At 48.4% G+C, this 142,081-nt stretch overlaps 6 protein-coding genes and 1 pseudogene across 9 annotated transcripts; 4 read left to right on the forward strand and 3 right to left on the reverse strand.

The window, feature by feature from the left end:
- Window positions 1-17,142: 17,142 nt before the first annotated feature.
- TUBA1A (tubulin alpha 1a) lies at window positions 17,143-19,039 on the reverse strand (the record flags this gene model as incomplete). 2 transcript variants are annotated; one of them, XM_084255623.1, is made up of 3 exons in its annotated part: window positions 17,143-18,277; window positions 18,663-18,775; window positions 18,904-19,039. In XM_084255623.1, 3 exons carry the CDS (start codon window positions 19,022-19,024, stop codon window positions 17,297-17,299), a joined length of 1,215 nt encoding a protein of 404 aa, XP_084111749.1. In that variant the 3' UTR covers window positions 17,143-17,296. The 2 variants fall into 2 exon arrangements, with proteins under 2 accessions (XP_084111749.1, XP_084111748.1); XM_084255622.1 differs by having other exon boundaries at window positions 18,627-18,775; window positions 18,904-19,024.
- Window positions 19,040-31,871: 12,832 nt separating this feature from the next.
- LOC311184771 (glyceraldehyde-3-phosphate dehydrogenase-like) lies at window positions 31,872-32,778 on the reverse strand (annotated as a pseudogene). The gene has a single exon. The product of its transcript is annotated as a glyceraldehyde-3-phosphate dehydrogenase-like (transcript).
- A 12,444-nt stretch (window positions 32,779-45,222) lies between these two features.
- Window positions 45,223-77,553, forward strand: LOC311185265 (tubulin alpha-1C chain-like; the record flags this gene model as incomplete). Its single annotated transcript, XM_084255841.1, is given in 7 exon segments — window positions 45,223-45,333; window positions 45,336-45,375; window positions 45,378-45,413; window positions 45,416-45,438; window positions 74,655-74,877; window positions 75,007-75,155; window positions 76,386-77,553. Coding segments are annotated over 7 exon segments (1,557 nt in total). The 3' UTR covers window positions 77,361-77,553.
- A 15,602-nt stretch (window positions 77,554-93,155) lies between these two features.
- PRPH (peripherin) lies at window positions 93,156-96,263 on the forward strand (the record flags this gene model as incomplete). 2 transcript variants are annotated; one of them, XM_084256342.1, is made up of 9 exons in its annotated part: window positions 93,156-93,706; window positions 94,072-94,132; window positions 94,297-94,392; window positions 94,770-94,937; window positions 95,054-95,179; window positions 95,258-95,478; window positions 95,576-95,625; window positions 95,863-95,942; window positions 96,195-96,263. In XM_084256342.1, the coding sequence occupies 9 exons, from the start codon at window positions 93,165-93,167 to the stop codon at window positions 96,261-96,263; spliced, it is 1,413 nt and encodes a 470-aa protein (XP_084112468.1). The 2 variants fall into 2 exon arrangements, with proteins under 2 accessions (XP_084112468.1, XP_084112467.1); XM_084256341.1 differs by having other exon boundaries at window positions 93,165-93,706; window positions 96,198-96,263.
- Window positions 96,264-107,157: 10,894 nt separating this feature from the next.
- On the forward strand, window positions 107,158-113,124 carry TROAP (trophinin associated protein; the record flags this gene model as incomplete). The annotated part of the gene is made up of 14 exons (XM_084254850.1): window positions 107,158-107,428; window positions 107,532-107,718; window positions 108,261-108,418; window positions 108,505-108,642; window positions 108,795-108,877; window positions 109,368-109,420; window positions 109,855-109,973; window positions 110,879-110,995; window positions 111,102-111,185; window positions 111,299-111,358; window positions 111,577-111,711; window positions 111,870-112,479; window positions 112,720-112,913; window positions 113,077-113,124. The coding sequence occupies exons 1-14, from the start codon at window positions 107,285-107,287 to the stop codon at window positions 113,122-113,124; spliced, it is 2,130 nt and encodes a 709-aa protein (XP_084110976.1). The 5' UTR covers window positions 107,158-107,284.
- Window positions 113,125-114,536: 1,412 nt separating this feature from the next.
- On the reverse strand, window positions 114,537-117,344 carry C1QL4 (complement C1q like 4; the record flags this gene model as incomplete). Its single annotated transcript, XM_084256344.1, has 2 exons — window positions 114,537-114,716; window positions 116,808-117,344. The coding sequence occupies 2 exons, from the start codon at window positions 117,342-117,344 to the stop codon at window positions 114,537-114,539; spliced, it is 717 nt and encodes a 238-aa protein (XP_084112470.1).
- A 12,132-nt stretch (window positions 117,345-129,476) lies between these two features.
- DNAJC22 (DnaJ heat shock protein family (Hsp40) member C22) lies at window positions 129,477-131,962 on the forward strand (the record flags this gene model as incomplete). The annotated part of the gene is made up of 2 exons (XM_084256343.1): window positions 129,477-130,310; window positions 131,786-131,962. The coding sequence occupies 2 exons, from the start codon at window positions 129,477-129,479 to the stop codon at window positions 131,960-131,962; spliced, it is 1,011 nt and encodes a 336-aa protein (XP_084112469.1).
- Window positions 131,963-142,081: the final 10,119 nt, after the last annotated feature.

Genomic DNA, 142,081 nt, shown 5'->3' on the forward strand with positions numbered 1-142,081 from the left:
ATAGGCAGGTTTGCGGGGTTTGGGCTGCCCCTCTCCCTGCCCTGTAACAGTACCAGCCGTTGAAAGCAGGTATTTAGAGAACCGAAGCATCGAACATGGAAGCTGTGAAAAGGGCAGAGGAGGCCCCATTTTAAGACGCAAACCACTAACTTTATGCACAGCCCGGGGAGGCTTTCAAAAAGGAAGATTTCAAGGCACATTTCAAATTTGGTAGCTGAATTGAGAAAGTGAGGACTGAAACTTGGATAGGGAGGAAATTCCATGATATGGAAGGATCTTAGGAAGTAAGGATTCCTTGTGCTGTTTAGGATTTTGTAAAACTATTCAATAACTAACTGCTTACTGTTATCTCAAGATAGATCAGTTGGTTATAGCATCTTGTTAGGAGGCCTACGTTATATGGAATAGCCTAGCTTTTTTTCCCCTTCTTTCAGAAAACTCTACTCCAAGGCCTTAAACTACATTGCTAACCCTTAGAATTGCATGAAGTCATTATTTTGGGTAAAAGAGTGGTTTTAAAACGGTCCTAGCAGAGAGCTATTGCTGTTACTATATAGAATTATTTTATATAGAATTATTTTAAATATCCTCCCTGTGACATTGTATTAGGTAAAAATTCATAGTTTGTATTCAGTTTTCACCTTATTCAGATTTGGTAAAATCTTTACCCATTATATCAGACATAACATTTACTGTGCTGATGTGTGTATGTTCTGTAAGGATACAATATCTATATAAAATCTCCACTCAGGAACCTGGAATGCAAACGAGATGTTCATTTTTGTAATTTTTTTTGTGGTCCTATTAAAAATTTTTCAACTCAAACCCCAAATTTGCACATATTTCCCAAACTGGGTTATAGGAGACAAGATGTTTTTGAATATTGTCTCATTTAGATATTCTCTCATTTATTCTTAGAAGATGAAAAATAACTTGTCTGGATGACCAAATGTTAGAGAGCCACCCAGCAGAACTCCATTTTGTTTTTTGCTCTTGATGAAAGCCATTTGAAAGCAATAACTGCAGAACCTCAGAGCTTTCACTGCAGAGATTTGCACCTGTGGGCCTATATGTCTCCCCAGATGCCATCCTAAAACCATTAGCTTTGCTAGCCTTGTAATCCGTGAATTCCCCTGTTGCAAATGAGGAAGTATTTGAGTGTTGTTTTTTTTTAGGTCCCTGATGATAATCAGGTTTCAGAGAGTATTAGAACCAAAAGGGACCTTTAAATATTTGAATTTGGTATCTTTATGCCAGAAAAATGTAGTTAATTTATTTTGCCACCTCTTGAGTACCTGAGAGGAAAGGCTGACTTTCCCCTCTTTACCCATAAACTTACATGGATCTATTTGTTTACATTTTATGTAGATATATATACTTTATCTTACCTGAATAGTATTCAACTATTGATGGAATATAAGCACAGTATGATTGATAGCTATTGCCTTAACATTTTAATTGATTATGCAAGATTTTGTCAGGCTATTTCAGGGCCTGTAAAAAATTTCCTTCCTCCCTCCTTCCCTCCCTTCCCTCCCCTCCCTTTCTCTCTCTCTCTCCCTCTCTTTTTAAAGGACAGGTTTACTAGGAGAAGGAGGAAGAAAGGAGAGGCACCTACATAGTCAGAGATGGGCAGGAGAGCTACTGCTTTGCAAAGGGAAAAGGTTGGTGAAAAGAAACACCGTCATGGTCACAAGCAGGCAAGAGAGCTTCAGGCCCACAATTTTCTTTGAGCCTTTGAGGTAGTGAGAAGCCCTGTGTTGCAATTTGAGCCAGCCCCATCTTTGCTACTTAATATCCCAACCATTTGCTATTGTTCTAAGCAGTCAGTAGCATTTTGGATAGCTTTATATTGTGATTTGGATACAGAAGGTCACAAAATGTTTTGTTTATTTAACTAGCTCTTCCAGGAAAGACAAAAATAACAAATAGCAACAATTTACCAAGCATCAACTATTTTCAAATACTTGACCTTTTATTCTTGTTTGTTGCATGTTATAAACTTATATATGCCTTTTTGTGTTCTGTTTTTCCACTGACTTGGGGAAAGAAATTGGACTTTGATTTTAGATGGTACTAGATTCAATGCTAACTTTGTTAGTTAATAATGCTTTAGACCCTTAATTATCTTTCTCAAGCTTCATTTATGAATTTTTGTTTAAAATTTCTCCTTAGAGTGCAAGCTCCATTCTGTTTTTATGGCAGTCAATCTTGGCTGCCCTTCCAAAAATCACTTTCTTTCATTCTTTGCTAAGAGAATCTCTTTCTTGGGGCCTCCCGGTGGCGCAGCATTTGAGCGCTGGGTTGCGAAGCTGCCCGCAGCCTCTGCAGCGCCGGTTCGATCCCCGGCTACCGGGTGAGAGTCCCACATGGCGCGCAGACCTCTCCTGCTGCCCGCTGCTCCCCTCAGCAGTATGCTTCGTTGGTCTGCCTTTTCTGTTCCCAGCTCTGGCTCTGGTGAATTTTCTCACCCTTCTACGCTTCTGACTGTACCCAGTGCATGTATAAATAAATAAATCTTTTAAAAAAAAAAAAGAATCTCTTTCTTGCTCTCACTCTCCCTCTCTAAGGATATTCATGTGCCCAATCCCAGAGGACAAATTAAGGGAACCTTGTTTCCTGATGTTAAATACTTGTTTCTCAGTGTCTTTCGCAATTGGACCAAATTCTGCCCAGTAGAACACAAAGGGAAGTCAGTCAGGGTATTTCTGGGAGTGGTTTTCCTTCTCCATCAAAAGAGATCACATCCTTGAGGAAAGCCCTTCTGTTGCAACCCTTTCTCTTACTTTCTGCTTGTGGAAATGCTCTGTGCAGCCAACTTAAGACCTTGAGAATCTTAATATAAAGAGAATCAGGGAGATGCCAACTCAGTGCTCTGACACTGTGAACCTGCCAGGCCGATCTTAAAACCACCTAGCTCCAGGCTTATTATTACATAGTAGGTGCTTAATATGTAATTTGCTGTTAAGTAGAGGATTTGGTGATTGATTAGATGCAGATTATGAGGGAAGTAGGAATGGAAGTTAATTTGCAGGCTGAATATTTGGTTAAATGGTGGCATTTTTCACTGAGATGAGAAAAAGGAAGAAGTGGGTGGGAAACCACAGACACAGGAAAAGTGAACAGTTTAGGCTTTTGGCACATTTTGAAGTTTGAGTGTCTCTAGAACATATGCCTAGAGATGTCCATTAGTCAGTCATATGTGCAGATAATGGAGAGAGGAGAGACTTGAGAGTGTTCTACATAAAGATGATAATTAAACCATGAGGATAGATAATACCACTTGGAGAGGGGAAGTATAGAGGTTGAAGGGTGGGGGCTTTAGTAATGAACTGTGAAGTTGAGAACCTGACCATAGTAGGGAATCTGAAAAATGATAATATTTAAAGTAGAGAAAAGGAGTCTATAAAAGAAGTCCAAGAAGGAATGATCAGACAGGGAAAACTGGGGACCTCATAATCTAAGGAAAGGGAGTTTCAAGACTGAGAAGTGGTACAGTATCAAATGCTACAGAGAGGCCAAGTAGGGTGAAGAGTCCACTGTGCAATATAAGGAGAACAGTATGGCTCATTTATTTATTTGACATTTATTTATGCATTCAAGAACTGAGGTGTAGGCCAGAGGTACGTGGGGGGGCGGGGAGGGAGATGTTGGTGAGAGGATTCATCAGAGACAGAGTGGAGAGCAGAACAGGCAGACCTACTGAAATACACTGCTGAGGGGAGCAGCAAGCAAGACAGGAGAGGTCTGCCTTGTCATGTGGATTAGTTCAATCCCCTCAATCCCGAGGACTGAACTCATGTTGCAGTGGCTGCTTATAGCTTGATAGCGCTGACTTTAACTCCTGCGCCACCAGGGAGGCCTGACACATATTTATTGAGAGCCTTCCATGACAGGTACTTGTTATAAGTGGGTAGATATAATAATGAAAAAAACTATGTCCTTGCTTTCATGGAATTTATATCCTAGTGAAGGAGAAAGAAAATGAATAGATAGCAAAGAGATTTGAAATAAAATGTCAGGGGCCTCCCCGGTGGCGCAACGGTTGAGCGCTGGGTTGCGAAGCTGCCCACAGCCTCTGCAGCGCAGGTTCGATCCCCGGCTGCTCCCCGGCCACCAGAGGAGGGACCCACATGGCGCGCAGACCTCTCCTGCCGCCCGCTGCTCCCCTCAGCAGTGTCCTTCGGTCCTTCTGCCTGCTCTGCTCCCCGCTCCGGCTCTGGTGAATTCTCTCACCCTCCCGCGCTTCTGACTGTACCCAGTGCTTGTATAAACAAAACAAACAAACAAATAAATAAATCATAAATAAATAAAAATGCATGCCTCTTTAAAAAAAATAAAAAAATTTAAAAAAAAAGAAATAAAATGTCAGGTCCTAGTAGGTGTTATGAAGAAAAAATATAGAAAAGAGATTAAGGTTATAGAGGTATGCCATTTTATATAGACTGATCTGGAAACACCTCTCTGAGGAGGTAGTTACTTAAACAGTGACCTGAATGAACTGGTAGAGTGGACATTTTAAGTAGAATATCAACTACAAAAGCTCTGAGTTTGAGGATGTATGTCCTTTTTTTTTTTTTTTTTAAAGATTTATTTATTTATTTATGCATACAAGAGCTGGGGCACAGGCCAGAGGCGCAGGGGGTGAGAGGATTCACCAGAGACAGAGTGGGGAACAGAACAGGCAGATTGACCAAAGTCCATTGCTGAGGGGAGCAGTGGGCAAGTCAGGAGAGGTCTGCTGCATTATGTGGGTGGCTCCCGGGCTGGCCAGGGATCGAACTTGTGCTACAGTGGCTGCAGATAGCTTCAAAGGTTGTGTCTTAACTCCTTGCACTACCAGGGAGGCCCCCAGTGTATGTCTTTTTAAAGCAACATCCATACGACCAGTGAGACCAGAGCAAAGCAAAGCAATAAAAACAATAGACTTGATAGCAAAACTTAAACACCTTAAAAATAACTTCAACATTCCCATAGTTCAAAACTGGAAGAGGTGAAAAGATATACGTTGAGAAGCTTTGCTCCTATCCTGTGTTGGTTAATTTTATGTGTCAGCTTGACCTGGTTAAGGAATGGTTGAACATTGTTTCTGGGTGTATCTATGAGGGTATTTCAGGAAGAGATTTGTGTTTGAGTTGGTGGACTGAGTGAAATAGATGGCCCTCCAAAATGTAAGTGGGCATCGTCCAATCTGTTGAGGGCCTGCATAGAACATAAAGGCAGAGGAAAGTTGAATTTACTCCTTGCCTGACACTGCAGGAAGTGAGACTTCTTGGTCTTTATAATCACATAAGCCAATACCTTTTTATCTCTGTCTCTTTGTACATAGGTCCATGCAAGTTTGAACACACACACACACACACACACACACACACATTCTGTTTCTCTGGAAAACTCTAGCTAACACAACCCCCGTGTTCATGTATCCCATTCCTCCTCATTTGTCCCTATACACAAGCATTTGTATTAGCTTTTTTTTTTTAAAAAAGATTTATTTATTTATTTTATACAAGAACTGGGGTACAGGTCAGAAGCGCAGGAGGGTGAGAGAATTCACCAGAGCCAGAGCGGGGAGCAGAACAGGTAGAGGGACCATGGACACTGCTGACGGGAGCAGCATGTGAGGCAGGAAAGGTCTGCTGCACCATATGGGACCCTTGCCAGCTGGCTGGGATCAAACCTACGCTGCAGAAGCTGCAGACAGCTTCACAATGCTGTGCTCAACCGCCTGCGCCACCAGGGGAGGCCCTGTATTAGCTTTTTTTGGTATAAAAACTTTTGTCTTGGGGGGCCTCCCTGGTGGCGTAAGGGTTAAGTAAGATACAACCTATGAAGCTATCTGCAGCCACTGCAGCACAAGTTGGATCCCTGGCCAGTCAGGGAGCAACCCACATGGTGCAGCAGACCTCTCCTGACTCGCCCGCTGCTCCCCTCAGCAGTGTACTTTGATCAAGCTGCCTGTTCTGTTCCCCACTCTGTCTCTGTTGATCCTCTCACCCCCAACCCTGCCCCATGCCTCTGGCCTGTACCCCCAGCTCTTGTATGCATTAATAAATAAATCTTTAAAAAAAAAAACTTTGTCTTTTTGAAAATACAAAAATTGATCAGTTTGTTTATTCATATTTCACGCCTTTCTTACAGAAGGGTAGTAAACTAGTACATGTTGTTTGTATCTTGTTTTTTATACTTCTCAGCATATTCTGTGTCTGTTTCCATGTCAACACCTAGAGGATATCATTACTTTTAATTTTTTTATCTCCAATATATTCTATTGTTACAGATGTATCATGATTTATTTAACTAATATTTTGAAAGCAAAACCTTTATACACATACTGTGTGTACTTTTTAAAAAAAAAAGATTTATTTATGCATATAAGAACTGGGGTGTAGGCCAGAGTATGGGCATGAGAGGATTCACCAGAGACAGAGTGGGGAGCAGAACAGGTGAATTTACTGAGATGCACTGCTGAGGGGAGCAGCGGGTGGACAGGAGAGGTCTGCTGCGCCATGTGGGTGACCCCCCACCCCCCCGCCTGGGGATCAAACTCATGCAGCAGTGGCTGGTGATAGCTTGATAGCACCAAGACTTTAACCCCTGTGCCACCAGGGAGGCCCACAAATGGGAAATGGAGTTTCTAAGGCCACACGTGGCTGTCTGTCCCACCCCAGAAGTGTCCACAGTGTCCAGATGTCCCAAACAAAATGTTGCTCTTTCAAAATAGTTCTGTCCTGTCAATGAGGTCCTCGGCTCTCTGCACACTGGCAAGCAGCAGTCCAACTCACAGTGGCAGCTGGAGGCTCTCACAGGCAGGGTTGCTGAGCTGATACTGCAACAACTCTTGGCAACAGCGGGCTGAAAGTTGTGATGGACAACACTGGACGCAGGACCAGACGGCAACAGAGGCAACACCACCAGGAGGCTGTGCCAGATGATCAGATCCATCACGTTAACAGCTCTCAGAAGTGACCCACCTGGACACAGAATACCAAGAAACAACATTGCTAAACTCTTAAATTTTAACAGCTTGTATGTAAAGATTTTTGTTTACATAACCATTTGATAAGGTTTTTTTTCTGACAAAGACATCATTTTTCTACACCAGTTCTTTAATTATCTGACACCAACTGGGTGTCTGGCAATTCTGATGCTAACTATATGGAGTGAAGACCCCAGCAATTAAGAGCACAGTCACAGGAGACTGTCCATACTTCAGGTGCCAGTTGCAAGTCCCAGTTTGTCACCTGTGGTTTTGACCCATCAGCTATAAATTCAGGGTTTCCCATGACCCTCTTTCTCTGATTCAATAATTTACTAGCAGCCCTCACAAAATTTAGAAAAACTATTTACATTTATCAGTTTAATGATAAAGGATGCATGTAACTCAGAAATAGTCAGGTGGAAGAGATGTGTAGGGCAAGGGATAGGGAAGGCGTGGCGTGGCCATGCTCTTTCCTGACGTACCACTCCCCAGCACTTTGATGTGCTCACCAACCCAGAAGCTCTCCAAACCCTGTCATTTAGTTTTTATGGAGGTTTTAAATATAGGCACATTGAGTAAATCCTTGTCTATTGGTGAGGGAACTCTTCTCCCCTCCCTGGAGGTGGGAAGTTGGGTGGGGCAGAAAGGTCCAACCCTCTAATTAAGACTTGGAATTTCATTGGACTTTCAGCTTCTGTTCTGAAGAGATCTAGCCCCTCAACCACCAGTAATCTCATTAACATACAAAAGATAGTCTTCTTACTTTTTCACTCGTGATGTTCCAAGAATTTTAAGAACTCTTTTCCAAGAACTAGGAGAAAAAGACCAAAATTTTTTTTTTCATTATGCCACAATCATGTAATTTGAATGTATGTGTATTCTTTTGCATTCCTTATTTCTTTTATTTGCCTTTCTTAATTTACTGCCTGGGACCTTCATTAGAGTGATGAAAGAAGTAATAATGAGCATTCTTCCCTTGTTCCTGTTCTCAAAGGAAATGCTTTCCATGCTTCAACTTTAAATATGTTTGCTGTAGTTTTTCTCTACAGGTATGTAAGAGAAGTTTACTTTGATAAAAGTTTTATCATGAATGAATGTTGAAGTTCAACAAATGTTTGTTCTGTCCCTGTTGAGATCCTCCTTTGATTTTTTTCTTTTAGTCTGTTGATGTGGCAAGTTATGCTGATTAAAATAGCCTTGATTGGCCTCCCTGGTGGCGCAAGGGATTAAGCTCTACTCTGTGAGGCAATCTGCAGCCTCTGCAGCTCAAGTTCAATCCCTGGCCCACCAGGGAGAAATCCACATGGCGAGGCAGACCTCTCCTGTCTCTCCCCCTGCTCCCCTCAGCCGTGTATTTCAGTCAGTCTACCTCTTCTGTTCTCCACTCTGTCTCTGTTGGATCCTCTCACCTCCCACCCCCCCACCTCTGGCCTGTGCCCCAGCTCTTGTATGCATAAATAAATAAGTCTTTTAAAAAAATGGCCTTGAATTGCCATGATAAAACCCAACTAGGTCAACAAGGTAAGATTTCATCTTTTTAAAAAAAATAGCTAGGGCCCTCCCTGGTGGCCTAGAGGTTAAGTCCCAGTGCCTGAGTCATATTGTTATAGGGCAGGGAGAGGGGCAGCCCAAACCCAGCAACCTGCCTATTCTACATGGGTTCTGCCATCCGCCGCATCAACACAAAACATAGGAGACTTTAATGGGAAGGAACTTTAATAAAACTAGGAAACAATACAAGTAAGGCAGAGTCTAGTTTCTAAATGAAGCATCCAGAGTTACCCGTCCCCTCGTGGGTAAAAGTCCATCCATATGGGATTGGCCCAGAGCAAGGCCCCAAAGCCTGCCACAAGTCTAAAGCATCTTCCAGTGGGGACCCACAGAAAAGGGCCAGAAACAACCGGAGAAGCCCAGAAGGAAAAGAGCAAAATCAACATCAAGATAAAAGCTGCCATTGTCACCTCCCCATGGGTCTCACCCACATCTGTGTCACCCAGTCCACGACCAAAAGACAAGCGAAATTTCTTCACGTGTCTCTAGGCTCCATGCGCCTCCTCCGGGTCTCCTTCTGGCTCCATCCTGCTTCCTTCCTCAGTCTCTTCTTCAGCTTCTCCTCTTCCTGCTCAGCTCCACCCTCCCTTGGGTGGGGCAGGGAACCTCCCCCTTTCCTGGGGACCACCCTGTTACAATCCCCCCTTTTAATTTTTATTCCACCATATCTATGGTGGCACAGATCTCATGGTGCAATCTTAGGAGACAGTCTTTTTTCAGGGTTACAATGTGTGTAAGAGAAGCAACAATTAATCAGCAGCATTGTCCATGAATGTCCAGTATGAGTTTCATTACTTAAAAATAGTCCATTATCCAAGCCAAAAGAAAAAATTTGGAGCATTGGCTAAAACAAGATAGCAAATATATCAAAATCACAGGGAAAAAATGTTAAAATGGTTCAACTTATGTAAAACACAAATTTTCTCAACCTTGATCCCAAACTTTTAACAGCATAGCAAAAGTTTGCAAACTAAATCTACTTTTAAACCATTTTTCCTATTTTTGCATAAAATCACAGGGCAGAAAATAACTAACAGCAATTTTTAGATGGCTTTGTTGAAATACTCCACACAGGATCAGAGCGAACCGGTGGCATCCAGTCGATGTATGCTTCAGGTATAAAGTTGGACTCATCAGACTCCACCTGGGCTTTCCTCTTCTCGAGGGTACCAGGGCATTTTTGTTGGCCGGGTTGTCCAGTCCTGCCAATGGAGGCAAGCTTCCTCACCTTCTTTGGAGGTCTCTGGAACCCTACAAACAAAGCAAACAGGTTTGCTGTTGAATTGTTTGGTTTTTATATATTTTGTGTATTAAACCATTATCAAATTGATGATTTGCAAATATTTTTTCCCATTCCATAAGTTGCCTTTGCATTTTGGTTATTGCTTTCCTTTGCTGTGCAGAAGTTTTTTACTTTGCTATAGTCCGGGTTACTTATTTTCTATATTTGTGCTTCTGCTTTAGGTGTCCTATCCAAAAAGTCATTGCTAACACCTTGTCGAGGAGTTTTATTCTTATGTTTTCTTTTAAGAGTTTTGTGGTTTCAGTTCTTACATTTAAATATTTAATCCATTTCAAGTTAATTTTTGTGACTGGGAGCCTACATTCATTCTTTTACATGTGACTCTCCAATTTATCCTCTTGAATTTTGAATTCTTGAATTCTGTCTCCACATACATGTGCATACCTGTTCTTTTCTTCTTCCTATTGCTATCTGTTTACATCTCAGTAAATGTTCTCTCTGTTCATCCAGTTGTTTATGTCAAAGACTTTCAAATTATTCTTCATCACCACCTCTTTAATATTTATCATCTAATACATCAACAGATCCTGCCAGCTCTGTCTATAAAATATATCCTGAATTGTTTGTCGTCTCTTTCCCAGGCACAAAAATAGTCTAATTGGAACTCTCCCTGTTTCTGTGCTTGCACTGTTTTTTTAAAAATGATCCTTCAAAAATATAACTCTGATCATGCCCATTTTGGAGGGTTTTTTCCATTCTTATAATAATTCATAATACTCACAGTGTTCTAAAAAATTCTAACATGGTCTGGTTCCTGGCTACCTTTTAGACTTCATTTTATAGCATTTCCCCCTCCACTTCAGCTGCATTTAGCCTTATCGAACACAGTATGCTACTTGCCTCAAGGCTTTCCACTCTTGACTCCCTTTACCTCATTTGCTATTCCCTGAGAACTTTACTCCCTCATTTTAAAAAAAGTTATCTTTTAATATTTTTTCAATATTATCACCTCAAACACCTTCACCTTCTTTTTGTAAAATAGCACACCCCCTCCATTTCTTCTCCCCCCCCAACCTGCTTTCTAGTTCCTCTTAGCACATTTTTTTAAACAGTAGGACAGTATTTTTATTTGTTCTTCTGGTATTTTTTTTTAACGTTTACATGCAACCTCACCAAATATTCTCCATAACAGATGGTATGTATTTTCAAAACGTTTGCCCAGAATATTTTTCTTTGCTTTGTTTTCTTCATAACCTGTAATGGAGACCTCTCCTGTCTTGCCCACTGCAGTGTTTCAGTAGATCTACCTGTTCTGCTCCCCACTCTGTCTTTGGTGAATCTTCTCACTCTCTGGCATCTGCAGTCTATACCCCAGTTTTTTTAATGCATAAATGAATAAATAAATTAAAAAAAAAACAAAAACAAAACTGAGAGTCCAGAAATAAACTTTCACATTTATGATCAATTAAGTTTTTGACAAGAGTTCTTAGACAAATCAATGAGGGAAAAATAATTTTTCAACAATAAGTATGGCTATTCATGTGCAAAGGAATAAAGTTCAATTCCTTCCTTACACAAAAAGAAAAATTAATTCAAAAGGGATCACAGATCTAATGTAATAGATAAAGCTGTGTAACTCTCAGAAGAAAATTACCTTGGTTTTAAGCAAAGCCTTAGAAACAACAGCCAAACCATGAGCAACAACAGGAAATATAAATTGGACTTTGTCAAAATCAAAAACTTCTGTGCTTCAAAGGATTCTATCAAGAAAGTAAATAGACAAACCTTCAGAATGGGAGAAAATGTTTGCAAGTCATAGGTACTATAGGATACTTGTATCTAGAATACACCAATGTTCATAGTGTTAGAAGTAGACTGGCATTGGATCTCCGAACCAGAGTGTAACCCTACCAACTCCACCCTTACCTCTGCACCTCCACCGTCTGACTACAACTCCCGGTATGCCAGTGAACAGGACTGCCTGAATGGGGGACCACTTCCGGGAAGGAGGGAGAAGTGGTGTGGGACAGGGGTGGAAGCTTTTCCTGTGTTTTTTTTTTTTTTCACTTTTGCAGCTTTGGCAGGCAACAGAACCCAGCTCTCCTCAGAGACAATGACCCTCATCTCGGTGGATTCAGATTGGGCAGCATTATTACCCCTTTCCTAGCTTTCTGGAACCTACCTAACTCCTTGATTATGGTTCCTGCTGGGAAGTGCCTTGGATTTGTTGTGACTGCTTTGCTTTGGGGCCTTGATTACTTGGCTCTGGGCCCTGCCTGTTTAGCTGAACTTTGGCTCAAAAAGGGATGGGTGATAGCAGATCTTGTTCTGAAATCTTGTATTTTGAAATTCTTCTCCCCCTGATTCTCCTCCTCCTCTTCCTCCTCCCTCCCTCCTCCATCATCTCTCTCCCCCTCCATGTCTCTCTTTCCCTGGATTAAAATTCCTTCAGCACACTAGAGGCTGAATACTTTGTTTTGATGTGCAGGCGGCACAAACCACTAGAACAGGCAACATGGCTTTTTCCCTCTTCACAGTTTGGGGTTCCTGGGGCACCCCTGGGCTTCTCCTTTTGTCAGTTTTAGTTCCCTGTAGTTTTGCCCAGTATCACCAGAATCCTTCTAGATTCTTTATTGGGGATCTTTTTTTTAATTCATTTTTATTTATGCATACAAGAACTGGGGTACAGGCCAGAGGTGCATGGGGGTGAGAGGATTCACTAGAGAGAGAGTAGGGAGCACAACAGGTGGATCTACTGAAATACGCTGCTGAGGGGGGAGCAGTGGACAAGACAAGTGAGGTCTACAGCACCATATGGGTCAGCTCCCTGGCTGGGGATCAAACTCACGCTATCCCAGCCATAGGTAGTACAGAGACCTAACCCCTATACCATCAGGGAGGCCTGACTGGGGATGTTAACAAAAAACATATTAGCAAGAGAAAAACAAAGAGCAGCTTATTAGCATGTAGATCATGTATATGGAAGAAATTCAGGGACAGTAATAATTCAAAGATTTGGTTAAATTTTGGTCAGGTGTTAGCAAAGGAAAAACAAACCTTTCAAGAACTGACAAGACAAAGGAAAAGGTGGCACACTATAGGAAAACAAGTATATGGGAAACTAATGGAAGATGGTAGCAGGTGATGTTTTGGGTAGCTATTTTATTATTATTTTTAAAAGATTTATTTATGCAGACTGACTGAAATACACGCTGAGGGGAACAGTGGGCAAGACAGGAGAGGTCTGCTGCACCATGTGGTTTTCTCCCTGGCTGGCTGGGGATTGAACTTGTGCTGCAGAGTCTGATGATTGCTTCATAGTGCAGTGCTTAACCCCTTGTGCCACCAGGCTATTTTAAATATCCTGAAGAGTCAGTAAAGTTTGCTATGTAGAATACTCTGGTGGGGTCATGTAGCTGATCAGTGTTTAGGATTTTGTAGTGATTAACTTCTATATAAATGCCTGGTTTGAGGAAAAGCAGGGAGGCCTTTTTTTTTTTTTTTTTTTTTTTTTTTTGCATTCAGTTCAAAACAATCCTTATGCCAAAGTGTATGTTTAGGGATGTCAAATTCTGCTATCCTCCACAGCACTACTCATTATAGCCCCAAAGTGGAAGCAACCCAAATGTCCGTTAACTGATGAGTGGATAAATAAAATATATATCCATAGAGTGGAATGTTATTTATCAACAAAAAGAAAAATATTGAGATGTGCCAAAATATAGATGAACCTTGAAAATATCACATTAAATGAAAGAAGCTACACATATAATTCAGTTTATGCAAAATGTCCAGAATAGGCAAATCCATGGGAACAGAAAATAGTGTTTGCCATGCCGTGCATTTGCTGTGGGTGGGGTCACTGAAGGGGGAGAGTATCTGCTAATGGACACAGAGTTTAGTGTTTTTGGTAACTTGATGAAAATGTTATGAATTAGATAATGGTTGCACAACTTAGTGAATGTACAAAAGCAAACTGTATACTAAAATTACACACTAAAGGGTGAATTTTATGGTATGTGAATTATATAGTAACAAAATTTTTAAAAATCGCTCTTCTAAAATTTTGTGCCGTTATCAGCATTTCCTGTAACAATTTGGATCTGAAATGGAAATATTTCCAAAATGTATCTACTTTAGTTGGTTTAAAAAAAAAAAAAAGAAAGGAGTTAGCGGGTCTCCCTGGTGGCACAAGGAGTTAAGCACTGCACTATGAAGCAATCCACAGCCTCTGCAGCACGAGTTCGATCTCCGGCTGGCCAGGGAGAAACCCACACTGCGAGGCAGACCTCTCCTGACTTGCCCGCTGCTCCCCTCAGCAGTGTATTTCAGTCAGTCTGCCTGTTCTGTTCCCCACTCTGTCTCTGGTGGGGCCTCTCACCCCCCGCATCTCTGGCCTGTACCTCAGCTCTTGTATGCATAAATATATAAATCTTTAAAAAAAAAAAAAAGAAAGAAGTCAGTTACAAATGCCTACATATTGTGTGATCCATTTTACATAAAATGTCCAGAATAGGAAAACAGATTGACACAAAAGTAGTGGTTGCCTAGGGTTAGTGTTACTTAGGTTGTAAAATTTCTTTGTGAGGGTAATGAAAATGTTCTAATGTTGATTATGGTAAGAGAAAGACAAACATTGCATGATTTCACTTGTGTATAAAGGAACAGACAGAAACAAAACAAACCCTTGAAATCTAACTGCAGAACTAAGGTTATGGGGATTGGGGGGGGCAAGGAGGGCTGTGGCTCAGTGGACTATGGTGGAGGATTACTGGTGCTTGGTGATGGCATGAAACTTAACAAACACTGGGTAGTGGGTCCTCACCTGTCTCTGGTGAATTCTCTCCCCAGCCCCCCACCTCTGGCCTATACCCCAGTTCTTGTATGCATAAATAAATAAATCTTTTTTTTTTTTTTTTTTTTAAAGAGCAAGGGCCTCCCTGGTGGCACAAGAGGTTAAGCACAGCACTATGAAGCATCCACAGCTTCTGCAACATGAGTTCGATCCCCGGCCAGTCGGGGAGCTACCCACATGGCTCAGCAGACCCCTCCTGACTCGCCCACTGCTCCCTTCAGCAGTGTATTTCATTCACTCCATCTGTTCTGTTCTCCACTCTGTCTCTGGTGAATCCTCTCACCCCCAGCACCTCTGGCCTGTACCCCAGCTCTTGTATGCATAAATAAATCTTTAAAAAAATAAAATAAAGAGCAGGATAAAAGTGTTTCAATATTAAGAACTCAATTGAAAAGTGAGCAGAGGACTTCAATAGATATTTACCCAAAGATGATATCTAAATGGCCAGTAAGCACATTAAAATATATTGAACATCAGTAATCACTAGGGAAATGCAAATCAAAGTCAAGAGATTCCATCTCACACCCATCAAAATGGCAACTGTCAGAAAAATGCACACTCACAACGTTGGCAAAGATATGGACAAAGTGGAAAGCTTGTACAGTGGGAGGAACCTAAAACAGTGTCACCTCTATGGAAAGCAGTATAGCAGGTCCTCAAATTTATGAAATATAGCAGAATTGCCATATGGTCCAGCAATTCCATTTCTGGATGTATTCCTAAAAGAATTGAGAACAAGGTCTGGAAAATATATATATGTATATATGTAATTTTTTAAAAAGGATTTTATTTATTTTTATGTAGAAGAATTGCAGTGTAGGCCAGAGGTATGGGGGTGCAGGGATGGGATGAGAGGATTCATCAGAGACACAGTGAGGAGCAGAACAGGAAGATCTGCTGAAGTATGCTGCTAAAGGGAGCAGCCATAGACATAGGGAATCTGCTGCACCATATGTGAGTTAGCTCCCTGACTGGGGATCTGACTCAGGCTGTCACAGTGACAGTGCTGAGGCTTAGACCCTAGGCCACCAGGGAAACCCTTGAAGAGGTATTTGTATACCCACGTTTACAGCAGCATTATTCACAAAAGCCAAAATGTGAAAGCAACCCTAATGTCCATTGACAGATGAATGGATGGAATGGAATGGAATATTCTTTGGCAGAAGGAAATTCTGACACATGCTATATAACATCTACAAATCTTGAGCTATTAGGCCAAATGAAATAAGCTTATCACCAAAAGTTAAATACTGTCTGATTCTAGAATAGTTAACTTCATAGAAAAAGAAAATGCAATGGTTATTGCCAGAGGTTAGGGGAAAGGGGGAAAGGGGACTTGTTTAATGGGTATATAGTTCTAGTTGTGTTAAGATGAACAGAGACTGGTTGCAGAAAAACATGAAAACACTTGTACTACTAAACTGTACATTAAAAAATGAATATGATCAATTTTATGCTATGTATATTTTACTACAATTAAAAACATAAGCATAGACAAAGTTTTATTATGAAATTCTAGTCTTAAAAAATCTCTAATAAGTTGTAAAATTTAAATTTACTCAGTATTTTATGTTCAAAAGTTTTTGAGAAAATATACTAAAGGTTAAAATTTCATTCTTAAAACTTTACCAACTGTTTAAAAATGCTGAGTCATCTTCAGTCTGCTTCTGTTTTGTTTAGTAATATATTTGTTCATTTTTCTCATTTTTTGTTCTGCTTTGTGATAATTTTTATTCTATCTTCATTACTCTTCTGCAGTATCTTATATACTGCTAACCTTTCATTGTATTGTTTAAATTTTGATTTCTATATTTTCAAACTAATAATACCAGCATTATTACTACCAATTTGATTACTGAAATGAATCTTTTTGGAGTTCCTTTCTTTGGCTATACCTTACTATGGCTATACAATCACTTGTTTTACTGATATTTCCACCTTGATTTAATTATTTAATTATGTAAGACAGTTACATGTTGGCCTAGCCAATGCTTACAAATACATTTCAAGTTTGGTTAGGGGGCCTCCCTGGTGGCATTTGGGTTTAAGTCCCAACACTATGAAGCTATCCACAGCCACTGCAAGAAGGTCAGCCAGGGAACTACCCACATAGCACAGCAGACCTCTCCTGCCTCACCTGCTGCTCACCTCATCAGTGTATTTCAGTAGATCTGCCTGTTCTGCTCCCCACTGTCTCTGGTGAATCTCTCACAGCCTCCTTTTCCCACCTCTGGCTTACAACCCAGTTCTTGTATGCATAAATAAATCTTAAAAAAAAAATAGCATGGTTGTTATCTAATAGCAATCTTCAGGTATATATTTTCTACTTTGTTTTATGTATACTAGGATAATTAAAAGTGAAATAAATTGTTACTTCATAGGATATGTATAAATCACAGCCTTAACATACCAAAATATATGAAAATCTTCAGATAGTCAAAAAGAGAACACAAGACTGTACTCATTTAAGACAGGGAATACTTTATTCAAATTCATTACAGAAATGGACAGCTGGGGTCTATAACAAAGTGTCATGTTTTAAAGCAGAGGTCAGTAATTGTGTATGAGCATATATACTGCTACATACAAATTAACTGATCAGACCACATTTCAATTTTTAAAACAGAATAAGCTTCCCTGTAAAAGCAGCACCTTTGTGACATTTTTAGTATTCCTCTCCTTCTTCCTCACCCTCTCCTTCAACAGAATCCACACCAACTTCCTCATAATCCTTCTCAAGGGCAGCCATGTCCTCACGGGCCTCAGAAAATTCTCCTTCCTCCATGCCCTCACCCACGTACCAGTGAACAAAGGCACGCTTGGCATACATCAGGTCAAACTTGTGATCCAGGCGGGCCCAGGCCTCGGCAATGGCTGTGGTGTTGCTGAGCATGCACACAGCCCGCTGCACTTTGGCCAGGTCTCCGCCAGGGACCACAGTGGGAGGTTGGTAATTGATGCCAACTTTGAAACCAGTAGGGCACCAGTCCACAAACTGGATGGTACGCTTGGTCTTGATGGTGGCAATGGCAGCATTGACGTCTTTGGGAACCACATCGCCACGGTACAACAGGCAGCAAGCCATGTATTTACCATGGCGAGGGTCACATTTCACCATCTGGTTGGCTGGCTCAAAGCATGCATTGGTGATCTCTGCCACAGAAAGCTGTTCGTGGTAGGCTTTCTCAGCAGAGATGACAGGGGCATATGTGGCCAGAGGGAAGTGGATGCGGGGGTAGGGCACCAGGTTGGTCTGGAATTCTGTCAGATCAACATTCAGGGCTCCATCAAATCGGAGGGAAGCTGTGATGGAGGACACAATTTGACCGATCAACCTATTTAGGTTAGTATAGGTTGGGCGCTCAATATCGAGGTTTCTACGACAGATGTCATAGATGGCCTCGTTGTCGACCATGAAGGCACAATCAGAGTGCTCCAGGGTGGTGTGGGTGGTGAGGATGGAGTTGTAGGGCTCAACTACAGCTGTGGAAACCTGGGGGGCTGGGTAAATGGAGAACTCCAGCTTGGACTTCTTGCCATAATCGACAGAGAGACGTTCCATCAGCAGGGAGGTGAACCCAGAACCAGTGCCCCCACCGAAGCTGTGGAAAACCAAGAAGCCCTGAAGACCTGTGCACTGGTCAGCCTGTTGGAAAAGAACAGAGAAAACATAATTAAGGCTTTCTGTGATACAATCATTTTGAATACATTTTCTCTTTTCACATAATTTCAAGGATATAGATGTTATTTTGCAATATGTTTTTAAAAATGTTAAGTCTTCCTGGAACTACTCAGCATTTCTTGATTAAAAATATCTTCCTCAATGTTTATTAAATGATACCAAACAGTTCATATTTTAATTTGAATTTAAAAAACTATAAAGGAATAATGCATCTTTCTTTTTATTACCTATCAATTCTGTGTTTGGAAAAAATGAGCATATTTCAATATGTTTTCCTTAGGCTCACTACTGAACTTTATTTTTGAGAACATACCAGCTTTCGAATTCGGTCCAAGACCAGGTCAATGATCTCCTTGCCAATGGTGTAGTGCCCTCGGGCATAGTTATTGGCAGCATCTTCCTTGCCTGTGATGAGCTGCTCGGGGTGGAAGAGCTGGCGGTATGTGCCAGTGCGAACTTCATCTGGAAAAGGAAACAAGTGGCCCCATCACTAACAATCTGCACCCAGGCTGTCAGGGGAGCCCCCAGGACACACCTCTGATCCCACTCACTTGGTTCTCATCCTGCTTGGGTTACTCAGGTCAACTCACCAATGACTGTGGGCTCCAGGTCTACAAACACTGCCCTGGGCACATGTTTGCCAGCGCCGGTCTCGCTAAAGAAGGTGTTGAAGGAGTCATCTCCTCCTCCAATGGTCTTGTCACTGGGCATCTGGCCATCGGGCTGGATGCCATGCTCCAGGCAGTAGAGCTCCCAGCAGGCATTGCCGATCTGGACACCAGCCTGGCCAACATGGATGGAGATGCACTCACGCTGTGGGAGGAGAAAGAGAAAAATTTTAAAATTAGTTTTGTTAACATTTAAAAATTGCAGTAAATTTGTAAAAAGGTCTAGGACTATACAGGCATTATTCAAATTTATTGAGGTCCTATTCCTAACAGGATAGAAATGATTAAGGAAAAGAACCTGCTGGAAATGCTGCACATGGGTGTGGTCTGTTCAGCACAGCACGAGCCCATTGTTCCCATAGCCATGAAAAGATTTTTCACATATTAAAAAAAATTCAAAGTACAGCCTTTATAAATAAATTAAATCCAATCATTTACTGGAATCAGTATTACTCCTTCCCCTTTAAATAAAGCTGTGCGTTTCTTCTAAACATGACTTGGTATTTCAACGTGGACATCTGTACTGCAGCTGAGACTAGAAGCCACACCCTTTGCAGTCTCTGCAGAACCCATCAGTATGAGGGAGGTTAGGCGCTAACCAAGGTCTGCCTCTAGCACCGCCGCCTGTGCTGTGCCTGGTGCTAGCCTGCACTGCCTGCTGCATTATTTAACAGAGCATGCTCTATTTCCAGCAACTGCCTACATGATCTCATTGTGCTATTCTGCTGGTTTCCTCTTCTGACCCAGGCTGGGACCATATGCCTAAACTGAAAGGAATTAATGAAGATGCAGTAGAACAAAAGACAGCTGGACAGAGTATCATTCTTTGTCCGCAGCAGTTTCACTTTATTAATAAAAAAATTTCCCCCAGAATCTTCTCCACTGCAAAAAACTGAAAAATTATTAGTTTTTTTAAAATAATAGTCTCTAAATTAGAAACAAATATCACATGAAAAACTACCAAAGAATAAAAAGTCCAGCGAAAGGATAATGAAATATTTAAAACAAAATATTTAAAACAAAAAAGTCTTTTCATTCTGAGATTCTCTACCCACCACAGACTATTGATCCTTCTCTCATTTAACAGGGATTATGAGCTCTATGGGTTCGACTCCATTGTCTTTTCACTGACACGGGGCGGGAGGGGGGGTAAGGAAGGGCGTTTCCCTGGACCAGACTTTAAAGGGCTCGTCAAATGCGTTGTGATTTTGCTTCTCCGCAAATAATATTTCATCTAAGTTTTAACAGTGAACGAAAATCCTTTTAACACCTACAGTTCCGCAACGATGAAAGCCTTTTATTAAAAGCCTCCTGACAGAGCTTTGGCGAGGGCGGACCCCGCCCAGTGGCTCCAAGACGGAGACGCCAGAAACAAACAACTCCGCCCCGCGCCGCCGGGACTCCGCGCCGCCGTCGGGATCCGGGGGGTTCTTTTTCCAGACCCCCGGCCCCCAAGGCTCCGCTTCGTCCCGGTCCCTCGCCCGCGCCCCCCGGCCCGGCGACGCCCCCCGCCCGCGACTGCAGAGAAGAGCGCTTCTCCCAGGCCCGGCGCCCCGCGCCCCCCAGTCCCGCACGCCTCCCGCGCCCACCCCCGCGGGCTCGGCTCGGGCAGCAGAAGCCCCTCGGGCGCCTCTTTGTGGTCCCCTCCGGGTGCTGCCGCGCCCCGGGCGCCGTCCTCCCGCACCCCGCACTGCGGCGCACAAAGCAGCCACCCACGCAGACCAGCCCCGCGCCCCGCACCCGCGGAAGCTGCAAAGGGCGAGGGCCCAAGGGTCCCCGAGCAGCCGCGGGGGCCGCCCCACCCCTCGGCTCCGTACCATGGTCGCTGCTCGCGGCGCGGGACGGACGGAGGAAGCGGAGAGGTTGTGCTTCTCACAGCGCGACTCTTAGGCGGTCGATGTAAGAGAACCTGCGGGCGGGGCGCGAGCGGCTGCCTATATGCTGTCCGGTCGCCATGGCGACGGCCCGGGCCGCTTCCTGTTGGTCCAGACCCCCCGATCTGCCCAGAGCAGCCGCGGGCGGAGGGCGCTGATTGGCGCAGACCGCATGGGATGAGGTCATCCGCCCCGCCCCTTTCGCCCGAGCATCCGCGGACGGTGCATCCTCCAGACAAAGGCCGTGCGGGGCGGCCGAGCATCCATTACGGGGTGGGGTCGGGGAGCGGAGAAAGGAGCTGGGCTTGCTTGGTTTTATGTTGCTTAAACCTCAAACTGCAGCTGAAACGACCCACGAGAGACTTTTTCCCAACACTTCATTGCAGAATGTGTGGAGATGAAAAATTTAATGGAAATGTAATGCTCCAGGCCCTCCCCGAAAGTACGCGCCATCCACCTAGGTTCTGTGAAGATGCAGCATCCCTAACAGCTGTAAACATAGGGACAGGGTGGGAGGGATGTTGAAAACAGCTTGAGGGAAATGTGATTGTTTTCAGTTTTAAAAAGGTTTCTCATTAAAATGGTTTCTCAGGTCCAAATAATTTATTTTCAGGCTCACCTTTGCACCCCTCCCCTAAATAACTAAACAAAAAGAATGACAATCCATACTAGATGGAAGATGGAAAGACTAGATTAAACGTGGGAGCACACAGAAATTCTAACATGGCTGCAATTAAAATCCGATGAACACACCATCGTTAGTCTGCCAGGAATATTCTTTTACCAGAAGTCCATGAAATAACACCTTATGGATATATTGGTCCTTAAAATGAGTCACCTCTCCTGATACAGAATCGAGGAAATACAAGGAGAAAAATTTAGTTAAAAAACTTATACTGCTGTTATACCTCTGTAGCTATGTTACAGGACCACCCTCTTACAGCTATATTTTGCATTGTTCTCTTTTCTGAAGAGAGAAAAAGAGCAGAAACATCAAATAAAAAGGAGAGCCGCACAATGAAAAAAGAAGACAATTTTGTAATGTTTCCATCCACACACAACTGTGTTGTGTGAGCTCAATAACTGCAGTTCTATTTTTTTTTTTACCTAGTTCTAAAGTGAATTCGGTGAATCTCTGAGCTTAGGCTTCTAAGTGTGGGAATTGTAGTCAGCCTCACACCGTTGCTATTCAGCTAGAGATTGTGGGTTGCTCTGTTGCCTCTAGAGACAAAGGGCTTTGCTTTCACCCTCAGGAAATGGATTGCAGTAACTTTCTTTTGTTCTTTAGAAAGCCACCTTTATCAACAAGGGTGGGCAGAATAAGGCTCTGGACAAGGTATTCCCTTAGGGCTGCTAATGAAATTTCAGAGAGAGTTTTGTTATGGCCACCAAAGTGAAAAATTTGTCTGTAGGCAGATAATTTTTCCTTTTGTTTTTCAGTGACAGATTTGCAGATTCTGCAGTGCCATTTACAGTGCTCTGCAGAGCCTTTTCATTCCCGCTGGGCTGGCAGGCACAGGCCCGCATGGGAGGGAGGAGTTTGATGAGACAGCTGCTGCAGGTTGTGGTGTGACAATGGCGGTATGGATTTTTCTAGCTTGCATCCACAACTCTGCTTTACTTGTTCAAATTTGCTGCAGTCGTCTTTCCTAGAAAAAGTAAAATTCCATATTCAAATCATTTACTTCTTGCATATTTCATAGGAAAATTAATCTTCACCATGAACTTATCTCCACCCCTTTAGCAAATTATATTTCAGTAAAGAAAGAGAAGAATTAAGGACAACTTGAATGTTTCTTTCTGAAGCATTTAACATAAATAATACATTTTTGTTACATTTTACAAAAATAATAATTAAATGCATAGAGATTATAAGAATTAATAAATAGCTCATTCAAAATACTTCTTTTGAAATTTTAATAATAAGCCAGCTGCTACTGGATCATGATTAAGTGTATACATCATCTTTTTGGAATGAGAGGCATAGTCTTGCATTTTATTTTCTTTATAGCATAAAAGAAATGGCATTTCCCAGTAGTCTCACTTGATGTAATTTCCTGAGGGTTGAACAAAAGAAAGGAAGATTCATGCAGTTGATTCTTTGTAACTACCTCAGAAACCATTCTGTTCCTTACATAAATGAGGACCTTTTCTCCCCCTTGGTATAAGTAACAATAAGATCTAGGTCAGAAATAGATAATCTGAGCATTGATAGTCTTAAATATACAGTTGGGAAAGCAGGGAAAATAACCTATCCTTTTTGTTCCTCATTATCTGCCTTAATAGCTTGTAAACTATGGGAAGCAAAAAAATAAATTTTTTTAAAGATTTATTTATTTATGCATACAAGAACTGGGGTACAGACCAGAGGTGTGGGGGTGAGAGTATCCACCAGAGATAGAGTGGGGGACAGAACATATTGACCGAAATACCCTGCTGAGGGGAGCAGTGGATAAGACCGGAGAGGTCTGCTGCCCCATGTGGGTAGCTCCCTGGCTGGGGATCGAACTTGTGCTGCAGTGGCTGTGGATAGCTTCATAGGTTGTGTCTTAACCATTTGTGCCACCAGGGAGGCCCATAATATTTTTTTTTTTTTACTAGTTTGCATCTTATTTTACTGCCAGTTTCTTTAGCTTGCATCAATATACATGTAACAATACTTTAATGGATTCATCCTTGTCCACAGTAACAGCATGAAACACCTTTTTTTTTTATTTTTTCATAGAAGAACTGGGGTGTAAGCCAGAGGTGCGGGAGGTGATAGGATTCGCCAGAGACAGAGTGGGGAGCAGAACAGGCGGATCTACTGAAATATACTGCTAAAGGGAGAGCAGGCAAGACAGGAAAGGTCTGCTGTGCCATTTGTGGGTTAGCTTGCTGGCTGGGGATCAAACTCAGTCCATAGTGGTGATAGCACCAAGACTTAACCCCTAGACCACCAGGGAGGCACCTAAAACATTTTTTATAATATTTGTGAAATTTAAATTATTTACTGTGTGTCTACATTTCTCCGTTAACATGTAAATCCTACTGCATGGGAAATGCCTAGCATTCAGTAGACATTATACACACACACACAGACATATGTTGAATTAATGAAAAGTTTTTCTGCATATTTTCAGTTTACTAATTGAAAGGTATTTAAGTAGTGTTCAATTTTTTTTTTTTTAATTCGATAAGCATGTACTGGGTATCTACACAGGGCACTGGACCATCCTAGCTAGTGTGGGGAAACGGAATAGTAGCATAGTCTCTTTTCTTTAGAATCCTCCAGTCTGGGCCTCACTGGTGGCGCAAGGGGTCGAGACGCAACCTATGAAGCTATCCACAGCCATTGCAGCACAAGTTTGATCCCCAGCCAGGGAGGTGACCCACATGGTGCAGCAGACCTCTCCTGACTCAGTGCTACTCCCCTCAGCAGTGTATTTCAGTCAGTCTGCCTGTTCTGCTCCCCACTCTGTCTCTGGTGAATCTGCTCACCCCGGCATCTCTGGCCTGTACCCCAGCTCTTGTATGCATAAATAAATAAATCTTAAAAAAGGGCCTCCCCGGTGGCGCAGTGGTTGAGTGCTGGGTTGCGAAGCTGCCCGCAGCCTCTGCGATGCCGGATCGATCCCCAGCTGCTCCCCGGCCACCGGAGGAGGGTCCCACATGGCGCGCAGACCTCTCCTGCCGCCCGCTGCTTCCCTCAGCAGTGTACTTTGGTCCTTCTGCCTGCTCTGCTCCCTGATCTGGCTCTGGTGAATTCTCTCACCCTCCCGCGCTTCTGACTGTACCCAGTGCCTGTATAAATAAATAAATAAATAAATAAATCTTTTAAAAAAAAAAAAAAGAAAAAAAATCTTAAAAAAAAAGAATCCGGGCCTCCCTGGTGGCGCAGCGGTTGAGCGCTGGGTTGCGAAGCTGCCCGCGGCCTCTGCGGTGCCGGTTCAATCCCCGGCTGCTCCCCGGCCACCTGAGGAGGGTCCCACATGGCGCGCAGACCTCTCCTGCCGCCCGCTGCTCCCCTCAGCAGTGTACTTCGGTCCTTCTGCCTGCTCTGCTCCCTGCTCTGGCTCTGGTGAATTCTCTCACCCTCCCGTGCTTCTGACTGTACCCAGTGCTTGTATGTATGCATGTATCAATCAATCAATAAATCTTTAAAAAAAAAAAAAAAGAATCCTCCAGTCTAATTGAAGAGATGAAAAGAAGTGCATGTACATAGAAGAATCAATTGCTGGATCCATGTATCATGACTTACATGGGAATAAGGGAGTTTTCTTCAGCCTCCTATTTATCCTTCAATTCATTCCAGAAGGGATTCTGCTCCCACCATTCCTTGAAACAAAATCCCTCTATGTTTGTTGCTAAATCTACTGTATACTTTTTAGTGCTTATTGACCTGTGATAAACTTTACACAGCTAACTAGTATCTCTCTCTTGAAACAATTTTTTTTCCTTGACCTCAAAAACTACATTTTGTGGGTTTCCCTCCTACATTTTTTTTTGTTTCTTCTCAGTATTCTGCTGGCTCCTTTTTTATTTTCTAAATTATTATCATTTTTTAAAAGATTTATTTTTATTTATACAAGAGCTGGGGTACAGGCCAGAGTCATGGGAGGGTGAGAGACAGAGCGGGGTGCAGAACAGGCAGACTGACTGAAATACACTGCTGAGCAGCAGGCGAGTCAGGAGAGGTCTGCTGTGCCATGTGGGTAGCTCCCTGGCCAGGATGGAACTCGTGCTGCAGAGGCTGTGGACAGCTTCATAGTGCGGTGCTTAACCCCTTGCACCACCAGAGAGGCCCTCAATTCAGCATTTTAGACAAAGCTTAACACTAGCCTTTCTCAAACTATGCTCAACACATGCGATATTACTAAATAATAGAGTGTTATGGTTTTTTTCCCCCTCTGGATAATGATGGCAAAATTATTTATGGAGTTTCTGGTAACTGAGTCCATCTATTTTGGGAAAAACTTTTATGTGTATAGCAGAAATAAATATTGATGATTTTTTAATTCCAAAAGTAGGACATAAAATAGCATAATAAATAGCTGTACTCTTTAACATTAAATTTTTTTCTTTGGTGTTGAGATCCAATGCTTTGAGTTCATACACTGATATTTAGCCATTTAATAAACCACTTTTTGAAACAAAATATTTATATACTGTGATCCATATTTTAATTTGTAATTTCTGCTACATTGGGAAGGTGTTTTACCCAAATCCACTGATGCAATCTGACCTTTGGGAGAAGGGGACAAAACTTGAAGAGGCTCAAAAGCATCCTGAGGAAAAAAAGAAGGAAGCAAAGAATAATCTCAGTTTTCCATGAAACTCAATTTATAAATTTGCATTTCATTAACCCAAATTACACACTCACAAAAATGCACACTGAACCACCGCTGTCCCGCCGCCCCCCTCCTCGCCAAAGCAGATGGAAAGTGAGTGGCAGACTGGGAAGGTTGCCATGGTGCACTGGCTGCAGGGATTGAAGAGTAATGAAAAGAAGGTCCAGAGTCCCCTCTCACAACCATGCAAATGTGCATTTCTTTTTCTCTCTCAAATCCTTGTCTTAATTAATTATGTTATCGACAAACCAGGTTGAGATTGCTTTACTCAATGAACAAAAGTTTACTGCCTTCAAAAGTATTTAGAGATGCATTGATAGCCATAGAAGTAAAATACTGATACTGTTAGAAGTAAAGTACATTATAACTGGTCCATTTTTATATAAAGGTAGTCACACAAAAAGTCAGACTTTGTCTTTTAAAATGTCTTTACAACATGTCCCCATCTTTGAGACTTATATTTCTTACTGATTTTGCCTTCCTGGATGAGCTGCAGGCATATCAAATTCATTATCTCTAAATGGAATTATTTGTTTTTCTCTCCATTCTCCTCGGTATTCTACATTCTCAATTATTCCATATTCTCAGTCTTAGTTAATTGTCAGTGTCTTACTAGTCTACCATGCTAGATTAAAATAATCATAATCTAATCTATGTGCCAGACATGATTATTGGCACTGTAGGTTTAATTAACCCATTTAAAGCAAATTTTGTCAACTATATTTAAAAATTATCTTAAGAAATATTTGCAGGGCCTCCCCGGTGGCGCAGCGGTTGAGCGCTGGGTTGCGAAGCTGCCCGCGACCTCTGCGGCGCCGGTTCGATCCCCGGCTGCTCCCCGGCCACCAGAGGAGGGTCCCACATGGCACGCAGACCTCTCCTGCCGCCCGCTGCTCCCCTCAGCAGTGTACTTCGGTCCTTCTGCCTGCTCTGCTCCCTGCTCTGGCTCTGGTGAATTCTCTCACCCTCCGCGCTTCTGACTGTACCCAGTGCATGTATAAACAAAACAAACAAATAAATAAACAAATAAATAAAAATATATGCCTCTTAAAAAAAAAAAAGAAAAGAAATATTTGCAGAGGGCCTCCCTGGTGGCGCAGCGGTTGAGCCCTGGGTTGCGAAGCTACCTGAAGGCTCCGCGGCGCCGGTTCAATCCCGGCTGCTCCCCGACTACTGGAGGAGGGTCCCACATGGCACGCAGACCTCTCCTGCCGCCTGCTGCTCCCCTCAGCAGTGTACTTCGGTCCTTCTGCCTGCTCTGCTCCCTGCTCTGGCTCTGATGAATTCTCTCACCCTCCCGCGCTTCTGACTGTACCCAGAGCTTGTATAAATAAATAAATAAATCTTTAAAAAAAAGAAATATTTGCAGAATGAACAACTGTCTAATCTTCTAAACTTTGACCAATTTTATCAGGCTAAGGGACTACTAATTTAAGAGGGAAATATTTAGGCTTTGCTTTTTGGTATGTTTCATATGTAAATCCAAGGGCTGAGAGAGTAGGAAATAAATCTTTGTACTGAAATCATTCTTCACACTGGTGTTTCCTGAATGTCCTGAGATCACTGGGGCACTAGTTAAAAACACTGATTGCACTAGGAGCCTGATTCAGGTGTCTAATGCAGTAAAATAGTATTCTGTTAGAGTTAATAATTTACCATTCAGAACTGTTTTAATGCTTTTGGGTCCTATGGTTCAGTTATTTTTAAATTCTGATAATCCTTGGATAAATTGACAGAGAATTACTCTCCAGATAGTTGTAATCCTGAACGACACAACCTATAATAACACTCAGCCTCAAAACATGTTTTTTTTTTTTTTTAAGATTTATTTAATTATGCATACAGAATTTGGGTACAGGCCAGAGGCCCTGGGGGTGAGAGGATTCACCAGAGACAGAGTGGGGAGCAGAACAGGCAGACTGACTGAAACACACTGCTGAGGGTAGCAGCAGGCAAGACAGGAGAGGTCTGCTGCACCAAGGGGTACCTTCCTGGCTGGGGATCGAACTCGTGCTGCGGTGGCTATGGATAGCTTCATAGCGCTGTGTCTTAACCCCTTTGTGCCACCAGGGAGGCCCTCAAATGTTTAAGAAACATTTAAGAACATTCTTAAACATTTAAGAAATGTTTAAGAAACATTTATCTGCCTTTCTTTAGATTTAAAAATCAAGCACATGTAAGCAGAAGAGAGGGAAGCACATTTTTCTTCATCTGCCTAGCCTAAAAGATCAGTAGGAAATGGTTCTCCATTCCCTGCAAATATTGATTCTGCATGTGTTGAAGAGAAAGGATTAAAAAAACACTGTCTTTTAAAATTTGTTTATAAGAACAGCAATCTGCTATTCTAGTATACAGATTGCAAGTGATGTAGAGGCTTACTCAAGATAGTATGACCTGAAAGAAATCTACTTCATGGTAAGATTGTCTCTGGATTTAGTATTTTTTTTTGATAAATAAGCCCTCTATTAATGTTTTCAATGATTTCAGTATTTTTAGGTATGTAGGAGACTTCACCCCTCTTGTTACTAAGCAACATGTCATATAGTTGCTAGGAGACAGACTAGCAAGCTTAGGGGTACTTCAGTTTTCACATCTCCTTGCATACCACATGACTATACCCTAGAACCTTTTTAGTCTGAGGGAAAAGTGGGTTATAGAAATCATGGAAAAAGAGACAGAGGTGGGGAAAGAGAAGAAAGAAAATAGCAAGGTATTTGAAAAAAAGAGTGTGAGATTGGCAGAGGGAGGCTATTATGTAATTTCCGTGAATGAGTCATGGGAAAACCTTAATTTGCCAGTGCTCTATGTCACATTCTGTGGACTTCCACTTTTTCTAAAAACAAATTAGAAAATAAACTTGGAGATCTTTCAGATAGTATTTCTGAATATTTTTAGATGGGTGGAGACCTATTGTAACTCTTTTTTAAAAAAAGATTTATTTATTTATGCATTCGGAGCTGAGGTACAGGCCAGAGATGCAGGGGGTGAGAGGATTCACCAGAGACAGAGTGGGGAGCAGAACAGGCAGACTGACTGAAATACCCTGCTGAGGGGAGCAGCGGGCGAGTCAGGAGAGGTCTGCTTCACCATGTGGGTTTTTCTCTAGCCAGCTGGGGATCGAACTCGTGCTTCAGAGGCTGCAGATTGCTTCACAGTGCGATGCTTAACACCTTGCACCACCTGGGAGGCCCCTATTGTAACTCTTACAGAAGATGAGCAATTACAAACACGATAAAAAGTCACACATTATTTATTGTGAAATTCCAAAGTCAGATATACAACATTATTTCTATCCACTTCTCACTCAAATTAGTAAAAAGGGACAGAACTTAGAAGGTTAGGATATAAATGTTCTTTGGCAAATTTAGAAGCAAGATAGTCATATGGGCTCCTGGGCAGTTTATGTTTCTGCACACACACACACACACACACACACACGAATTTAAATCTAACATAAATCGGGGAAGGAAGAAGCTGTTGTGCTCTATCTGGAGGGCTCTCTTGTATCTGAAATAGGAAACCGGCTCCAGGTTTCACTGTGGGCATGTGAAAGGTTGAGTCTTTGTGTCTCTGTGGTATTTACTGTTGCTGGCAACCAGGAAGCTCCCTAGTGATTGTTGCTAGGTCCTCCGTGCCTCTGTTTGCCTGAAACCTTACTCAGTGCCAGAAACACAAGAGATAAAAATTGTTGCACAAAACCCAGTGTCTCTTATCCCCAATGGTTCTCCTGCAAACAGTTCATCTGTATTCAGTGTAAAACTGTGTTCAGTGAAAATCAGCGCAAAATTGAAGCTTCACGGAGTTCAGCCTCAGTTTCCTCTCCATAAATTCCAATTGTCTAAATGCACAGCACTGGGAAATGGTTAATTGAGATAAAATTTATATTTTGGTGTAACTAACTTTAACTAGATGTGTAATGAAGAGTCTGAAGCAAGAACACGGACAAGAAAGATTTGGTCAAAGTTAGATATCTTCCACTTTTGAAGTGGGAAGGTCTAGTCAGTGTTTGGTGATGACTTGAGATCTCCTAAGTGAGCACAGAAGCCATGGTACAAAGGATAGTACCATCTCCAACAAGAATTCAGAAGATTCTGATGAAGATCGGGTCAGCATCAACCCCAGAAACAACTGACATTGTCTCTTGAAATTAAACATTGGCTCTTAGATGAACCTCATAAGCCAAGACAGCGACCTTAGTCACACTATCTTGTACAAATGTGGATTTAAATTTTGTATCCTGTTTATGTCCTGCCCAGATGTAGACAGTTATAACTTTGAATTGACCTTAAAGAATTACAAATTCTGGCTGAGAATTAGAAAAGATTGATGCCGAGATGACATAAATATCTACTTATATCAGACATCGAACCTCTGAAAGTGGGTGTGAAGGATAATTATTGTGATTATTGCTAATTTTTGAGCACCTAATCAAGGTTAGGTACTGTATTACCTCAACATAATTCAATGAGGTAGGTACAATTATATTCATTTTCCCCCTTACTTGAGGAAACTGAGATTCTGTTATATAATTTAATAACAACATGCCCAGGTCTCAAACAGCTAATAAGTAGCAAACTCAAAATTCAAGCCTGGACCTACCCAGTTCTGACATTTCACTCTGAACCACTACTCGGGATTCCCCTTAACGGAGAATGCTTTTTTTTTTTTTTTCCCCTTCCCATGGTGCTGAATTGTGTAGCACATCCTGTGTCAAGGTGAAGAGTACAGGCTTTGGAGTCCCTCTGTTCCCCGACAGGGTGGCTGGGAATTAGACTGTGCCCTCTGGGGCTGGCTTTGCCATAGAGACCTTCCCAGGACAGTCTTCAAAAACCTTGCAATTTCCTGTCCTTGAATTTCCACAAATCTAAGTTATTCAATATGTAATAAGACCCAGGGTTCTTGGGATGGATGGTTCAGGTTGGGTTTTACAATCTCAATTCAGTCAAACTGTAGTTCTTTCTCAGTGTGAAAAGATTCGCCCCTAGAGACTTCCTGTAGTCATCTGATCTTCTCATAGCCTTATCTAACAAGAACAGGAGATCATTTTTTAGGCACTGTATGGTCTGAAATCTAATTTAGAAAAGAATATCTTTTTAAAAGAACAATCTGGAGAGCTGTAACATTTTATATTACCCAGAGCTTGGTTGAGTGCCTTGGCGTCATCTTGGCTCAAAATCTATTCTAAAATGATCTCTTTCCTTTCCTTTTGTATAACCAAAAAGTCCACTGAATTGGTATCTTCAATGCAGAGAAATGTTTGATAATTTAAACAACTGAAGAAAAGCTTTCATTCATACTCTCACTGGGCAGAAAATATGAAGTAGTTACAAGTAGGGGGTGTGCTGAGGCCTGCTTGCGGGGGCTTGTCAGAACAGATGGGGTGTTAAGTGACATAATGTTGGCAGCATTCCATGAGTCATGATGGGAGCATTTGTGCCACATCAACCGGCCGGCCGGCACTACAAATCAAGGCCTCTTTTCCTCTCTCAGATCCAGTCTCTGGAAAACCACCAGGAGAGGAGTCCTCAGAGGTGATGCTTCAGGAGCACATCCAGTGAGACATGGGCCGCCTCGTTTCACAGGCAGCATGTTGCTGGGTTTTCATTGTGAGTAAACGAAAGCAGTCATCTGTTCAGCAACATATTTAATCTTGTGCTCTTGTTGGGGCTGGTAGTCCAGGGAGCTCTTACTCTTTGGAGGCCATGTGGACCCTGTTGCTGTAGTCAGATTCATTGTCATACCAGGAAATGAGCTTGACAAAGTGGCCATTAAGTGCATGCCAGCCCCAGCACAGAAGGTGGAGTGGGTATCACTGTTAAAATTGCAGTAGACAACCTGGTCCTTAGGGCAGCCCAGGATGCCCTGTGCTACCTGTCACAGCTGCTTCATCTCTTTGATGTCATTGTATTTGGCAGCTTTATCCAGACAATGGGTTAGATCCATGATGGACACTTTGGGGGTGGAGACATGGAAGGTCATGTCATGAGCTTTCTGTTCAGAGCACTCAGGGATGACCTTGCCCACAGCTTTAATGGTGCCGGTAGAAGTGGGGATGATGTTCTGGGCAGCCCCGTGGCAATAGCTTCTCGGAGGATTCATCCATAGTCTGGCTGGAAGTGACGGCATTGACCATGGTCATGAGTGTCTCCATAATGCCATAGTCGTCATCAATGACCTTGGCCAGGGGGGCCAAGCAGTTGGTGGTACAGGAGGCGTGGCTGACAATCTTGAGGGAGTTATATTTCTTGTGGTTCATGCTCATCACACACTAAGGGGGTATCAGCAGAAGGAGAAGAGGTGATGACGCTTTTGGCCTCACCATTCAGGGAAGCCCCAGCCTTCTCCAGGGTAGTGAACCAGTGGAGTCCACAACATATTCAACACCAGCACCACCAGCATCGCATTTGATGGCGGAATCTTGCAGCAGGAAGGTGGAGATGGGCTTTTCACTGATGACTAGCTTCCCTTTCCACCTTGACTGTGCTGTTGAACTTGCCATGGGTGGGATCATCCTGGAACATGTAGACCATGTAGTTGAGGTCCATGGAGGAGTCACTGATGACAACAATATCCACAGAGTTGAAAGCAGCCCTGGTGACCTGATGACCAAGTGCCCAACCTGGCCAAATTCACCCACACAGACCTTCACTGTGGTGCCTCAGGGACACAGCTGGCGCAGTACAAGAAGTGGCTGTCAAACCAGGAAGAGCAAGGAGTTGACAATGCTCTACTTCTGGAGGGGACAGTGGGTTCATGAATACAGGTTTTCTTGTTATACTTTAAAATGCATTTTAGCAGCTTCCCTGGTGGCCTAGGGGTTAAGTCTCAGTGCTATTACCTCTACAGTACAAGTTCCATGCCTGGCCAGGGAGCTGACCCACATGGCACAGTAGACCTCTCCTCTCTCACCACTGCTCCCCTCAGCAGTGTATTTCAGTAAATCCACCTGCTCTGCTCCTCACTCTGTCGCTGGTGAATCCTCTCACCCCTTGCACCTCTGGCCTGTACCCCAGTTCTTGTATGCATAAATAAATAAAATCTTTAAAAAAATAAAATAAAATGCATTTTATATTACTTACAATGTATTCTTATGTATATTTTTATTTTTTATTATTATTTTTTTAGGTTAACACCTTCTCTTTTATTTATTTATTTAATTATACATGCACTGGGTACAGTCAGAAGCGCGGGAGGGTGAGAGAATTCACCAGAGCCAGAGCGGGGAGCAGAGCAGGCAGAAGGACCGAAGTACACTGCTGAGGGGAGCAGCGGGTGGCAGGAGGGGTCTGCGCGTCATGTGGGACCCTCCTCCGGTGGCCGGGGAGCCGCCAGGGATTGAACCGGCGCTGCAGAGGCTGCGGGCAGCTTCGCAACCCAGCGCTCAACCACTGCGCCACCGGGGAGGCCCTATATTTTTATTTTTTAAAGATTTATTTATTTATGCATACAAGAGCTGGGGTATAGGCCAGAGATGCAGGGGGTGAGAGGATCCACCAGAGACAGAGTGGGGAACAGAACAGGTAGACTGACTGAAATACACTGCTGAGGGGATCAGCGGGCGCGACAGGAGAGGTCTGTCTTGCCATGTGGGTTTTTCCCTGGCCGGTCAGGGATGGAACTTGTGCTGCAGAGGCGGTGGATTGCTTCATAGTGCGGTACTTAACCCCTTGTGCCACCAGGGAGGCCCTATTCTTATATTTATATAAAATATTTTAGAACTTTTAAAAGCCATAAAAACCTGTTAGATTGTGGGAAGCTGTGTAGATTTCTCAGCAGAGTTTGGTATTACAAGAAAAGAAAGCATGGACAAACACAGAAATATATTTCCCTTTATAGGAACCAAAATACAGATGAGATTTTCTTTGGTAATATTCACTTCTGGTCCCTCTGGGCCTCTTTCATAGCCAGTGGAATGTGACAGAGGAAGGGAAAAAATTCTCTCCTTCCATTTTTAAGGCCTCCGGGAACATGTTGCCCATGTGAACTCAACAATGAATCAGCTGAAATGATTTGTTTATGTAGTTTTGAGAACGGATTCAGCAGATTTCTTTAATGCCAACAGTGACTAAAGCAGAAAATAATGTGCTTGACCTCATTCTACATCTTGCTGGAAAATAGGATTAATGTTTACCTCAGAACAGTCACGTGAGGCTTAATGTTTCAGAGGAGGTTTTCGATGAGAGATATTTAAGAAATCCAACCTGTTTGGGGTGCAGCTGAGATGAACTGTTTACTTGTTTGGCTAAACAGGAACCCTATTTTGTTCCTCTTTTAGTACCAGCTTAGTGCCTGCTACTCCCCCAGAGGCTGCAGTCTTGGCCTTCCCAGAAGGCCACCCTTTGGGAATGCTTATTAGCGTCCCTGAAGCCATAACCAGGTAGGTGACTGCCCTTGTGTGGTTGCCCCACTCAGAGCTGGGCTTCCTCGCCGCTGAGATAACTCACCTTCTCCCACAATCAACACTTTACAGACACAGGACGGTTGCTTGGGACTGAGCAGCTACAAAAGGCAATTAGCATAAAGTGGGGAAGCAGTTCAGTCTCAGAACTTGGCAACTAAGAGAACTGTAACTCAAATTACACATCTGTTGGGAGAAGGAAGCAATGAAAAGGAATAATTGCTTAGTGGACATTTCAAAACTGTTCTCCTAAAGCAGCCATCGTGTCCCTTTTCTTAACCCAAGGTAAGGAACACTGTTGAAATTCTCCTCAGATAACAGGTGGGAGTGAAGTGATTCATTTATTACTTACTGGGATTCATTTATAGCTTACTGGAAGCACAAAGAGAAGCTTTTATTGTTGATAGCTCGGCTGGGTGGGTGCCAGGAGACTCATCCCGGAGGAACTGTGTCGCTCAGTGCTGGCACACACAGGGCTGCCTTGGTCCTTAATGCTGACTGCTTTCTCAGAAATTATATCAGAGGACAGTATTGAAAGACCCAGTGTGTTTAGAACAATTATGGAGGCTTTAGGGCAATCCCCGTTCTAAGGAAGCATTTCAAGGGAAATAGAGACGAAGTATATTCACTAGCCTCGCGTGCAACTGCCGTCCAGTCTGTGTAGGGGAACTGTCTGGAGAAGCTACACGCGGTCATTCAGTCACCATCCTTCCTGCTCCTTTGAAACTATAAATTCAAGCTTCCAGCAAATGCCTCCAGGCACCTTCAGGAGTGGGGGGAATGTAAGGAGCACATCAGAGTAACAAATATTTTTTAGGCTTGAGGGGATGTTTTTCAAATTGTGAACTGAAAGGAGGAGAAAGGGACAGGGTGTGTATGCTGGGAGGGTTTGGAAAGAAGGAAGAGAGGAGCGAGGAGAGAAACTGGGTCCAGGCCAGAAGTGCCGGGTTGGAGAAGGATTCACCAGAGACAGAGTGGGGAGCAGAACAGGCAGATGGACTGAAATATACTGCTGAGAGGAGCGGTGGGCGAGACAGGAGTGGCCTGCCAGGGATCGAACTGGTGCTGCAGAGGCTGCAGATATCTTCACAGTCCTGTGTTTAACCCCTTGCACCACCAGGGAGGCCCAAGAAATAGATTTTTTTAAGGCAAGTAGTAATTTAACATGCAGAAAATGCATAGATTTCCTTAGACTCAACAGAATCATAAAATGGCAGAGCTGACAAGAACTTTAGTGATGATTTCCTGGTCCCTCGCTGGCTATCCTGCTGGTGAAGAACCTTACATCTGAGAAGTGGAAAGACATCCAAAGAGGCAAAGCCACGTGGGCAGAGCAGCGAGTCAGGTGTGCTCACTCTGACAGCCCTGGCCTCCCACCACATTTGCATCCAATTCCCACCTTGCCAACAGCCCTGCCCTTTTCCTTTACTCTGAGGGAGTTTGGACAGAGACTAGTCAGCAGGTGAGACTGGAATTTAACCTAACTGCCTTCTAGCCTCGTGGCTTGTATCTTTATGTCCAAAATAAATACATAAACTCTTTCAACCAGCTCTTATTTTTTAATCTTCCATTTGGGAAATATGTCGCAAACATCAAAGAAGAGGAAAAATGCCACAAATTTTCCTTTAAGAGCAATTCACATTCTACTGTGCTCCATGATACTTGCATCCCGCACATGCACCGTGGCGTCTAGTTGGCGCCAGCACAGCAGGTACGTGTTTCTCAGCAGGTGATAGTTGTTCTGTCCATTTTAACCTGCGTCCTGAGGACTTTAGCAGGATGCACGAAGCAGTTCAGGGCCTACGTGGAACTCAAGACTTTGGTTCTCTCAAATGAGCTGGTTGAAATCATTTTGTTTGTAGAGGCAATTAAGGTAATATAAAATATAATAGTGTGTGTCTAGAGCTGTGCCTCAGCTCTTTAATTACCTTCTCGCCTTTATTATTGTTGCACTCTCTTCTAGATATGCCGTCACCTCAATTACCAATAGACTAATACAGTAATTTTTGTTTCTTTGATTTACAGGCAATCAAAACCATCCAACTGCACAAGTAGGGACTTTTTAGTGTGGATGCTGGTACCTGGCACCCAGAACATTCCAAGCATTTGAATTCAATCTTGCTATTTAATGCTTATTTTCCTGAAGAGGTAAGGGAGATAGTCCTCTTAATGTCCTCATTGGGGCTCCAGGATCCAGGTGAGGAATACAGGGGGGTAATGGGGAGATGCTCCTCAAAATTTGGGAGGCAAAGTTGTCCTGATGAACATTACAAAGTAATTCTCATGAGTACAGATATGCCTTGTTTGCCTCAAGTGTTTCTCATAATCTGAAGTATCTAAAAGAAATTTATATGCAACCTACTAAGTAGGCAAAAATTAATTTTTAGGCATCTGTTCAGTGTTCACTGATGCAATGCGAAGCAATGTGGAGCTTGATAATAATAAGAACCAATGTTCAGGATCTTACATTGAGGTTACATCTGGTGAGCACTGTATGTGAATTGCTGTAAAGCCACTCCTATGGGGTAGGTACTTTTAGTATCTCCATTTTAAACATTAGCAACTCAGGAATAGAGAAGTTAGGCCATTTGCCCAATGTCACATAAAAAGTAGGAGAGCCAGGGTTTGAGCACAATGTGATTCTAGAAGTTATAACCTTAAATATTTATGTATTTATGCATACAAGAACTGGGGTACAGGCCAGAGGTGTGGGGGGGGTGATAGTATTCACCAGAGACAGAGTGGGCAACAGAACAGGCAGACTGACTGAAATACACTGCTGAGGGGAGCAGCAGGAGAGTCAGGAGAGGTCTGCTGTGCCATGTGGGTAGCTCCCTGGCCGGGGATCAAACTTGTGCTGCAGTGGCTGTGGACAGCTTCATAAGTTGCATCTTAACCCCTTGCACCACCAGGGAGGCCCCCTATAACCTTAAAAAAGTTTAAATCATGGTTATTTTCTTCAATAAATTTGCAATCTAGTTGGGGGAATCATGACTAGCACAGATTGCAACAGTAAATTTTGTTAGATAAGCATATATAATTAAGTGCTAAATTGGATGTTATTTACCAAGAATGCCTTGGGAGTTCAGAGGGTACAAGGAGACTTGAGATATGACCCAAGGCAGGTGGGATTTCCTTGAAGCTGAGCCTTGAATGGTCTCTGAGATGTGCAGGGAGAAAGAACTGCCCTAGGCAAGGGGTGACAAAGGAGCTAGAAGGAGGAGAAAGGTCTGTGCTGGAAGACAAGCAACCAGCCTGACCAGAACTGGGAGGAGCTGATGGAAAGGGCACACTCAACCACCAAGGCTTTTAAGGCAAGGCAGAGTTGAGGCTTCCTGCATTAGCAAGGAGAGTGTCTTTAGAAATGCTGGATCAATAAAGCAGTATTAGAAAGGAGACGTTTAAAGAAAGATGTATTTGGCAGGGTAGAGAGAATCCATCTTATTAAAATTGCAGATGACATAAAACTTGGAAAAACATATATGATATCATACTAAGTTGTTACCAATTCTTTTTTTAAAAAGACTTATTTATTTATTTATGCATACAAGAGCTGGGGTATAGGCCAGAGATGTGGGGGAGGTGAGAGTATTCACCAGAGACAGAGTGGGGAACAGAACAGGCAGTTTGACTGAAGTACACTGCTGAGGGGATCAGCGGGCGCGACAGGAGAGGTGTGTCTTGCCATGTGGGTTTCTCCCTGGCTGGGGATCGAACTCGAGTCAGGAGAGGTCTGCTGTGCCATATGGGTTGCTTCCTGGGCAGCCAGGGGATTGAACTCATGCTGCAGAGGCTGCCGACAGTTTCATAGGTTGCGTCTTAACCATTTGCTCCACCAGGGAGGCCCAGTTGTTACCAATTCTTATTCTCAAATTTACTCTTTATCCTGTTTGACCTTTATGACCTATTTCCCCATTTATTTTACATTAGCAAGTTCAACCAAATCTTCTTAATACTTTTCAAATTCATCTATTATTCCACATTTCCCTTGCCATTATATACTGTGTTTTGGCCACTACCCTAAGACGAGGGGAGGTATCAGAAAGGCCTTCCTAAGAGAGATTTTTCCAGCAAGAGTTAAGCAGGTATGACGAGGTGGGAGGGAGAACAGGAGTGAGGAAGTGGAAAAAAAGATAAGGGGAAAGAGAATAATGGACAGAAGAAAGCAAAAACCAAACAAACCAAATAACAGATACAGAATGTGGTGCTAGACTTGGGATGTACAATAAGAACAATGAAATGTGGCTTAAACTTTGTGAAAGAGATCACCGGTGGGTGGTAAGGACCCAAAGATTCTGGGCTGGAAGTTTGATGCCCCTTGCTAGAAGATATCAAAACATATGGTCAACATGTCCCCCCTTCCACCCCAGGGGGCAGACCTCCCCTAGTGTGGTGGAGAAAGGAAAGGCCCATGAGGGGGTGACAGTGAACTAGGCTTTGAACACACAGTTGGGCCTTCCTGGTAGAGGGAACAATCTTAGCAAAGGCACAGAGGTTTGTTGGTGTGAAGGACAAGGATTGAAAATACCAGATTAAGGTCCCAGAAGATGAAACTATTGTATAAGATGCTGGGAATTGGATCTAAGAAGGGATAAATTGAATTTAAGGCTAAGTCACATCTGGAGACTGCCCATTATCTTCAAGAAATGTTGAAGAATGAAGTAAAAAATTTTAATTATCTTTCAATTAAAAAAGGTAATGCCAGATTTTTTATACACCTTTACTGAGATGTAATTCATATACCATATAACATGCCTTTTTTTAAAATAAAAATTTATTTATTTATGCATACAAGAGCTGGGGTAGAGGCCAGAGGTATGGGGGTAAAAGGATTCACCAGAGACAGAGTGGGCAACAAAACAGGCAGATTGACCGAAGTACACTACTGAGGGGAGCAGCAGGCAAGACAGGAGAGGTCTGCTGTGCCATGTGGGTTGCTCCCTGGCCAGGGATCGAACTCATGCTGCAGTGGCTGCAGATAGCTTCATAGGTTGCATCTTAACCCCTTTGCGCCACAAGGGAGGCCCTCTTTTTTTTTTTTTTTAAGATTTATTCATTTATACACACAAGAACTGGGGTAGAGGCCAGAGTTTTGGGAGGTGAGAGGATTCACCAGAGACAGAGTGGGGAGCAGAACAGGCAGATCAACCGAAATACACTGCTGAGGGGAGCAGCGGGTGAGTCAGGAGAGGTCTGCTGCGCCATGTGGGTTGACTCCTTGGCTAGGGTCGAAATTGTGCTGTGGTGGCTGCAGTGAGCTTCACAGGTTGCGTCTTAACCCCTTGCACCTCCAGGGAGGCCCTCTTGATTCTGCTTTTAACCAGGGTGTGAAGCTTCCTGAAAACCCAGAGATGTTTCAAAAACTCCTAAGGTAAAAACTCCTTTGCTTGCCAAAGGTTAGGAATCTCAGGCCTTAACTGGTCTTTAAGTTTCCTTTTGGATCTGACACCCCTTGTCAATTTACTTACCAGTACATTTTTGCCTAGAACCACGCCTGAGGTTTTGGTCAAGTCTCTTTGTCCGTGGTCAACAATGACACCAGGAGGGAGGACTTAACGGTGGTGCTCTGGATGCAGCAGCTGTTAGTGGCAGCAGTCACCGTGAACCACAGCCCCTACTAAGAGCATCCGCCCTCCCTGATGCCTGTCCCTTGATGGAAGGCAAAAATAACTGAAAATAGGGCCTCCTTAATGGCACAGGGGGTTAAGATGCAACCTATGAAGCTATCCACAGCCACAGAAGCACGAGTTCAATCCCCAGGCAGGGAGCTACCCACATGGTGCAGCAGACCTCTCCTGTCTTGCCCGCTGCTCCCCTCAGCAGTGTATTTCAGTCAATCTGCCTGTTCTGCTCCCCACTGTCTCTGGTGAGTCCTCTCACACCCACACCTCTGGGTTGTGCTCCAGTTCTTTTATGAATAAATAAATAAATTTGGGCCTCCCCGGTGGCACAGCGGTTGAGCTATGGGTTGCGAAGCTGCCCGCAGCCTCTGCAGTGCCGGTTCATTCCCCGGCTGCTCCCCTCAGCAGTGTACTTCGGTCCTTCTGCCTGCTCTGCTCCCTGCTCTGACTCTGGTGAATTCTCTCACCCTCCCGCGCTTCTGACTGTACCCAGTGCATGTATAAACAAAACAAACAAACAAACAAATAAATAAATAAAACATGCCTCTATTAAAAAAATAAATAAACCTTTAAAAAAAATAACTGAAAATAAGGAGTGAGCTATGTGAGTAACAGCATGTATATGGTGTATTGTAAGCACTGAAGCCTGTGTGTGTGTGTGTGTGTGTGTGAGAGAGAGAGAGAGAGAGAGAGAGAGAGATAGAGAGAGAGAAAGAGAGAAGGGGGTTGGTGAGGGAGGGGGATTGAATGTGGATGCTTCACTTTTTTTTTTAGAACACTTCCCATGGACAGCTGGGCAAATTCCTAACTTGTGAGGCTGCTTGGAGAGAAGTGGTTGAGTTTTAAAGCAGAATCGCACTTACTGGAAGCTTTGAGCAGATGGGAAAAGATACAGAACACTCCTTAGGGAAAGCTCCAAGTTCCCCATTCTGTTTGCATGAAAAATGTTGACATTTTGATCCTTCTTGAGTATTAGCAATTCAGTGCTCCTATATCTTTTTGTCTTTCTTTAGCTGTCAAATACCTTCTTAAAACAGGGGGGGGGGGCAGGGGGGGCTAAAATTATAACCCTGGCCTCCACTTAAGAAGAAATAGAAAAAGAGGGGTCTCCCTGGTGGCGCAAAGGGTTAAGACACAACCTATGAAGCTCTCTGCAGCACAAGTTTGATCCCTGGCCAGGGAGCTACCCACATAGCACAGCAGACCTCTCCTGCCTCACCCGCCTCTCCCCTCAGCAGTGTATTTCAGTCAATCTGCCTGTTCTGCTCCCCACTCTGTCTCTGGTGAATCCTCTCACCCCCCACACCTCTGGCCTATACCCCAGTTCTTGTATATACAAATAAATAAGTCTTTAAAAAAAAAAAAGAAAAAAGAAAAGAAGCCTCACAAATGTAAATGAATTAGCACTGGCTATTACCTAATATGTAGTGTCCAAACCAGCAGGGAGAGGGCCTTGCTTCTCTTAGTGACAAAAATAACCTTCAGTGAATGTTTTTATGGCCAACTTCTTTTTAGTAGATATAAAATAATTCTATAAACTTTATAATACCTTTCCTCTTGAGTTTATGCTTTTCATGTCCTATTTCCTTTCATCCCACCAACTCTGTCCATAATATTCTGACCTTAAACATATTGTTTGATTGATTCTAAGATATATATTTTCCATATTTTTAAAAAAGATTTATTTATTTATGCATACAAGAAGCTATAAAGATTTAGAGCACATATGCACCCAAACCATCACTAAGGCCAGCAGAATGGGACAACAATTGGCTGCTGTAGGCCTGTGTCTTGTCCTCCACCCAGGGGCCAGGTTTGGGGGAATCCCACTGAGGTCACAAAGGCCCAGAGCAGAGGGTCTCAAAAAAAAACCCAACCAAAACCAAAAAACCCAATAGTCCTGCTACCAGAATAGGAAGGGCCCTGGGTGATATGCTCTCCTGAAAGTTCTCCTTTATTTCCCAGAGTTGGCAATGATCATGTAGATGCTAAATAATTTAACCTGGGACCTTTGATTCTGTTGACCCATTGTTTCTTGACAGATTCTCCAGGAATTATTTTTGCCTGTTTCTTCTCCTATCTTTCTGGCCATTCTCAGCCTCTTTCACAGGCTTTTTCTTTCCCTTCTTCTTCCATGCAGAGTGTGCCTTGAGTGTCTTCCTCTGCCATCTTCCCTTCTCACCCGCCATGCTCTTCCAGTTGTCTGAATCACCACCGTGTGTTGGTAAACTGACGATCCACACATCTACAGCACCAGTCCCATGCTCTCTTCCCGCCCTTGAATCTGCACATCCAGCTGTCTTCTGGGCAGCACAAACTCCAAGTGTCATGGAAATTCTGATTCCAGATGAATCCCAAAAGGGTAAACTCTTTCTCATTTACCTGGGTACCCAAGCAACAGCCTAGAAGTCAGTTCAATTCTTCAACACTTAACTAGCACTGAGTCTGGGTAGTTCTGCCTTTGCACGGTCTCTCCTAACTGCCTCACCCTCTCCGTTTTCATGATAACTCCTTTCATGTAGGATTTCTTCCTTTACCTAAAATGTTAACTGTTTATTTTGAAAATTTTCAAATCTGCATAGACTATAATGAGCCTCTACATATTCGTCATCTAGATTTAATAATTATTAACTTTCGACCACAGTTACTTCATCTGTTATTTCTACATTATTTTAGAACAAACCTCAACATCCCAACCTCTCACCTACAATCACTTCAGTATGTGGTTTTGTGGTTACTACAGTTGCATCGCCACACCTCACAAAATGAACGGGAATGCCGTAATATCACCTAATGCTGTCACCCAGATTTTCTCTCTTTTTTTTTTTTTTTTAAGATTTCTTTATTTATTTATACAAGCACTGGGTACAGTCAGAAGTGCGGGAGGATGAGAGAATTCACCAGAGCCAGAGCGGGGAACAGAACAGGCAGACTGACGAAATACACTGCTGAGGGGAGCAGGGGGCGGCAGGAGAGGTCTGTCACGCCATGTGGGACCCTTTCCGGGGGCGGGGATCGAACCGGCCCTGAAGAGGCTGCGGGCAGCTTTGCAGCCCAGCGCTCAACCGCTGCGCCACCAGGGGAGGCCCCCAGATTTTCTCTTTGCAGTTGATCTGTTTGAATAGAATCCAAGCTTTGTCCATACATTGCACTTAGTGGAAGTTTCTTGGAAGCAAAAACAGTCCCCTCCCTCTGCTCCTTCTCATTGGTTTATTGAAGAAACTGGGTCAACAACTGCCTTGTCTCTAAATTTTGGCAGTTTTCTCCCAAGTCACTGCCGTCACTGATCACTGCCGTGGGTCCTGTCCCTGCCACCCCGCCACAGGCCACCGCCCACGCTGCCTCGGGGAGTCATCTTTCTCAACTGCAGTTTGGATCACACTTTCCTGCTTGAAATTCTTCAGTGGTTTCCACTCACTGCCAGGGTAAAATCCAAAATTCTTACTTTATCTTATGATGTTTTCACTGAGCTCTACCTCAGTTTCCAACGCATCTTTGGCTCATGTTTTCTCATACTCAGCAGAGCAAAGACGTCCGTCCCCAGACACCAGGCTCACTACCTGAACGCTGCGGCTTCTCTCACTTCCCCTGCAAAATAACCTCCCTCATGTCCCAAAGTTCAGCACATTCTTCTGTGATGTTTTTCTGATGCCTTCAATTCCAATCAAGGAAAATGGACCCTCTCCCCCTCCCCCACAGTGCTCACTGCACCTGAGTGTTTACACCACTGACTCCTGAGTCTCCTTGCTCTGTCTGGGTCCTGATCTTTACAATAGTCTGATTGCCCCAGAGCTTAGCAAAAAGTGGTCTTTTACTAAATGTCTGTGAGTAGGCGAATGAATGATGGGTGAGGGGGTTTCATGGCCACCTGGGAAACAATGGATTTGTTCCCAGTAGTGCTTCCTAGCAAGTTTTCTGCTCAGGGCTCTGGAGGTTGCGGGCACAGAGCAAGGACCAGCTGCTCCTATTCAAAAGCAGGGCCCAGCCCTCTAGCCGAGTTCCAATCTGTGTCCCTATAGACTCAGTGGCATTGGGTGACTTGAGTTCTATTATAGGACCAAAAATTCTCCGTAAAGGGCCCCATTTCTGAAAATACCATCCATGGGTGAGGAGAACTCCCTCCTCAAAGAAAGAAGCTTTTTTCCCTGGCCAATGTGGTTTGTTAACAAGCACAGGATGAGATGGGAAAGGCGGGTTAGTGACAAAGCCAAGCAGCAGGCTGCCGTTCCGGGACAGGTGCTTCATGTCTAGTAACTAATCTCGGGATTCTGTGTGTGGCATCTCCCTCTTTGGCCTGTATTTTTTGATTGTCCAAATAAAGATACTGGACTACATGATCCTTACCATAATTTCCAGCGCTATCATTTTATTATCTAATTCTTCTGTAGTAACAGCATAATGTTTTTTTTGATATAATAAAGGTTCAAGAATGATTGATGGTATTTTACAGATGTGGAAACTGAGGGCAGCAAGGGAAGGAATTTCCCTTCAGACACACGGAGATGGCACCAGAGCGAAATGCTTCCCCAGCTCTGTTTCCCTGAGCAATCGATATTTCCTGGCTCCCGTGCTGAACCACGGTGTCTTTCCCTTTAGAAAGATGGTCTATTTCCCCCCTACCGCGGCTAGGCCTGCAAGGAAAAATACAAAACAAAACACAAAGGTCAGAGTATTAATATGAAAAACATTAGCACTCTGCTCATTCACTCCCACAGCCGAGTGAGGATTTGAATCTCGCTGTATTGAAAGTAAGAAAAGTCAGCGGTGGTGCTGGTGCCAAGACTGCCTGGGGCATGGAAGAAAGAGGCTGGGGAAGTAGGGGGGCAGATTTGATGGCTGGGGCTGCAATTCGGTGTCTGTGGACTAGAATGGGGGTGGGGCATTGATCCCAAGGGCATAATGACAAGGTCAGCCTCGTCTCCTCTCTCTGTTCTTGGCAACCGCCAGTCTAGCCAGAAGAGCAATCTGTCAAGTCTAATTAGAGTCGAGAAAATGAACAATAGGCACCCAGCTCTAAAATGACAGCCCCGCTGAATGAAGTAGGGGAGCTTGCAAGGGATACATGCTTTGTGTGCTCGGAATTGGTGCCTTCAACTGGATCCTTTCTGAACTCAAACTGCAGAGCAACTTAAACTGGATTTTTCTTATTTACTTCACCAGAAATCTCCAGGTCTTGCACTTTTTAATGCACACACATCCAGCGAAAAAACAGAGAACCTGGCTCAATTTCCAAGGTGAGGCTGTAAATGAAAATAGTTTTATCATGTGGTGTGGATATGGGACTGCATGTGTGCAACTGATTTATTAATGTTTCTCTTTTGTGCTTCATTTTATCTTCATTTTATCTCTCTTAGTTTTATTTCTGATTGTTTTTGCAACCCTTTTTGTAATTATAAAGATTATAATTGGATTCTTGGTATTTCAGACAGCCTGAAATTTTAGTCAGAACACAAATAAGCAAAATTTAAGATGCAAAAAAAAAATAATTATATTTTTGGCTTATATTCTAAAGGATCTCTCTGATTTGGATATTTCAATTCTTGCATCAAAAGTGGGTTTCATAGAAGAAGGGCATATTTTATAGATGGGGCCAAATAAATTTCTTAAAATAAACACATGAATACTGGAGACTAGTGGTTTCTTAATTCAACTCTGCCTCAGTGGGGGACAGTGACCCATCTTAAAGGTGTGAGAAAAAAGGTTCTCCGAAGTGGGAAGGAGAGAACAGGGATGAGAGTACACAGAAACAATGGGTCATTTTAAAATCTCAGTCTGCATGGTCTTGCTTTTCTTTCCTATGCGTTTTCTCAGTTGATCCTCGAGTCACTCTATGAGGTGTGTTACAGTTATTTCCATTGTGCACACAAGGAAAGTAAGGCCCTGAAAAATTAGCCCAAGGTTGCAGAAAAACACAGAGTCAAGCCTTGGCCCCAGGCTGTCTGACTTCTCAGCACCATACTTCTGCTCGGCAGGAAACTTTAAATTTAAAAAATCATTCAATTCATAATAATAATGTCTGCACGAGGACTCTCCTAATCTCCTGGTCTCAGGGTGTGGATAAGGCCGTTATTTTAGTTATTCAGGTTGTTAGGCTTTTATTTTCTAACAGCATCACTTCTGTCCATTTTTCCTTTAACATACACATTTTTAAAATAAATTATCTTGTAAAATGACAAAGGAGAATCTGGCAATGCAGTGCACCTCATCTGGCACCCAGTTCTCTCCCCAGAGAAACCAGTTATCAATGTGGGGTATAAAGAGTTGTGGGTTGGCAGATTGTGTGTGTTTGTACCATATTGTTTGGTATGACTTTTTAAAATATAAATACTACCATGCTGTACTTTTTATTCGGCAATTTTTTAAAACTTACTATGCCTTATGGAGAGCTTTTCATGTTTAATAATTGCTAGCATTCTTGGCACAGGCACACACGCCTAATTCATCCTTTTTAAGTGTCCCAGACATGTCATGCCCACTGTTTCCTCTCTACCTTGCCTGTGCTTCTGAAGTGACTTACATGATCCACTAAGTCAACACTGGACCAGATTTATATTTATGTGGATGGGGCAGGCAGGGCTCCCAAGCTCCCTGGGGTGCTAGGAAGGAAGAAAGATAGAAAGAATCCACTTGGATACTCCAAGATGAGCTTGAGGCCTAGGACAGGCACAGTGCTATCAGGAAATCTGTTAAGTTTTGGCCTCTGAACTCTAACATTTACTGCTTTTCAACACACCTGTTCTCTAGAGATATAGTCCTTACATCTAAAAGCTAGCAGTGAATACTTCACAGAGTGCTGTGAGGATTAGGTGAGCTAGTGTATACAGGGAAGCACAACACAGCCATGCAGACTGAGATGTGGAAGTCATGAGCTATGTGTGTGCCCCCCCAACTCTCCCACTTCAGAGGTTGTGTTTTGGGGCACCACAGGAGGGTGGTTAGGAAATGGAGCTGTGCCCATGTGGTAACTAGGTATTCTAGAGGAGGAACGCAATGAAAAGCATGGACTCAGAGCCTGACTGATATTTGGATTCAAGTCCTGGGGTGGCTATTCATTATTTGTGTAACTTGGAGACTATTTTGTCCTATGTAAAATTAGGAGAGTAGGGCCTCCCCTGGTGGCACAGGGGTTGAGCGCTGGGCTATGAAGCTACCCGCAGCCTCTGCAGCGCCAGTTCGATCCCCGGCCACTGGGCGAGGGTCCCAAATGGCACGCAGACCTCTCCTGCCACCCGCTGCTCCCCTCAGCAGTGTATTTCGGTCCTTCTGCCTGCTCTGCTCCCTGCTCTGGCTCTGGTGAATTCTCTCACTCTCCCGCACTTCTGACTGTACCCAATGCTTGTATAAATAAATAAAGAAGTCTAAAAAAAATAAAATAAAATTAGGAGAGTAATAACAGGAAGCTTCACCTGTGGGGTTGTGGGGAGGTGTTAATAGATCACGTAAGGAAAGCACTTGCCTAGTTTCTGGTACAGAGAAAATTCACCTGCTGTGCCATGGTCAGTTAGAAATGTGGCCCCACTCACGTTTCTGTCTATGAGGGGTCACTCTCCAGTCTCCTCAGGATAATGCTAGAAGTGAGTGGGCCTAATCTCAGGATTAGCACGTAGCCATTCTTTGCCCCTTTAGCTCACATTTTTCTTTTTAAAGCAAATATTCCCTGATCACCTACCACATGTCCAATGTCCTGCTGGGCACTGTGTGGACCGTAAAAGTAGTTCGAGACAGAACTGTGGCCCTCAAAGTGATTACAGTTTTTAAATGGAAACACCTTATTGTGCAAGGCTAGACCTGAAAGTGACCCTGGGCCTGTGATATGAGAAACATTCAGTAATCCACTCTGGGTAACGGATAATAACTTACATAAAGGTAATATTACAAATATAGATATCCAGTGGCTATTTTATCAAGTTTTTCTGTTAATTACAAAAGTACTTATGTGTGTGTATAATATACATTATTCTTTCATGCTTCCTTATCCTTCTTTGTCCAGCTTCAGAATTATTTTTGAAGCTGGCTTGGGCTTCCTGAGCAGTGAGCTCCCAGCTACTAACTTGGCTGGTTTCTTGCTGGGGCAGCTCTGGCTTCCTCCTGAGAGTGGGGCAAAGGGTGAGGCCCCGGGTGCTGGCAGGGGTGCGGCTCTCCACAGGCCTCAGGGGAGGATGAGTAAAAAGTGGATATTGTTACACTGTGCAAAATAGTTGATACTTAGCAGAGCAGGTGAAAAGACCCATGGGAGGGGATTAAAATTCCCTTATTTGGGGGGTCAGTTTCTAAGAATAAACCTGTAGTATTCCCAACATGTCAGCTTAGTCCTTCTCAGCCTAGTGAGCTTACTCTGACCCGCAAAGACCATTTTCTGTTGTGCCTGGGAGCCCATCCCAACCAGTCCAAACTGAAATTCCAGCCAGACATAAAAGGCCCCCTCAGCTGTCAAGCTCAGAAGCCACGTAAGGCTTTTGGTTAAGATTCAGTCCAGGCAGCAGATGCTGAGAGCTCGGGGAGTGGCAGGCCTATTCCTGAAACAAGAACAGACACCCTTTGTCTTAACTCCACTGTTAAATTAGGGGCAAGCGATGCTGAATGTTTTTACTTTTATTATTATTATTTTTATTTTTAAAGATTTATTTATGCATACAAGAGCTGGGGTTTGGCCAAAGGTGCAGGGGGTGAGAGGATTCAGCAGAGACAGAGTGGGGAGCAGAATGGGCGGACTGACTGTAATACACTGCTGAGGGGAGCAGCAGGTGAGACAGGAGGAGAGGTCTGCTGTGCCATGTGGGTCAGCTCCCTTATCAGGGACTGAACTTGTGCTGCAGTAGCTAAGGATTGCTTCATGGTATTGAGACTTAACCCCTTGTGCTACCAGGGAGGCCCCTGAATGTTTTTACTTTTAAAGGAGCTATGTTAAACTGTTCTTATAAGAAAAAAACAATCTAAAAAGGTGTGATTTCTCAGAGAGTCCTTTTACTCCTAGAGGGATTTCTTAAGAAAGGATTTTACTCATTAAATCATACCTCTGTAAAGAAGAGTCTTAAGCATAAGGTACAGTATATATAATTACTAGGGTAGGAATCAAAACAGTCTCCACCACCGCTTTCTAAAAACCACCTTTTTCTTTTTATCTGATAGATGGGCACCTTTCTGGTTTCTGCTTAGAAACCAAGAATAAAAATAAATCACAACAAGTTAGAATTTTAAAAATAGTTCACCCTGCATTTCAGAGTTCAGTTCTCCAAAAATATGCAGTCTGAATCACTATTGGCAATTCATTTATTTTGCCCTCCTTGAGAGGTAAAAGCAGCTGGTATGTGACACTTGAGAGAGAGCTTAGTTTCCAGGGAAGAACAAAGAGCAAGCAAGGGCCCCTCCTCCTCAGAGAAGCTGCTCTGCTTTGTCTGAGGGGTGCCCTCTGTGGAGGCAGCGCAAAGGCAGCAGAGCTGTGTCTCTGCAGATGAGGCTGGAGAGTAGCTCGGCAGTCCTGGGGGCTTGGGGGTGTGCCCTACCTACACAATATTAATGTGATCAGTTGTCCTGTTCATGCATCCTCACTGTGAAGGTCACCTTTTTTTTTTTTAAGATTTACTTACTTTTATCCAAGAGCCGGGGTACAGGCCAGAGGTGCGGGAGGGTGAGAGGATTCACCAGAGACAGAGCTGGGAGCAGAACAGGCAGACGACTGAAATACACTGCTGAGGGGAGCAGTGGGTGAGCCAGGAGAGGTCTGCGGTGCCATGTGGGAATCTCCCTGGCCGGCTAGGGATCGAACCTGCATTGCAGAGGCTGCAGACAGCTTCACAGCGCTGTGCTCAACCTGCTGCGCTACCAGGAAGGCCCTGAAGGTTACTTTTATAACACAGCAACACTTAAGGAGGCATTCCCCTGCTTTTGCCATAGAAAATGTCAGCCTTCTGTGATCCCTGCCCTGACTCACTAAGTTACTATGTACCTATTAACTGAAAATAAAGTCTCAATGATATTTAGACAAAGAGTTTATGAGATAATCAAAGTGAAGATTCAAACCCCAGGATGCAATCTGATTTTATTGAGAGGTCTAGATTTAGTTTATATAGGTAGGAACAGTGAGTCAATGACATTCAGAATGTAAATTCTTGACAGGAGGGGCTTCTAGTTCTAAGTTGTCCAGAATGAAAGCTATGTTGGTGGTAGAGGAAGGTGATGCAGGATTTAATCTCTTTCTTCCTAAAGAATGCATTGTAGAGAGGCAAAAGAGTACTAGTTTGGTTTTGGTTTTTTTGCAGTGTTTAAGATTTATTTTATTTATTTATGCATACAAGAACTGGTACAGGCCAGAGGTGCGAGGGGTCAGTGGGTGAGCGGATTCACCAGAGACAAAGTGGGGAGCAGAACAGGCAGACCCACTGAAATACACTACTGAGGGGAGCAGTGGGGAGACAGGAGAGGTCTGCTTCACGGTGTGGATTGTTCCCTGGACAGCTGGGATAGAACTCTTGCAGCAGTGGCTGGTGATAGCTTGATAGGGCAGTCTTTTACCCCTGCGCCACCAGAGAGGCCTAGAGGGCCTGTTTTGAACCAGTCTATGATTATAATTTATACTCTGATGGGAAATGGGAATTTCTATTTCAAAAAACAGGGACCTGAAAACAGCATGGCTAACCCACATAAAGACTGTCCACCTAGGGGTCTTCACTCCCTTGCTAGAAGAAAAATGGAGACGCACCATTCTTACACTTCAAGCAATGAATCTCTGCGAGTGGAAGCATGGAAGGGAAGAGAGGCTTATTAGAACATCGCCTGAGCAACATAAATGACAGGGTGGTATGGGAGGACATGTCTGCTGAGTGATGGCAGCGAAGCTCTATGCAGCATGAAACCGGGAAAGCTGCACTTTGGCATCATCTCGCAGGTTAGAGGTCTGGGCAGTGGCGCCAGCTCAAGACTGAAGTGCAAGTCAGCATCTCTCCAAGCGCTTCAGTCATAGGGGGAGAAAGGTGGTACCACAGTCCTCTCCCAGTGGATGGTGATGACGTGTTCTAAGCAGATGGTTGCAGAGGCTCCTGTCAAATGAGTGAAGAGAAAAAGGAAGTGGGGAGAGGAGGAGGGACTCCAGAAATGGCACTGCAGCAATCCTGGAATAAAAATGAGGAGCCACGGTGAGCAATGGTAAGCACAACCACCTTGAAACTCAGACCCTGCCATTTTCTCCAAGTTGCTTCTGATAACCTCTCTTAATACTTCATCAGTAATTTAAAAGCAGCATAGGGTAAATAGAGATCCTCTCAGATGCTATTTTTCTCTCCTCGGGATTGTCCTTTTTTTTTTTTAAATTTATGAATACAAGAACTGGGGTGTAGGCCAGAGGTGTGAAGGGGGGTGCTGGGGGTGGTGGCGGAGTGTGTGTGTGTGTGTGTGTGTGTGTGTGTGTGAGAGAGAGAGAGAGAGAGAGAGAGAGAGAGAGAGAGAGAGAGAGAGAGAGGATTCACCAGAGACAGAGTAGGGAACAGAACAGGCACATCTACTGAAACACACTGCTGAGGGGAGCAGCAGGCAAGACAGGAGAGATCTGCCTTGCCATATGGGTTAGCTCTTGGCTGGGGATGGAACTCACGCCACAGATAGCTTGATAGCGCTGACTTCAACCCCTGCGCCACCAGGGAGGCCCTCCTTGGGATTATCTTAAATAACAATTTGACCACACAAATCAAACTCACCCCTAAAAGCTCCAGAAAGCATTAAAAACAGTCAAGCCCGAGGTCTCCCTGGTGGTGCAAGGGGTTCAGCACCGCACTATGAAGCAATTGCAGTCTCTGCAGCAAGAGTTCGCTCCCCGGCTGGCCAGGGAGCTACGCACATGGGAAGGCAGACCTCTCCTGCCTCGCCCGCTGCTCCCCTCAGCAGGGTATTTCAGTCATTCTGCCTGTTCTGCTCCCTGCTCTGTCTCTGGTGAATCCTCACACCCCCCACACCTCTGGCCTGTGCCCCAGCTGTGTGCATTTATGTGTGCATAAATAAATCTTTAAAAATAAAAGCAAAAAAAACAGTCAAGCCCTCTGACACAGTGCAACCCTAGCCGCAACGGGCCTGTAGGTGTCTCTTCTCGGCAGAAGGTCTGCTCTGGTTGCGCCCACTGCTTTGGGGTTTGTTGGGGAGGGGGCATCGCACGCAGCCGCCCGAGTCCCGGCGTGCTCGGAGCGCCCAGGCCTGGGCGACCAGCGGCGGCGCCGCAGCCTCCAGCCCCGCCCTTGCGCGCCCCAGGCTCGCCGGCAGGCGGCGCTGTTCCCGGCCCGCCGCCCCGCCCGCCCCGCCCGCCCCGCCCGCCCCGACGCCCCGACGCCCGACCCGGGAAGGTCGTTTCCGCTGCGGCGCGGCCCGGGCCTTGTTGGCGCGTTTTTGAGGCCGCGTTTCTCCACCCGGCGCTGCGGGGGGAGCGACTGGGTTAGCGCGCGCTTGGGGCAGTTCCTGTCACCGAAAATCTGCTTTCGGTGTCCTCTGAAAGGGGGGGGGGCCACGTGTTGTTTGGGGTTGCGTAAAAAGAGATTTTTTTTTTTAACATCTCCAATGCAGGGCAACTTAGTCAAGAACGAGCCTCTGCCCTGACAAGACAATATGTGTTGAAAATCAGAATGTTTAAAAAAAAAACAACCACCCCTTCCTGTTTATTCCAGAGTCTTCTGTCATAGCCGCTCGCGAAAATTCAGCAGCGGCGCCATCTGCCGGGCTCGCCGCGCCACTGCAGGGCCCCGCGGTGGCCCGGGGCCGCCTCCGGCGCCGAGAGGCCTGCAGGGCGGGAGGCTTCTCTGGAGAGAGACTAACCCGGCCCTCTGCGAGAAACTGGCCTCGGTTTTGAGGAGCCCGCTCTTTTAAATGAGCTGCCGTATATAATGTGGGTGGGCTCCTAGGAAAACCGAGGTCTAGGGGAAAAGAGACGTAACTCATTTCATCACACCCCCCATCTCTCCCGGCAGGGCTAAAAACTAGAACTGTATTTTCCATCACTGCACACAGGGAATTATCAGCAACAAAAGTCACAATGTATTTGCTCTCCTGTGTGGGGCTGATTCGGCTGAATGAAAGAAATTTCAAAGGTGAAGAGGGTGACAGAAATAAAATTAATCTGCGAATGGGGAGGTGTTAAAATGTGGCCTTGGCTGTGGTTTGATAAAAGGTCACTCAGCCCAGCTACCAGTTTCCAAAGTCGTAAGTCAGTTCTGATTTATTTGAAGATTTTTCTATTTACTAGACTGCAGGCCCTTTCCACACAAGGGTCTAAACCCATTTGCAAACACATTTATATACATACTTCAACATGAGCCTGCAGTCACCACTGTTGCAAATTTTGTTAAAGCCCATAATCAGAAACCCTTGGGGAACTGGTAGAAAACAGAATTTTAGAGCAGAATTACAGTTGGCTCACACATCTGGAAAAATATGGTTATCATTGATAGGAAACATTTGTAATAGAAAAATGTTATCAAACATAGTTTGGATCCTCTAGAGCTTGATCATTTATTTCTAACAAAAATGAGTTTTTGGTGTCCTGGGATAAACTTATAATGGTTTTCCTGAAAGAGATGCGGTAGTTTTATTAACAATACAGCCTATTAGGAACCTCACTGGTTATGTGGTCCTTGGGGTCCATGTCATGGGACCCCATGTGCAGTCACTCTTCTGTAAGGACGTCCCCTGGTGCTGAGCCTGCATGGATGGAATCTCCATGATTTACTGCCAGAGGGAACAGTTTCGTAGAGGACGTGTTAGGCATGCTTTTGGGTGCTTGAAGAAGATAAACAATTAAAAAAACAGTATGAGAAACAAACTAAAACCCCACTGTGGGTGACACTATCAGAGAACTAGAAGAGTGAGGATATTTACTCTTTTTTAAAAATATTTACTATTTTGAATGAACAAAGAGCTACTGGGTACTAAACCATGACGTGTAAAGGAAGTATTTGATGGCTGATGCCACATCTATCACACTGCTCTTGTACTAATGTATTTGTAGAGGAGGAACTTTTCAGAGAAATAAATATATTGGTAATAAACCAGTGCTGTGACTGGTGGCAGAATTGAAAGTCCCCTGATGAAGGGGTTTTCAGGGCCTCTGGCTCGGGGCAATGCTGGGACGGAGGAGGAGCAAGTGAGAACCAGATACCTTGAGCCCTCACAATCTGTTCTCATGTGGCACCAGGCAATTCCTGGAAAGGAAATGTTTTCTCTTCTGTGGTTCTCCTTATTTTATTAACTTGTTTGTTTAGAGGGTGCCTCCACCCTCGGAACAGAGCCACATACCCAAACCACATGTCATTTTCTTCACAGACATCCCAAGAGCATTCATTGAGCACTATTTCTGGTGAACACAATGTAAAAAGACTACCCAGTCTCCTAGCAATTAGCCTTGGGGTTCAGATATCTTGTGTTTGGCAAAAAGCAAGGAAATTTTTTTCTAGTGATGATTTCTCCTTTGACTTTCCACATGTTCTAAATTGGGTTTGTGAGAGAATAGTTACATTCTCTCAAGACTGAACTTGGTAGAAATTTCTCCCTTGACTCTAGATTTGGGTGTGTCTCTCATGGTCAAAATCCTGACTTAAGGAATTACCTCAACAGTGTCACTTCAGCTCACTTTTGTTTTCCTAGCATAGATTGGCTTCTCCTCTCCTCTCCCTTCAAAATGTTAGATTCTCTTCTGTGGACCAGTGACTCTTGGCTTTCTGGCCACTTACTCTGAGAAGATTTGCTTGACCCTTTAGGTAATGGGAGGGCGCCCGGGCTGAGTTCCCACCACCTCATGGCTCACCGTCATAGCTCTATAATATCATATGGTCACTGCTTATATGTCTCTCCCACTAGACTCTACATTCCATGACAACAGGACCAAGGCTGTTATTATGTTCATCTTGCATCCTCAGTGCCTAATTAGTGCCTCAGAACAGGAAGATGTTAAGTTGGATTTCAGCACACAGAGATGGAGGGGGGGGTATGTTTTTGATGGAGGAGCTGGCATGAGCACAGGCGCAGGGGTGACTGGGAAGAGCGCCTGTGAGCTTGAGTGGGGTTCAGCTGAAGTCTGAGGGGACTGACAGATAACATGGGAAGGAGTCTGACGGGGTTGTGAATATTGTAAATGGTAGATAAGGCAGTGGTCCTCAGAAGCTGAAATAGTTGCAAATGATGAAATTTCTGGTTGCATATTGGATAAATGCTTTGCTTATTTTGTCACATAAAATGTGGAGCCACAGATCTAGCCCTTTCCACTTATGGGAAATATTTCATTGACAAAATCAGTCCACACAGCCAGAATAGTCAGTTAAGCAGATGCAGATTTATTCTTCTATGAGAAAAACTTTAGTTTTATTTTTCAATTGAAAACTGAAAATATATTACCATGTTCATTGCAGCATTGTTTACAGCAGTCACAGTGTGGAAGTGGCCTAAGTGTCCATTGGTGGACACACACACTGGAATATCACTAGGGCTGTGTCCTTCAGACCCTTGTTTGAAGACTATGTCCTCCAGACCCTTGTTTGAAGACCTACAGACCAGTGGTCTCTTGAGCGGCTTACACAAGAGGTATATACGAACAAATTAATTCTATTTATTTTTTAAATGTCATCCTCTTAAACTTTTTATTTGGTAGATGTTTATAATTTATATTAACAAGAAGTACATTAGTCCATACATTAAAAATAACTTGTGTGTGTTAACAAAAGATGTGCAGTTTACTGGAAAAAAAATCTGGGGGCCACTTTGAGGGAGAGTGGAGAGTCACAGAAGGTTTCTGAAGAAGGGAGTGAAATGAGCGTGATTGTTGGCTGCAGGTGATGACTAGGAGCAGTGGCAGACACTGAGGACACACAGGTGCTATGCCTGCTTCAGAGCGCTAGCAGCTGACAGACACATGATAAAACACGCCATAATAGTGAATCAGTAGAGCATGACTAAGTAAAGGGAGGAAAATGAGGATGAAATTGAAGAGAATCTGGAAAGAGCAGGGTTTTTTTATTCTATTTCAAACATGCATTTCCTGTAGACAGAGCTGAAATTTCGGTGAGGCCCAAAGGGGTGATAGCCTCTGCACACTCTTAAGTTCACACGCCAGACACTCTGCTTGGTCGTGCTTCTTCTCCATGTTTAACCAACAAATTGGTGCATTATATCTGATTTGAGGGCCCCGGTCATTTGGTTCTTCTAAGAAATATCTAAAAAATGTGAGTTTGTGATTAAGAAGGATTTACAGCTGTAATCCTTGTCTTTTAGGAGATACCAACATTTTAATGGTTACAATGCCCAGGGAAAAAAGAAGTTAGGGGCATAATTTCAGTAGCTTCTGTAATTTTACAAGTTCTACTGTGACCAAAATTTCCCCGTGAGGGATTTCTTAAAGTTCCCAAAGAATTACAAAGCATAATACCACCTTCTAGTTATGTATAATAGATCCAATCTCAAAGGATTTTCATGATCTTATCCTTGCATTCCCACCAGTTATGTCTCAGTTGGGTGTAGGGGTGATAAACAAGATCAAAGGAGTCCTAGACTCACAATCCGGCCTCCCCACAATCACCTTGTCGAAGAAGGATCCTGGTGTTCACTCAGACCCCCTCACAGCAGTGTGCAGGCATTATTTATTGTCACAATGCGTTTTTTTTTTTAAAAGATGTATTTATTTGTATATACAAGAACTGGGGTACAGGCCAGAGGTGTGGAGAGTGAGAGGATTCACCAGAGACAGAGTGGGGAACAGAACAGGCAGACTGACTGAAACGCTGCTGAGGGGAGCAGTGGGCAAGACAGGAGAGGTCTGCTGCACCATGTGGGTTGCTCCCTGACTGGCCAGGGATCGAACTTGTGCTGCAGAGACTGCGGATTGCTTCATAGTGTGGTGCTTAGGGAGACCCCTCACAATGTGTTAATAGTAGACTTGCTCTACAAGAAATGTCAAAGAGAGTCCTTTGGGGGGAAAAGAAAATGACATCAAGTGGTAGCAGGAGGAAATGAAGAGCAGTAGAAATATCAAATGTCTGTGTAGGTTAGTATAAAACCCTATAAATGTGTGTTTCTTATTTCTTCATATAATTTCTTTAAAATGTATGAAATTGTGTAAAGCAAATATTATAACATTATGTTGATAGGTTTACAACATAGACATGTGATATATATGATGGTAATACATCATTCTGTAATGTAAGTATAATGTAACTGTAATAATAATATTGATTATATAATGATATGTGTGATATATACAGTCAACTAACCACAGGTTGAAAAATTGTACTATATAGTTAGACCTATGATAGTTACATCTGTACTGAATATATACAGACTTTCCTAAGCAATACAGAATACTATTTACATAGTATTTACATTTTAGTAGGTATTATTATTTTTTTTAAAGATTTATTTTTTATTTATTTATACAAGCACTGGGTACAGTCAGAAGCGCGGAGGGTAAGAGAATTCACCAGAGCCAGAGCGGGGAGCAGAGCAGGCAGAAGGACCGAAGTACACTGCTGAGGGGAGCAGCGGGCGGCAGGAGAGGTCTGCGCGCCATGCGGGACCCTCCTCCGGTGGCCGGGGAGCAGCCGGGGATCGAACCGGCGCCGCAGAGGCCGCGGGCAGCTTCGCAACCCAGCGCTCAACCGCTGCGCCACCGGGGAGACCCTATTAATATTTTTTAAAGGTTTGTTTATGCATACAAGAAGTGGGGGTATAAGTCTGATGTGTGGGTGGGGGAGTGAGAGGATTCACCAGAGAGAGTTGGTCGCAGAACAGGCAGATCTACTGAAACACACTGCTGAGGGGAGCAGGGGGTGAGGCAGGAGAGGTCTGCTTTGCTATGTTAATTGCTCAGCTGGGGGATTGAACTAGTGCTGCAGTGGCTGGTGATAACTTGATAGCGTTGTCTTTAACCCCTGCACCACCAGGGAGGCCCTTTAGTAGGTACTATAAGTAACCTAGAGAGGATTTATAGTAATACAGGAAGATATGAATAGGTTATATGCAAATATTATGGCATTTTATATAAGAGAGTTGAGCATATGCAGATTTGGGTGGGGGAGGGGGTGACCCTAGAACCAACGCCCAAAGAACTCTGAGGGATGATTATATATAAGAGTAGAATAAAGCAAGGAGAGGAATAGAGCTATACTGGAGCAAAGTTTTTATATTTTACTGAAAGTGATAACCAGGATAATAATAAATTAAGGTTTATATTATAATCCCTAGAATACCCATTAAGAAAATAACTTTAGGGCCTCCCTGGTGGTGCAAGGGGTTAAGACACAACCAATGAAGCTGTCTGCAGCTGCTGCAGCATGAATTCCAGCCCAGCCAAGGAGCTACCCACATGGCACAGCAGACCTCTCCTGTCTGGTCTTCTGCTCCCCTCAGCTCAGCAGTGTATTTCAATCTGTTCTGCTCCCCACTCTGTTTCTGGTGAATCCTCTCACCCCCCCCATATCTCTGGCCTGTACCCCAGTTCTTGTAGGCATAAATAAATAAATCTTTTAAAACAAATAGAGGACCTCGCTGGTGGCGCAACAGTTGAGCACAAGGTTGCGAAGCTGTCTGCAGCTTCTGCAGCCCTAGTTCAATCCCCAGCCGGCCGGTGAGGGTCCCACATGGCGCGTAGACCTCTCCTGTTGCTCCCCTCAGCAGTGTATTTTCTCAGTCTGCCTGTTTTGCTCCCCACTCTGGCTCTGGTGAATTCTCTCACCCTCCCACGCTTCTGACTGTACCCAGTGCTTGTATAAAATAAATAAATCTTTAGGAAAAAAAAAGGAAAGAAAAGAAATAACTTTAAAATACATGGTAAAAAAATCTGCATGAGAATTAAATATTATAATTTCATAATATAAAATATTCACTAAAATATTTATTGAACAGAAGGTGGCAGTAAAGAAAGAAGAGAGGAAAAAAAGGAGACACACAGGAAAAATATCGAAATGGCAAATGTAAATCAAATTACATCAATAATTACATTAGTTACATTAATTTTGAAAGGTCTAAGCATCCCAATCAAAAGACAGAAATTGCCAGCCTGGATGAAAAAGCAAGATCCAATGATAAGGTTTCTACATGAGACAAATTAGAGGTGATGACAAAAATAGGTTAAGAGTAAAAGGATGGAAAAAAGATATGCTGGGGCCTCCCTGGTGGCACAAGGGATTAAGTGTCAGCACTATGAAGCTATCAGCAGCCACGGCAGCATGAGTTCAATCCCCGGCCAGGGAAGTGACCCACATGGCACAGCAGACCTCTCCTGTCTCGCCCACTACTCTCCCCTCAGCAGTGTACTTGGGTCAGTCTGCCTGTTCTGTTCCCCACTCTGTCTCTGGTGAATCCTCTCACCACCCCGCACCTCTGGCCTACATCCCAGTTCTTGTATGCATAAATAAATCTTTTTAAAAAATGCTATGGGGGCCTCCCCTGGTGGCACAGCAGTTGAGCACTGGGCTGCAAAGCTGCCCACAGCCTCTGCAGCACTGGTTTGATCCCCGGCAGCCGGCGAGGGTCCCACATGGCGCGACAGACCTCTCCTCTCTCACCCGCTGCTCCCCTCAGCAGTGTATTTCATCGGTCTGTCTGTTCTGCTCCCCGCTCTGGCTCTGGTGAATTCTCTCACCCTCCCGCGCTTCTGACTGTACCCAGTGCTTGTATAAATAAATAAATAAATAAATCTTTTAAAAAAATACTATGGGTATAGCAACCATAAGAGATCTGGAATGGCTATATTAATATCAAACAAACTGATATTGGAGATGTTATTGATTCTTTTTTATGTCCCTCTTCATCTCTAGACGAAGCAGATAGGTGTATACAACAGATAGACAGGAGTAGAATGCTTATGGAGAATGGCATCAGTCCAAGATGGTTACAGTGGAGATTGTGAAAGATAGTCTTACTGTATATTTATGTATATATTATTTATAATATAGATATTAAAGGGAGAGCTGACAGGATTTGTTGATTGATGGGAGTGACATAAAAAAGAGTCAGCAACATCTCCATGCTTTGGGGTCCAAGTTGCTAGAAAAATGCTTAGCCATCAACTAAGCTGGAAAGTGGGGGGAGCATGTTTAGTCAGGAAGAGTAGGAGCTTAGGTTTAGGATGCTAAGAGCCCGGCTGTAGGCAGAGAAGTCCCACAGGCATTTGTATATGTGGGTGTGAAATTCTGGAAAACATTCTAAGCTAAGGTGTGTATATATCAGTATGCAGAGAGTATGCAAAGCAAAAGAGAAATCAGTAAAGGAACTAGTGTGGATGAGGGGAGCCCCTGACATTAAGAGTTTTGGAGACCAAGGAGGAAACAGCAATGGAGACTGAAAAAAAAACAGTGGGGAAGGAAACCAGAAGAATCTTAGTAAAGGAAATGCTTCAAGTGAAGAATTTCACAGTTAAACTCAACAGTGTCAAATGATGCCGATGGGCTAAGTGAGATGAGAACTGAGAACAATCTTTAGGTTTGCTAGTATGAAGGTCACGAGTGACCTTGAGAAGTGCGGGTTTTGGAAAAGTGAGGACCTAAAGGCCCGAGTCCAGTGGGTTTAAGAATGGAATGGGGATGGGGAGGCAGTGATTTTAGACACCGTTTCCAGGAGTTTTGCTATAAAAATAAGGAGAGAGGGCCTCCCCAGTGGTGCAGCAGTTGAGCACTGGGTTGCGAAGCTGCCCGCGGTCTCTGCTGCGCCGGTTCTATCCCCGGCTGCTCCCTGGCCACGGGAGGAGGGTCCCGCATGGCTCACAGACCTCTCCTGCCGCCCGCTGCTCCCCTCAGCAGTGTACTTCGGTCCTTCTGCCTGCTCTGCTTCCCGCTCTGGCTCTGGTGAATTCTCTCACCCTCCCGTGCTTCTGACTGTACCCAGTGCTTGTATAAATAAATAAATAAATAAAATAAACAAACAAATAAATCTTAAAAAAATGAGAGAAATGGGTAGTAGTGATAGGCAGAAGTGAAATCAATAGAGGTTGTTTTGGAGATGGAAGCATTCTAGCATGTCTTCATGCTAAAAGAAAACATCAAATAGAGGAGGAAATTGATGCAAAAGATAGAAAAGAGATCACTAGAGTAACATTCTTGAGTAGGCAAAAATGGATGGGATAGAATACACAAATGGAAAGTTTGCCCTCGAATGAGAGCATGGAGAGTTTATCTTTAGTAGCTGGAGGACAAGCAATTTGAATATAGTCACAAATAGGTAGAGCATAAAGAAAAAGTATCCTAAATCTGGAAAACAGGTTTCTGGGTACCTGCTGTGCTCTGTCTGCTCTGTCCAGCAGCCTCTTAGGGGATATTTCATTTTCTAGGGGAAAGGTAGCTTTGCTTCACTTTCTACTTACTATCAATTAGAATATTTTACAACTTTATTTTTTATAGAAAATGTCTAGCAATGTAAATAGTCTGTCTAAGAGAAATAGAAATGATTTCTGTCCTACAGAAAAGATAGCCCCACAGAATACGGCTTTGTTTATTTTTGTTTGTTTTTGCCTTGAGCGAGATAACTAGTTTTGCATCTAACCCAGCAATCTGGTTCTAATACTTTTTAAGTGTTTTCCTAATAAGATATATAAACTCCTGTCCCTCAAATGCATTTTGCGCAAGCTTTAAAATTCTACTGGTGCTGTTAGTGGGCAAACTGAGGGGTACCCTGAGATGCCCCAAATCTTGCATGCTCTCAATAGGGTTCTGCCTTTTTCTGCTGGTTTATGTGGTATCCACCACATAAAGACAAAACATTCTCTTAGGGGCCTCTCTGGTGGCACAAGGGCCTGAGACACAGCTATCCGCAGCCACTGCAGCACATCCCCAGCCAGGAAGGTGACCCACATGGTGCAGCAGACCTCCCCTGACTCCCCACTGCTCCCCTCAGCAGTGTGTTTCAGTCAATCCATCTGTTCTGCTCCCTGCTCCGTCTCTGGTGAATCCTCTCAGCCCCCCCCAAAACCTCTGGCCTGTACCCCAGTTCTTGTATGTATAAATAAATACATCTTTAAAAAAATACTCTTAATGTGTGAGCTCCAATAGAAAAGAACTTGAATAGAAGTAGTGTGCAATAGAGAGCAGAGAAGAAAGGAAAATAGTTTATAATAAAACACTCAAAGTGACCCATCCCCTCATGGTTAAATTCCCAGCCAAACAGGGTTGGCCCAAAAGCTTGCCACAGGTCTAAGGCACCTTCCAGTGGGGAACCATGGGAAAGGGGCAGAAGGGGCAGACAAGTCTGGAAGGAAAGGAGTAAATCAAAGTACAAGTCACGATGATGAAGGCTGCCATTGTCAGCCCCCTTGTGGGTCTGTCACTCGTCAAAAAGTCTGCGTCCATGTCCCCCAAGTCCCCGGTGCAAGTCCAAGGCCGAGAAGCCAGTGCGGCTGCGTCTTCACATGTCTCTCTGCTCTGTGTGCCTCCTGTCTTCACTCCCAAGCCTGTTTAGCTTCCCTGGGTGCTCAGCTCCACCCTTCATTAGGTGGGGCAGGGAACATGGAGCCTCCCCTGTTTAGATTACAGTGTTACGGATCCTTGGTTAATAAATTTTGGACCTATGTTGATTCTGTATGTATATGAGTCATGATTTTAAATTTTTTTGAAATTATATTTGAACAAGGAAGGTATGGGGGGGGGCTGTGGGCAGTCTCTTGTGGTTGCTTCTGTTTACTCAGTCAACAAGGATGCAAAGCTATGGAGTGAGAATGGGGAGAATGAAAAAAAAGAAGGAGGAGGATGTTTTAGAGGTTTGAGAGCAGGGATGATATAAAAAGACTTAGGAGAATAGGAAAATGAAGAGGTTAAGAGAAATACAGTGTCACTGCTGAGCAATGCAAGGCTCACTGGAGGTTAGTAGTCATGAATTTTAAATGAATCTATCAGCCTGCCACAGACATGCCCTGCAGGCATGAGGTAGGCAGGGTGAGATTTAATCAGCTTTGAGGTTTTGCTAAGTGTGTACAACCAAAAAAAAAAAAAAAAAAAAAAAAAGCCAGGGAGTTGCAGGTGTAAGCAGGAGCACAATCTTAATGATAGACCTTGGAAAGAAAGGGGTGAGCACATAGGTGGTAGGATCATTGCCTTGTTACATTAGGTGGAAGGGTTGTTGGGATTGGTTTTCTAGTGCTAGGAAGGTGGGAGGTGATGGCTGGATAGTGGGATACTTAAAGTTGAAATGAAGTTCAATTCAGTGAGTAAATTGCTCAATGCAGTGAATAGATGCTTAAAATTGAATTAATTTCAATTCAGCTTTTCCTGGTGGGGGCAGATAGAGCTCAGGTCAGACCCCTTCATCTATCACTTAATTAGGAATCTAGATTATCTGCCAGGAGTGAACAGGTAGGGGTGGATTAGGAACTTTAAGGATGTAGGAGATTGAGACCAGCGGTGGGGTTGAGGAAATAAGAGATGAGGTAATGTAGAGTGTCCGTGGCCCAGTTCCAATGGGAGTGTACGTGGAGACTTCCCCACACCAATGAGCAATTCTCTGACACCAGCAGAATGGCTGAGAAATTAAGTCAGTTCAGCTGAGTCACCATCTGCCCAGAGATAGTATTAGGTTGCATAGGTTAAGGGCTCCATCTGCCAAGACTGCCCTCCACTCCAGATGCCAGTCTGTGCTTCTGGCTAACTGGCTATAAATCAGAAATTCCCAGGAAGCCAGCCATGGGATCAGTTAATTTACTTAGGGGGGCTCATAGAAGTTAGGAAACCTGTTTACTCACTAGATGACCAATTTATTACAGGATGTAACTCAGGAACAGCCAGAGGGAAGAGACGCACGGGGGATGATTTAGGGGAAGATGCTAAGCCTCCATGCCCTGTCTCTGTGCACCATTGTCCCCAAATCTCCACAAGCTCACCAACTTGGAAGTTCTCTGAAGTACCCTCCTTTTGGGTTTTTATAAGGCGTCATTACAGAAACATAATCCATTAAATCACTGACTTTTGATTCAAGCTCCAAATCTCCCTGCCCTGAGATGCAGGGGTGGAACTGGAAGTTTCAGATCTCTAATCACCTGTGGATTCCCCTTGAAATATATCTCCATCCTCAGGTTTTTCCAAAAGTAATTTTGCATTTCTAGAAAATCTTTACAATTTCACACTATAAAATGGCAGCATCATGTAAGGAAACTTGAGTCTATCTTTGATTTTACTAATGATGGAACTAAATCCAATCAGCCAGCTGTTCTAGAACTAGAATCCAGATCTCCCACATCTCAATTCAGTGATCGTTTTGTAACAGGGTGGTCCCCAATTTCAGTTTTACAAGACTGTTTTAGAGCAGGTATTATCTTATTTTGCAGATGGGGGAAACTCAGGCACAGTGGGGCTAGGTACGTTGTCAAAGGTCACACTACTACACACTAGAAACCAGAGTTCCCAGTACTTAGTAGTCATAATGGCTCTGGGAGTGGTCACCCCTGCCACTGAGGAGTCAATAAAGTCCTCACCTCAGTATTTTCTTATTCTAATATTTGCTTTCCCAACCCTCTGCCCCTGACTTATTCTGTCTTTGTCTCTAGCGATCAGAATGATTCTGTTGCTAAGTAAGTAACCACTACTTTACCTGATAGCTGGACTTTATTCTCTTCAGCTTCCATAACAATGTCCTTGGGATTAGTCTTTCCCTTCACTCAAAATACTGCTGTCACATGTCATCCAAAAAATTCAGGAGGTAATTAAAAAGGCAAAGCATGTTTATATGAGATTAAAGAATTGCACTGGGGTCTCTTTTATAAGGACACTAATCCCATTTAAGGGCCCCAATCTCATTAATTACCTCCCCAAGGCCCATCTTCTAATACCATCACAGTGGAGGTTAAGACAAAGGAATTTTGTGGGCTGCAAATATTCAGTCCATTGCAGGCTGCCTGAGCCCTGATCAGAGGTTGTGGAACCCCGATGCGACTGAGCAAAGCAGCTTCAAGGAAACAGGTTTCATAGCTTGTTAGGTGACCTACATCCCGTGTTCTTTTTTATTTTTCTCTGAAACAACTTTCGTTTACATTTTGAGCAGAGTAAAGAGAAAGAGCGGTCTGAATTAAATTTTTTTGCTTTGTTTTGAACACAAAGAATCCCACCTTCTTTTTTTCTTTTCCACAGTATGTGAACTGGCCCAGTCCCTTGGGTTTGGTACAAACAGAGCTGCTCAACAGAGTAAGCAAGTTGATTTTTGTAGCTACAGACTGTTCCACATAACCCTTTTAAAGGTCAGTAGGGACCACAACTTACAAAAACAAAGAAGTATGTAATTTAAAATGAGGAAATCTTGATCTAACAGAAACAAAGACCTTTCATGGTTTCTAAATGGTTTATATCCCTGACTCTATCAGAACAAAATATGCTGGAGGGGAAGGAAAAAGTATAGAGGCTAGAGATCAAATTGGAAAAATACTAAAAAAAAAAGCAGAGGCCTCTGAGCCCAGGTCCCCCATCTGTTAGAACTCTGTACTAGCCTTTTTCTGTCACTCTCTTATAACTGAAGGATCTGGGGTCATCCCAGTGTTGGGTGACTTGTGGAAATCAACATGCAATTAAAGTTGTAGATATAAGAGTGGTTGCCCATTAATGTTTTTGGAGAGAAGACAATGATTCTGAAATTAGAGCCTCAAAGTTGACTTGAGGAAAGCTGTGGGAATCCTGGAGAGGAAGGCTAAACTGAAAGTAGCAGTTACTTAACCCCAAGGAGCCCTCAGTTTCCTTTTCTGTAAAGGTAACAATAGTTGCTACCTCACAGAGATGTGAAGAATAACATGTTAAACCACATCAGCTCCACAGTCCAGAATAGTAACACTGACTGGGCTGGTGGTGATACTGGGGTATGAGAGGGACAGTGAGAAAAGGAGGTGGGGCATGTACTTTTAGAACCTCAGAGAGAAAGAGCTGGTAAGGATGAGTTGATTGGGATGGAAGGAGCTAGGGGTGGCCCAGAAGGTCACTTTGGGAGAAGTCGGGCTGGGCTTTTGGGCTTTGGCTGTAAGGAGAGAGTTTAGCCTGAAGCCAGGGAATGAACTAAGCGCTGAGACAAAAGCAAACAAAAACCCTTCTTAGGCTGGCCCTGAAAGGGCAGCGGGAAATGGCCTGACTTGGAGTGGTGTAGGAGTAGGGCAGCGTGGTGCTGGGAAAGGCTTCACAACCAGCTGGGGGGGGGGGGGGGCTGTGGTGGCAGGAAGGGTACAGTGCAGGATTCTTATTATTTGAGCAGATGGGGTAAAAGAGAGTTCTGGAGCCCTCGGTGGTTTTTGCAGGCTTTTATTAGGATTTACCAGGTATAGAGCAGGTGGGGGTGGGGGTGTGGGGTGGGGGGCTGGCAGGCCTCCCAGGCCCCAGCAAGTCTTCATGCTTTCTGGGCTCTCTCGCTTCTGGTTCTTCTGGTGATTCTGCTCCTCTCACTTTGCTGTACCTCTGGAAGCTCTTTCACTCTGGCTCGCTTTCGCTCTTTCGTTCTCTTCTGCTCTCTGCTCTCCTCTGGCATCCCCATGGCACCACCCTTAGAAGCCCAGTCTCAGCCAGGTGTACCCACTTACAATTGCCCACACCCCACTCCAGGTGCCCACCATCAGGCATGCATTCAGGGCCGCAAGGATCCATCATCCATCCTAATGGCGGGAGGACAGAAAAGCCTGATACCTTTTATTTACCCTACAGGGGTGAAAGCATAATTTGTAGTATTCACTGATTTCCATGGCATGAACACACTCACCATTGCTGATTTCAAGCTACCCATGTGATAACCAACTGGCTCACAAATTTCCTTAAAATCTGACATTGGCTAGACTGAAATAATATAAGGTTCCATTTTATCTGATTTCTTTTCTCTTTACTAATGTTTTATAGACACAACATTTGACAATGATTTAAAGCCTAAGCTCCTTGGAACCTTCCCAAAAGCAGGTAAGACTCCAGCCAGAGGCCCAACTGTAGTCTTTATCTAATGTACTGGTGATTCTTAGAGTGATTCATTCACTGTGAGTGAATGAAACATGTTTTCAACTTTGTTCGCTTTCATACAAGTCACAGCATCAAAGAATATGAGGGCTGGAAGAGGCCTTAGAGAGAATCCTGTCCAGTCGCTTCAAACTGCACATTCTAAGCCGAGGGCCCAAGGAGGAAAAATATACACCCAAAAGTGGCAGAGCACTAACACAATGTGTTTGTGGTAAATTCTGGAAAATTTCAACTAGAAATTAAGATCAGTTTCTGCTTCTTCTCACTAATTTTTAGACCCATAAAGACCTGTTGACACAAAGGTAAACTTTTTAAGGGTCCACCAGAAAGAAAGCCCCACCCCACCCCTGACACACAGTCCAGTATGGGACATAAACTTAAATGTGACCCCAAAGCTTAAAGAGAGTTTGAAGTGCTAGAGGAGGACTCTTTGTCTCTGATTTCGTCCACTACTACTACCTACCACTTACAATGTCACAACTACCAGAGGTATGGTTTTGCTATGTGTATGAGCCATGTAGGACTTATCTATTTTTTAATCTTCACAACAACTTATCCGCCTATGAGTTATATATTATCCCCATTTTATATGGGAGGAGATCTAGAGAGATTAAGAAATTTGCTCAAGGACTCATAGCGCACAAACAAACAAACAAACAAAGTTCTGGAAGTTCTGATGACCTTGGTTTGGATTCTGGCTCATTTTGCACACGCTCTCTGTGTTTGGGGGGGGGCGTGTCTCAGGGACTGTTGGCTTGAATGTGAGGTGGCAGGGAATGAGAGATGAGAGGAGGAAAACTAAAGGCATTTTGTTAAATTACATGAAAACAAAATGCCTGTTAGTTTTCAGCTGTCACTCTGACCTGTTCTCATCAGGGTGCTCTTCATTAAATCCAGTGGCTATTTTTGAGTTCTCTTTTTTAGTTTCTTAACCAGTTGGTGGCATATGACACCACTGATTACTCTTTCTTCCTTGGTTTCCAGGACTTCGCACTCTTGGCTTTTGGCTCATTGACTGTTCTTTCTCATCGTTCTTTGCTGGTTCTGCCTCTTCTCCAGAGTTCAGTCTTTGGTCTTTTATTTCTGCACTCATTCCCTTGGCCATCTCACCCAATGTCCTGACTTCAGGGTGGCATTTAGTGTCGCTCTAATTTCCTTTTTTTTTTTTAAAATATTTATTTATTTATACAAGCACTGGGTACAGTCAGAAGCACGGGAGGGTGAGAGAATTCACCAGAGCCGCGAACAGAACAGGCAGGCTGATGAAGTACACTGCTGAGGGGAGCAGTGGGTGGCAAGAGAGGTCTGTGCGCCATGTGGGACCCTCGCCGGTGGCCAGGGATCGAACCAGCGCTGCAGAGGCTGCGGGCAGCTTCGAAGCCCAGCGCTCAACTGCTGCGCCACCAGGGGAGGCCCTGTAGCTCTACTTTCTGTGGGGATCCAGACTCATGTCTTGCTTTGTCCGAGGCACCTACACCTACACGCGACATCATCATCTCCACACGCCTCTGGTATCACCCCCTCCAAGTCTGCCCACTCTCAGCCTTTTGCATCTGGCGAATGCAGGTCTGACTCACTCAGGCTAAACTTTGGAGTAGTCTTGGCTTCTCTTCCCCTCACATCATTTTGGTCCTATCTTCAAAATGTAGCCAACTCTGAGCACTTTTTGTGCCCTCCTCTGCTCCCACTCTTGTGTGAGTCTTTGTCATCTCTTAGGTGGCTTATTGCAATAAGTTAGTATCTTAAGATGTCTTTGCTCCTATCTGTGCCCACCTATAATCTATTCTCAACATAGGAACTAGTGTGATCTTGTCAGAAAAAGTAGTGAAATCATACAAATCAAACCCTACATTGGCTCCCCATGTCAGAGTATAAGCCACAGGACTTGCACTGGCTTACAGAAAGCTAAAGGTTTTGCTCCTGTTTCCTCTCCAACTTCATCTACTATTTATCTTTTCTAGCCAAGCTGGCTTCCCAGGGCTTCCTTCCAGGAATACTAAAGGCTCCCTCTTGGGCTGTTCTGGGATGGCTCTTCTCCCAGGTGGCCTCTTACCTGGCCCTTCAGGACTTTCACTTGTTTGTTTAAAACTCACTTGTCATTAGGGTTAACCTGACCACTCTTATTCCAAACCCCCTCATTCCACTGACTTGCTGTTTTTCTACCATACCCTTCACAAATTGTATAATTAACTCATAATGTCCACTGTCTTTCTTCCATATGCCCCCCAATACATTCCATGAGGTAGAGATGTGTTGGTTTTTTTTTTTTTTAAAGATTTGTTTGTTTGTTTGTTTATTTATACATGCACTGGGTACAGTCAGAAGCGCAGGAGGGTGAGAGAATTCACCAGAGCTAGAGCGGGGAGCAGAGCAGGCAGAAGGACCGAAGGACACTGCTGAGGGGAGCAGCAGGTGGCAGGAGAGGTCTGCGCGCCATGTGGGACCCTCCTCCCGTGGCCGGGGAGCAGCCGGGGATCGAACCGGTGCTGCAGAGGCCGCGGGCAGCTTTGCAACCCAGCGCTTAACCGCTGCGCCACCGGGGAGGCCCGAGATGTGTTGGTTTTGTTCACAAAACATATTCCCAAACACCTAGGACTATGCTAAGTACATAGCATAATTCCATAGCTCATACTGGAATGAATTAAAGAGTTGAAAAATTCTGATTAACATCAACAGAGTTAGCAGATTTTAGATACTAGTCATTCTGAATTTGAGACTATCCTGCCACACAACAGGTGCTCAGTAAGCATTTGGTGAATGAATTATACACTGTAGATTGAAAAGGAATGTCTGCACATTATTTCACAGCATCCATTTTGTGCTGGAGTGTGTCCCGAGTTCTGCCTATTCTGTATCCAAAATCCATTTTTGGGCCTCCCCGGTGGCGCAGCGGTTGAGCGCTGGGTTGCGGGGCCGCCCGCGGCCTCTGCAGCGCCGGTTCGATCCCCGGCTGCTCCCCGGCCACCAGAGGAGGGTCCCACATGGCGCGCAGACCTCTCCTGCCGCCCGCTGCTCCCCTCAGCAGTGTACTTCGGTCCTTCTGCCTGCTCTGCTCCCCGCTCTGGCTCTGGTGAATCCTCTCACCCTCCCGCGCTTCTGACTGTACCCAGTGCTTGTATAAAGAAATTAAAAAAAAAATCCATTTTTGCCTTTCCCTATTTCAGAAAAAAGTCCTTTAACTTCTATTCTGTAGAGCAGTAACTTTTGTTGTCTGAATATTTCCATAAACTGTCACCCGGACTTTAGGAATGTACCAGTTAAGATATCATGAAGCTGCAGATAAAGAAAAACAAAGAAATAAAGGCTGCTTCTGAGCCACTTCTGCAGGGCTGGTCCGCGCGATGTATGTAGCATGCGGAGCGCCCAGCGAAGGCAGCGCCCGCACCGTTGCTGCGTGACCTTCACCTAGTTCCTCGGAGCCTGGTTTCCTCATCTGTAAAATGGGGCAACTCACGGTGTTTGACACAGGGATAAAATGTTACTAACAAGGGGCGGGGGGGGGGGGCTATTCTGCATAGTAAGCAAAAAAGGGAAGTTATTATTATAATGAATTCTTATAATAAAAAACTGCTTTTGTGCCCACGGAGGGCGACTGTTGTCAGGAGCCTCGTTTTAAAGGAGTTAGAACGAAGAAATCAAACAGGTGAGAGGAGGTTGGGGGGGGGGGGTCATGAAGAGCTGGACGAGGAACCAGCCTTCTCCCGGGGTGGGGTGTTCGCCAGCGGCCGCAGGCCCAGCGGCGCCGGGGCGCGCGAGCGGGAGCGGCCGGGCCGGGCCGGGCCGGGCCTCGCGGGGAGCAAAGTGGCCGCGACGGGCTGGAGCCCCGCGGGCCGCCGTCGGGGCGGGGGCCGGGGCGGGTGGCGCGGCGGGGGGTGGCGGCTGCCCGTGAGGTCCCGGCCGCGGCCCCTCTACCTGGCGCCTTCCCCGGCCCACCCCTCGCTCACCTGCCGCCCCCGGCCCACCTGGGCCGGGCCGGGCCCCGCCTCCTCGGCCTCCGGGCGCCGCCCCGCGACTCCCGCGCACCCCGCGCGCCCGGCCCCCGCCCCGGCCGTCCCGCCCCTTCCTCGTTCCTCTGGCTCCACCGGAGAGTCGAGTTTTGAACTTTTGAACCCACCAATGGGCGCCGCGCTCCGCCCCGTCGGCGGCCGGGCGAGGCGGCGCGGCGGGCGGGGCGGGGGCCGGGGCCGGGGCCGGGCGGGGTGGGGGGGGCCGCCCCCAGACACGTGGCCGGGGCCGGGTATATAAGGCCCCTCGGGGCGGCCCGCGGCCTCGCTGCTTCTCCCCCGGACTCCTTGGCAGTCTGTCAGCGGGAGCTCCTCGCCGCCCCCTCGCCTCTCTCAGCCCCCCTCGACACTACACGTCCCAGCCATGGTGAGTGGGGGGCCCCGCGGCGGGAGGGGCGGGCGCCCGGCTGCACGTGGGCGGCCCCGGACGCCGCCGCGCGAACTGGCCCCGAGGGGCCGGGCCTGGAAGCCCGAGCTCCCGAGCGGGCCGTCCTCGGGGCGCGCCCCCTCGGGGGACGTGGAAAGGCCTCCTTGACCCCAGGGAGGGGGCACCCCCAGGCCCCTCTGCCGCTCCGGGGAGGCCAGTGAACCGTCCCGTGGGCCCCAAGGACCGATGGGCCCCGGCCCCTCCTTTTACCCACGGCGCCGTCACCCTCCCGGGGCGCTCCCCTGGGGACCCCCGGGCACCTCGTGCGCCTCGACACCCGCGGTGCGCGCGCGTCCTGGCACCCCCTGCGCCCGGGGCGCGCCGCTGAGTCACCTGTGGCCGCGCTCCAGGGCCTGCGCCGGCCGCCCGGAGCCCGGAGGCGCCCCCTTCTCTGAAGGGATCGTCGGACGCCTCGCCGGGCTTTGCTGGTGTGGATTTAGGGAAGTGTCTGCAGCTGACGCTTCCAACCTGGCAGGTTTTCAATCGGCAAGTCCGTAAACAGATGTTTTCCTCCCCAACCAGAATACACTAGTGCCGGCAATGTGCTCCTCGTTTTATTCTATTTAATTTTTTTTTTTAATTCTTTGTGTTAGAGAGACGTGAAATTACACACAACTTGAGTAATTTCTCTGTAGTTTCCGGAGGGATTGGAAACAATTCAGGGGAAGCAACCCTCTTAGAGAAAGATCCACTTAAAACCATGTTTAAAATACTGTGTCAAATGTTACCAATAGTATCTTTAAAAGAAAGAATACAAAAATACCGGATGGTCTCACTCATAGCAGGAATCTAGAAAACTTAAATAAGGGACCAGGAAAATGAATAACTATAAGAAAGTGAAAATCAAAATCAACAAAAACTATGAACCAGAGACACTTTTTGGGGGGTGGGGGGCGGGAGGGGAGGGATTGGGGTCAGAATGGGGGGGCTGCAATTGTATGGGGAATATAAAAATAAAATTTATTAATTAAAAAAATTTATTATTTATTTATTAATTAAAAGAAAGAATACAGTAAACTAACTAGTTGCCCTCTCTTTGGAGACCGCCACAGCAGTCAAAAGTATGTCCAATTGTAATAATTTACCTGTGTTTCTCACCAAGCAAGACCAAGATCTGATAAAAGTGTCTAAAAGTCACTGTCTAAAGGTCGGGGCAGCAATGGCAAGCAGATCTACCTAGGCGAAGGGGTTAAATGTGTTTTTTTTTTTTACAAGCAACAGTGAATGCTGATTCCGTGAAGCTGGACAAGTGATTGCAACTGTGTCGCTTCGTTTTATTTTATTTTATTTTTTTATTCTTTGTGTTAGACGTGGAATTACACACAACTGGAGTATTTTCTCTGTAGTTTCCAGAGGGATTGGAAACAATTCTGCAGTAGTCTAAACTGCTTGTTTTAGACTCTGGCTACAGCTCACTACTCACTGCCCCCCAGGGCAGTTTAGCCAGAGTCTAAAACAAGCAGCTTAGACTAATGCAGAACGAGGGAAAGTGACGTAAATACAAGTCCTCAGTTAACACTGAAAACATCTTGTCATCTCCTTGGGCTCGGGAGTTGTCAAGGAGCACCTCTGTGGTCCTCTCCAGCTTTTGGGGGCTGTGAAATTTCCAAAGTCCAGCCAAAGGCAAAAGTGATGCAATGGTGAATAGTCATGGGTTCCTGGAAACAAACAACTCTGTGTTCTCTCACGGCCTGAAACCTGAGCAAGCAGACACAGGTGATGCAGAGTTTGCTGATGTGGTCAAAGGACGATGATTGTTTTATGGGGAGTGTAGGTGGGAAGGAGGGGATCATAAGTCAAAGGTTGTGAATTAATGGGTGTTTCTCTTCTCGGGTTATGGAGCCTAGGCCCTTTGAGATCTTAAGCTGGTATTGAATTATCTTTAACTAGTTTTCTATTAACAGCTTCTGAAAACCTGAAACCCTCTTATTAGGGGGGAGATGTAATGGGAAATTTTTGTTATTGGTATTTTGAAAGTCTGCCAGTCTCTGCAGGGGCTGATCTGACTGATGATGGCCCCTGCCTTATTTTACTAAGCAGGAATGAATTTGGTGACTTATAAATGACCTTGTTTCATAAATGAAGGGAAAAAATTACCTAGTGTCATTAAACTCTTGGTGCCAGATAATGTACATTTAACTAGGAAATGCTTAGTAACGTCTTGGTGACACTTTTAAACACATGTCTCCTCCCTCCCCAGGATAATGTTGATAGTGAAGGACAGTGTTCTTCCTTCAAGATTAAATTGTTCCACAGTCAAAAGGCTGCCCCTTACCAGAGTTTTGAAAAGACAACTGCTTTTCTTGCACTTTCTCCATGAGTCACGTGGCATGCTGGTTTAAGCTGGTTTAAAGGGGAAGAGGGTGTGGCTGTCAACCGGATTAACCAGGGACCAGATGATGTCAACTGTTGTACCAATCAGGGAATGAATCAGCTGGAAGGGGGAATTTCATATGCATTTAAGGACTCCCCAAGGAGATTTTCCAGGAACTGAGGGAAATGTAGGGAGTGTAGCTTGTGTCTTCTGAAATGGTGGCCTAGTGAATACCTACTGTGGCAACAAAGCAAGAGTCTGGTCTCTGGTCCTGCCTAGTAGTTCATTAACATAGCTTTGGTTTTTCTTTTCTTTTCTTTTTTATAGAGGCATGTTTTTATTATATTTGTTTGTTTGTTTTGTTTATACAAGCACTGGGTACAGTCAGAAGTGCGGGAGGGTGAGAGAATTCACCAGAGCCAGAGCGGGGAGCAGAGCAGGCAGAAGGACCCAAGTACACTGCTGAGGGGAGCAGCGGGCGGCAGGAGAGGTCTGCGCGCCATGTGGGACCCTCCTCCGATGGCCGGGGAGCAGCCAGGGATCGAACCGGCGCTGCAGAGGCCGCGGGCAGCTTCGCAACCCAGCGCTCAACCGCTGCGCCACCGGGGAGGCCCAGCTTTGGTTTTTCAAAGCACTTTTTCAGACTAAGACTTCAACAAAGACTATTGCTTATGAAATAGTCTTTGCACAGGAGTGGCCTCCAGAAAGGTGAAGGTTGGTCAATTAGGTCTGAATCATTCATACGTGTTCCATCTGAGATGTCATAGTCTGACATTTTCTCTTTCTCCTCCCACAGCGTGAGTGCATCTCCATCCATGTTGGCCAGGCTGGTGTCCAGATCGGCAATGCCTGCTGGGAGCTCTACTGCCTGGAGCATGGCATCCAGCCCGATGGCCAGATGCCCAGTGACAAGACCATTGGAGGAGGAGATGACTCCTTCAACACCTTCTTTAGTGAGACCGGCGCTGGCAAACATGTGCCCAGGGCAGTGTTTGTAGACCTGGAGCCCACAGTCATTGGTGAGTTGACCTTAGTAACCCAAACGGGATGAGAACCAAGTGAGTGGGATCAGAGGTGTGTCCTGGGGGCTCCCCTGACAGCCTGGGTGCAGATTGTTAGTGATGGGGGTCGCTTGTTTCCTTTCCCAGATGAAATTCGCACTGGCACATACCGCCAGCTCTTCCACCCTGAGCAGCTCATCACAGGCAAGGAAGATGCTGCCAATAACTATGCCCGAGGGCACTACACCATTGGCAAGGAGATCATTGACCTGGTCTTGGACCGAATCCGCAAGCTGGTAAGTAAACAACGTGCTTAAAGTGAGGTGAGAGTTCTCACAATTTTGAGAGACCAAACTACATCAGTAGAGTTAATAAATGTTCTGATTGGATCATTTTAATTAAGAGCCTGGCAATCAGATAACTCTTTGCACATTAGGCACTTACATGTGGGCAGCTTGTAAGTAATTAACCAAAAATCAAGAAGGAAGGCCTGGGTAGGGTAACTTGTCAGGGAAATCTCATTAATACGAAACCCAGCCACAACAGGTCTAGTCTAAAAAGAATGGTCTTGGCATCATTTGTGGTTTCAGACTTTTCCAGATTTTCTTCAGTCTTCCCAGCAAAGCTGAGTTAGTTTTCTGTGTTTGCAAATCAAGCTTCAGCTGCACGCACGGAGTTGGAAATCAGCACCTAGCTTTAGGGACAAATAAAGCTTGTAAAAGCCATGGAGGGTTCTAGAGTGAAGTTCACTAACTGCCAAAACAATTGCATTTGTCCTTGTGGCCACACGAAGCTGCATGGATGTGATCAGTAGGCTAGGGACTACCAGCTGATCTCATTCATTGTGTGGACCCACAAGAGAAGTGAATTGAGGGGTAGGTAGAACATGTCCACAGATCCGAGCACCTTTGGGAAGTGAGGGTTGTCTGCCCAATGCTGCTTGAAAGGGGAAGATTGTCCTTTTATGGAGTAGTAATTTGCTAGCTGGAGTAGCCCCGTTTAGTGGTGGGAAGTCCCAATGGCACATTAATAAATGAGAACTGAGATTGAGAAATGAATTTGGTCAAAATTGCACAGCAAGGAACTGGTTGAGCCAGGTCCAGACCCAGCCTGCTCCCAGCATATTTGTCCAGGGTATTGGCTGTTCTTTTATATTCCAGCTCAAAAAGCAGCTGCCAAATATTTAAGAAATCCATCATACAGGCTTGCTCTTGGTGGCTTTCCAGCTGACGAAAAGTTGCCCTTATTTCTGATGTCACAGCAAGGGCACCGGATGTTGCCCTCCCAGACCCAAAACCTGGACCCTGTATCCACTCCAGACCTCATGATTCCTCTACCTCCCCCATCACCCCCAATAGCTGATTACGAAAGTTTCTCTGAATCACTTAGCACTTGAAAGCTCCTTAGGACTGCTTTCTTAGCAAATAATATTCAGAAGACATTTTAAATCTTGATCAATGTAATTATGGATTCAAAGAAGTTATTGCAGCTTCCACCAAGGTTAAAATTCAACTTCTCTTTTGCAGGCTGACCAGTGCACAGGTCTACAGGGCTTCTTGGTTTTCCACAGCTTCGGCGGGGGCACTGGTTCTGGGTTCACCTCCCTGCTGATGGAACGTCTCTCTGTCGATTATGGCAAGAAGTCCAAGCTGGAGTTCTCCATTTACCCAGCCCCCCAGGTTTCCACAGCTGTAGTTGAGCCCTACAACTCCATCCTCACCACCCACACCACCCTGGAGCACTCTGATTGTGCCTTCATGGTCGACAATGAGGCCATCTATGACATCTGTTGTAGAAACCTCGATATTGAGCGCCCAACCTACACTAACCTTAACCGCCTTATTAGCCAGATTGTGTCCTCCATCACGGCTTCCCTCAGATTTGATGGAGCCCTGAATGTTGATCTGACAGAATTCCAGACCAACCTGGTGCCCTACCCCCGCATCCACTTCCCCCTGGCCACATATGCCCCTGTCATCTCTGCTGAGAAAGCCTACCACGAACAGCTTTCTGTGGCAGAGATCACCAATGCATGCTTTGAGCCAGCCAACCAGATGGTGAAATGTGACCCTCGCCATGGTAAATACATGGCTTGCTGCCTGTTGTACCGTGGCGATGTGGTTCCCAAAGACGTCAATGCTGCCATTGCCACCATCAAGACCAAGCGCAGCATCCAGTTTGTGGACTGGTGCCCTACTGGTTTCAAGGTTGGCATCAATTACCAGCCTCCCACTGTGGTCCCTGGCGGAGACCTGGCCAAAGTGCAGCGGGCTGTGTGCATGCTCAGCAACACCACAGCCATTGCCGAGGCCTGGGCCCGCCTGGATCACAAGTTTGACCTGATGTATGCCAAGCGTGCCTTTGTTCACTGGTACGTGGGTGAGGGCATGGAGGAAGGAGAGTTTTCTGAGGCCCGTGAGGACATGGCTGCCCTTGAGAAGGATTATGAGGAGGTTGGAGCGGATAGTGCTGATGGAGAGGATGAGGGTGAAGAGTATTAACCTGTCTGCTACAACTTTACACTCCATTGTCTGGTGTTATTTCTCTGTTCTGTGCATGTGTCCATTGTGGCCCTCACTGCGCAATAAAAGTGATGTTTTTATTTTGAACCTCAGGCTGGATTCTCTTTTTTTTTTTTTTTTTTTAACATTTATTTATGCAAACAAGAACTGGGGTATAGGCCAGAGGTGCAGGAGGGTGAGAGGATTCACCAGAGACAGTGGGGAGCAGAACAGGCGGATCTACTGAAATACACTGCTGAGGGGAGCAGCAGGCGAGACAGGAGAAGTCTGCTGCACCATGTAGGCAGCTCCCTGGCCGGGGATTGAACTTGTACTGCGGTGGCTGGCGATAGCTTGATAGTGCTGTCTTTAACCCCTGTGCCACCAGGGAGGCCCCTGGATTCTTTCATATTGCAATAAATACTTTCCCTACCTGAAGCCCAGTTGGAGATGGACAGGCTGGTAGGGATCACCTGATCATTCAACATTTCAAGTGACAGCTTGAACTGGGTACTAGTGCACAGTGGCTTGGCTTTTAATTAGACCTGACTTGACCAGTCAATCGTCCATGTGTGAGGTAGCACGCCCAGATCCAGGGCTTCCCAAGCTTGCATGATGCTGATTAAAATATGGATGTGGGGCCTCCCCTGGTGGAGCAGGTCTTTGAGCACAGTGCTGTGAAGCTGTCCGCAGCCTCTGCAGTGCCTGTTCGCTCCCCGCCGGCTAAAGAGGGTCCCACGTGGCGCAGCAGACCTCTCTCCTGTCTTGCCTGCTGCCCCCCTCAGCAGTGTATTTCATCTGCCTGTTCTGTTCTCCGCTCTGTCTCTGGTGAATCCTCTCACCCTCCCACCTGGTTCTTGTATAAATAAATAAATCTTTAAAAAATAAAAATAAAATATGGATGTGAATCAACTGTGATAATAAGATGCAGATTGGAGTCTCCAGGTGGGGGTGTCAGTTACTGCCATTTTGATTTTTAATTTTTTTTTTTTAATAGAGGCATGCTTTATTTACTTATTTATTTGTTTGTTTTGTTTATACATGCACTGGGTACAGTCAGAAGCGCGGGAGGGTGAGAGAATTCACCAGAGCCAGAGCGGGGAGCAGAGCAGGCAGAAGGACCGAAGTACACTGCTGAGGGGAGCAGCGGGCGGCAGGAGAGGTCTGCGCGCCATGTGGGACCCTCCTCTGGTGGCCGGGGAGCAGCCGGGAATCGAACCGGCGCCTCAGAGGCCGCGGGCAGCTTCGCAACCCAGCGCTCAACCGCTGCGCCACCGGGGAGGCCCTGTTACTGCCATTTTGAACAAGTTCCCCTTGGTCTTCTGGGGGTTAGGTGACGTAGCTGGTTACCTGGAGCTGAAGTCCCGAGTCAACCCCCAACTGCCAACTGTTGCTGTTGGTATTTAATAAAAGATTAGTCACATGGGAATGGCTTGGAGTTGTGCTGATTTTTTCCATACTTTCTAAAAACTATGGCAAATTGTACTTTAAGAAGTTATTGGAGGGGCATACCTAGTGGCCTAGGGGTTAAGTCTCAGGGCTATCACTATACGGCCTAAGTTCGATCCCTGGCCAGGGAGTTAATCCACATGGAGCAGCAGACCTCTCCTGTCTCAGCCTGCTCCTTTCCTCAGCAGTGTATTTCAGTAGATTCGACTGTTTCTGCTCCCCACTCTGTCTTGGTGGATCCTTTCACCCCCTGCATCTCTGGCCTACACCTCAGTTCTATGCCAAAATAAAATCTTTTTTAAAAGTTATTGGAGAAAGTGAAACTAGCTGAGAATAGTTGCAAGTTATGGTAATGGCAATAATGTATGCTGTGGAAATAATTGAAATAGGGAATAAGGAAAAAGAATGTAGAGGAGGGCCTCCCCTGGTGGCGCAGCATTTGAGCGCTGGGCTGCAAAGATGCCCGCAGCCTCTGCAGCGCCAGTTCGATCCCCGGCCCCGGCGAGGGTCCCAAACGGCGCGCAGACCTCCCCTGCCGCCCGCTGCTCCCCTCAGCAGTGTACTTCGGTCCTTCTGCCTGCTCTGCTCCCCGCTCTGGCTCTGGTGAATTCTCTCACCCTCCTGCGCTTCTGACTGTACCCAGTGCTTGTATAAATAAATAAAATAAATCTTTTAAAAAAATAAAAAGAATGCATAGGAAAATTGGGAGAGAATTCCCTAATCCTGGTCCCAGCACTTGTTGGCAGGGAAGAACTATGGACGATGAAGGCGGGGGAAGCATGGGCATGAATGTGGGTGACTGGAGGTCTTGGTGACTGGTAGGCAGGTGACAGTTGTGCTCTCCACGGTTAAATGGAACAGTGAATAAAGAACGGCGACCAAAGGCCAGGCCTCATTCAGAAGGAAGGAAGCAATTTGGGTGCTCGCCTGAGGGGGAATGCCAAGTTAGCAGCTGGACTGGGGGTGGGTACAGAGCCCCTGACTATTCTGATGGTGCTCAGTTGCCATCTTTCCCACTGCTGTTGCACCCCTGACCCATTGCTCCCTTCTGCTCCTTTACTTTCAGGGGACACCAGTTCTATCTGCAAGCACTGCTTCCACTCCGAGATGCTTGGGAAGGCCTCACAGCGTTCCTGGAGTGCAACCATGGTCTTGTGAAAATTAATATGCAGAAACCCTATTTTAAGTGAGGTTCTGAGGCCAGAAGGGAGGCCCATGCATGTGCAATCAGCAAACTACAGGATCCAAAGTGTTTTATCTCTGGAAGCCGCATTAACTTCCCTGCCCCAGTGGAAGGAGATGCCTTTTTTCCCCCCCTAATAACGGCTTCTCCAGAGGCTATTGGGGAAGAGTTCTGGCTTTACCGCATGAGTGCCTTGTCAGAAGACTACACTTTTCATTTCTGAATAAACCCATTTTGTTGGTGAAATAACTGGTTGCTTTTTCTCTGAGGTCAACAGTCTTATGCCCTTCAGGGCAAGGCCCAGCCCTGCCCAGCCCTGTCCCTGAGTACAAGGCCTGCTATTGCCACTTATCAGATTGGCCAGATTCCTCCTACAAGCCTGAACTTGTGAGGCCTGGGGTGAAAATGAACCTTGAAGATGCTGATAACCCAGCGGCCAGAGGGGCACTTGGGGACCTACCCAACAAGGAGACCTGCTGGTTGCCATGTGTAAGCACTGAGAAAGAGGAATGGACACTCACACATGAGTGATGTGGGGTCGATAAGTCCTGTGTGGTGACATGCTCCCTGAGAGATCCATTCTCTGTGTCAGTATTTCCCAAGCAGAATGGCAAGAACGGGACCCCAAGGTTCCCAGGTATAATCCTCAGCCCTCAGTACAGCCCCGGGGGGCCTAGAGAGCCTGCAGCCCCTGGATCAGTCACTCCTGGCCAGGAGGTGGCCCCTCCAATGGCCTCACTAAGCCTTTCAGGTGATTTGTTTTCTCCGTGTGCCAATATGGAAAAGATTGGAAACCTTTAAACTACTGGCAATGTGTGGGGGGTGAAAGAAGGTGAGAAAAGAGTTTAGCTGAGAAAAAATATTCCAGTAGAACAGAGCCTGGGGAATTGGAAGAGCAAAGTGCCAGTGGCTGGGGAGAGATCTGTCCTTGTAATGATGATTTCTCCCCCTCCAGGGCCGATGGGAGAGTGAATAGAAGGTAGCCTGCAGCAAGAACAAATATACCCCAAGGTCTAGGTCACCGCTTTGTGACTGGCAATCATCTGATCTGTCCTTGAGCACAAATGGAAAATCTGGACTCAGAATTGCAGCCATTGCCTCTGAGCTTGAAGGGGATAAATGGAGAAAGTCTGAGAGGGTTCAGGTTGGGAGACTGGCGGCGGCCCCAGATTCTGGCTGTGCAGACAAAGGACTTAGGCTGCCCTCACCTGACCCGGCCAGGGGAACACTCTACTTCCACCACTCGGAGGCCAGCCGCCAGCCACTGAGAGGGCCCAGCAGTAGAGCTTTGAGCTGCAGTGAGGAGACAGTGACTGCGAGGGGCTGCTGTGCCGGCCCGTCTACCTGTCATCCTAAGCATTTGGCAAGCAGCTGGCTGGTGCCTCTCCTCCAGTGAGAAGCGGCCCAACAGCCCACTTCAGGTGACCAGGAGGGTCCCAGCTTGGAGAGGCCTGTGACTTCTGAAGGTACGTGGCTCTCTTGAAGGGACTGTGGGAGGAAGCGGGTGCGGGGGGTGTTCTGTCAGGATGGGGGAGTTCCATGATCTCACAACACCCTGTGAAGTGATATTATTATACCAATGTCCACAATATCCAAAACGGAGGAAATAGGTGAGGTTATATATCAAGTCGAAGGCCTCGGAGCGAGTGGTCCAACTGAAGTCTGACCCCGGAACTCGGACTCCAAAGCCCACTCCCGGCCCCGCGTGGCTGTATACTGACCCCACTCTCCAGGCCCTCGCTTCCCCGGTTAGGGGACTTTTTTGTTGAGGCCTCCCTCTGAACTCTGAGTCATTTCTCAGATCATAGAGAAATGGTGCCCTTGCAGGGTAGCTGCTTCCTGCCCAGACTCCTGCTGACAAGACACCTGCAGACAGGACAGCTCCCGCCTGGAGCAATCACATCCCTTCCCTCAGCCCCGGGGCCAAGGTGGTCCGCTCCTGTCAGTCAAGGTCACCAGGTGAAGCTGGCAGAGATGACCCGGGCAGATGGCTCCTGGAGCCCAGTGCCAAGGCGGTCATCTGGGAGACACGAGGCCACAGAAACTGAAGGGAAAAGAAGCCCCATGTGTCAGGGCGGGGACGGCCCCCGCCATCAGGATCATGGAGGACGTCCCCTTTGCAGACATCTCATCGGTCTGTCACCACCCTGTTCACTCCAGAGCCTGGTATCCCTGAGTTTGTTCTGAGCTGATTCTAGGAAAATGGTTCCTTCTCCTCGAAGGCTGTCTCCGTCTGCATCAGGAGAAAAATACTCAGAATCAATGAACCTTACAAACTAGAGACATGTCTCCTTTAATCATCATACAAAAACGCTTTCACACACTTGCCTCGCCACCCAAAGATTTCTCTCTCTCTCTCTCTTAAAAATGAGAACATAATATAAAGCTTTTCTAATTATATAGGAGTTTTATCTACAATCACAGCTTAGTTTAATTCATTAGGGGCATGTGTATAAATTCAATCTCTCTGCTGTCATCCTTCGCCTCCCACCCACACCTGTTCTTATTAAATATCTTATTTGGCTCACAGGAGATGCCTAATACTGACATGCCCAGAACAAAGGTAATCATGTCCAATTATACTAATACGCTATCACAGCAGTCATTTCTGTATCTAGGCTCCACTCATTCATTCACTATTTCTGGAGAGTTGCTTGGAGCAAGTCCCTGTTCCTGCGTGCCATGGGGAGAATATTTTAAGTCTTTTGTCTCCCTTGGATTGTAGAGACAGATCACATTGGCACGACCCTAATTCAAGGCAGGAGATGCCACTTGTCAGAAGAGCTTGCACAGGTGGTGGCCACTATTGCCAAGCTACCCCAAAGTATTCCCACCTCTTCCCTGATCTGCCGACACACCCCAGTCCTGCCCAGCTGCTGCTCCTATGCGCAGCAGGGGAAGCTGCACCCCTCCACACCTAGTGTGAATCTCAGTTTAAGCTCATTAAAGATTTATTTATTTTATACAAGAACTGGGGTACAGGCCAGAGTCGTGGGACGGTGAGAGGATTCACCAGAGACAGCGTGGGAAGCAGAACAGGCAGATGGACCAAAAACACTGCCAAGGGGAGCAGCAGGGTGAGACAGGAGAGGTCTGCCGCACCATGTGGGAATCTCCCTAGCCTGCCAGGAATCGAACCCGCGCTGCAGAGTCTGCAGACACAGACAGCTTCACAGTGCTGCGCTCAACCTGCTGTGCCACCGGGGTAAGCTCATTAAGATGATTCCAGTTCTCTTGCCAGAGACTGGTTAAGGAATCAGGATGTGACACCATTATGGAAATGAGAGATGAGGTAATGTCTGCTGGGGGTGTGGGGGAGGGCTAGGTAGAAGATGCTATTGGAAAATTTTCCTCCCTTTCAAAAGGAATGCAAGGGAAAGATGTCTCTTTTGCCACCTTTGGACATTACTGTGTGAGCACAAGACACTTGAAGTTGCTATAGGCATCTCAAGACCTCAGGGGGACCAACATGAGAACAAAAACTAATACTCCACCTGTGACAGAGAAGGATAAAAAGACTCTGGGCCCATGAGAGCATGTGGAGCCCCTGAATTAACCAGCCCTGAAACTTCTCTGCCTCTGGGTTTTTCATCAAGGGAGGTTGTAAATCTCCGCAGTGTTTTGGACATTTTGAGATGGGGCTTCCATTTCTTCCTGCCAAAAGCACCCTAATATAAAGGCCTTACACCAGAGGTCACAGAAACTTTTAATAAAATGGTTAATAATAGGGCCTCCCTGGTGGCGCAAGGAGTTGGGCACCGCACTATGAAGCAATTCGCAGCCTCTGCAGCACGAGTTCTATCCCCGGCTGGCCAGGGAGAAACCCACATGGCGAAGCGGATCTCTCCTGTCTCGCCCGCTGCTCCCCTCAGCAGTGTGTTTCGGTCAGCCTGCCTGTTCTGTTCCCTACTTTGTCTCTGGTGAATCCTCTCACCCTCTGGCCTGTACCCCAGCTCTTGTATGTATAGATGGATGAATCTTTAAAAAAAAAAAAGGTTAATAATAAAGGGGCCTCCCTGGTGGCACAAGGGGTTAAGATACAACCTATGAAGCTGTCCGCAGCCTCTGCAGCAAGAGTTCAATCCCCCAGATGGCCAGGGAGCTACCCACATGGCGCTGCAGACCTCTCCTGTCTCGCCTGCTGCTCCCCTCAGCAGTGTGTTTCGGTCAGTCTGCCTGTTCTGTTCCCCACTCTGTCTCTGGTGAATCCTCTCACTCCCCGCATCTCTGGCCTGTACCCCAGCTCTTGTGGGCATAAATAAATAAATCTTTAAAAGGCCGGAGAAATGGACCTTTTTCCTTCTGCATGGAAGACTGATGCCATCATCTGATGCATAGGCACCACGTGTGGGGAGGCCCACCCCCAAGAACCACATCTCCCAGGAGGCACAGCCAGGAGGAGCCTGGCCTGGGGACACCCTCAAATCCAGTGCCGAAGGAGCTTTGAGCTGCACTGCACTTGTAGTGGGGGGGGGGGTGTCTCCAGGGTGTGAACCAGGGTCACTGTGTTATAGAGCAGCCCCGATATTAAACGGGTTCCTGGCTGTGGGTCCTCACCCGCGCGCTTTAAAGGGACTTATGAATACTCCACTACAGACACACACAAAAGGTTAATAAAAGGTTTATTGACAAGAGAAAAGGAAATAAGGAAAATGTACAACTCAGGGAGAAAATAGGGAAATAAAGTCTTTAATGCGTCCTACCCGATCCGACGACCTGGAAACCCCAAAGTCACTCTCAGAGCTGGCCGGACGCTGCGAGCTGGCGGGGAGCCAAAATGGGGATCCCCCAAAGCCCACATTTCTGCCTTTTGTGTCCACCTGGCTGCTTAACCCCACCCTCAGGTCCCAGCCACCTTCCCTTTGGTGGTGATGGGATTTGGAGTTCCTTTTTCCCCTAACAGTTCCCCCTTTCACTTTTTGCCACCATTTCCATGGTGATGAAGATCGAATATATGGAGGTTGGGATGCAGTCTCAGATGAACATTTTTTCCAGGTTCCAGCATGAAAGAAAAACCAGTCTCTCCAGGTATTTGTCCATTGTGGAAAGCAAAAGTCCTCTAATCCTGGAAAAACAGTTCATCAGTTCCCTCATGGAACCCTCGGGTCTTGGAGAGAAAAAACTCTGAGAGGCCCTTCCTCTGCTCGTCCTCCCTGCTCCTTCTCTACCCACCTGCTCTTCTCCCTCCACTCCCAGCTTCCCTCCCGCCCTCTCCCACTCACGTCTTCCTTTTCTCCAGGTCCTGCATCCCTCCCTCCCCCAGCCAGGTGGGTGTCTGTGTGCTGGGAGTGAGAGATCTTCAGAGGCTGACAAGTGGCCCTCGCTGGTGGGCATGCACAGGGCGGTCAGCTCTGCAAGCTTGGGACTGACCAGGACCAGCTGTCACATGAGCACCTTCCAGGCCTGCAGCGGAGGGCAGGCAGGCTGTTTGTAGGGCATCTGACCCTTTGAACTTGTCTGCTTAGTTGGCACCAACCCTCTCTGCAGGGGGTGAGGTGAGATGGATGGCAGTGTCACGACTGCAGGGAAAAACCTCCTGATGGCTGGCCTGATGGGCAGGAGTCCTTGTCCTGCCTCTGCTCTTGTGTAAGCCACGCTCGAGCCCCTGTCCTTGAACCTGAGCTCCAGGAGCTGATGCCAGGGCTGTGTCTCTTCACAGCCCAAGGATCTGTAAGCACCGCGCCCACCATGGCATCCTCGTCAGGAACACGTGGGGTTGGGGTGCCTGGATGGTCCCACCTGCTCTATCCTTCCAGGGTTCTGGGCTGAGGAGCTCATGGAAGTTGTGTGGAGGGAGGGAGGAGTTTGCCCAGTAAGCCAGGACAAATCGACCTCTGCTCTCGGGCAATCCCAGTAAGCTGAGGAGTTGGGGAGCAAGTCGCTGACTTCCTTGGACTCCATGGCAGTCATGACACTCTGCCATCCAGCTCACGCCAGCCCCTGCAGAGAGGCTGGGTGGCAACTAGGCAGACAAGTTCAAAGGTCTGTAGTTGACTCTGAAAACAGTGCCTTCCCCTGGGGAGACGCTCACCTGCCTGTTGCAGCTCTGGCACCTCACCCCGGCTCCTCTCCCTCGAGAGACTGCTGCCCATTCCCACCCGGAGGCTCTTGGGATTAGCCCTGTGCAGGAAGAGCTTCTAGTTCAGGCAGCGCAGTGCCGTGAGACACCACTTTTTAGTAAACTCTTTATTTTTTTTTTTAAAGATTTATTTATTTATTTATACAAGCACTGGGGACAGTCAGAAGCGCAGGAGGGTGAGAGAATTCACCAGAGCCAGAGTGGGGAGCAGAGCAGGCAGAAGGACCGAAGTACACTGCTGAGGGGAGCAGCAGGCGGCAGGAGAGGTCTGCGCGCCACGTGGGACCCTCCTCCGGTGGCCGGGGAGGAGCCGGGGATCGAACCTGCGCTGCAGAGGCTGTGGGCAGCTTCGCAAGCCAGTGCTCAACCGCTGTGCCACCGGGGAGGCCCAGTAAACTCTTTTTTTATGACCTGAGTTGCCTACTCAACAATCTACCTGCCCGGAAAGAACAAGAGAGATCATTTCATCCAGCCCTTTCATCTACCAGTGAGGAAAGCAGGCCTGGCGACACCCGGTTTCTTGGCTGGGACCAGGTTTCTTGGCTTGTGGCTAGGGGCTCCTTCCTTGCAACAGGACATCTCAAGTGCAAACCCCTCTGCCTGCCTCTCGTGCTCTCTATAAATCAGTTCCACCCACTCAGGACTCTATAGCTCCCCGAACCTCTTCAGCTGCAGCAGCCAGGCTGTCTTCTCTAAGGTGCCTTTGTGATCTGTCATGGCCTCTGGAGTTTAGTCATCCAGACTCCAGTCCCTCCAGACCGTAGGAAAAACTGCACAGAATTGTACTTACTGATCACACCTTTGGGCCAAGGGGGGAAACTTTCTTGAGATACAGGGCTCATTAGCAGCTGCTCCAGGGAGAACCCCCTGCCATGACCTCCTCTGACCTACCACATGGGGTGCTCTGCCTCTGCACCAGGTGGGGCCTGCTGACCAATGAACCACCAAGCCATAGTGAGCTCTGGCAATGAGCCTGTGAGGGAGCTACCAGGGAATGAGGTGGGTTCAGAAGACGCCATGTACCCATGTTTGTGGGTCAGGGTACCTCCACAGAGAGACCACAGACTAAGGGAGAGAGACTTTCCAGCTCCAGGGTATCTTTAACTATGAGACGCCAGAGGCAGGCCTGAGCACGTCCTCTGTCCCAGGAGGAGGAGACTCGCATCAGGTGCAAGCTCTTATTAAGAGGCCACAGCGGCAAGAGTAGATCAGGAGGAGAAAGTCTGATTCTATTCTGACAAGCACCGTGACTACCATTGCAACTGCTCGTTCTCAGTCTTACTCAGTGGGTAGCTACAGCCATGGCCTTGAACCACAATAACCGCAAAGACAGTGGGACTGACCCACTACATAGAAGGTTGTGGACATCATGACACTCCACTCCTAATGTTCCTACAGGCCCCTCCTACGAACAAGCGCTTTTCCTTGTGCAACCACATCTCCACCCTCACACTGAAGAGCGGGGATGGTCATTCCATAACATATAATACATAGTTTTCTCCAGCAGCTTTTCCCCCTTCAAATCCAGGAAGCAATCTAGGTTTTACCTTGCAATTAGCTCTTAGTCTCCTTGTCTAAAACAACCCCCCACCATCGCAGCTGGCCCCTAAGAAAAGTTTGTTCACACTCCAGAACCTATAACTGTTATCTTATTTGGAAAAAGGTTAAGATGCAATTAAATGAAAGATCTGGAGATCACCCTGGATTATGCAAATCTGATCACAAGTGTTTTTATGGGAAGAAGAGACCTAGACATAGGAGGCCATGAGAAGGTGGGTGAACAATGAGTTATGCAGCCACAGCCAAGGAACACCTGGAGCCACCAGATGCTGGGAGAAGCAAGTAAGAGGTCTCCCCTAGAGTTTTAGGGATTACAACCCTGCAAACATCTTCATTTTGGACTTCCAGCTTCCAGAACAATGAGAGAATAAATTTCTGTTGTTTAAGCCATCAAGTTTGTGATAATTTTTTTTAAGATTTATTTTTATTTTATGTATACAAGAACTGGGGTACAGGCCAGAGGTGTGGGGGCAGGGGGTGGGGATGAGGATTCACCAGACACAGAGTGGGGAGCAGAACAGGTGGATCTACTGAAATACACTGAGGGGAGCAGTGGGTGCAACAGGAGAGGTCTGCTATGCCATGTGGGTCAGCTCCCTGGCCAGGGATTGAACTCTCGCAGCAGTGGCTGGGAGTGGCAATAGCTTGATAGTGCTGAGACTTTAATCCCTGCACCACCAGGAAGGCTCATGTGGTAATTTTTTATGACATCCCCAGGAAACCAATATAACCACTTTAAAAAAATGACACTCACTTCTTAAATAGTCTAGGAATCCTTGTCTTAGAGAATGTCTCAATCCTGAAACTGTTTTCAGACTGACCTTTTCTAAAAAAAGAAATATTTTTATTTATTTATGCATACAGGAACTGGGGTGCAGGCCAGAGGTATGGGGGGGAGGGTGAGAGGATTCACCAGAGTAGGGAGCAGAGGCAGATTGACTGAAATACACTGCTGAGGGGAGCAGCAGGCCAGACAGGGGAGGTCTGCTGCGCCATGAGGGTTTCTCCCGGGCTGAACTCATGCTGCAGTGGCATGGTAACGCCGACTTTAACCCCTGTGCCACTAGGGGGGGGCCCTGATTGACCTTTTAAATTTATAAATCAGATCACTCCATCCCTTGCTGAAACCCTCCACTGGTTTCCCATTGCATTTAAAATAAACTCTGAGCCCTTTATTCTGGTTTACAGGCCCTTATTTACGTGACTACTTCTCACTCCTCTAACCTCACTTTCCCCTCTGTCCTCACCCACCTCCATGCAGCACCCGCCCCCAACTCACTCCAGTTCCTCAGACAGGCCAAGCTCACCCCTACTGGTTGGAAAGGTCAGGAAGGAAGAGACAGATGCAATTCTACCATTAGGGCAGGGCGGGGATGGTGGGCTGGCAGAAGGGGGGCGGGTGGCAGGAAGGTGAGAGGAGAAAGGACAGATTTCTCCCTCCTTCCCTGGCTTGTGGCTTCTGGGGTCTAAATTCCTAATACCGGTGCTGCGCTTCTATTTTATACACATAATTCTCATTGTAAAAAGGTCATCATAAAGCACCCTTCAAGTCCCAGGGGTTCCCTGGATCTCAAGTCTCAGGCCCAGAGAAGAGACGGCCAATCCGGCTTCTGAACAGAAGGTGGCAGCAACACATCTCTTTAGTTCCAGGTCCACGCCCAGGGAAAGATTTTTTTCAGGTGCCTCGGGGTTTCCTTCAGTTTAACTAACATTTATTTGACCTAAATTCTGGTTTAGACAAAAACACAAAGATGAGGAAGAACTGCTGGCTGCCCTCAAAGGGTGGGGGGAGTCAGACACGGAAACAGGTTACTCGTTTACCAGCTGTGTGACCTCGGGCAGGTTGCTCAACCTCTCCCTGCTTCCCTGTCTTCAGCTATAAAGTGGAAATAGTAACTGCACCTATGTCATAAGGTTATTGTGAGGCTTGCAAATGCGAACACATACAAAATGCTTAGCTCAGCGCTGGGCACATAGGAAATGTTAGCTGTGACTATGTGGTAAGTGAAAGGACTGATGGGATCGAAGATACCAGGATGCTCCCTAACGGGAGATAATGGGGGAAATTACCTGCAGCCAGACAGGGCTGGGAAAGCCCATCTTGAAGCGTGTGAAGCTGGCGGAGGCTCCTTTTGGCTCCTGCAGGCCCACGCCGGCTCGATTGCTCACCATGTCACCTCAGGTCCTCGCTCAGTGCCGGGAGAAGGGCACCGTGGGAACGAAGGGCCAGCGCTGATTCCACATCTGGGAACTCAGCCATTTCAGGCAGCAGACACGTGGAGCCAGGGGCATGAAGAGGAAGCTCCTTGGAAGGCAAAGGGCTCTTCAGGAGGACATTGCACTTTCCCCAGGCGTGGAGGGGAGGTTGAGCTAATCCCAGACCTTAAGCCGCAGGAAGACCCCGCTGGTGCTTAGTTGTAAGTACTTAGGGTTGTGCAATTGATCCTCTATGTCTCAGTTTGCTCTCCCTGTCGCCAGGGAGGGGAAGAAGGCTGCTGAGTACCTACTACGAGCCACACCTACTATAAGCCTCACAACATGCTAACGGCTTTACATATAATAATACCTCATTTCGACCTCACAACAGTCCTCAGAAGAAAGGAAACTGAGTCACAGAGGACAGGGCACTTGCCGCAGGTCACACGGCTTGTCAGTACCCAGGCTGGTGACCTGATCTGTTCTCCCGTGACCTTTCCCTCCAGTCCCCCTTAGTCTTGGCTGCCCCCTCCCTCACACTCATTCTGGAAACCCACCATCTGTAAATATCCCAGCTCCAGAATCACAAATCCCTGCATCCTGCTCTCTGAAAGCAACTTCCCACCCCCTCAGTGCCTCTTTTACTTCCTTTCATACTCACTGTTCCCCAGCTCGCCAGGGGTTCCAGCTGTGGCCCTCTTTCCTTCCCCAACTTCTCACCCTCTCTTACCCACACACCCCTGCTCATCCAGCTTTGAACCTGGGGCCCACGATCCGCGGTCACACTTTGTCCTAAACTCCATGGCCCACCTTCCTTGCAAACCTCTACATGCATCCAAATGCCATTTCTCTCCCAGCCTTCGCCAGAGCAGCCAAGGGCGGAAGGAGGAGGAGGAGCAACACTAACACTGGCTGGGCCTTAAATGCTAGGACTTAAATAGCACCTGTTATGAGCCAGAACCAGTGCTTCAGATATTGCAACTCATTTAATCTTCCAACACTCTACTATTATTACCCCCATGAATGGGTAAAAACAATGGAGGTGACTAGAAATTAAATCACTCACCCAGACCAAAAGCACACAGCTAATTAAGTTGCTCAAACCCAGGATGTCTGTCCAGAGTCCATGTCTCAATCAGCATGCTATTGTCCAGAACCCCGGCCACATTTCCCTTCCTCCATCAGCTAGGCCCTCCACCCTGGGTCCACCCTGTCTTCAGCCACCACTGGGGTAATAGAAGCCAGACCAAACCCCCCAGGCCCAGTCCTAGGGGCCTCTTATTGAGCAGGGTCTGCCAGCAGTTCCCTATAAAGACAGAGTCTGAGGTGGGTCCACCCCAGGCCTTGCCTGCCCTCTCCAGGCAGCACCAGCTCAGACTCCCTGTTTGTTCCCAGAGGACAGCAGGCCAGGCGTAGGCTGGCATCCATGTGGCTCAGAGTCCGGGGCTGTGGCAGAAAACACCCCATCCCTCCTCACACCTGCCAAACCCACTCTCCCAGCCAGGAAGCATCTACCCCTGTCCACCCCAGGAGTTACAGGGGCCCAGCCCTGGTTTATTCATCCCACCCCCTCTATTTCATCCTTCTTCTTTCCATCCCCCTGGCAACCAAACCAAACCCATCTAGGAGAAGGGCCTGGCAGCTGCGCAGGGAGAGACTAATGGTCCGGAAGGAAGGAGGGGCCTGGAGAGCAGAGGAAGGCTGTGGGGCTGGAGAGGACAGCATTGCCCATCTCAGAGGACACACAAAGGGGGGTGGTGCCTCTGCCCTGCAATGCCGAGGAACTAGCCCGCCAGGGAGCTGCCCTCACCCTCAGCCAGAGATCCAGTGAGGGTGCCCTAACCTGCTTCTCCAGCTGTCCAGCTCTTGTGCTCGGGGACAGTCCTCTGTGGACCTGTCCCTACTGAGAGCCCTTGAGTGCCCCCCAGCCCCACCCCGGGCAGCAAGATCCATGGCTCCTGGCAAACCCAACAGGCCTCAGCACCCTGGCTCCTGCAGACCCTCTGAGTTGCTTCTGTCTGCGCTTGCATTCTGGAAGCCATCTGAAGGCAAAGGCCAGACATCAGTCTTCTCACTAACTCCACGGTGGGGGAGGGTGGAAAGGAGTGTGTGGTTGTGGGTGCATATAGGTTGCTGGTGCTATTCTGCATATGCACCTGCTCGTGTGCACAGGCTTCTGGGGCCCTCTCTCTCCTCTGGCATTCCTGGGCTGCTAGGGAAGGGTCCCTTTTCTTTGCTCATCTCTGTGCCCCTCTAGCCCTGCCCATTCTTGGATACCTGCAACTTCTCCATCTTGGAACAGATTCCAGCCAGTCTGTCAGACTCTCAGCCTTAGCAGCCCTGCCACCCTCAGCCCCCTCCCCTTCTTACCTCAGGACTTGCCCAGGTTCCCGGAAGGCCTGTGACTGAGCAGCAGTTGGTTGGGGGAAGGGAGAATCCAATAAAGCCAGACAGCACACAAGGAGCTCACTCCGCTCAGCCTCTGGTGGGGGCACAGACAGAGGCCCTGAGTGGAACCCAGAACTGAGCCGTCCGGGCTGTGCCGGCCCAGCTGGGGACTGGGGTGGGTCCAGGCTTGGGAGCTGTGTCTTTAAGGCAGACATCAGCAGGGTAGGCAATCCCCTGGCCAAGTGTCCAGGGGCGGGGGAGGGCCGTGGCCAGTGCATTAGCTGCAGAGCTGGCGCCAGGCAGCAGGCTTCAGAGGACCCTGGGGAATCACCATGAGATCGGCCTTTCTCCAGCCCCCTCAGTGGCCTCTGCCCACCTGTCCCCCATTTCTTCTTGGGTGCAGCGACAAAGGCGGTAACTGCCAGCAGGTAAAAGCAGAGCTTAGCCTTCAGGGGACAAGCCAAAGCACAGGCCTGGGGCCTAAGTCCTGGCAACTCGACCTCCACCTGGACCCCTCCTCCGTGGAGCCAGAAGCCTGCCCTTTCACCCCAGTCCTCCTAGTCCCCAAATTGTGCCACCTCCTTCAGGCAGGGCCTACCCCAGCTCAAGGTAGGCCCCCTCTAGGCACCCGCTCCGCCTGCTGGCTGGGGGGCGCTGACTCCCCAACCGCCCCCCGCCCGCCGTGGCTGCCACTCCTGCTTCCTTCCCAGCCAGCAACAGGGGGAACCGAGTGGGCAGGGCGCCAGCCGGGAGGGAGGGTGCGGAGCGCCCTCTTCTCCGCAGGGGTGTGGCATCCCCCTCCCCACATAGCCCGCAGTCAGGCCAGTGGGAGGAGCTGCCCGTGGCCCCCCTGAGCCCGCAGGGCCATAAAGCTGCCTCGCTGCGGCCCGAGGCTCCTTCCCAGCATCCGGACCTGCTCGGCCTGCGGCGACTCCCATCCTCGGCCGCCATGAGCCACCCGTCGGGCCTCCGGGCCAGCGTTTCTTCCACCTCGTACCGCCGCACCTTCGGGCCCCCGCCCTCGCTGTCCCCCGGGGCCTTCTCGTACTCGTCCGGCTCCCGCTTCTCCGGCGGCCGCCTGCTGGGCTCGGCGTCGCCCGGCTCCTCCGTGCGCCTGGGCAGCTTCCGCGGGCCCCGGGCGGGCGCGGGGTCTCTCCTGCGCCTGCCCTCGGAGCGCCTGGACTTCTCCATGGCCGAGGCCCTCAACCAGGAGTTCCTGGCCACGCGCAGCAACGAGAAGCAGGAGCTGCAGGAGCTCAACGACCGCTTCGCCAACTTCATCGAGAAGGTGCGCTTCCTGGAGCAGCAGAACGCGGCCCTGCGCGGGGAGCTGAGCCAGGCCCGGGGCCAGGAGCCGGCGCGCGCCGACCAGCTGTGCCAGCAGGAGCTGCGCGAGCTGCGGAGGGAGCTGGAGCTGCTGGGCCGCGAGCGCGACCGGGTGCAGGTGGAGCGCGACGGGCTGGCGGAGGACCTGGCGGCGCTCAAGCAGAGGTCAGGGGCCGGCGGCGGCCGTCGGGGCGGCTGCTCCTCCCGCCCTTCCCCGCCCTCCCCTCCAGCCGCCCGAGGGAGTGGCACCCCGGGCGGGCGCGCCCTGGCAGCATCCTCACCCTCGGCCTCGCGGCCCCCCTCCCCGCCCCGCGGCGCTGCGCCCCTGGAGAGGTGAAGGGGGGGCTTCCACGCCTCTCCCGGGTGCAGACAGGCCTGGTCTCAGGGAGACAGAGAGAGAAATGACCAACCCGCCGGGCAGCCCGCAGACCCCCCCTCAGAGTCCCCGCAGGAGCAGCCATCGTGGGGGGCGCCGTCTGAGGGCCGAGCGGCGACCTGGCAGCTCAGTCCCGGCCCCTTCTTCCCTCCAGGCTGGAGGAGGAGACGCGCAAGCGGGAGGAGGCAGAGCACAACCTCGTGTTCTTCCGCAAGGTGGGCGCGGACCCCAAGGGGCACCCCGCCGCCCCGCCCCACCCCACCCCCTGGCCTGCGCGTCCCGGGGGCATCTGTGGGCGCGGGGTGGGGGGTGGGCGCCTGGCCCCTCCTCGGCCTCAGCAGCCCCTCCCTGCTCTTCACCCCTGTGCCACCCCACGAAGGACGTGGACGACGCCACCCTGTCCCGCCTGGAGCTCGAGCGCAAGATCGAGTCTCTGATGGATGAGATTGAGTTCCTCAAGAAACTTCACGAGGAGGTGGGGGGCCCGGGGGTCAGGGGGGGCTCCGGCGCCGGGGGGGGCTCGTTGGAGCGGGGACACGAGCTCTGGAGGAGACTGGCGGGTGGAACGTAGGATTCCTGGGGAAAGACGTGGGGTTTGCCAGAGACAGCCCCACAGCCCCCCTCTACAGGTGGGGTGACTCCCACCCCTGCGCCACCTGGCGGCGAGCCGCGGAGCTGCACCCCGGGAGCCGGACCGCGCGCGGGGGGCCAGCCCGGCCGGGACGCGGCCCGCGCGCCGCGCTCCATGGCGCCCCCGTCTGTTCACTCGGCCGTTTCTCTCCTCTGTGCGCCGACCGCGCGGCGCGGGCGGGGTCCTCGCCGCCCACTCGACCTCCGCGGCCCGGGCCTCAGGAGCTGAGAGACCTGCAGGTGAGCGTGGAGAGCCAGCAGATGCAGCAGGTGGAGATGGAGGCGACCGTGAAGCCCGAGCTGACGGCGGCGCTGAGGGACATCCGCGCGCAGTACGAGAGCATCGCGGTGAAGAACCTCCAGGAGGCAGAGGAGTGGTACAAGTCCAAGGTTCGAGACCAGGGCGGCCCTGGGGGCGCCGGGAGGGACAGGGCCCTGGGGGCTGGGGGGGCCCGGGGGCTGGGGGGGCGCGCGGGCTCTTCACACCGGCGCTGCCCGCCCCGCAGTACGCGGACCTGTCGGACGCCGCCAACCGGAACCACGAGGCCCTGCGCCAGGCCAAGCAGGAGATGAACGAGTCCCGACGCCAGATCCAGAGCCTGACGTGCGAGGTGGACGGGCTTCGCGGCACGGTGAGTGCCAGGCTGCGTGCCCGCCCCTGGAGGGCGGGCAGCCAAGCTGTGCCCCCCTGACCTCTTACCACCCCCCAGAACGAAGCTCTGCTCAGGCAGCTGCGGGAGCTGGAGGAGCAGTTTGCCCTGGAGGCCGGCGGGTACCAGGCGGGCGCCGCGAGGCTGGAAGAGGAGCTCCGTCAGCTGAAGGAGGAGATGGCCAGGCACCTCCGCGAGTACCAGGAGCTCCTCAACGTCAAGATGGCCCTGGACATAGAGATCGCCACCTACCGGAAGCTGCTGGAAGGCGAGGAGAGCCGGTGAGGGGCAGGGCTGGACAGTGGGGGGACTGGGGGTGGGTGTGCAGGGAAGGCCTGGGGCCTGGACAGGGTAGCTGATCACTTGCTCCGCCCCCAGGATCTCCGTGCCTGTCCATTCCTTTTCATCTTTGAGTATAAAGAGGACTGGTGAGTCTCCCACACCTGGTTCCCACCCTGTGGCTCCCCTGTGCACTCTGCCCTGATCAGCCTCTTCCCAGGGCTCTGCGGAGAGGCTGGCGGTGTCCGGGATCTGCAAGCGCTGGTCTGCGCTCTCCTCTGCTCCTCACACCCTCCTCCTGCCCTCCCCTCGCAGAAGTGAGGGAGGGTATGAAAGAGAGAAATTCCAAACCTCCTCCCTTCTACCCCTCATCCTGCCTTTTCCAGTGCCTGAGATGGAGCCTCCCCATGACAGCAACAGCAGGAAGATGGTTCTGATCAGGACCATCGAGACCCGGGATGGGGAGGTGAGATGGGCCACTTGACCCCAGAGCCCCATCATCCCCCATGGTGTTTCTGAGCCCCACCCTGCAGCTGATCCTAGGGCTTTGTGGGTTAGTTGCTCTGGGGTAGGAGGGAGGCAGGGTGAGAGATCAAGGTGGGTGGATAGACTCAACCTCAGCTGATTATGTCAGGGAGGGGCACATGCCCCAAAAAGCTCAAAGGAGGATGGTGCTGAATGGGTTGTGCCCCCCCCCCCGTCCATGTCTTTTCCACAGCAAGTGGTCACTGAGTCCCAGAAGGAGCAGCACAGTGAACTGGACAAGTCTTCTACTCACAGCTACTGAACCCTTTGGTCCAGAGCTCCAGATCCTGCCCTAGACCTTCTCTAAGCCCAAACCCTAATGCCAGGCCTTAGTTAGTCTCCTCTCCTTCTGCATGTGTCTAGGGGATGGCAACAGTCACCCATACTGTGGCTAGTGGCCAAGCCCTACCCAGTTAGCTGTAGCTGGCCCCTCCCTCCCCTAAATATAAACATGACCCATTTGTGCCCCTTTTCTTGTCCTGGTCTGCTGGTCCCCAGGGCAAGTCCTCCTGCTGCGGACTACTTGGGGTGGGCTAGTGTCTGAGCTTCACTTTTGAATGAAATAAAACCACTGTCAAGAGAACTTTCTCCAGCGCATTTTGTCTGTGGAGGTGGGGGTGCTTGTGGGAAGAAAATTCAAGTTTCCCCCCTTGTCTCCAGTGATCTCTTTTCTGACTCCCGCCATCTCAGCTTCCATGATGCCTGTGTAGTTGTTTATGTTTTCTGACTCTCTACCCATTCCTCCTCAAATTCAACTCCCCATGAATTTCCAGTTGCCTGGTGGTGTCCCCTCAAACTCAGCATGTCCAAAACAGAGTTCCTTATCTCCCTCCCCACCATTGGTGGTCATGTTCTTCCTACTGGACCCCCCACCCTACAAGAGGGCACCACTAAGACCTTGTGCCCGAATTGGAACTCATCTTATACCCCTGTCTTATACCTGCTCCCATTTCTGTTCATTCTACTTCTTAACTTCCCTCTTAACCTCAGAGACCTCAGGGTGTTTTTTGATGCCCACTGATTTTTGAAGGTATTTTATGCTACCTAATTGTCTGCTATGTAAATGTCTTCTATTTGTTTTTATCATTCTGACTCATTTTGCTGCATATAACTCTCTCAAATTTGCTCCATTTTGTTGAAAATAACTGCATCTCATTCTTCATTGTGGCTATATAATACTCCATGGTGTGCACAGACCACAACTTCTTGGTACAATCAGTGGTCAAAAGACATTCAGGCTGCTTCCATGCCCTAGTTATCATAAATAATAATGCCGTAAACATTGTGGGATAGATGGTTTTTTTTGTTTTTTAATTTTTTTTCTTTTTTTAAAATTTTTTTTTTTAATAGAGGCATGCTTTATTTATTTGTTTGCTGGTTTGTTTGCTTGTTTTGTTTATACAAGCACTGGGTACAGTCAGAAGCGCGGGAGGGTGAGAGAATTCACCAGAGCCAGAGCGGGGAGCAGAGCAGGCAGAAGGACCGAAGCACACTGCTGAGGGGAGCAGCGGGCGGCAAGAGAGGTCTGCGCGCCATGCGGGACCCTCCTCTGGTGGCCGGGGAGCAGCCGGGGATCGAACCGGCTCCGCAGAGGCCGCGCGCAGTTTCGCAACCCAGCGCTCAACCGCTGGGCCACCGGGGAGGCCCAGATGGGGTTTTTTTGTACATGGTTTCATGTTCCATGGATATATACCCAAGAGTGGGATTGCTGGGTGGTACAGTATTTCCATTTAAAAAAACTTTAAGGTAAATCCAGATTGTTTTCCGCAATGGTGGCACCAGTTTACATTCTTACCAACAAAGTGATAAGGTTCCTTTTCCTCCACATTCTCTCCAACACTTTTTGCTCATTGGGTTTTTTTTTTAAGCTTTATTAATTTATGCATACACGAACTGGGATACAGGTCAGAGGTGTGGGGGGTGAGAGGATTCACCAGAGACAGAGTGGGGAACAGAACAGGCAGATTGACTGAAATACACTGCTGAGGGGAGCAGTGGGCTGGTCAGGAGAGGTCTGCTGCTCCGTGTGGGTAGCCCCCTGGCCAAGGATTGAACTCGTGCTGTGGTGGCTGCAGATAGCTTCACAGGTTGCATCTTAAACCCTTGGGCCACCAGGGAGGCCCTGGGGGTCTTTTTAATATATGCTGTTTTCATGGGTGAGATGGTAGTTTATTGTAACTTCACCCCGCTTCTCTCTTATTAGAACTGAAGATGATATATGTTTTGGCCTTCAGAATATCCTCTTTGGTGATTTGTCTGTTCATATCTGCTTCCCATTTATTAATTGGAATATATTTTAGAATTGTTGAATTGTGCAAGTTTTTATTTATCTTGGAGATTAATCCCTATTAGTTATATATTGTATAAATATTTCCTTTTATTCGATGAGTTATCTATTTGATTGTCTTCTATTTTTTTTTCACTGTGTAGAAGCTTTTTAACTTGAGGTAATCCCAATTGCTTATTTTTGTTTTTAATTCCCTTGTAGTAGGAATAGAATCACCAAAAATATCTTTAATGTTGATGTGGAATGTGTTGCCAGTGTTTTCTTCTATGTATTTCATTGTCTTAAGTCTAAATATTTAATCATTTGGAGTTTACTTTTGTGCGTGGAGTTAGCAACCCAACTTCATTTATGTATGAATTTCCAATTTTCCCAGCACCATTTATTTATTTTTTTAAGGTTTATTTATTTATGCATACAAGAACTGGAGTACAGGCCAGAAGTGTGGAGAGTGAGAGGACTCACCAGAGACAGAGCAGGAAGCAGAACAGGCAGATAGACGAAAATACACTGCCGAGGGGAGCATCAGGCGAGTCAGGAGAGGTCTGCTGCACCATGTAGGATGCTCTCTGGCCAGCCAGCAGATTGAACCCGAACTCTGTGCTGCAGAGCCTGTGGACCACCTCATAGTGCGGTGCTTAACCCCTTGCGCTACCAGGGAGGCCCAGCACCATTTATTACAGGGACCATCTTCTCCCCATATTATGGTCATCACTGCCTTATCATAGATTAGATGGTGATATGTACATGGATTTATTTATGGGCTCTTGATTCTATTCCATTGATTCGCATACTTATTTTTGTGCCAATGCCATACTGTTTTTAATACTGTGCTTTATTGTAAGTTTGAAATCAGGTAATGTGATACCTTCGTTTCTCTCCTTTTCCCTTCAAGGTTGTTTTAGCAATTTGAGACCTTTAGTGGTTCCACATAATTGTCAATATTTTTTGTTCAGTTTCTTTGAAAAATATTGCTAGTATTTTGATGGGGATTGCATTAAATGTACGTATTGCTTTAGGCAGTATAGTCATTTTGGTTAGATTGATTCTCCCCATCCATGAAGCATGGAATACCCTTCCATCTCCTCATGTCATTATGTAAGTCCTCTAGTAACAACATCTATAGTTCTTATTGTATAGGTATTTTACCTCCTTTATCAGGTTGATTCTGAGGTATTTAATTCTTTTTGAAGCAATTATAAATGGAATTATTTTCTTAATTTCTTTTGCTTCTTGCTAACTCCAGGGTCATTAGTAGAGGCTGAAAGATGCTTTTACTCACAGCCTGGGGTCCTCGTGGCTGCTTCACAGACTAGGGTAAGGCTGTTCTGATGTTAAACCCATGCAGGTGGCTTTGCTCTCTTGCCTGCTAGATGAGGGAGGGGGTCCCAGAACATACAGTGTTTTCCTTTTTTCAATTTTTTTAAAGATTTATTTATGCATAAAAGAACTGGCCAGAGGTGTGGGGGTAGAGTGGTGAGAGGATTCACCAGAGACAGAGTGGGGAGCAGAACAGGTGGATCTACTGAAATACACTGCTGAGGGGAGCAGTGGGTGAGACAGGAGAGGTCTGCTGCACCATGTGGGTCACCTCCCTGACTGGGGATGGTACTCGTGCTGCAGTGGCTGCGGAGAGTTTCATAGTGCTGAGACTTAACCCCTTGTACCACCTGGGAGGCCCCACAGTATTTTCATACAGGTTACAGTTCAGTGGAAAAGCCAGATCACACAAGTAAGCCAACAATTAAATATTTAATTGGAAAATTGGAAGTGAAATAAGGAAAAGAAGAAAACACTGTGAGACTAATAGTACAGGAAGTAACAGAGATCTTTCTGAAGAAGTGAGAGGGAAAGTAAAATCTTCTTAATAGTAAAAAATAAATGTAGCTAGCATTTCTTGAGTGCTGACTAGCTACTGGGCCCTAAATTAATTGAAGAATTTATTCACTGGGGCCTCCCTGGTGGCACAGGGATAAAAGTCTCAGTGCTATCAAGCTATCACCAGCCACAGTGGCCTGAGTTCTGTCCCTGGCCAGGGAGCTACCCACATGGTGCAGCAGATCTCTCCGGTCTCACCTGCTGCTCCCCTCAGCAGTGTATTTCAGTCAATCTGCCTGTTCTGTTCCCCACTCTGTCTCTGGTGAATCCTCTCACCCCCTGCACCTCTGGCCTACACCCCATTCTTGTATGTATAAATAAATATAAATAAATATTTAAAAAATAAAATAATTTGGGCCTCCCCGGTGGCACAGAGGTTGAGTGCTGGGTTGCAAAGCTGCCCGCAGCCTCTGCAGCACCGGTTCGATCCCTGGCTGCTCCCCGGCCACCGGAGGAGGGTCTCACATGGCACGCAGACCTCTCCTGCCGCCCGCTGCTCCCCTCAGCAGTGTACTTCGGTCCTTCTGCCTGCTCTGCTCCCCGCTCTGGCTCTGGTGAATTCTCTCACCCTCTGCGCTTATGACTGTACCCAGTGCTTGTATAAATAAATAAATAAATCTTCAAAAAAAATAAATAAAAGAATTTATTCACTGGATCCTCAGAGCAAATTCTGAGATGTATATAATTATTATGTGTATAATTATATAATAATTATATCCCCACTTTATAGATGAGAAACTTTATAGGGGAAGCAACTTGTTCAAGGTTATATGGTTAGTAAGGAGGAGATGGTGTTCTAACCTAAGTGGCCTGACTTTGGAGGCTGGACTCGTTGCTGAAGTTGAGTGTCAGTCCTCTTGGGGGAAGAACTAAATGTCCAGAAAGATCTTGCAGTCTTGGAGGAACTGAAGGAAGACTAGTGGTGGCAGATGCTGTATCCTTTTTTTTATAAACTTGGAAAAATGGAGAGACTTGACTAAGGTTTGAGGGCTAGATAGTAGGAATGTATCACTGTTCTTTTCCTGATGTTGATGGCTGCTTTGTGTTTTGTTGTGTTATGCTTTGTTAGCATGAAATACACACTAAGGTATTTGGGGAGAGATTTGGCAACTTACATGTAAATGGTTGAGAAAAAAAGTTCTTTGTACTAGTATGCAAAATTTCTGTGAGTTTGAGATTATTTACAAAAACATGGTAAAAGTGGGGGGGAGTTACTCTTTGTTTTTTTTTACAAAAAGATTTTATTTATTTATGTGTAGAAGAACTGGGATATAGGCCAGAGATGTGGGGTGGGGGTGATGGCGGTGAGAGGATTCACCAGAGACAGAGTGGGGAGCAGAACAGGCAGACCTACTGAATACACTGCTAAGGGGAGCAGCAAGCTAAACAGGAGAGGTCTGCTGGCCCACGTGGGTAAGCTCCCTGGCCAGGGATTGAACTCAGGCCCGTTGGGGTAGACCTTTGCTGTGGTAGCACTGAGCCTTAATCCCTGGCCACCAGGGAGGCCCAGGATTTACTCTTTGGAGAAATTTTCAGTGCTTTTCCACAAGTGAAGGTTGCCCCTGACACTACTACTGTTTAATATAATATTGGAAATTCTATAAACTGAAAACCAAACCAAACCAAACAAAATATGAATAATAAAAAACCAATAAGTATAAAAACTGAAAGGGAATATGTAAAACTGTTTTTATTTGCAAAAAAAAAAATAATTATCTCTATAGAAAACCCAACAGAATCAATAGGCAAGCTAGGAAAACCAAGAGTTCATTAAGGTTGCCAGATAGAAAATCAATCATATTCCTCAAAGACCAAAGGGTAATATTTGCAATGTCTAAAGTGGAAATGGAATTAATATGCAGCAAGATCTTATAAATCAACAAGAATAGAGAGGAACACTAATAGGAAAAAATGCACAAAGAATGTGAATAGGCATTTCAGAGAGCAGGAAGATCTATTGGGTAAAAAGAATATAAAGTGCCACTCAAAACAACTGGTAATCAGAGAAATGCAATTTAATATTATCAGGAGTACACTTAAAGTAAAATTATAAAAAATTAGAAAGTGGTATAATATCAGTGTTGGAGAGGATAGATATAAGAACTTTTAACTAATATTACTGAGAGTATAAATAGCTACAAACCTTCTGAAAAATATTTTTATGATATTTAGTAAAGTATGCATGTCTCCTGACCCAGAAAGTCCACTCCTGGATATATATAGTGGAAAAGTTCTTCAACAAGTTCACAGGGGACCATGTAAGAAGATAATTCTCTAGCATTGTTTGTAGAAGTGGAAAATAAATAGTATGATGGATACCTACAATGGACTCCTATGCAACTATTGTAAGATAAAAACTTTATTATATGTAGCAATTAGATGGATCCTAGAAGCAGAGTTGACTGGAAGAAACTAAAAACAGAATCATATGGCGATGACATTTAAGCAAATTAAAACATACAAACATCCTGTAGGAGACTGAAAAATGTTCCTCCCCACATAGATGTCCATATCTTAATTTCCTGAGCCTCTGAATTTACCTTATATGGCAAAAAGAACTTTGCAGATTTTGTTTTTCTCATAAATATTTATTTATTTTTATTTTATGCATAGAAGTACTGGGGTATAGGCCAGAGGTGAGGGTATGTGAGAGAGGACTCAAACAAGTAGATCTACTGAAATACACTGTAGAGGGGAGCAGAGGGCGAGTCAAGAGAGGTCTGCTGTGCCTTGTGGGTTAGCTCCCTGAAGGAGGATAGAATTCAGGCCTCAGGGGTTGATAGTGCTGATCCTTAACTGCTAGGCCACCAGGGAGGCCCTAGAACTTTGCAAGGTCCTTTGATTAAGGACCTTGAGATGGGGTAATTATCCTGCATTATATGGATAGGCCTGACCATGCACAGTATTTTTAAAAGAGGGTGGCAGGTGATCAGAATGAGGAATAGGTTTCCAATTTATGAAACAGGGACCACAGATGGAAATCCGTAAGTCCTGTGCAGACATAACTTGTTCTATTTTTTTTAAAGATTTATTTATTTATGTATACAAGAACTGGGGTACAGGCCAGAGGTGTGAGGGGTAAGAGGATTCACCAGAGACAGAGTGGGGAACAGAACAGGCAGATAGACTGAAATACACTACTGAGGGGGAATAGCGGGGGAGACAGGAGAGGTCTGCTGCACCATGTGGGTACCTCCCTGGCTGGGGATCGAACTCGTGCTGCAGTGTCTACAGTTAGCTTCATAGGTTGCGTCTTAACCTCTTGTGCCACCAGGAATGCCCATACCTTGTTTTATTGTGCTTCACTTTGTTGTGCTTCACAGATATCACTGGTGTTTTGTTTTGTTTTTTAACAAATAGGTTTGTGATAATCCTGTGTCAAGCAAGTCTATTGGTGCCATTTTCCAATAGCAGGTGTCTGTCACATTTTGGTTACAGCATATTCCAAACCTTTTCATTATTATTATATCTGTTATTGTGATCTGTGATCAATAATATTTGATGTTACTATTGTAACTGTTTTAGGGCACCATGAACCACACCTACATGACAGCAAACAATAAATGTGTGTGTTCTACACCAGCTATTCTCCTGTCTCTCCCTGTCCTCAGGTCTCCCTGTTCCTTGAGATACAACAATATTGAGAGCAAGCCAATGAACAACCCTGAAGTGGCCTCTAAGTTTTCAAGCGAAAGGAAGAATCGTAGATGTCACACTTTAAATCAACAGCTAGAATGATTAAGTTTAGTAAAGAAGATGTGTCAAAAACCAAGACAGTCTGATAGATAGCTAAGTCTCTTTCACCAGCTAGCTAAGTTGTTAATGCAAAGGAAAAGTTCTAGAAGGAAACTAAAAGTGCTGCACCAGTGAACACATGAATGATAAGAAAGTGGACAGCCTTATTGCTGATCTGGACAAAGTCTTAATGGCCTGGTAGATCAAAGCAGCCTCAACATCCCCTTAAGGTAAAGCCTAATCCAGATTTATTTCCCAACTCTCTTCAATTCTGTGAAGGCAAGGAAACTGAGAGACAAGGAAACTGCAGAAGAAAAGTTGGAAGCAAGCAGAAGTTAGTTCATGAGGTTTAAGAAAAGAATCGGGGTGCAGCAGATCTCTCCTGTGCTTAACAAAACCTGTATAGCCGGGCGTGGTGGCGCGCGCCTGTAGTCCCAGCTACTCGGGAGGCAGAGGCAGGAGGATCGCTTGAGTCCAGGAGTTCTGGGCTGCAGTGCGCTATGCCGATCGGGTGTCCGCACTAAGTTCGGCATCAATATGGTGACCTCCCGGGAGCGGGGGACCACCAGGTTGCCTAAGGAGGGGTGAACCGGCCCAGGTCGGAAACGGAGCAGGTCAAAACTCCCGTGCTGATCAGTAGTGGGATCGCGCCTGTGAATAGCCACTGCACTCCAGCCTGGGCAACATAGCGAGACCCTGACTCGAAAAAAAAAAAAAAAAAAAAAACCTGTATAACAGCACACCTATTTATAACATGACTTACAGAATGTATTTTAAGCCCATCTATTGCTCAGGGGGATAAAAAGTTTCCTTTTAAAATATTATTGGTCATTGGGCCTCCCTTGGTGGTGCAGCGGTTGCGCGGCTACCTGCAGCCTCTGCAGCGCTGATTCGATCTCCGGCAGTTGGCGAGGGTCCCACACACACACACAAAAATAATAAAATAAAATAAAATAAAATATTATTGGTCATTGACAATACCTCTGATCCCCAAGAATACTGATGGATATTAATGAATGCCACTGGCACATCTGTTCTGCAGCCCATGCATCAAGGAGTAATTTTTACTTTCAAGTCTTATTAGATGAGAAATACATTCATAAGGCTATAGCTACCATAGATAGTGATTCCTCTGATGAATCTGGGAAAAGTAAATTCTACAGTAAATAGATGACATAAAGAAAATGTGTGACCATGGGAGGTCAAAATAGCAACATTACCAGGAGTTTGAAAGTTGATTCCAACCCTCTGAAGCCAGACCTTGAGGAATTCAAGACTTCAGTGGAGGAGGTGGAAATCGCAAGCGAACTAGAAATAGAAGTGGAGTCTGATTTGCTGCAATCTCATGATAAACTTAATGGACAGGGAGTTCCTTCTTATGGACGAGCAAAAAAGTGGTTTCTTAAGATGGAATTTACTCCTGGTGAAGATGTGAACATTGTTGAATGACAACAAAGTATTTAGCATATTACATAAAACCTAGATGCAAAGTAGCACCAACTTTGAAAGAAGTTATACTGTGGCTAAAATGCTATGAAACAGCACCATGTGCTACAGGGAAAGCTTTCATAAAAGGAAGAGTCAGCCCATGAGGCAAACTTCATTATTGCTTTATTTTAAGAAATTGCCACAGCCACCCCACCTTAAGGAAACACTAATCTGTTAGTAGCTATCAACATCAAGGCAAGATCCACTTGTTGAAGGCTCAGATGATTAGCGTTTTTAAAGGAATGATGTATTTTAAAATTGAGCTAGGTTCTTTTTGTAGACAGCTAGTGCACTATTTGCGTCATTATAGCCTATGAAACCTCAGCACATTTCCCAGGCCCCAAGAGAGGTAACCACCTCACTCTACGTGGGGTACTCTAGGTCCCCGCAATTTCACATCCCTGTCTGCCAAAAAAAAAAAAAAAAACAACAGGTGAGACCGGGCTCCCAATCCCCCAGGCCTGTGTATTGAATGGGTTCACAACACTGTTGAATCTTATTTCCTATCTGTGAAACGGTAACACCTCACCACAATCTGAGGCAGGGGTGAAAAAACTATTCTTTTTAGGGCCTTCCCTGGTGGCGCAGCGGTTGAGCGCTGGGCTGCAAAGCTGCCCGCAGCCTCTGCAGCGCCGGTTCGATCCCCAGCCCCTGGCAAGGGTCCCACATGGCGCGCAGACCTCTCCTGCTGTGCCCGCTGCTCCCCTCAGCAGTGTACTTCGGTCCTTCTGCCTGTTCTGCTCCCCGCTCTGGCTCTGGTGAATCCTCTCACCCTCCCGCGCTTCTGACTGTACCCAGTGCTTGTATAAATAACTAAATAACTAAATATTTTTTTAAAACCTATTTTTTTAATTTGTCTTTGGGTTCAGTTCAAGCTCCCCCAGTCCTCTACTCCCTCCTCCCCCCACGTCTAGGATCAATTCTTTTTTTTTTTTTAGGATTTATTTATTCATTCATACAAAAGCTGGGGTACAGGCCAGAGAGGATTCACCAGAGACAGAGCAGGGAGCAGAACAGGCAGATGGACCGAAATACACTGCTGAGAGGAGCAGCGAGCGAGTCAGGAGAGGTCTGCAGCGCCATGTGGGTCGCCTCCCTGGCCTGCTGGGGATCGAACTCGTGCTGCAGAGGCTGCGGACAGCTTCATAGGTTGCGTCTTGACCCCTTGCGCCACCAGGGCGGCCCTGGGACCAATTCCCGGTCTTCGGCTCAGCGGGCAGAGGATGCTCCCCGAGTGCCGGGAACCCCGCTCTGGCGGGGTCGGGCCGCCCGCCCGGGCCTTTCCACCGCCGCCGGCAGGGCCCAGCCTCCGCGACCTCGCCAGAGTCGCCCGGGCCGCGGCGCGGGGACCCCAGCGGAACGACCCTCTCCTTCCTGTTTCTCCGTCACGCCGCGCTCCGGCCTCGGATTGGCGGAGGCGCCCCAGTCAGTTTCCCCGCGGCCGGGGAGCCGCGGACCGGCCCCGCCCCCGCCCCGCCCCGGGCCCCGCCCCGGGCCCCGCCCCCAAGGCCTGCGATTGGACGGCCGGGTCAGGTGCCCCGCGCCTCGCGGAGCGCGCACCGGCCAATCAGAGGCTCCGCGTATTTTACAAACTGGGGAAGTAGCTGCTGCAGGACCCCGGCGAGTCTGGGAAAAACGAAGGAAGTGGGAGCCGTCCTGGGGTGCCCGAGACGGTGCGGCGGGGGCTCTCGGAGGGCGAGGGCTGTGATGGCGCATAGGGAGGAGAGGCCGCTCGTAGCAGGCTCGGGGTGCTGGAGGTGCACCCAGAAGAGCGGCCTTGCAGAGCCCGAGGGCGTCCGGGCGCTGGCATTTGGGCGGAGGTTTGGGAATATCAGGGTTGTTAGGAGCGTGGCCCGCGAACTCGCTGACCTTTGATCCCCGTCTCTCTTGTAGCCGACATGACCTCCCTCCAAGCCAGAAAGGATTCTGCCCCCCGGGGTGGATCCCCCACCCCTACCAAGATCCCCGTGCGCCCTCACAGACGCCCGCCGCTCTCCGCAGTCAAGCCCCGCGCGGTGGACCAAGAGAACCAAGACCCAAGGGTAAGAGGGACCTGGTGGGGGAAGAGAGTGGGTACAGGAGGCAGCACACATCAACAGTGCACCCCAACGCTGAGCCCCAGCTTTTTGTCCTCCCCTCCCCCAGAGACCGGTGCGAAAGCTCAGTAGTCAGCACTTCCTCCGTGACGCAGCAGACCCCAGGCCAAAAGCTACACACCAAACAGAGAAATCCGAGCGATTGGGGGCCAGCACTCAGCACCGGAACCCCTTGGAAGAGCTCAGGCCCAGTCCTGGGGGACAAAGTGTGGGGCCTGGGCCTGCTCCCCAGACAGGTACCTGCTGGCAGAAGTCTGTGTCTGAGAATACTGTCTTGACTGGGTGGGAGGATGGCATCTTGCAGTGGGGTTTTAGTCTCCTGCTTGCTGAAGAGCTCTGGTCCCTGCTCCTAGAAATTCTTTGCTCCTGGATCTGGTCCCTGCTCCTAGAAATTCTTTGCTCCTGGAAGCAGTCTTCTTCCTTCACCAAAATGTCATCCTTGCTACAGACTTTCAGATCCCCTCGGTAACCATCCATTGCTTTGTAGTCTGATACTTTCCAGCACCTTTTACAACAAGCCGGTATTTGAGCTTGAGTCTGTAACCTCTCTATAGCTGATGACAGCTTTTTGAGAGTGGGGTCTTTCTCTTACTCATCTCTGCATCCCCAGTGCCTGCCACAGTGTCTTATATCAAGTTACTGGAACATTTGGTGAACTGAGTTCAATTGAACAAGGCTCTTTGGCTTTTTCTTTGCACTTCAGGGTGACTACACTCAGCTCCTGCCCCTCAGCCTTCCCTCTCCTTCTCCTTCTCATTTTCCTTCTCTCTCCCTGCAGAGGCTCCAGGGGCCATAGAGTTCGTGCCTGACCCAGCAGCCCTGGCCACCATCCTATCAGGGGAGGGGGTAAGGATCTGTCACCTTGGGCGCCAGCCTAGTCTGGCCCAGAGAGTACTGATTCGAGAGAGCCAGGGAGGCAGCATTCGGAGAGGCCAGGTAACGAGACAGGAAATGAGATCAGGCTGGGGTGGACTGAGGAGAGAATTCTGAGCCTGTGCTGACTGCCTCTTTTGGGGTCCCAGGGTGCCCGGGCCTCTGCATATTTGGCCCCCAGAACTCCTATGCACCGACTGAACCCTGCCAGGGCTTCCTGCTTCTCTAGGCTGGAGGGACCAGGCCCCTGCAACCAGACCTTGTGCCCCCAGAGGTCAGAGGTACTTGTGAGTATCCCTGAGGGACTAAATTCAGTGCTCCTTCCAAGCACAAAGCTGGGCTTTACGAGGAAATGGTAGACAGCGGGGTTCTGTGGAGACAGAGGTAAGACCTGAGGTTTGGGCCCACCTCTGACTCAGTTTTTATCTCCTAGAGTCAGAGTCCATCTACAGGGACTTCCTTCCACCCCTCTACTCGCCCCCGTTTCCAGGACCTAAGAAGAGAGACAAGTGTCAGCAGTCGGTGAGAAAGAGGGGGTCATTTAGAAAAGAATGATCACATGTCTGATTAGTCTTAGAGCTGGGGCCTTCCAGTGGCCTTAGGACTTCTCACCAGCCCAGGAGAAGCCCATGACTACACAGAGATAGCCCTTGGACTAGGAGTCAGGCCTTCGTAGCCAGACCTCAGTATGACATCAGTTTCTTCAAGGGGACCAGGGAGGGCGGGGGAGTTTGGGGACACAGATGAGTGTTCTGTCTCCTTTGTTTAGTGGCTGGAGCATAGACTGTGGCAATAAATGGGATTTGGGTTGATTCCTCACTCTCATCACTTACAGTCATACATCCCTGCCTTAACCTCCAAGCTTCACTTTCTTTAATCTGTCACATGAGGATAATGTTTGCATCATTTTTAGAGGTTGTTCTGGAAACTGAGAGGTTTGTAAAGCACTTAGTACAATGCCCAGCTTATGCTTGGTACTCAGTGACTCAGCTGCTGCCCTTATTGTCCTCAGGACCTCAGTGAGCCAGGCCTCAGGATTGCTCCTGGAGACCCCAGTCAAGCCTGGTAAGTGTGCCTGAATGTGGGTAAAGAACTGGAGAGGTGTTTTGCCTGCAGTGGAGAGCAAGACAAGAGAAAGCTCAGCAGGCTGGGGGAAAAGACCTTATAGGCTAGAGGTTGGCCCAGTTGTGCTTGTGTCAAAGGAGCTGGTCTTCATTTCTACCCTCTCCCTGTCACTTCCTGCAAGATTTACTGTTCATTGTTCTGTCCTCAGCTCCTAAGAGCCCCCACCACACCCCTAGCCTGCTCACACTATTCTGATTAGCAAGTATTTACTGAGCTGGTGCAGGATTCTAAGGAGGTACAGAATGGATCCCTGCCCCTTGGTGGTGCTGTGGAGGCTGTCAAACTGGCATATTCTCTTCCGGAGGTTGCAAAACTCTGTAGCAGACTTTGGTGGGTGTTCCAGATTCTATAGCAAACTTCCTGTCTCTTTCTAGCTTCTTCTTTCCCTGGAAGAGAACATGAAATTGTCATTCACTCAGATGAAGGAGGGGGACCCCTCGGTCTGGCCCAGCGGGTACCATTAAGAGTAAGCAAAGACATGACCTACACCAGGGTGAGATGGAACCCTCCTGGGGCCGGGGTAGTCGGGGAATCCCCCAGCCATAGTCAGCCCTGAGAATTATGAGTAGAACCTGGCAGTCCCCAGCAGGAGATTTAATTGGGTCTGGATCTGCTTTAGATGGGCCCAAGCCCTCTCCAAGTGGGACTGGTCTCTGTTCACCAGGTGTCTTGGGCCTAGGACAGTATAGGTCACAGTCCTATACAGATTTGTATCATCCTCAAATCAGTGTTGAGAGTGAGACAGATCTGACACTTGTCAACCAAAGCATTCATTCATTCATTCACTCCATATGTATTTCTTGACAAGCTGCTGGAGGCCAAGCACTGTTCTAGGTTCTGGATATAGAGCTTTAAATAAGTTGACATTCTAGAAGGGGGAGACAACAGATAAATACACATATAAAATAATATAGTATGTCAGATGGTGATAAGTTCTGTGCTTAAAAAAGGCGTTACAGGGAGTAGAAGGGGTGGGGGATGATACTGCAGTTTCAAATAGTTTGGTCAGGGGAATCTCACTGAGAAAATGACTACGTAATTACCAAAAGATGCTGAGTGCGTGAGCCAGCCATGGAGATATCTGGGGGTTCTAGGCCAAGAGAATTGAAGCTGCACAGGCCCTGAGGAGGGACCTTGTTTATTTAAGGATCAGCATAAAAGAGATGTCAGCAAGTGAGCTGAGGAAGGAGAATGGCCCAGAATGAAGGTGGAATGATAGCGGATCCGATGGGCAAGGATTTATAAACCAGCATAAGACCTTGGCTCTTACTTAGAAAGCGATGGGGAAGGGAGGAGCAAGGGGGTGACGCTTTCATTAGGTCCTGAAGGAATCACACTGGTTACTACAATGAGAACAAGACAGAGGGACCCACTCTTTGGCCTTGTTCCTCTCCACAGGACAGCCGAGACACCCGCCTGATGCCTTCCCCTGGCCATGCGGTGCCACCTTCCGTCTCCCGTCCATCACTCTTTGGACAGGCTCAGCGTGTACCCTCCCCCAGCCCCTCAACCCGGGTTTGTACCCACAAATTCAGGGGGCTGAGCAAGGGCAGAACTGTCTGGCTGGGCTCCCGGCTAGGTCTAGGTTTTATCCCTGCTCAGGCCCCCTGTCTCTCTTCAGATCTCATATTCAGTGTTGAGGCATCTTGCCAGTCACTCCAAAGCCCAGCTCACACCCATCCCACAAGCACCCAGAGTTCAGCAGGTAAGAGGGCCTAGGGGAGGCCATGACTGGAGGAGGAAGGAAAGTTATGACAGAGGCAAGAGAGATTGGGCCCCATCTGCGGGTGCCTTGCTGACATGTCACTTCTGTTGCAGGCCCAGGGGTTGAGCGGCCTCTCCCCACAGTCTTGCCCTGAAGAGTCTTCCGTGCCATGGGTAAGTGGAAGTCTCTCCATGCCGAGATCCTTCACTCTGTCCTATTGGCCTTTGGCCTAGCATTCTGCGGTGGGTAAGTTCTCCGGAAAAGCTACCTTACTCTCCAGTTCTCTGTTTCACTGCTGCCCGGCCTAACCAAAGTCTGAGGCCTCTCAGAGACCTTGGACTCAGCCTGGTCTTCCTGCCCTAGCCTGACTTCCTCTCCTTCCATGTGGCAGGATCAGATTTCCATACGGTTATTTGACCAGGAGAGTGGCATCAGGTTGCAGGAGGGACCTGGGGAACCACCTGTGGCAACTCTTTGTAGCCCCCACTCCGGTAGGATTTCCAACCTTCAGATGCTGAAGATGCAGGTGGGTCTGTGGGACAACAGCTTTGATGCCTGATGGGCAGTGAAAGGGCCACAGAAAGGGGACAGGAAGAGAGGGGCATTTGGGGATACGTGTATGTAGGGACCTGAACCCACATCTTGACATCACAATGGGCTTCTTCCACGCTCTTCCATCCACAGCGCATCAATATTCTGCAGCAGCTTTTGCAACAGGAGGTAGAGGGGCTTGCAGCAGACAAATGTGTCCCTCTGGATATGGTTGAACTGCAGCCCATGCTGACTGAGGTTTCTAGAACTCTGAATGCCCCAGAACCTAAATCTGGGCCTTTCCATGTTCCTGAACTGTTACAGCACTCTGGGCTGCCAAAGCCCTGCCTTTTAGAGGAGTGTGAGGAACCACATCCTGGCCCTGGAACAGAGCCTGAGGTGGCTCAGCCCTGTCCTGTACCAGAGCCAGACCCCCCGGAGTCCTGCTGCAGAAGGGAGTCTGAGATTCCAGAGCCCTCTGCCCAGGAACAGCCTGAGGAATCAGAACCCTATCCTCCAGTAGAGCCTGGATCCCTTCAGGCCTGCATTCCGGGGCAGACTGAACTCCCAAAGCCCTCCTCTAAGCTAGAGCCTGGGGCGTCAGAGGCCTGCTCCCTGAAACCTAGCAATCCAGAATCCAGCCCACAGCTCTGCTGCAATCAGTGGGCTCCAACAACTACCAGCCTGACCTCTCAAAACCCAATTCGTACCAGTCCCCCTAACCACGCACTCCAGTCTCCAAGACCTCCAACAGGTCAGCCAGGTAAGGAGTTGGTTATGAACAAAGGAGGTTCACCTGTCTTGCTGGGAGTGAGCCCCTGCCTGCACCAGTGAGCCCATGCTTTCCTTCCTGCACTTTCTACTCTGCCCCAGCTTGGCTTTCCTGCATTAAGATGGAGGAGCTGTGACCCTAGACCTGTGCTCCTGATAGACTTAGCCCATGAAGAGGGGGTGGGAATAGAGAACTCCAGAACCTGTCCTGACCTCTGGCCTTGGCCCTCAGGCTCCAGCAATCTGGCCTCTAGAACCCTGGGCCTGAGGCAGCGCCTCAAGGCCTGTCTGACCACTATCCGCTGCTTCCATGAGATCTGCCTGGATGACGAGTGTGCCTTTTACACCAGCCGAGCCCCTCCCTCAGGCCCCAGCCGGGTCTGCACCAACCCCGTGGCCACATTACTTGAATGGCAAGATGCCCTGGTGAGCCTTCCATCCAGTCAGGCTGTGCCCACACAGCAAGCCTGGTGTAGTAGGAAATGGGGGGCGGGGGAGGGCAGGCAACCTTGACTCCTCTACAGGGGTCAGTGGGGTTGGCTACAGTTCCAGGATGACTAGGCTGTGACAAGGTCTTCTCTCTCGCCAGTGTTTTATTCCAGTCAGTTCTGCTGCCCCTCAAGATTCTCCATCATGAGGCCTCTGCCTTCACCCACTCCTGCCCTGCTCTGCTCCTACCTTTTAGCCCTTATTTATTGTTGCCCCAAACCACTGACTGGAAGCCGACACCCTTTTGTCCTTCAATAAAGTTTCTAAAGTATCAAAATGTATTGTTTCTTTCTGATCTGACCCAGTGGCCTGCTGCTGCCAGTGCCCACACGGTGGCAGTGTCCTCCACTTTAGAGACCCATCCTGGCCACAGGGTCCCCCAGGCCACTCACCTGGAGCTCTCCTGAAGGGAGTCAGAAATCATCCCCCTCGGGCCTATGCCACCCCTCAGAAAGCCTCTTATGAGGCTCCTCTATGAGGAGGCAAATGTGGGCCTTTGGGGACTGCTCCTGGAAGACCTTGCTCCTCCAAATCAGTGTCAGTTCCAGGAGCCATTAGCTATTCCCTCATCCCGTAGACCTGTTCCTACGTCAGGCAGAAAGAAGCAGCAGCCCGAGGTCTTTGGAATCTTCCTGTTAGTGCCACTGTGGTTGGTACCTCCCCCCCTACAGTATAAGAAGCTTCCTGAAGCGGACAGCCCCCTCATGCCACAAGGCCGGCAAAGCCCTGGGCAACTCTCCTTTTCCCCCTCCAGAGGCAGACCTCGCCAGAAATGACTGAATCTTTGCCTCTGGCGGAGTGACAGGCGGGGTGGGAGTCCTTGAGAGGAGTGAGGAAAAGGGTCAGGCACTTGCCCCCACTCTGTGCACCAAGTTAAGAGGCACACACATTCTCCAATTTCCTTTATTGGAAGAGGCGATAGCAGCTATAGCCCCAGGGCCTAGCTGGGATGGGGATGAAACAAGGACTGTACAGAATGAGCTTTAAAGGCCAGGACAGAATTCACTGGTTCCTCCAGTTCTTAGGAAAGTTGCCTCAGCCAGAGCCAGGAGCCTGATAATGGAGGTGAGGGGAGGAGAGGGGTGGCCAGAGAAAGTCTTCATAACACAGGACCAGCCCGACCCCTTCCCAAGCGCTCTGCTCTCACTCCGATGGGCTCCTCCTTTTTCTCTGCCTCCCAAGACGCCAGGGCTTCCTTCTGCTTTTGGTGCGTCTAGCTCCAACTAATGAAAATGATCCCCAATTGCCTGCAGGAGAGGACTGCGCCCTCTCCCCTTCCTGCTCCCACTCTCACAGGCATGTAGGGTATGGGTTGTCCCTTCCCAAGTCACTTTGCTCCTGCTATGGCCCAACCTCTGCTCAGCAGCCACTAATACCCAGGAGCACCAAGAGTCGGCCAATAAGAGACCTCTAGGGGAGGGGAGGGGCGGCGAGCCCACAGTCAGCTCTCAGAGGATGGGGTGGGGTCTTGGGTCCCGGCGAGCTGAAGGCGTCGATAAGGAGGGGAGTCAAGGCGGAGGCAGGCGCGGGGCAAGCCGGGGCTGGGGCTGGGGTCCCGGCTCAGTCCGGGTAGATGATGAAGCCAGAGAAGGTGCTGTACTTGTTGGTGTTACCGCCGTGGACCTTCCCGCCGTCCAGCTTGATGAAGACTTCATCGCCCACATCCAGGTGCAGGATGACGCTGTTGCTGGCGTAGTCGTAGTTCTGGTCTGCGTCCTGAGCAATGGCGCTGGCCCGGACCTAGAGGGAGAAGAGGGAACAACCCACTGAAGTCTTGTGCAGAGCTGGCCGAACCGAGTAGAAGCACCTGGGCATGTGAAGGTGGCGTGAGGGTAACAGGCTGCAGGGGCCGGAGGACGGATGAGGAAAGACCAGGACAGACGCTGGATCGCTGAGCTGCTCAGGCTCTGCCACTCACTGGCTGTGTGACTTAGACAAGTGTCACCGCTTCTCTGGTCCTGAATTTGAGCTATAAAGTGTAAGTAATAATAGAACCTTATCTCAACATTGTTAGGATTAAAGGAGTTATTGTCTACCAAGTGTATTAGTTCAGTGTCTTGCACATGGGCAATGCTGCATAGGATTTGATCTATTACCGTTTAAAAAAAATATTAGCTTGTTAGGATAATTAAGATTCTAAACCCGCTTTGACCTCCTAAACTTGCGTTCCCTTCCCCCGCTGACAGGACTCAGGTGTGTCTGGCAGCATGCAAGGGGCAGACCCTGAGAAGGTGCAAAAAACACGTTCTCCCCTGGCTTGCTGGGTTTGCCGCCTCCTGGAGAGTTCGCGGGTGCACGGACCTGGGGGGTCGCCTCCGCTCCATAGGGAGCCCCCTCTGCCCTCTGGACTTGCTGCTGCTGTTGCCTCCGGCAGCCAGCCCCCTGCCCAGCCCCCCTCTTCCTGTCCCGCGGGGGCTGGTTATTAACTCATTAATTATTCATCATTATTCTAATCACTATTTACCATCCCCAGGGCCGCAGCGCCTGCGCTATGGAATACAGAGTGGGAGCCCTGGGGCCCCGCCCCTCGGAAAGCAACACTCTCTGGTTCCACAGCCCCCCTCCACCCCTCAACTATACCCGCATAGACTATACACAGCGACTCGGTGCCATATGCAGACAGACAACTCTGTTTTCACATCTTTGCACTCCACAGCCCCAAGACACACTGAAATCACACACACTCTCACTCCCTTACACACACATGCTATCTCACTCCCATACAGGCACACAAACACACTTCTTTTCCCTGGATTCCTGGGGTGATCCTGCTGGGAGGAGACCCCAATGCAGCAGCTACAACCTTGGAGCTGGGGAGTGCTGCAGCCATAGCATAGCAGGACCCAGGCTTGGAACAGCCCGCCAGAGCAGGCCAGGTGCCCCAGGCTGTGGCCAATCCCACCCCTGGGAGGGGGGGGCATTCTGAGCTCACTGCTCTGCCCCAACCCCAGCTCCTATGGTCTGGGTGGCTCAGGTCACATCTACCTGTGGGGCTTTCATTCCTTCTATGAATGGCAAATTGGCAGTGACGTCCACTCTGACCACCGCAGCAAGGAGTGAGCCTAGAGGGGAGGTCCCCAGGGAGGGTGTGGGGCCGGCCAAGGGCCAGGGTTTCTGCTCTGTCCCTTGCCTCTATTTTCCTTCTCCAAATCCCTTCCTTCAAGCCACCAGACTGGGCTCTGAGCTGTCACACCATTTCCCATCCCTGCCTACCTAGCCAGTATTAGATGAGGGCAAGACACTGAGGCTAGCTGGCAATAAGCGGCCTGGCAAACCAATGAGTGTTTCCTTCCCTTTCAACCCTTTCTTTGACTATCCAAGCTGAATGCCCCATAAACACTGCTCAATGCTTGAGAGGGGGATTTCATTCTAATCAGAAGGGTCCAGACTCCGGGCAACTGGCCCCTTGCCAGACTTTCAAGAAACCCAAAGACCAGAAACCCAAAGACCAAGGGGCACTGCCCCAGAAGAAAGAACACCCCAATGTGGGGCCAGGAAAAAGAGGCTAATTGGCAGAGTGAAATACAAAAGAAGTTTAGTTATAGTTAAGAGTGTGCGGTAGCAGCTGCAGAGGCACTGAGTTGTGCACACTGGTTCTCATTCTGACCCCATTCCTTATGCTCCTTGAGACCTTGGGCAAGTCCTTTCCTTTCTCCAGCCGCTTATTCCTCCTTGGCTAAATGAAGCCATTTCTAAGTTCTTGACAGCCTGGGTTCTTGGATTCTGTGGCACTGTTTGGGGAAGGGGTTCGGGTGTTAAAAAAAAGGGGGGGATTTAGAAGACCACCCGATGGGATCTGGGGATGGCAGGAGGGTGCAGGGGGGGCCTCACCTGTCCGTTTTTCATCAGGTCGGCCCACATGCTGGTGCCGTCGCCACCGCGCATGAGCACATGGTAAGCAAAGAAGTAGACTCCCGGCATGGGGCAGGTGAACTTGCCGCTGGCTGCTTCATAAGCATTGCCCACGTTGGTCACCACGTCGTCGAAGCGCAGCACCTCATAACCTTCATGTGGCCGCCTCAGGCCCGCGTAGAAGGCGATTCGAGGCACGTACCCCGCAGGGGGGGCCACCCCGCTGGGGCCTGGGCCTGGAGGACCTGGGGGACCTGGCCTGCCTGGCTCTCCCGGAGGTCCCCTGGGACCTGGCGGTCCCGGGGGTCCTCGCAGACCTGCTTTCCCGCGCCGGCCCACCTCTCCCTTGGCGCCGGGCGGGAATGGGGGCGCGGAGGCGGGCGCGCCGTCGGGTCCCGGGCCTCGCGGCCCGTGCGGGTCGCACACCATGCGGCAGCGACCCAGCATCTCGTAGTGCGCCGGGCCGCGAGAGCTGTGCACCAGCAGCGGGATGGCCACCAGCAGCAGCAGCACCATGGCCACCCCGACGGCCGCGCCCGCCACCCGCTTGCGGCGGCTCAGCCGCGACGCGGCCAGGGCCAGCAGATCTTCCTCACTCTTGGGCGCAATGGCGGCGGAGGCCCGGGACTCTCCGCGGACCCCGGAGGCGTTTAGGCCTGACTTGGGACGATCTCACCCCCACCCCCGACGGCTACCCCCAGCACTCCCGCCCCTGCGGACTCCCGTCTCAGCTGTGCGGTGCCCCAAACCTTCAGTTAAGGTGCAAGTTCCCCCGTGGGTTGCGCCCGAGGCAGTTCCCGACGGTTCAGAGCCAGTGGCCCTCCGTGACCCTCCGATTCAGTAGGACGATCCCGGGTGCCTGAAATCGGCGACTTCTCGGACGGCTGGTTTCTTACAGACCTGGGATGCCAGCTTTCCGGACGACTATTTCTCAAGGATGGCGTCGCCTCGGTCCCGGGCTACCCAGACGGATCGCCCCGGGGTCTGAGCGGGGACTCCGCTGCTCTCTGGACGTCCCGGCTCTGCGCTGAGGGTGGCGTCCACCGGGCGCGACCTTCTGGCAGGTTGGCGCTCTGGTCTCTTGCAAAGCACAGACCCGTCTTTGTAGCCCCAGCCGCGGCCCCAAGCCCAGCTCGAGCCCTGGCCCCCGCCTCTGCCCCGCAGGGACGCTCCCCTCCGCGTCCCCAGCCCGGCTCCGCTCCTCCCGGGCGGCGGTGCAGGGCTGCGAGCCGCGCGCAGCGGGAGCCGCTTTAAGAGGCCGGTGGGCGGAGCGACCCCTGGCGCCCGGAGCGGGAAGCGCGGGGGCGGGGCAGGCGGGGGCCCCCACCCCGTCCCCCCGGGCGCTGGGCTTCTGCTGGCCTCGGAAAGGATTTGCAGGGTTTCTGCCCGCGCCCAGTCCTTCCTGTCACCCTCGACCAGGAGTTGAGTATTCACAGCGTCGGAGGAAGCCGTGCACAGCTGCGGGGTGGAAGGGGGTCGAGGTTACACAGAGAAGGCAGAGGTGCACCCCAGGGCTGAAAGGAGCCCCCCCCACCCCGCTCTAAAACAAAAAAAGTGGGGGAGGGAGAGAGAAGGAAAAAAGAAAGATAAAAGAAGGGAAGAGGGTAAGGGAGAGGGAGGGAGGAAGAAAAGGAAAAAGAGCACAAGCAAGAAGGGCAAGAGAAGATAAATATCCCACCCCCTGACCCTCCGTGCCTGTGACCGAATCACACACCAGCGCGGTAAAGAGTTCAAGGCACGCGTCGGGCTGGATCCGCAAAGACAAATCTCCAGCCACCTCTACCCTCCGCCCCAGTGTTGCGGGTCTCAGAGCAGCTGAGAGGCTTAGGGAGCGAGTTGGAGTGAAAAAAACATTATCAGCCTGGGTGTGGGGGCAGGTAGGAGAGGGACAGGGAAGCAGAGAGACACAGAGAAATCAGAGACAGAAATCCAGCTAGAGATGCAGAGACAGAGACAAATCTTCTAAAAGAGACTCACAGCCCCAGAGGGGGAGGGGGGGAGAGAGAGAGAGAGAGAGAGAGAAGCGAGACAGGTTGACAGATCGAGAGAGAAATGTAAATGGTGCGCTGCAGAGAGACACCCAGGTCCGTGTTCGGACTCCAATGTGACATATCAACTGTGGGAAGACTCAGGGCGGGGCTGTTCTTCCAGCAGAGTGGCAGGCTCTGGGCCTGTGCATTGTGACAGTTGCTGGCAAGTGTGGACGTGACCATGGGACCCTGGCCTTGTGTGTCCCTGGGTGAGTGGGACTGTGAATTGTGTGTTGTCTTTGTGTGTGTATCGTGAGGGCTGTTTGAAGGGAGGTTTTGTATTTCTCCTTCCTCGTTTTTTTAAATTTGGGGCCCCAGGAATGCCATCTCTCAGGCTAGAGGCAGAAGGCAGCTCTAGCCCCATTTGCCCTGGGGCCTACCCTAGCGCCATACCTTGTCCGGACCCCAGGAAGCTCCCCTTTTCCCCTTCCTCAAAGGTCTGCGTTTAGACGGAGACCCAGAGGAGTTGGGACCCAAATAACAAATGTTTGGGGGAAGGGTTTGAAGTTGGTTATGCAAATTAATGTAACTAAAATGCAGCTTAAGTGCCAGGCACTCTCCTGTGAGAGATGACTGTGTCTGTCATAGCTCAGGGTGACCAAGAGGGAGCACAGCTTTGATCGCTCCCTCTCTGCGAGGGTTCGGAGCACAGAGAAAAAGGCAGTGATTGCGTCCTTCCTAAGGGCCTGGCGCCTCTGGGGGAAATTTCTTGCTCACAGGGATACCAGGGTCAGAGGCAAGAAGAAGGGATCCGAGGACTGCAAAAGTGGGGATGTTTGCAGACCCTAGAGGTAGACAGCTGCAAAGGACCTTCTTAGAGAGGAGTGGCTAAGCCAGGCCTGTAATGCATAGGAATATGTCATGTAAAGTGGAGGGCATGGAGCATACAGGCCATGATTATTTAGTGGAAGGTGATTTCTTCACCTCTGGTTTCCCAAACCCCTTCCCTGCACCTCCCATTCCATAGTGATGCAGGGAAAAAGAGGTTGCTGAGAACAGGCCTTCCTACATGCTTGAAAGGATTGGGAGAGAAAGGATTGGCAGTCTGTGGGGGAAGGGCCTCCTCCTCCGACCATAAATACAATTTTATTCAAGGTCTTTGTCACCATTTGTCTGGGTGGGGGGGTGCCTGAGGGCCATGTCAGTCCCATGCATGTCTAATTCCAGATCTGCTCCCCCAGGCTGGGTGATAGATGGATGGGTCAGAGAAGAGAGCAGGACAGGGCCCTCATGGGCCACCCGAACCCTAGTTCCTCAAGCTCCCCTGACCCCAGTTCCTGCCACTCCTCTCCTTTCTTCTTCCCTCTCCCCCTGACCTCCCTCCCCTTATCAGAAGCCTCTCTGCTAGTGCTGCTCCCCACCCCACTCATCCTACTCACCAAGGCCCTCTTTTTGAGCCCCTCTCCCAGGTTCCTTTCAGGTCCCAGCCCTCTTCTCCCGGGAGCTTTCCTTTCCTACCATGCCCAGCCCAAGCTGTGAGCTGCGGTGACCAGCAGGGCTGCCGGCAGCAGCGGGTATGTGTGGTGGGGGGAGCAGGCTTGGCTCACAGGGAGCTGAGGGGCCAGCTCCATGAATTTATTCATGTTCTGTTGCTCTTTCCCCACGCTCTGGAATGAAGCTGCCAGCTCACCAGGTCCTTATTGCTTCCACTGCAGCTGTCACATTCGGCCGAGGAGGGACCTGGGTAGGGTCAAGGCCAGGCAGTGCTCTTGGGCCAGAAGTCAAGTATCCAGACCCATGAGGAAATGCCAGGGTCTGGAACTATTTACCCAGAGCTGCTCAGGCAGTCACACTGGGAGCCTCGGAAATGGCGTGGTTGGGAATGGGAAGTGGCAAGAGAAGAGTATGTTGTAGGACTTAGAAGGGGAAGTGGAGGTGGGGGTGGCCTGATGGGGGGAAGGAGAGGGGAAAGGAAGCTTTTAATGAGTCTCCTAGGCTCCCCGCTTTAAAGGCACAGCCTTTAAATCCTGCCTGAATCCTGGCTTAACTGCCACCCTGAACTCTGCACTAATACTGATCCTCATCCCAAAGTGTACATTTGACTCCTCTCCAATCTTAAAATGATTCCCAGATGAAACCCAACCTTTGTCCTGCCTAGGAACCCCCGGATCTCCCCAGAATTTCCCCCAGGGCTTACAGCCAGGTGTGCCAGAGTTCTGAGGACCAGATTATGGCTTTGCATGTGATTAGCATATGATTTGCATGTAATATGTGCCTTCTACTCCATGCAAGTTTTCATGTTAAAATTTTATGAAGTCTGTTAGAAAGGTCCTGACTCCTTGGAGGTTCTCCCCTTTTGTTCCTTCTCCTATATCCCTTGCCACTGACCCGGACCGCCTCAAGGGAAGAAAGGGGGTGAGGAGCTGAGCAATAAAGTGTTTAGGGAATGGAAGATCCTGCCAGTGTGATCTGCTCCTGTCACTTGCAGTGTAACTCCCACAAGCCTCAGTTTCCTCAACTGTAAGAGGAAAGGAACCAGCTGGCTAATGTTAAATTAAGATCCAAGGCAGTACTTTTTAATCTTGCACTTTTTCCTTCCTGACCTTTCAGGGTCATTCATAGTGTGGTTCTCCCATCCTCTGCATGTTGCACACACCCCTCCCCACCTGCTTTTAGCTTCTGATCACACAGAACTGGCAGCAGGCTGGGTTACCTGTAACCAGGCCCCTGATGGTGAAGAGAAAAGAGGGTCGTTAAAGAGGGCAGGGGTCTGCATATAAGGGAGAAGCGGCGTTATTGAGGGCTTAGTATTTCAGGGTGTTCACATGCAAGTGCAGATTGCACCCTGGCTGCACCCCAGAGAGACAGATATATTGTTTTCATTTTAAAGATGCGTAAACTAGGGCCCAGAAAGGAGAAATGGCTTGTCCTTTGTCGCCCAATAAGTGGCAGCCCTAGAACGAAAGTCCTGATTTCCTGGCTTCCATGTGGGCACTCTGGAAAAGAGAAATGTCAGCAGAGGTAGTGGGCAGGGAAAAGAAACAGGGCAGAATAAGCACTGAGATTCGAATGAGTTCAGGGGAGATCTGTGTGAGGCCAGCAGGGCTGGGCCTGGGCTCAGTGTGGCCTCCCTTCTGCCCCCGTGGGATGGAGCCAGACACCCAACAGGTGCTCATTCATGTCAGCTAAGGGTGTTGGCTGAAATTAGCAGCAGAGAACTATTCAGAAGCAAGAGAGGAGAGCGAAGACAGCCAGAGGGAAATGTGCCCGAGGTGGAAGGGAGAGAGAAGAGCTGTGGAGAGGGCTGCGGATCGTTCTCCTCCCGCCACGGGTGGGAAAACAGTCTTGGCTCCAGAGCCTGCGGGACACTTTGCCCTGTTGCGCAAAGGGTGCGCTGGCCTCGGCCGCGGACAGGGAGCTTGGGCACCGCCTGACCTAGACCTTCCCACGGAGCCCCTGGCGCCGCAACTCCGCGCGGCCTGGCTTCGGAGGGCCGGGCCAGAGCGGAGATCCACCGGGAGGAGGTGGAGGTTGCTTTTGAGGTGTCTGCTAGGCCAGAGCGAGCGCCGACTTACTTCCACCGCCTCGGACCCCGGGCCAGGTGCCGCTTCGAGCCCCAACCTCCCGCTGCACCTCCTTTTGCGTCCTCACTCCCGCCGTGCGCCCGCTCCAGCCTTCAGTTAATGAAGTGTGGCGAGCGGCCGCACAGACAGCTGTCAGACCCCTCAATTCTCGGAGGGGATATTGGATGCGCGCGGGGAGACCGACAGGTGAGCGAGCAGCGGCGGGGAGGCGCGGGGCGCCGGGGGAGGGGCGCTGCTGCCGAGAGCCGGGAGCCCAGGGGGCAGCGCAAGCCCGAAGCCTCGAGGGCTCGGCCGGGGAGGTCGGCCCCGGACGCCTCTTCTGCGGGAGCCCCTGGCCCTGTCCTCTTCTCGGAGGAACAGGAGACTTGGCAGCCCCACACCTCCCAGGCCGGGCGCCTCCGGCTCCTGGACCCGCACCCGGGGCCGGCCTGGCTGCCGCGTGCGCTGCGCCCAGCGGCTCGGGAAGGCGGCAGCGGCCGGGCGCCTCCTCCCACCTCCTGCATCCCTGCCTGCCCGCTCCCCCTCCCTGCGCGCTCCCTCCCCGGCTGCCGCGGCCTTTATTAGGGATTCCGCGGCTGTCGGTCCCGCCATCCATCCTGTCCGCCGGCAATTAGGCGGCCAGACAAAGAGCAGCTTCGGATGGATGAGGGTCCCGGCGGATCGGAAATGTGAAGGGTCAGCGCAGCCGCCCGCGGCGCCCCCGGGCCCCCCCCGCATAATCACCGGTCGCCCGTCACTCAGCCGGCCGCCCGGGAGCTCCGGGCCGGGCTGGGGAGGCGGCGCGGGCGGGGCCGCAGCCTGGGCGCCCAGGGCGGGCGAGCGCGCGCGCACCTGCCCCGGGGGCGCCTCCCGCCGGAGCCCCGCGCGCCGGGCCGCAGGCTCCGGGAGGGGAGCGGGCAGAGCCAGGCCCGGGGGCGACCGGTGGAGGCGGGCTCGGGATGACCGCCCCGGGGCTCTCAGCGCGGACCCCGCGCGCCGGCCGCACGCGCCCTCTGCTGGGAGCCGCGGCGCGCAGCCCCGAACCGGGCCGGCACCGGGACCCGCGCGCAGGACCCGCCCCGTGGGGAAACCGAGGCTTGGAGACCGTGCGTCTCCTGCCGGAAGAGAAGACCACGGCGCTCCTGTTCTGCAGTCTTTTAAGTGATACCCAACCCGGTCCACATCGAAGCCAGGGAAGCTCCAAGGCTGGGTCTGAATGGAACCGAAAGGAAGTTCTAGGAGTCCGGGTTTTACTGCGAACTCTTTGGCGCTAGCTCCCTGCTGACAAATCATCTCAATCTGACAATTAGTGGTCGAGTGGGGTGGGGGAGATCGGGGTTCTCGCCGCCCCGGCCGCTTAGCCTTCCCGGCGAGCGGCGGCGAGGTGGGCGGTGCTGGCAGTGATGAACGACTCTGGGGGGGGCCGGGCCCCAGAGCGCGCATTCATTACTCGACTGACAGGCGGGCGGCAGGCCGCGCGGGCCTTGAGTGGACGTGCTGGGAAAGAGGCCAGTGGCAGGAGGGAGAGTAAGGAAGACATTTAATAGCCCCACCGCTGGGTCAACTCCCTGTTCCTGGCCTGGACTCTGGTATCTTGATTTCCTTGAGAGTAGCCTCTGGGTGGCTGGAGCTGGCCCTGGTTGCAAGATTTGAGAAGTGGGACCTGAGTCCTCTTCTCAGGTTAAGCAACGTAAGGACTAGTACAAGAAAGGATGTGTTCAGGCCTAAGATTAGACAGCTCAGCCTGACCTGGGAGGAACTGTGCAGGTGTGTATACCCACCGGTGGTGTGTGTGACAGGGATCCGCAGGTGTGGGTCCCACATGGAGGTCAGTCACCTCGTGTCAGTGTAAGGCATCCGTCAGCCTGATTTTGTCAGAGGAAGTGTGCGCTGTGTGTCTGAAGATGAGTCGCTGCTTCTCCCTGTGTGTCTGCCCCAACACATACACACACCACTTGCTGTCAGCTAGCTCTCTGTCTCAGTCCTGAAGGAATGCAGTGAGCACAGTGGTGACAGCTGAGGTGTACTGCTTTGGGTGGGGGCTAGACATTAACCATGACAATGCTGGTGCTTCTTCTCTTCCTGAATATCATCTCTTCCCTAAGCTTCCTGAAAACCGGACATGTTGTTTCCAAAGTCTGCAGACCCACTGCTGAATCTTGGGGAAGGAAGTGGTTACTACTAGAATTTATCTAGTCTTACACTCCTACACACCCACACTCTCCATCACATACACAGACCATCTCCAATATAAGATGTGATCCTTAGCCCATCTGACTCCCCCCTAACCCACCCCCCAGGAGGTGGTCATGGAGAAGGAGGGTGGGGTTCAGGAAGAGAAGGGGCAGATCATCAGAACTCCAAGAGAGTTCTTTCTTCTGGGTCTGGACTAGCAACCCCAGGGGCCCTTACCTTTTTTTTTTTATCTCAAGTCCAGTTGCTAGTTGACAGCATGGGAGGATAATGCTAATTTTATTCCACTTCCTCTCCCTAATAACTTTCTTCCTTCACCTTGCTTTGCCTGCACTCTCCTCTCCAACTCTCAAACACACCCCAAAATTGAGCCTGGCCTCCTTCCCAGTACTGAATCTTCTGGGTCTGCAAAGCAAAGTCTGTGTGGATCTGGATCTCTGGTCCTCTGTTCTGTGTAGTGTGTCTTTCAGCCACTTTCCCTTTGCGTTGCTCTTCCTCATAGCTAGGGTATGTCTTGGGGGCTCTATATCTTTGTCTCTGCACCCCTCTTCGTGTCTACATATCTCCACATGTCGGGACCTTCCAAATGTGTATCCCTACATTTTGCATCTCTCTTTGGTGCCCCTGGAGCCTCTTCCCCTGGGACTATCAATGCAACAGGGAGGCCCAGGGGATGGGGGAGGAAAAGGAGCTTCCTTCCTCCCTGCAGCCAAGGATGGTCCCACAGTGCCAGGGCCAGGCCCCGGCCAGGTCGCTTCTCATTCAGGGCACAGGCGCCCGGTCGATGCCCCGCTGTCCACCACCCGCTCCACGCCGCCCTCCTCCAGGCCCCCCGCTCCCTCCGCCGGCCTGGAAAAGGCAAATTTGACATTTTTAAATCCCGAGCCTTAGAGGGATCGATGCGGCCCGGGGGCCCCCGCCCGGGGTCGATATTCCTGATTGGGAAGCGGCCGCTGCGCCAAGCCCGCGTGTAAATCACCGGGTCTGGGGGAGGGGGGCGCGGAGCCGGGCGGGTCCCCGCGCAGGCTGGACTCCGGGGCGAGGGCATGGGGAGACCCACGGCCTCAGCGCCCCGCAGGCCCGAGGGCCCCTCCCCCCCGCGCCCCGCGCCCCCCAGCGCCGCCGGCTCGGGCGGGCCGGCTCTGGTCTCGCTTCGGCGGCCGCCACCCTCCGTTGCCCCTGCAGCCGCCGGGGAGGCCGGAGTCGGAGCCAGCCAAGCGGCGGCTCCTCTCCGGCCGCTCCCGCGGGGCCGGAGCTTCGGCGGCGGCTGTCACGAAGCCGACAGGCCCGGCTGGACGCGAAGGGGCGGGAGGCGGGGGTGGCGGAGGGGTGGCGGGGGGTGGCGGGGGGCGGGGGAGGCTGGCGCGGCTGGAGCTCGCGGCGGGCGCGCAACAGATGTCTGCGGAGTCGGGGGACGGCGCGGTGGCTCGGGACACCTGGCGGCGCGGGGCCGGGAGCGGGGGGCGCGGCGGGGCGGGGGGAGGCCCAGACCTGGCGGGGGCGGGAGCCCGGCCTGCGGCGGGGGGCGCCGACCCCCGGGGGCGCGCTGGGGACGGCCAGGCGGGGTGGGGGAGCCCTCCCCGGGGGCCAGGCCGGCAAAGAACAGAAGAGAACCGGGGAGCGGGAAGTTTGGGCCCCACCTACAGCCGCCTCGGTGGCTCCTGGCCCCCAGTCCTCGCAGTTCTCTGCTGGAGAAGTCGAGGCAGTCGAGGCCGAGACGCACCAGGGAGGTTAAAAGCCGGATCAGCGGCCAGAATTCCTGCCGGGGTCTCTGGAGCCACCTGCCCGCCCCGGGTCCGCGGCGGGGAAATGCACCACCCGCCCCAGGCGAAGCTCAGGCGCGCCCCTCCTGCTTTAAATCGTCAGATCCCCCCCCCCCCATTCTCCACCGCGCGCCAGTTTATAGAACAACAATTTGGGGAAAACAATCCGGGCCGAGTGACGGCCCCGTAATTGTGACAAAGTGAGTGCGGGCGGCCGGAGCGCGCCGGGGCGGGCAGGGGAGGCGCCGCCCCCCGCGCCCGCCCCCCGCGCCCCGCCGCCCGCTCGTTCTCATTCCGGTCACCTCCCGTCCCTCTCCTTGACTCTTCTCCCATCCTTCTCCCGGCCCCTGGCGCCTCCCTCCGCTCGTTCCTCCATCGGTCTTCGCTTTCCTCCCGGCGACGGCTCTTCTCCAGGCGCCCCCGGGCCCGCCCCGCGCGCTTCGCCGGCGCCACTTCTCCATCCCTCGGCCCCGCGCGCGTCTCCATCTTCCCCTCGCGCTGCGGCCGCCGGCGGGTCCCTCGCCCCTGCCGCACCGCCCGCCCCTTCCTCGCCCAGCCCTCGCCGCCCGAGCTGGCCCTGGGGCTCCCCACCCCGGGAGGCCAGCGCTGCCCCCGCGCCCCGGGTTTGTCCGGCCTCGGAGCTGGCGGCCGGGGGGCCCGGGGGGCCGGGGGTTGCCCTTTCCCTCTCCCTGGTGCCGCTGCCTCCCTCAGCCCGCGCCGGGAGCCCGGAGCGAGTTTGTTTGTCCACTGGCGGCCGCCGCCGCCGGTTCTGTTTGCCGAGCTTAGCTCGCCGGCGCGCGGTGCGGGCCCAATTAAGTTTCATTCATTATTCAACGCCCCTGTCCGCCCCCGCCCCCAGCTGGCGGCTCCAGCCTTGGGGTCCCTCCCAACCCTTCCCCCTCGACGAGCCCCGGGGGGAACTAAGGTGAGCCGGTTCCCTCCCAGGCCCCGACCAGAACGGAGGGCCTGGGAGCGTGGAGGGAGCCGAAGCGCTCTGCAGAATTGGGGGAGGTACTTGGGAAGGTCCTCCAGGCTCCCCCCGTGCTCAAGTGAAAGCCCGGGGACGGTGGACAGCCGGGCCTTTCCCCTGCAGAGGAGAGCACAGGCCTCGGAAGCCGTGACTTGGCCAAGGTCACGTAACAACAGGGCAGGATTCGCGCCCAGGGCGCGGCCTGAAGGCACCGCGCGTCCCGGGCCTGTCCCCGCGGGGCCGCAGGGTGCTGGGTGGCGGGAGGGCTCTGGCCTAGCTCTTCTGCAAGGGCCTGGGCGCTCCCCTCACCCGCTCAACTTCTGCCCTGTTTTTCTTTTCTCTCTTATTTTAATCTGCCCCTGGTTCTCATCGCGCAGCCCGCGGGACACAGCAGGTCCGTGGCGCCCACTCGGGAGTTCCCACAGATCTCAGGCTCAGGCCTAGACACAATGACCCCCGACTGGCAGACTCGGAGGCGGGGCATTGGGCACACTCAGGTGTGTGTTGGGGGGGTCCCCTCTCCGCGGGCTGTCGGCGGGTGTCTGTCTTAGAGGAACTGAAGGTGGAGTCAGCTCAGGTGGCCTCGAAGGGCAACGAGTAGAGAAAGAGGACAGTGCACCTGAGGTCAGGCCAGAGGCACCCTCTCTGTGGGGGTGGCGAGGGGCACTCCACGGCCTGCTTTGTTTTGTTTTGTTGGGGGGCGGGCGTTGTTTTGTTTTTGCATTTCCAGGGAACCGCTCGGGGCGGCTCACTCTGGCAAGGTGAGTCTGGGGACGCGCCCGGCCCCGCCCTTCCGCGGGCCGCAGCGCCACCTGGCGGCGACGCGGGGCAGGCGGCGGCCGGGAGGGAGCCCCGCGGAGCCCCTCGAAGCCCGGGGGGCGGAAAGCGCCGGGACGACGGGAAACCTAGGGAGCCAGACCCGGGAGTGGGGCTAGAGGAGCCGGAGGCTGAAAGGTGACCCCGAGGGCCCGGGGAGGGCCTTGGGGAGGAGCCTGGCCCGGGAGGCCGGCCCGACTTCCGCGACGGCTCGCGCGGAAAGTCAAAGTCCACCGGGGCGGCCGGGGCGCGCGGAGAGGGGCCATCTTGACTCTGGGGTCAAAGGAAACGACCCGGCCTGGGGCCCGGGGTATCCAGGTACGGCTGCTCGCCACGGGGCTAGCGGGTTCTGGCAGCTGGTTTGGTCTTCTAGGGAATAATTCAGGCCCTTTGGAGAGACTTTGCAAGTGTGCCCTGGAAAGAGGTGATTGAAATGTGGGGTGCCAGGGTCTAGGTCGAAACGTAGTTTTCCAGAGCTGATTAAGTGGAGGGAATTCAGGGCTTCTTTCAAGATTGTGTTGTGGGAAGATTTCATCTGTGGAGAGAGGGGAAGGCTGGAGAGGGGCTAAGACCTTGGCTAAGAGCCTGAGGACGGCCATAGTCGGGCGGGAAAAGATGGTTGGTACCGGCTTTCTTTTAAAATGTGTGGGCACTTTAGAAGGGTCTTCTATTTGCTCCGCTGCCCCAGTGGCATCTGGGGGTCAGTGTTCTGAGGGGAGTTCTAAAATCTAAGCGTCTGTGTTTTTACCTGTGTGCCGAGTTCTCAGTTACTCAGCTGAGAGCATTTAAAACATTCTCCCCCAAAGTGGCATCACTTTGGTTGTTAAGAAATAGACCTGAGGTGCTGGTCCAAAGGATGTGGAGAAATTGGCATTTCAGGAAGATCTAATTCCATTATAATTGGAAGAAATGGTTATTGTGTTGGGACCTGCATATAGTCTTTTTTTTTTTAAAAAAGATTTATTTATGTATACAAGAGATGGGGTACAGGCCAGAGATGCGGGGGGTAAGAGGACTCACCAGAGCTAGAGTGGGGAACAGAACAGGCAGACTGACTGAAACACACTGCTGAGGGAAGCAGCAGGCGAGACAGGAGAGGTCTGCTTTGCCCTGTGAGTTGCTCCCTGGCTGGCCGGGGATCAAACTTGTGCTGCAGAGGCTGCAGTTGCTTCCTAGCGCAGTGCTTAACCCCTTGCACCACCAGGGAGGCCTCCCTGCATATAGTCTTACAGTTGCTTTTTTTTTCCATTCTTAAGGTGTATGGATAACTCTGGGGCCATGACTGCCATGATTTTCACAGAGGACCCCAGATTTCTGCAGTGTGAGCAGTGTCAAGTGCTCCTGGACTGGTTCTGAGAACTCTTGCCTAGAGAATGGCCAAGGGGCTCCTGGTGACCTATGCCCTCTGGGCTATAGGGGGCCCTGCAGGGCTCCACCATTTGTACCTGGGGCGGGACAGCCATGCGCTGCTCTGGATGCTTACCTTGGGAGGAGGTGGGCTAGGCTGGCTCTGGGAGTTCTGGAAGCTCCCAAGCTTTGTAAATCAGGCAAACAGAGCCCAGGGTCAGAGGCAGCGCTCAGGACAGACACCCCCTCTGAGTCCCATTCGTTTTGTAGCCCAGGTGATGGTGGGCATGTATTTTGGTCTTGTGGCCCTCATTAGTCTTTCTTTCATGGCCAATTTCTATGCTGTGGGCCTCCCGCTGGCAGTTGGCCTAGGAGTCTTGCTGGTGGCTGCTGTTGGCAACCAGACCTCAGACGTGAAGAACACACTAGGGGCAGCATTTCTCACTTCCCCTATCTTCTACGGTCGCCCCACAGCCATTTTCCCCATCAGCGTGGTTGCCAGCATTACAGCCCAGAAGCACCGCCGCTATAAAACTGTGGTGTCAGAGACACTCAGTGTGCGGCTTTACCGCCTGGGCTTAGCTTACCTTGCTTTCACGGGCCCCCTGGTGTACAGTGCTCTCTGCAACACAGCTGCCACCCTCCACTATGTGGCAGAGACCCTTGGCTTCTTCTTGAGTTGGTTCAGTTTCTTCCCTCTCCTTGGCCGCTTCTTGGAGTCTGTCTTCCTTTTGCCTTACCGGGTCTGGAGGCTGCTGGTGGGGGATCCTGGTTTCAGCAATGGCTCCTTCCAGGAGTGGGAGAAGCTCTATGAGTTCGTTCACAGTTTTCAGGATGAGAAGCATCAGTTGGCTTACCAGGTAAGGCACTCTTCCCTCTGGTTTCTATCTGGGATGATTCCGGGAGTTAGGCTGAACATTACTGGAGCAGGTGCCCTTGTGTGGAAGTACTGTTTCCATGCCTGCCTAGTTAGTCCCGAGAAGGGTGTCCTAGCTTCTTTGCACTTCTGTGTAATTGGGTGATGGTGCAGGGCTCTGATAATGAGTGGGTAAAATATATGTGTTTATTATTTCCTTTTTATCATTTAACACATATAAACTACACTGATTATATACCTACATAACTACTGCTTAGATCAAGCTATGGAATATTTCCAGCACTAAGAATGTTCCCTTGTGCCATCCCAATCTATATGCCTTTTCTCCATGGTAACCTCTATTCTGACTTCTAATATCTTTTTTTTTTTAAAGATTTATTTATTTATTTATACAAGCACTGGGTACAGTCAGAAGCGCGGGAGGGTGAGAAAATTCACCAGAGCCAGAGCAGGGAACAGAACAGGCAGAATGACGAAATACACTGCTGAGGGGAGCAGCAGGCGTGGCGGGACAGGGCTGTCGCGCCATGTGGGACCCTCGCCGGTAGCCAGGGATTGAACTGGCGCTGCAGAGGCTGTGGGCAGCTTCGCAGCCCAGCGCTCAACTGCTGCGCCACCTAATATCATAGATTAGGTCTGCCCATTCTTGAACTTCATATAAATAGAATCATGTAGTGCATACAATTTGGTGTCTGACTTCTTTCATTCAACATTATTTTTGTGAGATTTATTCAGATTATTGCATGTGTTGCAAATTGTTTTCATTGTCCTATAGAATCCCATTATATGGCTATACCCCCATTTACCCATCCACTCTATTGTTAATTGAACATTTAGGTTGTATCCAGTTTAGACTATTCTGAATAAAATTGCTATGAACATTCTTTTTTTTTTTTCAAGATTTATTTATTTGTACATTCAAGAGCTGGGGTACAGGCCACAGATGCAGGAGGGGCGAGCAGATTCACCAGAGACAAAGCAGGGATCAGAACAGGCAGACGGACTGAAATACGCTGCTGCGGGGAGCAGGGGGCAAGACGGGAGAGGTCTGCCTCGCCATATGGGTTTCTCTCTGGCCGTCCGGGGATCAAACTCATGCTGCAGAGACTGCAGATTGCTTCATAGTGCGGTGCTTAACCGCTTGTGCCACCAGGGAGGCCCTGCTATGAACATTCTTGTACATGTCTTTGGTGGACATACATATTTATTTCTCTTGCAAGCAGGAGCTTTTGTCAGTGGTGTGAAGTTCCAGGTTGGGAAATGAACAGCTATGATTAAAGGCAAGTTCTGGTTCTTGCCATGATAACTTGTCCATGTTTCTACACACTGGAATTCCAACCTGGCCTTTTCCTATAGGCAAGTAGAAGCCAGTTCCAGAGATAACCAAAATCTGACTTAGCACAGAGAGAACCCTGACAATTTATAGGATTCTAATTTGTCAACTTCTGATTTCCTAAGGTTTTGGGTCTCTCAGAAGGGGCAACAAATGAAGAAATACACCGCAGATACCAAGAGCTGGTGAAGGTCTGGCACCCTGACCATAACCGGCACAAAGCAGAGGAAGCTCAGAAGCACTTCTTGGAGATTCAGGCTGCTTATGAAGTCCTGAGTCAGCCCAGGGCGTCCTGGAGATGAGAAGAAACTTCCCCTTGAGGAGGGATTCTTCCTGGCAGAGCAGGGAAGCTTGTGCCAGCCCAGCTCTGTCCATGTGGGACATTCCAGTAGTGTTAAAGAGACTGCTTGCAGTGGAGATGAGAAAACCTTAAAGTGGTGAGAGAGCTATTGTGGTAGAAGAATATATTTGTGTTTTGAATTCTGGAATTCTTGACTATTTTATTCCTGACTTTTTTCCTTTTTTTAAAAAAGATTTTATTATTTATTTTTGTATAGAAGAACTGGGGTGTAGGCCAGAGGTGGGAGTGGTGGTAAAAGGATTCACCAGAGGCGGAATGGGGAGCAGAACAGGCAGATCTACCCAAATACACTGCTAAGGGGAGCAGTGGAGCAGGAGAGGTCTGCTGTGCCATATGTGGGTCAGCTCCCTGGTGGGGGATTGAACTCAGGCTGCCGTCATGGTGACAGTGCAGAGACTTAACCCCTAGACCACTAGGGAGGCCCTGACTTTTCTTATAACCAGATAGCAAAATGAAAGACATATTATAAAACCAATGAAGTATCTTTTAGAGACTATACACCTTTATACCACCCCTGGTATAGTAAGTGAGAGTGGAAGGTTATTTAATTGTGAGATGTAGTTCATTGAAGGAATTTTGTGGAAAATCCTCAGACTTTACACAGGTAGGTGGACTGGCTACATTCTCAGGTCTTCTCAAAACTTGGGATCTGATTCTGAGCTATATACCCTGTTCCCTAGGAGTTTACTGTCTGATGGGCAGTAATAACACAGGTGCACAGATATCAAAGTGCCACGTTCACTGTTTTGAAGTCAGTGTCATAATTGGTGTAGAGTACATTGGGATATTGAGGAAGGGATAAATAAAAAAAAAAGGAATAAGTGACATTGTTTTATTGGTGCTCATGGAAAAATTCATGATTTTATAGCTCATGTGCCCTTACAGGAGTTTTTGGGAGACCCCAGAAAACCAGTAGCTTGAGCACCTCAAGGGGGCTTTATCTAATCCCTAAGTAACTAGCCAACTTTGAAAGAAATATCCTGGGATACATCAGGAAGCCTGGAGACTAAGAACATGTTGTTAAAATTAGGTAACTTCACACTTTATTTGTGTATATATCCCTCATACTTCCCTTTTTGAGGCAAGTGGACTCTGAATAGTATACATACTCTTAAAAAGTGGTATTATTATTTTTTAAAGTGGTATTATTTTTTAAGATTTATTTATGCATACAAGAGCTGGGGTACAGGTCAGAGGTGGGGGGGTTCACCAGAGACAGAGTGGGGAACAGAACAGGCAGACTGACTGAAATACACTGCTGAGGGGAGCAGCAGGCAAGACAGGAGAGGTCTGTTGCCGCCATGTGGGTTGCTCCCTGGCCGGCCAGGAATCGAGCTCGTGCTGCAGAGGCTGCGGACAGCTTCACAGCGCTGCGCTCAACCTGCTGTGCCACCGGGGAGGCCCCTTAATTGTTTTATTTTTTTTTAAGATTTATTTATTTATGCATACAAGAACTGGGATGTAGGCCAGAGGTGCAGGGGGTGAGAGGATTCACCAGAGACAGAGTGGGAGCAGAACAGGCAGATCTGTTGAAATACACTGCTGAGGGGAGCAGCGGGCAGGAGAGGAGAGGTCTGCTGTGCCATGTGGGCCGCCACCTCCCTGGCCAGTTGGGGAATCAAATTCAGTGACTGGCAGTAACTTGATAGTGCTGTCTTTAACCCCTGCGCCATGAGGGACGCCCCCATCCATAATTGTTAAGAAGATCTTTTATTTGGTTATAATTTGCTTCCCTGTAATTTCTTTTTAGCTCTACCATCTCTTCCTACAAAGAATAAAGACCAATTAAAAAAAAAACCCTTCTTGATAAGAACCTGCCCTGTATCTCATATTTCTCTAAATCTCCCCTTTTCCAGATTAAATATCCCCTTGTTTAAGGAAGCACTCAGTTTGACAGAAAGAGGATGTGTGGGTTCTACTTCTGCCTCTCATGTAACCAGCCTTCTGACTTTAAGCCACTTCAACACTCTGGGCCTCAGTTTTTTCCTTGCAATGTGAGGAAGGTGGTCTTCACTAACCTTTAAGATTGTTGCAACATTGGATTCTGGGTTCTTCGCTTTTCAACCCAGGCTAGTGATCAATGGTTTATTTTGTCCTCTTCTGTCTGCCCTCTTGTGGACACTGTCTTGGGAAGAAAATCTTTAAATTTCTGGAGCAGCAATATAATAGCCATGCCCCCCAAATAAAAAAATTCTCTCTCCTTCATCAAACCATTTTCATTTATTCATGTTCTTTTCTAGACCTTGTCAATAAATGTATGTAATTAGCTTTTATATAACTGAATCATATCAAGGACAGAATTTTGTCGTTTCTCCTTCTCACTGATTCATAAGCATATACGTGAAGATTTTACATTTATGTATGTTATATCATTGAGGTATATTTCACACACCACAAAATTCACCCTTTTATTTTATTTTTCATTCACCCTTTTAAAGTATAGAATTTAGAGGTTTGTAGTATGCATTCATCATGTACAGCCATCAACGCTAGATCCAGAACATTTTCGCCACGCCAAAAAGAAACCTCAGCCTTCATCCCCTGGCAATTACTAATGTACTTTCTGTCTCTATAGATTTGCGTATCCTGGACACTTTATATAAACGGAATCATACAATATGTCTCCCTTTATGTCTAGCTTCTAGCACTTGGTATAATGTTTTCAAGATTTATTCTTGTAGCATGCATTATCATTATATGTTTTTTATTTTATTTTTTTCAAATAACACATTATATTTTAATGTTATGTAATATTCCCTTTTGAGGAGACATTTAGGATATATTTGTTATAAAAATGCTGCATCAATATCTTCATGTCTCTAATTCATCTATTCTCTTGAATTATTTCAGAATAAATTCCCATGGGTGGAATTACTAGGTCAAAGGGTATGAACATTTTTATGGTTTTTGTCAATATTGCTCTTAAATTGTGCCAGAACTAAACGCAATTTTCAGATGTGCTCAGACAGAACAGGGTGTTGTGGGGCTATTAAGTTCTCAAGGTCTGGACAATATATCATCCATTAAATCAAGCAATCTTTAGAATTTACTAGCTTTTTTTGGTTGCTCATTGAGCTTATAGCCAACTGAGGTCCTTAGGTCTTTCCTAGGCACTATGAAAGCTATGTTTGCTTCTATTTTAGGACCCAGCAGATTTTGAGGACTCTGACCTGAATTTAGTGTTTTCTTTTTTTCAGTAACAACGTTATTGTCTTTTTTTTTTTTTTTTAAGATTTATTTATTTATTTATGCATACAAGAGCTGGGATACAGGCCAGAAATGCGGGTGGGGCGGGGTGGGGCGAGAGGATTCACCAGAGACAGAGTGGGGAGCAGAACAGGCAGACTGACTGAAATACACTGCTGAGGGGAGCACCTGGGCGAGACAGGAGAGGTCTGCTGCGCCATGTAGGTTGCTCTCTGGCCAGCCGGGATCCAGTCGTGCTGCAGAGGCTGCGGATTGCTTCAGGCCCAACAATAACGTGTAGTCTTAATAAGTTAGGAGGTTAGGATTCATTGCAATATTATCTAGGAACTGCAGATGGAGCTGTTAGGCTGTCACAAGGATACACCATGTCCTTTAATACTTTTTTTAGGATCTGGAAGTGGAACATATTTAGCAGGTCCATTATCAGAATTCAGTTTTCCCCTTTTGTTGAGGAGAAGAGAGCTACTGTGAAGTTGGATTTTGGTGTTATTCAGGGTAAACTCCAATTGAAGCAGGTCTAGGAGACTCTGGGACAGTTAGAGTCCTCTGTTAACTATTAGAGCTTTGCTTCAACACACAACCCAAGCCACTTTGATTTTTTGAAGTTCACATCCTGAGAAATTGGGTGATTTTTTTGTTTGTTTCTCTTTGTTCCTTGCCAACTCTTTCCCTTACTTCAAGGAATTGAAACTTTTTCAACTAAATGGATGGTTTTGCTAAGATGGGTTTTAAACACCATTAGCAGAAAATTTACAGTGTTCCCACCTAATGAGAGTTTTAGTTCAGTAATGCATTGCCCATTTCCTTTTCCTCTTCATCCCAAGTTATTTCTCCCCATCTCTCACCTGGACTTTGCCTAGTCAGTCTGTTTATTTGCAAACTATTATAACTTTAAGCAAGAACTTGGATTTCCTCGATTTAAATCTTAATGGCGATTCACCAGAATAGAGCAGTGCTCCATGTGGGAGAGTTGGAAGGGAATCATTGTAACCTACTCTGTGTCAGACCTTAGTCCCTTTTATGGGCTGAGAAAGGTTGTGGGGAATATCCTCTGCAGGGTAGTGACCCAGCTAGTATGTGAGCCTGACTTTGCAAGGGCCACTCAAAGGGGCATCGTCCTTAGCTTGCATAGGTCAGGCATCTTTCAGATGAATTAGTATCAGGAATGGAAGGGGCTGGGTATGGGGGAAACATAAATGTCTTCTGTTGATATCTTTCCCAATCATGTTACCCCTTCTGCCCCCGCTTCCATACCATCGCTGCTGTTTTTGGACTTGGTCCCTCTTTATTGCTTTCACTCCCGGGGTCTAGAGCTGAGACTCTGAGTTTACTGATTTTCTTTGTAACTTGGGTTGGAAAACAAATAATTGCTTAATTCAAGCAAATGGTATCATTACTGTTTTATTCAATGACTGGGAACTCATTGCTTCTTAGTTAATTTTTCTTCCATAGCTAAGAGATGGATAATTTCAGAGTCATCTCCTTCAAGCTCTAATTTTATTCCATGGGTGAGTTTCTTTGTTCTCACGTTCGTGCCCTTTGTTGACGTCATTCTTCTCTCCTATGATTTTTTTTCCTCTTTGCTACACATTTTACAATCCAGCTTAAGGTTTATCCCTAAGTGATGCCTTCACTGATTAATTCTATCCAAAGGAATCTTTCTCCTTTGAATTCTTTCAGCATTCTTGTCCAGTTTGTATCATTTTATCAAGCATTTTCTCACATGTAGCCATGTAATTGTTCTCTGTACCATGTTTACAAGTCTTATCTCCTTAGCTATACCAAAGCCCCCAGAGGGCAGGGATTGTCCTCTTACAATGCAAATAACAGGACATTTACCATGTAGTTAACTTTGTTTTAAACTATTATTTATTATTTAATATTTTATTTAATATTTTAGAACCTCAATTTCCTCATTTGTTACACTAGGATAATGATGCCCTTATTGCGAAGATGTTGAGAGCATCAAATGTGAAAAGGTGTTGAGAGTGTTTTATAAACCTTAAAACATTTTACAGAGGCTAACATTATCAAGTTTTTAATAATGGTGACAAGGTGTAAAAATAAGAGCATGCTGAAATTCCATGAATCAATTTACAGTGAAGCAGTGTCAGTTGTGTGTCTCACACACAACTGTTTTTAATAAACCTGCAGAGTATTAGCACGGAACTGAGAGTTTCAAATCTGAATCTGGTTCTGATATTGTCACTAATTTTGTGATGTAACACTTAAATCTTTGATAATTTAAGCCCTTTCCCAGTTCTAAATACCCAATACACAATTGAACTGCATATGTTATCCATGTCTTTGAACTTCACTTTTGTTATCTGTAAAATGGGAAATGCTAACCTAATCAAATCCCTTTAATCGAACATTTTAGAATGGATGTTCAAAGGAACATTAATTTGCACAGAAGTCTTGGGAAAAAATAGCTTCCTTGGGGAGAGGTGCATCCTGTATGGTGTTTTCCCTTTACTATTAACCAACCATATACCATATTAAGTACTCTGAAGAAAACTGTTTAATGTGATTTTATCCAGTGATTCCCAAGCTTATTAGAGCCTGGGATAGGTTTTTTTTTTTTTCCTCAGATAACATCTATTTAGCATCCCATGAAACTAATTTTCTAAGATACACAGTTTGAACTGCTAACACAATATTCTTAGGTATTAGAGGCAGTCCAAGCAAAGGGAAAAGAATATCTATATCTTCCTTTGATCTTTGTGCCTGTTATGGTTTGTGGCTTTAGCTTTTTTTTTTTTTAATAATTTTTTTTAGGTACTTTTTTTTATGATTTATTTATTTATGCAAGCACTGGGTACAGTCAGAAGCGTGGGAGGGTGAGAGAATTCACCAGAGCCAGAGCGGGGAGCAGAGCAGGCAGAAGGACCGAAGTACACTGCTGAGGGGAGCAGCGGGCGGCAGGAGAGGTCTGCGCGCCATGTGGGACCCTCCTCCAGTGGCCAGGAAGCAGCCGGGGATCGAACAAGCACTGCAGAGGCTGCGGGCAGCTTTGCAACCCAGTGCTCAACCGCTGCGCCACAGGGGAGGCCCTGTTGCTTTAGCTTAATAAACAGAGACTTAAAAAAAATCATGTTCCTCAATTATAGACATTGATTATCAAGACTCTAAGATAATGGGCAAAATTTTTGTATCCATCAGATTAAGGTTTAACTTCAGCTTCATTTTCTTCCTACCAAAAATATGAACTCTGGGAATCAATCACTTCATACACAAAACATGCACTCGAAATAAACCAAAAAGCACAAGTTAAGTTCTGATCTAAGGATCTATTGGAAAACATCAATGAGGTCAGGCTAAATATCTGCAGAATTCATATGCAAGGGTAAAGATTATGTCATGATTTATCTTTAGGTAAGCTAAAGATAGCTGCCACTCCATCATTAGGTACCCTGGGGTAAGTTAATTTTCTGAAGGTTGAACTGAAACATGGTATTTTGTATTGTTATTTCAAAATGATCTTTTATAATCCTTGGCAGTTGCTCTAATCACTTCAGAAATTTGATTTTTTTTTCTTCAGAGTAGCTCACAAGTATTATCTGTTGAATTTATTACAGCATTTCCTTTCCTCCAAATATAATGTACAGAAGGACTTTAAACAATTTGTAACTATTTCAAAGCAAGGAAATGATTTCAAACCAATTTTATTGTGAAGCATACAAAATAGAAAATATATATGTAGCCTGAAGAACAGTGATAAAATTAATCTTTTTGTAAACCACGTCAAAAGCATTTTTGAAACATTTGTTCAATGTGCTTTTATAGAGAGGTTGAGTGCTGCATGGAGAAAGGATAGTTACATGGGCCATGATCTCCTCCAGCAAACCCCACTCAGCAAGACATGCTTTGTGTGACCACACCTTCTTGGAGTGCTGCTATTTTTTTGAGTAAAATCCATGTGAGGAGCCTATCCTGATTCCACCCTAGGGACTAAATATTCCTCTCAACCACTCTCAGGACTTTTCCCTTTGAGGAGCTCTGTTAACGCTGACATTCTTCATCTCATTAGAATTTTGATGTTGTTTTAACAACTCTCATAGATTGGACCTGGTGTGCTCCTTAATCCACCACCCTTCTCTTTGAGTGGGATACCCACCTGTAAAAACTCTGATTGGTATAGGGTTTCTCTAAGGAGAGGCATCCTGGCTTTCCTAACAAACTACAAAGTTTCCAAGAGTGACTTTTGGTAGGTGAAATCAGTCATAATGGAATAAGATCTTGGAATTTTAATCGTTTAATTCCTACTCTTCAATGTTTTCTGTTAACCATACGGTCCCTATTATCCTGTTCCTTCTCTATCTGGGAATAGGAATTGTGAAAGAATTAGTCACTCATTCCTTTGTGTTCCTACACCACCTTGCACTTTTCTGTTTCAGCTCTTATCATGTTATTATAGTTAATTATTTAATAGCTTTTATTCTCCTTTACACCTGAATGCTTTCTGGGGGTGGGGGTGGGGGATAATGATCATGTTTTACTCTTTGTAAGTGACCTAATGCCTAAAACAAAGTAACACTCATTGTGTACTTATGTCAATTTAACTGATGGAGAACAGCTATTTGAATGTTTTGCTTCCATTGTACCTCAGACTTTGGAAGATTTAATAGTAAGCAACACATGGTATAGTACCTTAACTAGCCTTGTTTCTTTAGATCTGTAAACAATAATGTTGGATTAAATTAGGACTTATTAACCAGCCAGTGGGCTCCAGGGGATTTTGTCCTCCAGAGGATCCAGTGCGACATTAAAAAACAAGGAACAGGGCCTCCCTGGTGGCGCAAGGGGTTAAGCACCGCACTATGAAGCAATTCGCAGCCTCTGCAGCAGGAGTTCGAGCCTGGGCCAGGGAGCTACCCACATGGCACAGCAGACCTCTCCTGCCTCGCCCGCTGCTCCCCTCAGCAGTGTATTTCAGTAGATCTGCTTGTTCTGCTCCCCACTCTGTCTCTGGTGAATCCTCTCACCCCTCTGCATCTCTGGCCTGTACCCCAGCTCTTGTATGCATGAATAAATATTAAAAAAAAAAAAAAACCCAAGGATCAGATGACTTCGTAGCACTCTTCTACACTCCATTACATGCACTAGGACTGATAGAATAAACGTGTGTAAAAACCAAAACAACTTCGTGCATGTGCTGTCTCACCAGACATGCACATAGATCCGCTCAGGTTGATTCATGAGGCCGACCCAGGGGCCCTTCAGCTTTTTTTGGCCTCCAAAGACTCTGAGGATAGACTCCGGTGAATCTTTTCTACCCTGCTTGTCTAAACTTCCAGCCTTCGGCCAGTCCTGACCGACTGCTGACCGCGGCCAGGGGGTGAGCGCTCCGCGCAGGCGGGACGGCGGCCGGACGGCACCGAACTGTCAGCCGCGGCTGCCGGGGCTGGGATCTGACCACGAAGACCGGGGAGTCCTGGGCAGTAAGATTTCCCGGCGGCGCGGCTGGCCACAGCCGCAGAAAGGGACGCGGGCTGCTCCGCCGACCTGAAGAGACTCGTCAGCGGACCCGGCCAGGGCGTCCCGCGGACGTGGCGGGGGTGGGGAACCCCCAAGAGGCGCGCGAGGCTCCCGGCGCCAAGCCAGGGCGTCGCCCCGCCCCCCGCCCCCCGCCCCGGGACTTCCCCGGCTGAGGCGGCCGCCCGCCCGCCCGCCCGCCCGCCCGCGCCCCCCGCCCGCCGCGGAGGCTTTTTCGGAGTAAAACTTGGGTCGGGAAGGCGGCGAAGGGGGAAACCGTGGAAAGTTCCGGGGGCGGGAGGCGAGGGAGCCGTGAGGGGAGGGCGGCCTGAGCGGCGTCCCGACGCGGGCCTGCGGCGGCGACCGTCCGAGGGTCCCCTCGGGCGCCCGCCTTCGGCAACCTCCGGGGCAGTTTCGGCTCTTTCCGACAGTTCCGCGGGGCCTCCGCTCCCCGCCCCACCCCGCGCCGCCCGCGTTCCTGGGCCGGGGCCGTTCTGCGCGTGGACGCGAGCTCGCGTCCCGCCGCGCGCGCCCCCTCCACTTAGCTCCCGGCCCGGCCCCCGGGGCACCCCCGTCATCCCCGACCCCGGCGAGGCCCGCGCTGCTTCAGCTCGGGCGCGCGGCGCGGGGAGCGGCCACCGGCGCGCCGCGTCCACCTCCACGGGGCTCTGCCGCGCGCGCCCCCGCGGGCCGCAACGGCCTCGAGCCGGGCGTCGGGTGCGCGCCCGCGCGGGCACGCGCCTGTGCGCCGGCTGACTGGCGCGCACGCGCCCGAGCGGGCTCCGGGGCGGGGCGAGCTGCTCGAGCCGCGGGGAGGTCGGAGCGGATCCGCTGGCGCCCCGGCCCCCAGCCGCGGCCGCGATTCCCAGCCCGCCGCCGGGCCGAGGAGGGGAGCCGGGAAGGCGCGGGGGCGGGGCGGCGTCCGGCTCGGCCGAGCTGGGGGAGGAGCGCGGCGGCGGCTCCGGGGAGAAGGAGGCGGAGGCGCTTTTCTCTTCTTCTCAGATACCCGAGCGTCCGGGACTCGGAGCCTGGAACTGGGGGGGCGCGGCGGCTGCTGGGGCCCCGGGTAAGTGAGACGGGGGGTGTCGGGTGGGGAGTTGGTGGGGGACAGAGCGAGGAACGGAGTGGAGACGGGCTGGGGCGAGGGAAAAGGGGGAGGGGCCGTTGTTGGGGGTTGGGGGGCTGAGGGGCGGGGGCGGGAGCCCCTGGGGACCTGGAGTCCCTTGGCCGGTGGGAGGTTTCTGGGGTGCGTGGGGCGGGCCGAAGCCCACGGGTCCGACTTTGGGGGTGTCCAGAGGCACAGGCCGGGGAACAATGGAGTGAGGGGCGCTGGTGTGGGAGCGCGTGTGGGGTGTTGGGTTTTGAGAACTGAGAGAGC

This window comes from Talpa europaea (assembly GCF_964194135.1).
Source record: "Talpa europaea genome assembly, chromosome: 15".
In the NCBI taxonomy this organism is placed as follows: Eukaryota; Metazoa; Chordata; class Mammalia; order Eulipotyphla; family Talpidae; genus Talpa; species Talpa europaea.